At 39.2% G+C, this 144,179-nt stretch overlaps 1 long non-coding RNA gene across 1 annotated transcript; it reads right to left on the bottom strand.

The window, feature by feature from the left end:
* Positions 1 to 53,512: 53,512 nt before the first annotated feature.
* LOC133804365 (uncharacterized) lies at positions 53,513 to 55,250 on the bottom strand. The gene is made up of 2 exons (XR_009878441.1): positions 55,008 to 55,250; positions 53,513 to 53,808 (listed from the first exon to the last, which is right to left on the bottom strand). It is a non-coding gene; the product is annotated as an uncharacterized LOC133804365 (long non-coding RNA).
* Between the last annotated feature and the right edge of the window lie 88,929 nt (positions 55,251 to 144,179).

The raw sequence follows: 144,179 nt of genomic DNA, 5'->3' as shown, positions 1-144,179 counted from the left end.
TCAGTCACAACATAAAACATAGCATACATTAGACATCTAATTAAAAATGCATAAGGAATTCGTTTCTTTTTATTTTTCTCTTGAGGAGTCTATGGAGACTGCTGCTTCGAAAAATAAATTCCAAGTCAAGACGCTAAACATCCTTTCTCGGAATTTCTTAAAGAGTAACGCCCAAGCACCTCACTTAAGTAGGCCGCTTGAGTTAGAGCCAGAATTCAGTTCTTTTATCCCTAATGATCTGGATACCAAGAACACAACATGTTACAACAAAATCTAGAATTTTGATTCCAACCAGTTCTTTGTGTCTGATGATTTCTTGACATTGTTTCATATCATCTACATAAAGGATTAAGAATTTCCTTAAGTTGGTTAAACACAAGGCTCAACTACATTTTTTTTAAAACCACATATCTCAATGTTTCCATTAAACCTTAAGTTCCAGGAGCGTGAAGCTTGTTTCAGTCCTTAGATTGATCTACTCAACTTGCCAAATTTCTTGTCTAGCAACTTTAAATCCTTCTGATTGATCCATGTTAATGGTCTCATCAAGATAGGCATTAAAAATGCTTCTTTGTTGTCAATTTTCCTTATCTTTTAATCAAGAGTTATGGCTATGGATAAGAGTATACTAAATTAATTTTAACATGCCTACCAGGGAAATTTTTTTCTCTAAGTCAACTTTCTCTCTCTGCCACGAGTCAAGCTTTAAATGTCTTGACCTTTCCATCAATTCCTCTCTTATTCTTATAGATCCACTTGCACCCCATGGGCCTAAAGTCCAATGACCCATCTACAAGATCTCAAACAAATTTAGAGAACTAAGACTTAATTTCCTGGTACTTGGCTTCGAGCCAAAGATCCCTTTCAGACATACTCATTGCATGTTTAAAGGCAAACAGATCATTGTTCCTTGTATCCCCAACCGACTTGTGGGTTTCACTATTCGTCTCATAGGTACAGGGATCCAAGAAACCCTCCCACTACGACGAGACACAGTAACTTTTTGACTTTGATTAGTGGTTTCAAAATCTACCTTGTTTTCATCAACTTGCGTCGGTGAGGATGGAACAATAGTTTATCGTTTTACATCTAATACTATTTTTCTACGAGGCTTGAAATTCATTATGTAGTCGTTATCCAGAAAAAGTAGTGTTTGTAGTGCCAAACACTTTCTTGTCTATTGGACTACAAAACAGACCACGCCTAGTACCTTTAGGATAGCCAACAAAACAAGAAAACCTCAGTTCGTTGTTCTAGCTTTCCTACCTTTTTTAGGACACGAGTAAGACACATCCAAATTCCATAATGATGTAAACTAGGTTCACGACCATTCCATAATTCTAGTGGTGTCTTGGAGACAGCTTTGAGACGACATAATATTTAAAAAATGTCACATGCGGTCTAGGTAGTATGTCTCCAGAAAAGATATGGGTAAGAAGTTGGTAGAGTTGAATAACTTCTCATAGAACACACATTTTCATAAACAAGTGATTCACGCTGCTCAGCAACACCGTTCTATTGTGGAGTCCCTTGGGCAGTTGCTTTAGGCAATTTTCCAAGTTCATTTAAATGATATATATTATGATTATCCAAATATCCACCACCCCAATCAGAGTGCAAGAGCTTTAACATGTTACCTGATTTGGTTTTAAAGCCATAGCAATGAATTCTTTGAACTTCTAAACAAATTCCCTGAATTCCTATGCTTTAGGTACATACATGAGTCTCTGGAGAAATTGTCAATGAAGTTGACAAAATACTCATAACCACCCCTCACTTGAACATTCATTTGTCCCTAGACATTTGAATATACTAGCCCTAGTGGTTCTTTGGGCATTTCTCCTATCACAGAGAATGGACGCTTTGTCATTTTGCCCTCAAGAATAGATTCACGAATAGGTAGGTAACCCTAGGGGAGTTCCCTCAAAGGCCCAACCTATGTTAGTCTTTGAATCCTATCATAGTAAATATGAACAAAGCGAAGATGCCAAATTTTTATAAAGTTATTGACCTTTTGTCATTTAACGGTACTAGGTTTAGCTATTTTAAACAACTCATTATTTAGTACATAGGGTTTGTTTGGTTGCAATATGTATAGTCTGTTTTCCATACATCTACCCCACAATTCACATCCATTTAAAAAAATAAGATTTTATTACTTGTTAAAGTAACTACAATTGTTGTTGATGTAATAAGGGAAACTGAAATTAAAATTTCTACTGAAAATAGGAATAAATAAACATTGTTTTAAAATAATATATTTATTTCCAAAATTCATTCAGGCTTATCATTTTTCCTTGTTTGATATGAACAACCCTTGTCGGATTCCAAGCTTTAGCTTTTCATCCTTCACGACTTTTCTAATGCTAAAAAGTTCTAAAAAAGCACATGCATGTTTAGTAGATCATGATTCAACGATCTAAAACTGAAGAATCATCCTCTAAAATCACATGCATCGAAGACAATATTTCATTGTCTTTGGTTCCATATACCTTAAGTACTGGGAAATCTTGTCTCAATTCCCAGTCTCCTTGTTGTTGGAAACACTCCCCTTTAGTGTACTTATAATTAAGATTTTCTCCAAGATGCTTTTAAGCATTTGGTGACTTTCTAGTGGACTTCTTTATCTTTTTGTTTGAATTTCTTCCTCAATTTCTCTTCGAAGAAGAAGCTTAAGGCAGCTTCTCCTTGAACATGTTTGGTAGTATTAGCCTTCTTTCCTTTGCTCGATCCACCATCAACAATCCTCTTTGAAGGATTTGGTGATTGTTGCATAGGAAAAATAGTAATATCTTTTATTATCACGGACTTGATGTTGTCCATAATCAACACCATGTTGATGTTGGACAAACATTTTTAGAGGTTCTCACCATAGAGTAACTTTTTAAAGATTAGAGAGAGTATGGTGTGTGAAGCCTAGAGCTACGATTATCAACTAAGTAGAAATTAACGCATTGCTTGACAAACATTTATTCATTAGATTTTTTAGAAATAACATAACATACAAAAAGTTTTGAGATAAGCAAAATACTAAAACATTTATCTTCTATTTCTCTGGTACTTTAACTAGTCATGGACTCATGTGTCCCGGTAGGCGTGAGTCACAAATATTCACTTAGTTAAATAGAGAAACATGACAATTAATAAAATGTCCTAGAATTTTATTAACTACCTATCCATCCAATCAAAGTAACGGAAACTCATGTGTCCCGGTAGGCGAGAGTCACAAATATTTCTTACTTTATGAGTTTGACCCACAATTTCAATTATTATAGACATAATTCTTATAGTTACCGTAGGGATGAGTCTATAGAATGTCCATCTATAACCATCTATCCTAAGAAATTTAACCATGTTAAGAAGTTCAGTAAGCACCTTTTGTAGGGAGACGAAATCAAAGCGCCATGAGGCTCCATTGAAGTCTATCCTTGCTAAATCAACAGTGGAGATTGAATTCAAATTTAATAAAAAAACTCATCATTAAATCTTTTAGTATTTTATTCTTTTGAAAATTACCAATTTAGGTTTGCCATATTATTAAAATAATCAATAAACCATATGTTGACCACAGATTTAGCCAACGACGAGTAGACGTCAAAACTACACTAAACCTTCAAGAGAAAAAACGACACTGATGATTTTTATAGTGGTTCAGCCCCAATGTGATGGTAATAGCCTAGTCCACTTAGAGTTACGATTTATAGATCTACACTAAAGATCAGATGAACCTGAGTCAACTGAGTTTCTTCAGTGTAAATGTAAAGAATACAATACTTCTCTCAAAATGCAAATACTCTCTTAAGAAAATTCGAATCCGACCCCCTAAATGATGCCATGAGCTCTGTATTTATAGGCCCAGGATCGTACCAACCGAAATCCCTCATAATCAGGTTCTTTCTATTACTCTCACAATATTTAGTTAATAATAATATTTAAAATACAACAATACACGACTTCCTTGGGATAATCTGAGAGATTCCCGCATAGGCACGACTAATTCTAGTCTAAGCCATTGCTGGAATTTCGATTGCATAACAATAATCTGTTCAGTAAGTCAACGTCACTTCTTGGAGAAAAACTGGTCGGCCAAAACACTTGATCGGTCGGCCATGCACCTCACCGGTCGGCCACGTACCTCACCGGTCGGCCAAACACTTGACTGGTCGGCCACGCACCTCACCGGTCGGCCAAACACCTGACTGGTCGATCACGTACCTCACCGGTCGGCCAAACACCCGACTGGTCACCCACGTACCTCACCGGTCGGCCAAACACCTATCTGGTCAGCCAAGCACTCCTCCGGTCGGTCAAGCACCTCACTGGTTGGCCAAGCACCTGTCTGGTCGGCCGGAGCAGGTAACTGATCAGTCAAGTATCTCTTGCCACTTGTCACCTATATTGCCACGTCACCATTTTCAAATTTTGGGGATAACATTTTCCCCCCAAGTTTATTATATGATATTTTCACATAATAAACTTTTTTCTCCACTGCTGACGGGATAAAAAAAAACTAACTTTACACATTCTCCTGCCTCTGCAACAAACCACGACGTCTTACCATACCACAATCACTGTAATTAACTCCCAATCGTGGGGGAGAAAATATACCCAAGAGAATTCCAAGAGTCTAAGAATAAGTGACAATTTCCACTTTTCCCTTTAAATAGACCCATAAGTGCTCAATATTCACAAGGAAAAAGAAAACCAAAAAGCTCCCAAACTCCTTCATCTCTTCTTGGTCGTGTACCTCCAAGAGCTCCAAGAAAGGCTCCAATTTCCTTCAAGCAAATCCAAGGGTTCCTCAAGAAATCACACATTTGGGTAAGCTCTTCTTCCTCATCTCCACTTATGGTTTTTTTTTTCTTCTCTTAAAGCCAAAGAAACTTGTAGGCCGAAACCTCCATTTAAAATACACCCATGAATTTTTGTTTGAATCCTTGATGAATGATGCATATTGTGGCTGTTTTGATGTTGTTTAGGCTATGGGTAAATCAATCTTGTCTCCAATTTCATGAAAATTTGAAGAAAAACTAATTTTTTACCCCAAATTGCATATTTGGGTTTATGGGTATTTGATGAGAAATAGGATCCCTAGAACTTCATGAACCTTTCAAATCCCATATTTTGATCTTGTTGCAGTGTATTTTGAGTGAGAAAAATGTGTTTGTGTCTATGCCCTTTGAGATTTGGGTCCTCTCGAAAATGGTCTATTAGGGAGTATGTCCGTGGCCGATCGGTCATTTCCCCATTTTTGAATATTTGGACCTGCCCCTAACAAATTGGGCATGCCTCTTCCTGCTCGGACACAAGCACGTTTGGCTCGAACTTGTGCCCCACCGATCGGCCACCACGGACTTGCCCCAGCCCCTCAGATGCGCATCTCATCTACTCGGATCAGCACATAACAGATCGAAAACAAGGCCCAGCCGCTCGGACCAGCATCCAACTGCTCGGATGCACGCCTAATGTACTCCCTCGAATGCACCACCAACCACTCAGATAAAGGGCCCAGCTCCTCGGCTACGTGCCAGCAACCCTTCGGCACCCAATTCTCGGACGAGCGCATACACAGCCACCCGATCGGGTCGTCACAACATCCGCCCAGGAACTGGGCGCATCTACTCGGACACTAGCGCGTCTACTCGGATGGATCAGCTGCTTGGATGCACGAATTGGTGCTTGGATTATCCCAGCCGCTCGGGTGCATACAGATCCACCCAGATAGCATGCCTCCGCTCGGACACCACCACACATCCGCTTGGACACTGCACGGAGCACCTGGTGGACACGCCCATCCGCTCGGACGCACACCTACCCGGCCGGTCATGCACATGCATTCACCCGAACACATGGATGCCCCCAAACACTTGCGCTTGCAATATTTCTTTTTTCCCTCATGAACTTTTATTTTGGGTGGTAGAACATATTTTTACTACCCATAAATTTTTTTTCCAAGCAGTAAATAAAAATAAAAGTTTTTCCTTTGCACTGATTGATTTATGTTTGTTTAGTTACTCACCTCCCCATACTTTTCTTTTTTGTAGATGAATCGATTCGACTATAGGGGAGGTGACAACCATACAAATTCTGACACTTCAATTCTACAATCAAGCAACACTCCTCAAAGTAACGACTCTTCATCCAAGTCTCCTAGCAGTCGCACCCCCGAAGATCACCTTCACCGCCTTAAAAAGATCCTTCCCTGGTCAGCCTTATATTTCCTTCACGAATAACAGTTTCTCAATCAACAGGCTGAACATCTAGAAATGAGGGTGAAGAAATCCAACCGACTTCCTCTGGACCAAGACCTTCAGGTGGCTCGCAGAGCCGCACAGAAGGTAGTGGAACGTAGTGAAGTCCGAACTACGACTTCTTCAAGACCGCCCCGCCAGATACAAAAACCCAGCAAACCTTGGAGAAAAATTATTCATAAATTTATCACTGAGATTCAACAATTAGCCGTACAAAAACCAAGAAAAGACGGAGATGAAACACCCTCTTGGTTTACAGCCAAACCTTCCAAACTTAACCCCTGCATGTTTGAAAAACACATTCAAGCTTCAGGCCTGAAAGGGGTTAACGTGATATGCCCGTGTCCTCATCAGAGAGCCAACAAGCCTAGTGGACCTTACTGTGCCTAGTCCAGATACCATGTATTTGCTGGAGCTACCATTCCGCTGCATCCTTTCTTTCAGTCAGTAGCGGATTATTTCAACGTCTGTCCTTTCTAGATTGCTCCCAATGGGATTCAGGCATTGTCTGCTTTATACATTCTATACTTCTTGCAAGGTTAGGATCCACCCACTCCTCATGAAGTGCACTACCTCTTCGACTTTAGGACCAACCCAAGCCACACGAATACAGGTTTTTTCCACCTATTCTACAGGCATAAAGGGATCAAATACCTCCATGGTATTGGTCATAAATAAAATCCCAGAAAATACTATACAGAGTATTTTCTGACTTCAGATATCAAGGCCAACAACTTAGCCTTCACACATGCGGGTCCACTTCACCAGCCTCTGCTTACCAAGGAAATGTGTTCCCGAGCAGAAGAACTGGCTAACATGTCCACCGAGGAGAAGAATGTAAAAGATTTGGTTAACGCGGACAATCTTCAGATGGTGGGGTTGTTACCAAGCAACCAGAACATCATAGGAGAAAGTACTACTGAGGCAGCGAATGCAACTGACCAGTCCAATGCTGACACTGAAGTAGTGCCGATCAGTTCTCTCCTGAACCATCTCCCTACTCTCGTAGACCAGGTGACCTTATTATTAGGGAACCCCTGCCAGAGGATCAATGTAGACGAGTCGCTCCCACACATCCTGGGAAAGGAAAGACCATTGAGCTTCATAGGGACTTCAGCTCATCATCTGAAGAAGAGGACGACTTTCTTAATCAAATCCTAAACGCAGGTTCAGTAGTCATAGTTTGATGTTTGGTTATAAATCATTTGGTTATACGGAATCTATAGAGTTTTCTGGTAGTAGTAAAAATATTTATCTACATATTGCTCCAATTTTTACTAACAAATCTTGTGTTCACTCTTTTGCAGATTCAGAGATGTTCAAGCAATTCAACACTACCCTTGCCCAAAAGAGGAAACTTGGGGAGGGAAGTGGCTCAACTTCTCCAAACAAAGTTCCAAGGACAACCCCGACCAGCCAGGGAAGACAACCCGAGTAGCCCATCATGATCCTGCAGCTGACTCCCTCATCAATTTCTCCCTCTGCGAGTTTAATCCCCACTCGCTCAACTGGCTTAAGTGAGCCTCTTCGCATCGCTGGCAACATCGGGAAGGAATTGCTTGAGCAGAATCTTCACGATGCTTCAACAATTCAAAGCTTTGAATCTCTGCCTCGACTCAGTGTTGAAATCATCCTGCAAAGGGGGCTTGCCCAACTGATGAATGTAAGTATTTTATCCTAAGACATCCCAGTTCGTTATTAATTGCTTTTACTTGTAGTAACTTTTTGTTTTCCACTGCAGTTGCTTATTACAATCAGCCATGCTCAGCACAGAGCAGTAGACTACAAGGAGTTGATTAAGGTCTTGAATGATCAGCTGATGGAAGCCCAAACCAAAGTAGAAACTCTAACTTCCTCTGAAAAGGATCTCAGATCAAAGATTGAGCAGGTGGAGAAGACCATTGCCGAGTGGGATGGATCTCTTAGGGAGCTAGCTGACGAAAACCAGAAACAAATTCAACTTAACAAGATGTTGACTGATTAGCTGGAGAGACTGACTTGCGAGAACGAGGAGCTGAAGCGAGAGAAGGAAACCGATCTCGCTCACTATGAGGAGATTTGTTTCAACTGCTTCTACCAGATATGGAAGTTGAACAAACCCCTCAACCTCGACTTTCTCACAGAGGAGGCCAAGGCAGAAGAACTTGCTAAGTGCGAGGCAAAGGTTGCTGAGGAAGCAGCCAATCCTACTGGTGTTGCGTCCTTTTCTCCTATGTTATCATTCCGACCAGAGGAAGCTACTGATGCCGAGGTTGGTGTTGATCAACCCGAGTGACCATCCGACCAGGGAGTCTTTTAGCCGACCAGTAGATACTTATTTTGTATTTTGTTATTACACTTTCCTCGTATGGCCGAGCTGTTGGCATGAACATTCTACTTTTTTAGACTTGAGTCATTTAAATTTTTTATTATGATAGATGCCTTACATTTTCATATGAGTACTTAGTTTTCTAACGTAGAAATTCTAAACATTTCATAAGTCACTACTAAGTATGCTTTCTCACATTCTTATTGCTCTAACATTTTATGAGCATAGCGTTTTGTTTACACATGAATAGTTGTTCTTAACTTAAAATTCTGAAAAAATTCCAAGTTACTTAAGCTTTGTAAAACAAGTTAGCTTAACGGCCCCTTTTGACTTCAAAAATTTACAAGTCAGCCTGAAAACAAATATTTTTGCTCGTGTTCTTATTGCTTATGTTGAATTATATACCAGTATACCCTATGTGTCCCCCAAGTGATTGAGGGTTGAAAAATCCTTGATCACTTGCTACTTGACCGAATTTGTCTGAGCAGTTATTACTCGTGAAACACATTGAATATAAGGAGGATATTTCAGCAGCTAAACACTGCAAAAACATTCGACTATTTAAACGCTGACGATATATCTGATGGATACCGACCAGTTGAACACTGCCCGATTTTTCCCTCCAGAAAACCTTTTTTGTTTTAAAATGCACCAACAGTTGAACACTGCCAAAGTAAGAATAATCAACACATATGCAAAATTTGTAGCAAGATTCGACTGTGCTGCGCGTGATCTCTTTTATTACTCGTAAAAAAAAAAAAGGACAAAGCATGCTAATTACGAGTCTCAAACAAAATAAAATTGTTTAAAAATAAAATGACTGGTTAGCAAATAGCTAGTTCACAAACAAACTTAAATAACAAGTTAAACACTTGAAACTAAGCTACTACTCTGTAAGCAGTATTTATTGATAGTATTTCCTCAAGTGCTCGCCATTCCAATAGTTCCTGATTAGCTCTCCATTTAATCGAGAAAGTTTGTAAGTGCTGGGTGGTAAGACTTGCACAATCTGATACGGTCCCTCCCAATTTGGTCCTAGCACTCCAGCTACCGGGTCTCTGATGAACACCTTTCTGAGGACCAAATCTCCGACCTGGAACTTTCGATCTCTAACTTTGGAATTAAAATAGCAGGCCACTTTTTGTTGATGGGCAGCAACTCTCAAGTTTGCTTTTTCTCGTCTCTCTTCAAGAAAATCCAAAGATTCAGCTAATAACTGGTGAATCTCCTCCTGGTCATACGTGGTTCTTCGATGAGATGGTGGGTCTACTTCGACAGGAAACATGGCTTCATATCCATATGCCAAGGAAAAAGGGGTATGAACAGTTGCTGTTCGAGCAGTAGTCCAGTATGACCAAAGGACTTCTGGCAATTCTTCCGCCCATGCACCCTTAGCTCATTCTAGACGCTTTTTTAGAGTATCCTTCAAAGTCTTATTTACGGCTTCAACCTGCCCATTGTCTTGCGGATGAGCTACCGAGGAGAAACTTTTCGTAATGCCATGCCTAGTGCAGAAATCGGTAAACAAGTCACTATCGAACTGAGTGTCGTTGTCAGAGACTATCTTCTTGGGCAGACCATAGCGACATATTATATTCTTAACTACAAAATCTAACACTTTCTTTGAGGTGATCGTTGATTGTGGTTCGGCTTTAGTCCACTTGGTGAAATAATCCACAGCAAATACTACAAACTGTACTCCTCCTTTTCCTTTGGGTAGTTTCCCGATCAGATCAATGCCCCATACTGCAAAAGGCCATGGACTCTGCATCTGCTTCAAGACATTTGGAGGTACCCTGGATACTTTATAAAATCTCTGGAATTTATCACACTTCTTCACATACTCCATGGAATCTTCATTCATTTTAGGCCAGAAAAATCCTTGCCGTAAAATCTTTTTAGATAGACTCTGCCCCCCAGCATGATCTCCGCAGAACCCCTCGCGCACTTCAGTCAGTAAGTTTTTTGACTGGTCGAGTGCTATGCATCTTAATAGTGGCATAGAGTACCCTCTTCTATACAACACCCCATCCATCATAATATACCTAGCAGCTTGCCTCATAATCTTCTTGGCTTCATTACGATTATATGGTAGGACTCCTTGCTCAAGGTAAGTAATGATGGGTGTCATCCAAGTGTCAGCTATTGTGATGGGCATGGCTTCTCATTCATTAATACTCGGCTCTGCCAAGTACTCCACTGGTACTATATTCAAAGTTTCAGCATCTTTTGCACTAGCTAATTTTGCTAGAGCGTCTGCATTAGAGTTCTGCTCCCGTGGCACCAGCTTAATAGTATACTCTTCAAATTGTGCTAGCAGATCCTTGGTCTTATTCAAGTACGCCATCATGCACAGGCCCCTTGCTTGATATTCCCCTAAGACTTGGTAGACCACCAATTGGGAATCACTGTCTACTTCGACCGACCGGGCATGAACATCTCTAGCCAAGTGCAAGCGTGCTAGGAGGGCTTCATACTCCACCTCATTATTAGAAGCATTAAATCTAAACCTCAGTGCGCAATGAATTTGGTGCTTCTCCGGCGTGATTAATATAATTCCTGCCCTCGAATTATGTTCGTTTGACGACCCATCAACAAAAAGTTTCCAAGTAGGAAAATCCTCTCTCTGCCCAGTCACATGGTCTTGCTAGTCGGGAATATCAGGAATCCCAGTACATTCATTAATAAAATCTGCCAAAGCCTATCCCTTAATAGCAGACCTTGGTTGATATTTGATTTCGAATTGGCCCAATTCAACCGCCCATTTAAGTAAACGACCAGATGACTCTGGCTTCTGTAAGACTTGGCGCAGAGGCTGGTCGGTAAGTACTTTAATGGGATGTGCCTGGAAGTATGGTCGCAATTTGTGAGATGCAAGTACCAAGCAATAGGCCAACTTCTCGAGCACGGGATACCTTGACTCTGCTCCTATCAGTCGCTTGCTAACATAGTACACCAGATGCTGCACTTTATCTTCTTCTCGCACTAAAGCAGCACTGATAGCATGCTCTGTAACTGCTACGTAAACAAAGAGGTCTTCCCCATCAACTGGCTTTGAAAGAACAGGAGGTTGAGCCAAGTGTTCCTTTATGGCTTGAAAAGCTTGCTCGCATTCTTCCGTCCATTCAAATTTTTTGCTTCCTCTAAGCAAGTTAAGAAACGGGACACATTTGTCCGTTGATTTAGAAATGAACCTGCTTAGAGCAGTAATCCGCCCAGTCAAGCTTTGCACATCCTTAATCCTGGTTGGAGACTTCATTCCCATGAGCACCTTTATCTTCTCTGGATTTTCTTCTATTCCTCGCGAGTTAACAATAAACCCAAGAAATTTTCCAGAACTTACTCCAAACGAGCATTTAAGGGGATTCAACTTCATGTTGTACCTTCTCAATACTGCAAAGCATTCCTCCAAATCTCGTACATGTCCTTCAGCTTCCTTTGACTTTACCAGCATATCGTCTACGTACACCTCCATATTTTTGCCGATTAAGTCACGGAACATGCCATTCACTAAACGCTGGTAGGTGGCTCCCGCGTTCTTCAAGCCGAATGGCATGACCTTGTAACAGTACAATCCTATGTCTGTTCGGAAACTGGTATGCTCCTTATCGGGAGGATGCATACTAATCTGATTATACCCTGAGTAAGCATCCAGAAAAGACAAAGTTTCATGACCAGAGGTCACGTCAACCAGCTGGTCTATTCTTGGCAAAGGAAAATAGTCCTTAGGACATGCTTTGTTCAGATCGGTAAAGTCCACACAAGTCCTCCACTTTCCATTGGACTTGGTCACTAATACTGGGTTTGAAACCTAGGCGGGGTAATAAGCTTCCCTTATAAACTTGTTTTCCTTTAGCCGCTCTACCTCCTCCTTGAGAGCCTTTGCTCGATCCTTGTCAAGCAATCTTCTCTTCTGCTGCACTGCTGAATAGCTTTCATCCACGTTGAGCACGTGGCTGATCATAGTTGGTGAGATACCCACCATATCTTTGTGAGACCAGGCGAAGACATCTTGATTTCTCCGCGAAAATTCTACCAGCTGTGCTTTTACTTCTAATTTCAACTTTTTTCCAACCTTGACCCCTCTTGTCAGGTCATTCTCATCTATTGGAACCTCCTCTAATTCTTCCGTAGGTCCTACCTCACTATCATAATCCCCAAAGCGAGGATCAAATTCCATTCCCTCGCTTTGGGCACCGCCCTATTTGGTGACTTCATCACCAGATGGGGCTTGTTGCTCACTTAAACCAAGAGTGCTTTCTTGGCCAAACTCCTCCAACATTCTTTCTTGATCGGCTATGACTGTAATGCTTTGTCGGTCAACATCCATCTCCTCTACCTCCTCTCTATCTGCACATACAATCATATTATTTTCTTTAGCCCCCTTTCGTGCTTTAGCTACCGAGGCATTATAACATTCTCTAGCTTCTCTCTGGTCTCCTTGGACATAACCTATGCCTGCACTAGTCGGGAACTTCATAGAAATGTGCCATATAGAGACTGTCGCATGCAAGGCTGTGAGTAGTGGTCGACCAATCACCACATTATAAGCCGACGAACAGTCAACTATCAGAAACTCCGTCATAACTGTCTCGTGCTTGGGAGCATCTCCTGTTGTGACTGGTAACTTGATCGTTCCGGCCGGCGACAACCCTTCTCCAGTAAATCCATAAATGACTTGAGAGCATGGCTTCAAGTCATTAATAGATAGTTTCATCCTTTCAAAGGATGATTTGTAGATGATGTTCACAGAGCTCCCCGTGTCGACCAGACATCTCTTCACCTTCATGTTTGCTATTTGGACTGTAATGACAAGGGGGTCATTATGAGGATATCTCACATGTCGTGCATCATCTTCAATGAAAGTGAGGGACTCACTTTCACACTGTGGGTTCTTCAGAGGCCGCTCCTCTACAGTCATGACCTCGGACGTCGATGCTACGTCCAACTCATTTCGGAGTGTTCGCGCATATCTTTCTCTTGCCTTGTTGCTATCCCCAGCCAGATGTGGACCTCCACATATAGTGTCTAGAGTGAAGTCCACAGGCTCGGGTTGTAAGGGTGGAGACCGCTGTCGCTTAAACCCAGGATTATTGTTACTTCCCTCTCCTTAGGTCTTTTCTGCTCGATACTTTTTCAGTTTTCCCGACCGGAGGAGAAACTCTATCTCGTCTTTGAGATGATTGCATTCATTTGTGTCGTGACCATAGTCTCCATTGAAACGACAGAATTTATTCAAGTCTCTCTTACTCATCTCCTTCCTGATGGGTGGGGGTTTCCGGTAGGGGACCTCCTGATGACTTGCCAAATATATCTCTGCTCGGGTGGTCGAAAGAGCAGTGTAATTGGTGAACCGTGGTTCATACTTAGTTGGCTTGTCGTTTGGTCCCGGCTTGGCCTTCTTTTCCTCATGGCGGTTGGACCCGTTATTTCCACGTTTCTTACCACCATTTTGTCCATTTCCACCATTTTTAGGAGGATCAGTTGATCCGCCCGGATTGTTTAGGCCTTTCTCTCCTTTCTCAATCGCATCATCCAATTTCATATATTTGTCCGCCCGGTCAAGAAATTGTTGTAATGTTGAAATTGGATTGCGATGAATACTGTTCCATAAAGGACTCTGATAGATTATGCCAGAAGAAATGGCCACCATCTTCCCCTCATCTCCAACCGCAATTGCTCGGTTGGCTTCTCTCATGAACCTCTGTATGTAGTTCTTGAGAGATTCATCTTTCCCTTGTTTAATATCTGCCAAGTGATTGGTGTAAACCGGAGGGGTCTGAGCAGCACTGAACTGCCTACAAAATTCCTTCCTGAAACTCTCCCAAGAAGTAATGGAGTTTGGCTTAAATTTCCAATACCACTCTTGGGCAGTATCGGATAATGTAGTGGGGAAAACTCTGCAGCGATAGTCATCGCTCACTCCGAGCAGCTCCATTTGGTCTTCAAACTTCCCCACATGCCTTATCGAATCTGCCTTTTCTATATAAACTGGCAGTACCGGTGCTTTATACTTCGCTGTCGGCTGGGCTGATCTAATTCGAGCACAGAATGGGCTGCCACTCCTGTGGTCTACAGGATCGATTGTAGAAGGTCATTTCGACAGACCTTGAACTGCTGCCGTTAGCGCATCAAGCTGGGCTTGGATGCCTGGGGCCACTGCTGGGGACTCAAGTTCTGGACCGCCTAGTCGGGCGCTCCTATTCGGCGCACCATCTTCAAGTATTTCTACTTGACTGGTAGGTCGGTTCGGATCTCGCCCTTCGACCGGGACGGTCCTTCTCCTGTCGGCAATGACATCTCTTAAATCCTTCTGAGAGGTATGCCTCCCTAACCGATCAAACACTGTGCTCCGAGTTTTTTTAGAAGGCTTACTGTGCGGGACATGCTCCTTGCCACTGCGCTGCTGGTTGGGATGCAGTGGTGGCCTTCCTGTCTGTGCCGGGTGTAACGACCCACTACTCTAGACTTTTTGGACCATTAACGAAACTACACATAAAACTTACATTTTTGCGAAAATACCATAATTTATCAGAAACTTGTAGAAACAAAGTTTACTTTCATAAAATAAGTAGGATATGGGTACCCATTGTCTTTAAAACAAAAATAACTTAAAAACTAAAAAGAGTTACATAGAAAATGCGGAAAATACATTTGAAACAATAAAAACATAAAGAAGACTACATCCTCGAATCGAATAACGCTCGGCCCCTTGACTCCATTCACCATCGATACACATCCTCTAAGCGTCACGAATCTTTCCGCCTCTAAAGCTTATTTCCTGCACATAAAACAGAAAGGAATGAGCCTAATGCCCAGCAAGGAAAATCTAACACATAGTCATACACATAAATTTCATAAGAAACATAAAGACTTAACATAATACATATAACATACACTTATTATAATGGCCATTATTACTTGGGGTCCCATAGACTAAACAAGCATATGCCCATGGAATTAGTGGGGTCCTACTAGCTAAGTAGGTCATATGCCCATAATCCATTTGGGGTCTTGTTAGTCATATGGGTCATATGCCCAAGCCTACAAGCATACATACATATCATAACACATTAATAACATAAAACATATAGATAACATAAGCACATAACATATTGATTCTAGCCTATTTTCCTTACCAAAGTTACCGGGATTATGGACCGAGTTGGGACCTTTGGAACACTCCTAAAACCATAAGAAAGAGTAAGTCTAAAGAAAGGAGATGAAATGAAAGAGATGGAAAGACTAAACCATAAAAACATACTTACCAACTTATATGCTTAAGAGCTTGGATTCCCTAACCAAAATAAGAATAAGGTTAGGGGACTGAGTAGAAGGTTTTGAGAAAGGAAATAACATAAAATACAGAAAGGAACTAGAGTTTTGGGTTTACCTCAAAGATTGCAAGATCACTCTAACCTCCACCGAAATACTATAGAACTCACTTCCCAAAGTGTTTGATAAGCTTATGATGTTTAAGCTTATAGTTTTTCCCCAAACCAGGTGTTTACACTCTCACACTCACTTAACACTAGCAGCTTCTGAACTTAGAGCAAATGGTGAATAATGGCTGGGTACTAGGTCCTATTTATAGAGTTTGGGAATGAAAATATCTTTATTTTACTTGAATAAAAATAATGGCTTTTTAGGTGAAAATTATTTGAATAATCGTTCAGCAGAGGCTGAAGACTCGTTCAGAAGATGCTGGACTGTTGAAGGAGTTTGAATGGCTGAAAGGAAAAGAATTCAAAAGTATTTGAAAACATGCTAGTGGAGGCGATATATCGCCCCCTATAGGCGATATATCGCCTGGACCTTTGTTCCCGAGGCGACCGTGCATCGATTCGTGTTTTCCGTATCTACGTTCTGCGATATATCGCCCCCTATAGCTGCGATATATCGGCACACGCTGAATATTTAAACACGAAATTACACATTTTTAGCTAAGTTTGAATGGAGTAAACAGCCTTGACTAAGCCCTCAACGTACTCAAAGCTGCTGACTGACCCTATAACATTCAAACTTTACTCCTTATTATATTTAATCCTCAAAAATCTTTAATCCTTAATCACCATTCATAACATGTGCTTAAAATCCTATTGGTTGATATCTAAACCTTATAGTATAAAATATATAATCCTTAATATCAGTCACATTAATCAAACCTTAGGTTAACTTAATATTCTTAAACTATAGATTAAACTTAGAAAATCTATAAGTACTACTATGAGTGTCCAAATAACTCCCGGTCTGAACCAAAAATCCAAAGTAACAAAGATAATGCTATAAATACTATCATACTACTATCTATCTTAGCTAAGTAAAGTTCTTGGACTCTACACCGGGTGATCTTTTCCTCCTCGCTGGTTGTCGTCATCCTTTTCCTTCGACTGGTCAGTGTGATGACTATCAGCTTCATCACAACCATGCCCGTCTTTGAAGTGCGAAGTTTCTTTACCTCGAGGAGTTCTGTTCTGCTCCTGCCCGGGTGAAGGCTTCTTACTGCCTAATTTGTGACTTCCGGATTTGGAAGTTTATGATCGGTGGCTCCTAGAGGGGGTTCTGGAGTTCTCCCTTTGGGTTGAGGCAGTGCCCGATCAGATCCCATCCTCTTCCTGACCAGGAGGGTTACTATCGCTTCTGTTCGGTCCTCAAGAATTGGGCCTGTCAGTAGTTTTTCGACCAACATCTGTGGTCCTTGCTCCTTGGGTTGCTGCTCCTCGCACTGCAGTCTGGACATTGGCCTGGGTTAACTGCGTAGCTGCCTCCAGAGCGAGTGCAGCCTCGCGGTGTCGCCTATCGGCCTCCTCATGCCGTCGCCTGATCTCTTCGCTCTTGGCGTCCAGCTCATGTCTTTGCTGCTCAAATGCAGCCTTCTGTCTAGCCATCTCTTCAGCGAATGACTCTTGTCAGGCATTGAATTGTGCCATTTCCTCCTGGAAAGACCCCATGGCTTCCTGGAGCTGTTCAACCTCTGGAGTTACGTCCTCGAGCAAGACTCTAGGCTCAGTCTCGTGGTCTTGTGGACCAGGACCTTCTGATCTAGCAGGCTCTTTAGAGGAACCTGGCTTCTTGGAGGCCACATTGGTGTTCTTAGGCGCCATAATGCTACGGTAATTGTCTGTTTTTCTCTTCAGGCTCTCAATGAAAGCACCAAAATGTTGACCACAGATTTGGCCAACGACGAGTAGACATCAAAACTACACTAAACCTTTAAGAGAAAAAATGACACTGATGATTTTTATAGTGGTTCAACCCCAATGTGTCGGTAGTAGCCTAGTCCACTTAGAGTTACAATTTATAGATTTACACTAAAGATCAGATGAACCTGAGTCAACTGAGTTTCTTCAGTGTAAATGTAAAGAATACAATACTTCTCTCAAAATGCAAATACTCTCTTAAGAAAATTCGAATCCAACCCCCTAATGATGCCATGAGCTCTGTATTTATAGGCCCAGGATCATACCAACCAAAATCCCTCATAATCAGGATCTTTCTATTACTCTCACAATATTTAGTTGATAATAATATTTAAAATACAACAATACACGACTTCCTTGGGATAATCTGAGAGAATCCCGCATAAGCATGACTGATTCTAGTCTAAGCCGTTGCTGGAATTTCGCTTGCATAACAATAATATGTTCAGTAAGTCGACGTCACTTCTTAGAGAAAAACTGGTCGGCCAAAACACTTGACCGGTCGGCCATGCACTCCACCGGTCGGCCAAACACCTCACCCGTCGGCCAAACACTTAACTGGTCGGCCACGCACCTCACCGGTCGGCCAAGCACCTGACTGGTCGGCCGGAGCAGGTAACTGATCAGTCAAGTATCTCTTCCCACTTGTCACCTTTATTGCCGTCACCATTTTCAAATTTTGGGGATAACACCATAGTTTATAATTTTCCTATTAACTCTAAAATTACCATAAAAAATTAATCCAAAAATTAGAATTGATTTATTTTTAATCAATTATTAGGTCCAACTAAAAAGGTTAACTTAATACAATTAAGTCCAACTTAGGTAAATGAGCCTTAACAATTCGAGCTTGTATGGAGGAGAGCTAGGTTCAGTATGTCCTACGATTACTAAGGCTCCCTAACTTCCATACAAAGCCTCAAAAGATAGGAATTTGAACATTTGTTTTATTGATTGTTATTCAATTAATTAGACTCGATCTGGTAATGGAAAGTAAATAAGAATTCACAATGAAACCACCCACAAGAGAGAAATTTAACTTTTATGTTCAATTGGGCTCAATTAAAACCTAACATCTTATGAAAGTTTGATTTGAGATTTTTCCCACTATCTAAAATAATGGGCCATCACTATAACTCCATCATTTAATCACAAATTTGCAAAAATAAAAATTATAATGATGCATGACATGTTTATTAGTTGGATGAGTCTAGCATACAATCTATATGACATGTTACTAATTTATGCATGTGCATTTTTATTAACAAAATAAATGAATAGCTGAAAAAATAATCAATCAATTTCATGAAATTAATCAATTAATTAATCATAATTAACTTTAATTCAGTCAATCTTCAAAATATTAATCAAATAAAATCAATTCAATTGTTCCTATTGAAAAAAAATATCTTTATTCTATTTTTAGAAAAAAAAAATTACCAAAAAAAATATATTTGCTTGCACAAAACTATACCATTTATTAAGAAATTACAAATATAAATCCAAAATAAATAATTTTTTTAATTGCTCTCCATATATAATTTTTTTTTATTTTACCAAACATATATATAAACACATATATATATATATATATAAAAATATTGATTCCCAAAATAATGCCAAAAACGCACCTCCACCTTTTTTTTAAAAAATCGGCTCCATTTATATATATATATTGATTCCCAAACAAAATAAACTTTCCAAAAAATGTGTCACACGCATAGGCTAAAAAAATGTATATATGTGATAGGAAAAAAAAATGCTAAACAAGCATAGTCACCCAAAAAAAATCAATTTTGTGCAATTTTTTTTTTCAAACTTCAATTTTATGTATAGAGTTTATGAGTTTTATACAAACAAAAAAACACATATAAATAATCTGTTAAGACCTAAAAAAATAAGCAAGAACAAACCAGAAATCAAGCACAACACTAGCAAGACAGTAAGTAATTGAAGCAAAAAAGTTCTGGAATTTCTATTAAGAGGAATAGGCAAATACACTCACAGCCACTGGTGGTATTCGAGAGACCACCAACTCTCCACACATCCAACAACTCACTCTAGGATGCCCTTACAAACTAAGCCCTTACCTATTTATAAAATAAACCACAACCTATTCCCATTTCAAAACTGATAGTAATAACATACAACTTAAATAACATAATAGTAATTAATAGCAACTCATTACAATCCTATAATGCCAGAATATGAATCAGCACATTTGTTTCTTACGTCTAACATAAGTGATGTGAGTTGGAGGCATAACATAATCATAAATGTACAAAAATCATGAGCAATATTCTTTTAGAATCACACATACATAAAACTTAAACATGCAAATAATGATGCTACCATCCAATCAGCATATCAACATGTCAAAAAATTACATACATGTATATAAACATATAAACTACCAAACATGGCTCTGATATCAGTTGTAGGGTCTCATTTATATAAGTCTATATGCATACTCCCTATTGCACAAAATAACATACAATAAAAAACATAAATACATGCATAGAAGTGATTTCATACAAAGATTCAAAAATAACATAGAGATTAGAGCACTTACAAAAACGCAACGGAATAAAACTGAACCCTTTGCATGCCCTAACATTTTGTCCTTATTGAATGTTAGGTATTGCAAGAAATCCAAACCGCTTTGAAACAATACCACAGTCTTCCAAGTCTTTCTCTAAAACAACCTAGTGTTTGAGTGGGGAAGTCTCAACACATGGAAAGAGAATTCCTAGAGAGAAAACTAAGAGAGAGTAGGCAGCTAGGTGTAGAATATTAGGAGCGAATTTTTACTTTGTCAAATTCATCTGACCCAATGCATTTTATAACACTAGTACATATAGGAAATTAGCAAGGGCATAAAATAGGTTTTAGTTTCTCATTTTAATTTTAACTATTTAATAATTATAACTAATTAAATACTTGTCAAAATTAACCAATTATAATTTTGACCTATATTTAATTCATTTTATTAATATTAATATCAATTTATCAATATTAACAAAATTGTCCCAATTGGCTATAATACTCTCTTTTTGAGACTTTGCAATAAAAACCTCAAAGTTTCTACTATTTCTTTTCTCACATAATATCAATAAATAATTTAGCATTATTTATTTTCATTGACCTAGTAAATATGATAATTTTATAATTAATAATTAAATTAATTATTCAAGACTACTAGGTTCCTTTTTATAAGAGATGACATGGGGACCATGGATCCATGAACTGATGCTCCAATAAGTTACGATGAGTTTATTTATAAAAAATAATCACACCACCTTATTAATTTCTCGTGACTCCACTATAGACTCAGAATTGCACTCTTGAATTCATAGAACGATTTACACCAAATGTAAATACGTTATCCATTGTTATAACCATAACCGTCATTCAATCCTTTATGGAAGATCTACTAATGAGACAAGTGCAAATTACTGTTTTACCCCTCATTGGTATTTTATCCGTAACCCCCACTAAGTTCCTTGTAAATGATATTTCCGTAAACTTAATTACATAAATGAGTACTCTATCATTTAACACTCGAACCAATCTATAAGGCAATCATCATTTCACTTCTTAAATAGAAGTTATAGATTTCATGTCTATGATAAATACTCTCACTCAATTATACTACTGAATCGCCTATATGTAAGTATGAGCTACTCTGTAGGGTAAGCTAGTAACGAACAAATCAAAAGACTTGAATAATAAAATTAGCATAACATTAATCACTCAGAATTAAGATTGAATTGACCTATGATCAACTTTGTGATATGATTAGATTAGATAATAATGATACTTACTTATCTTATCAATAATCAATATCGGTCCAGTCCAATGTAACAAAATACATCCGATCTTATCTACTTGGTGAATGCCTTGGATAAGACATTGCACCCCGAATGTGCAAGTAGATCATATAGTAGATTACCAGATCAATGAAAATCCAATGCACTGACTTAATCTTAGGATTCGTTCTTTTGAACATATAATTACAATTATAATCCACTGTGACCTAGTCACTATAATTGTAATTATTTATATGTTCGAGATTTTGTAAATGTTTGTATTATCCCAATAATCATGTAATAAAACAAGTAAGCAACACAATTTTCAAACTAAATGATTTCTACTTCTTTTATTGGCAATATAAAATTGTGTTACATGTCCGATATGGTTTTATAAGGGCATGAAACCCAACACCCTGCTAATGATAAGCTTATCTTCCTAAGTTACGCTCTGCGAGCCTCTTTATGCGAGTTTTGACAGTAGGCTTGCTCCACTCGTGATAAGCTTAGCTTCCTAGGTCGCACTCTGGGAGCCTGCTTACACCAGCTTTGACACTAGGCTTGCTCCGCTCATGATAAGCTTAGCTTCCTAGGTCATGCTCTGCAAGCAACTATCTTGCGAGGAGACCCAACTATGCCCCCAAGTGATCGGAGACTTGTCTGCATTCACTTGTCCAGGCCAGCAACCGAGTACACCTCAAGAAGAAAAATTACTAAATTAAAATTTAAAATACAAGTAGTTTCTCTACATTTAATCTATTGTGTTTTGCACACACAATTTCCATTAATTGTACCTGGAGGCTACAAAATGACTACAAAACTTAGAAAATACATTGCTTATATTACTAGAAATATCGGCTTAGGTGCTCGATATTCTAGGATTGGGGCACTAACTCCCCACCTAGTTGGGCTAGTTTTTATGTCCCTGGACATATGATGCTCTCGACTTGATATGGGCCTTCCCAATTAAGGCCCAATACTCCAGCACTAGGATCTCAGGTGGCTAAGAAGACTCTTTGCAACACCAAATCTTTGACCTCGAATTTCATATTCTTCACTTTAGAGTTGAAATATATGACCACCTTTTGTTGGTAGGACACTACCTGAAGTTGTGAAGCTTCACGGAGCTCCTCCACAAGGTCTAGAGACTCTCGGAGTGAAGCATGGTTTGTGGTCGGATCATACGTATCTCGTCGGTGCGTGGAGATTGCTGCCTAGACCAGGAGCATGGCTTCGTATCAGTAGGCCATGGTGAATGGCGAGTGGCTCATAGAGGTCCTAAAGTGGTACGATAACTCCACAATGCCTTAGGCAGCTCCTTGGGCCAATCGTCTCTCGCTTGTTCCAGCTTCTTCTTTAGGGTGGCTTTAAGCGTCTTGTTGACAGCTTCCACCTGTTTGTTTGATTGCGAGTGGGCTACGAAGGAAAAGCTCTTCATAACTCCATGCCTTTGACAGAAGTCTGTGAACAGCTTGTTGTTGAATTGCAGGCCGTTGTCGCAGACTATCTTTCTTAGGAGCCCGTAGCGGCAAACGATGTTCTTAATGACAAAGTCTAGACCCTTCTTGGAAGTGATTGTAGTGAGAGGTTTGGCTTTGACCCACTTTGTTAAGTAGTCAACCACCATAATTTAATACTTCACTCCCCCATTTCCAGTGGGAAAGGACCCAATAAGGTTAATCCCCCAAACTGCGAAAGGCCAAAGACTTTTCATCTGGGTGAGCTCATTTGGAGGAGCTCAGAGTATGTTGGCGAAGCATTGGCACTTGTTGCACTTCTTGATATAGTCCTTCACATCACTATTCATAGTGGGCCAGAAGTATCCCTGTCTTAAGATTTACTACAAGTTGATAATCACTGAAGATTTCAAGGGCCTCGTCCTTGAGCTCTAGGGCCACAAAGAGTCCAGCAATGAGAGCCTCGTACTCAGCCTCGTTGATCAAGGCGTCAAACCCAAACCTTAAGGCATTGTGAGCCCTGTGCCCTTCAGGGGATATCAAGATTAGGCATGCTCCTACTCCATTCTCGTTTGAGGACCATCTACATACAGCTTCCACGTGGGCCCGACTACTGAGGCATTCCCAGGTCACTCATGTGCTCCCGTGCAATCGCTAATGAAATCCGCTAGTGCTTGTCCCTTGATGGCAGTCCTTAGGTGATAAGTGATGTTAAACTGACTTAGTTTGACAACCAACTTGAGGAGTCTCCCTAAGGACTTTGACTTCTAGAAGACTTGCCATAAAGGTTGGTTAGTGAGGAACTTGATGGGATGCACTTAGAAGTAGGGCCTTAGTTTTCGAGAAGCAACCATTAAGAAAAAAGTTAGCTTCTCCATAAGTGGATATATGGATTCTACCTCGAGAAGTCTCTTACTTACGTTATACACCAAGTGCTGGATACGGCCTTCCTTGCAAACTAGGAAAGCACTGATGGCATTTTCCGAGACAACCATGTAGAGGAGGAGGTGCTCTCCGTGTACGGGCTTTGACGGGATCAGTAGATTATCCATATGCGCCTTCAATTGGTGGAATGGATATTCTCATTCCTCCATCCACTCAAATCTTTGACCTCCTCGGAGGATGTTGAAGAAGGGGATGCACTTATCAATTGCCTTGGAGACGAAGCGACTCAGCGTTGCTACCCTCCCGGTGAGGCTTTGTACGTCTTTAGCCTGAAGGGCATCACTTTGTAGCAATATACCCCTTTTATGGTCTGGAAGCTGGTGTGCTCTTGATCGGCAACATGCATAGAAATTTGGTTATATCCAGAGTACACGTCCATAAAGGACAAGAGCTCGTATCTGAAGGTAGCGTTGACCACTTGATCGATCTTCGGCAAAGGAAAGCAATCATTTGGGCAGGTTTTGTTGAGGCCAGAGAAATCTATACAGGTCTTCCAAGTGTCATTTGGCTTGGGCACCAAGATCGGGTTAGACAACCACCTCAGGTACTGAGCTTCTCGAATGAACCTATTTGCAACGAGCATATCCACCTCTGCCTTTATAGTTATTACTTGGGTCAGGTCAATTGTTCTCCGCTTTTTTTATATTGGAACGATGTTAGGATCAATGTTTAAGGCATGGCATATGATTTTTGGGTCAATGCATGTCGGAGTGAGACCAAGCAAAGATGTCTTCATTGTACTACTAGAGAAAGCTCATTAAGGTTTCTCGAACATCTGCCTTGAGATATTTCCCGACTTTTGTTTTTCTATCTGGGATGGAGGCATCAAGGATCACCTCCTCTGTCATTTCCATGGGACCGATAATCCTCTCTTCCTGAACTCTGGGGTCCAGCTCATTTCACTCCTTTTCTTCTTGAACAGCGTGGACCTCCATCTCCCCATGAGGAGGTTGTTCGGGGGGTGCTGCCTTAATTACCATTAATAGATGCTTGAGGGACACATTGTAGCACTGCCTGACCTCCTTTTGGTCTCCACGGGCTGTGCCTATTCCCGCCTCCGTAGGGAACTTCATGCATAGGTGGCGTATGGAGGTGACATCTCCAAATTCTACTAGGATTGGGAGCCTCGGGATGGCATTGTACACGGAGTAGCAGTCCACGACCACGAAGGTGCAGTGTTTGAAGGCCTGGAGAGGAACTTCTCCAAGCGTTACGGGCAGTTTTATTTTCCCAATCGCAATGAGACCTTCTCCTGAGAACACGTAAAGAATGGAGGTGCAAGGGGACAGGTCATCAGCGGTCTGGCCAATCTTCTCATAGGCTGGCTTCAATAGGATGTTCATTGAACTCTCCTTGTCCACCAGGATCTGAGCCACCATCTTGTTGGAAATCTGGCTCTCAACCGCCAAAGTATCATGGTGGGGAAAATGTACCCTCCGAGCATCGTTCTCAAAGAAAGTGACGACTTTGTCATTTATTCGGGGAATTTGTGTCGGTAACTATGTTAGCACTAGCACTTTATCGTCATGGTTTAAGGCCCGACCATACCGATTTTGCGAGCCCCTCGACGTGCCCCCCCCCCCCAGGTGGGGTCCACCGGAGATAGTCCCTACTCTCCCGTTCACTAGGGGAGGTCCATGGGTTGCTACTGCGGGGTCATGGGCACTTGGACCAGGGGCTGCAGAACCACCTGCTTAGGAGGCAATCTTGAAGCCGGAGCCTAGGTTGGGCACGCATTGGCCCTAGCATACTTGTGGAAGTACCTTAGTTTGATAAGACTTTTGATCTCTTCTTTAAGTTTTCTGCACTCATTAGTGTGGTGCCCCACATCGTTGTGGAATTGGAAAAACTTAGTGGAATCTATTTTCTTCCGATACCTCCACATAGGTGGCAGTTTCCTGTAGTGTACTTCCTGCTTAATGGCCAAGAAAACATTCCCCCGAGTATCAACTAGGTCCGTGTACTCAGAGTATTTTGGAGCATACTTCTCGTCGAGGGTTGTTCCAGTTCTCTTGGAATTCTGGCCCTCGCCTTTTCCCTACATTTTCTCCCGCTGGGTGTCGTGAACAAGGTCGAAGATGCAGCTCCAACACTGAATGCAGGCTAAAAAGCACTATATCTAGTGGGAGCTATTCCATAGCCTGTCGGAGTGGCACTAAAACTAACATTTGGCATGGTGCTAAAATCAGCAGGTTGAACAACAGGGCTGAATTGTGGAGCGCTCATTAAACTTGTTTAGACTGGAGTGTATGGCGAATAGTGGGTTCCTGAAGCCATGACATTTGGGATCAACAAAGCGGGGAATGAGACTGGTACTCTGAATGCTTCAATCTGAGCCATCTCCCAATTGATGTGCTCTTGGGCTCAACATATGAAGTTGTCAAGCTTGTGACATTGTCTTCATTGGAGATCATCCCATAGTTGAGAATCTGCTCGGATGCCAGCTTGTAGCGCCAACAACTATTGGCCATCATTGACCCACTTGGTCTTGGCTTCTTTTTCCTTAAAGTGTTTGATGTAAGCTTTAACGGTCTCAAGTGGTCCCTAGTTTATGTTGGCCAACGCATTGACCTCAAAATTCACTTCCGCGCATCTATGAATTGTCTTCGGAAAGAGGCCGAGAGTTGGTGCCAAGAGTGAATGGATCTTGACTTGTGCTTCTTAAAAAATTCATCTTTTGATCCCTTAAAGGTCAACGGGAAAACATGGCATTTGGCTTCCTCGGAGATGCGGTTGACTGACATCGTTCTATTAAACTTTTAGAGATGATCCGTGGGATACGTGCCTCCATTGTACGAATTGATGTTTGGAATTTTTAAGCCCCGAGGTAGTGGAGCCTCCATAATGTGGGGAGGAAAAGGCTCCCCATCCTCTTCCTCAGAGTCTAGGTCATAACCTTATCTTTAGGCCATCTTCAGTATTATCCTTTTCAAACTTTCAAATTATACGCGAAGAGGGTCGCAATTTTGATTGACACTCTGTGTCGAGAGTTCTCTCCTCCCAGCATTAAGGTAATCTCGGAGGTCTGGTTGTTGTTGTCTCCTAGGATTATCCTTGGGAGTTGTCCTGCCTCTGTGAGTGTTCAAGTCATCTCGTAGGTTAGGTTGTGCTTGGTGTGACCACCTTCTTCGAGGTATCCTACTTCTGTTTCCCCCTCAGAGTCAACATATTCATTATTGACCAAGACACTAATCCCTTGAAATTGGTTGGCAGAGACATTTCTCCCGTTGGCCCCCTAGCCAAGGTGTCTATGATGTTGGCAAGGTGCCGGTGGGACACCCCCTCCATGCCTAATGCGATCTGTAGCAGCGCGCCTAGGCGAAAAGGCCTGGGCTAGGTGAACACTAGCAGCCTGGCGGTGTCCTCAAGCTCCACGTCCTTGGTTATCATTGGCCCTCTTCGGTGGATGAATGAGATCGGAAGCCTGATGAGTTCTCTTTTGTCATTAAGCAGGATCTTTGTCTACTTTGCCTTTGCCACAGTCTTGTGGCGCAAGTGGGGCTCTAGCTCAAGCTGGGTGCGTAGGTGGCACGCCAGTTGGTAGATCTTATGCCCGCTGCATTGATAGGCGGTACTCAGGCTGAGTGCACATGTGGCACACCAGTTGGCTACCTAGGTGGTACTTCGCCATGGGGGTCCACTCACGACCCTTAAGCTGTCAGAGTAGCGCTCGTGGCGTTAACCATCTCCTATAGGATAGCAATATTCCCTTCATGGGCATAAGTTTTTGCTGCTGGGAGGCCATCTCTACGCGGAGCGCCACAACTTCTGGGGGATCCTCCACGTCCATAGGATGAGGATAGTCCTCCTCATAGAACCCATCATCTTCGTCGTCGTAGTCGACATTCTCATCATAATTGTAACGTCCCAAAATTCCTAATAAGGCTTAGTGCCTTGATTAAATAGGCTAGGATGGCATTATTGAAATATTATTATATGACTGATATTGCATGTGTTAAGTGTATTAAATGTGCTTATAGGTATGTTTCTTTTGAAAAGGGAATTTTTGTAATTTTAACCCATTGTGGGTATATATGAAATTATATATGTCCCATATGGTTATGTTGGTATATTAGAAATATTTGGCAGTAGTTGAGCAAGACAACGGTTTAGTCACAACGAGGGATTTATACCCGGCTCAGGGTGAGCCAAAAGGTATTTCGGTAATTCGGTGAGTTACCGGGACTCATTGGAGTATGAGTCGATTTTGGGAAAAATAGTAATATTCTTAGTTTGGCGGAATTAATTGGGATTATAAATGTAATGTGAGACAAGGGTGTAAAATTACATTTTTGGCCTTACTGGGCTTTGAAATTGAAGTATTGCCTTAGGGGCATTTCGGTCCTTTTGAGACCATGTGGACTTAGTCAAGGGCTGAGTTGATAAACTTCAAAAAAATAGAATACATACTCTATCTCTCTCTCTCTCTCTCTCTCTCTCTTTCTCTCTCACGTTACTCTCTCTCCCTTGTGTTGGGACTCTCTTGACTATGAAAGAATTCTTGAACCTTAAGTTTGGAAGCAAGCTTTGTGGGGATTGGAGCTTGTTGTAGGAGTCTTGAGGTTGTCAAGATTGAGGAAAACCAATGGTGAATCAGATTCTCAGAGGTAAATTCCAACTTTGAAGTCATTACAATCTTGTGGTTTGGTGTACTTGAATTTTGGTATTTGAGTGTGTTTTGGAAGTTTGGGGTTGTAGGTTATTGTGCTTCTGTATTGCTGGTGTTATTTTGGTGGTTGAAATGGGGTAAAAATCGAGTTTAGGATGGATTTGGAAGGCTTGCAATTTCTCAAAATCGCAAGTATTCGGTTCGCAGGGTCATGTCGTGACCCTCATGAACTAAGAGAGGCAAGGGTGTGCCTCAAACCGCCTTGGCGCTGCGCCACATGTCCAGTGATTTTGGGCTCGAGGCTCTCTGACTTGTCGAGAGTCACGACCCTTAGTAAGGGGCGCCACAACTCTAATTGGAGAAAAATTAGAAAGGTTTATGGGTTATGGGAACCCAATCCTAAGGGCTCGAGAATGGTTCTAATACCCGGGTTAGTAGAATTCAAGGTCCTTGAGGGTAGGACTTGGTCTAGAAGCCTTAATTAGTTCATTTCTTGATAGTTATTCCTTGTTATGGTTGTGACTAGGGTGAACTGTTTGGCTCGAGAGGAAAGGACCGTATTCGGGGTCTTCATACGCTATTCAATAAGGATCTGAGGTAAGAAAATGGCACCTGGACTGTGGTTAGGGCTTGAGACCCAGTTGCCGAACGTGATTATACCACCCTTAGAATGTTTTTTAACCATGTTTGACTGCGTTGTGCATATAGAAGCTCAGCTTATAAGCCGAGGGCGGAAATAGCATGTAGAACGCAGGATGTAATGGCAAGGCCAATATAGAAGCTTGGATTATAAGATGAGGGCACCAAAGTGTGTGGAATGCAGGTCGTGAAGGCGAGTTTAGTGTAAGGGTGCAGTTCCCACTCGCCTGGAAAGAATTGGAGCTAAAAACCTGAGTACGCATCTTGCTCGGTTGAGTCAAACGACCATCGCATTAAGCGTGGGGCAGCTCGGAAAAGCGTGCGGAACGAAGGTTGCGAAGGCGAGTTCAGTGTAAGGGTGCAGTTCCCACTCGCTAGGCAAGAATTGGAGTTGAATGCCTGAGTACGCATCTCAATCGATTGGGATCGCTCGTCTGGGCCGCTCGACAGGATTGTTTCCTAGGTCGTGTAATTGAGAGCGAGATCTGATTAAGGGTGCAGTTCCCACTTGCCGACAAAAACCATGAGTTGAGTGCTTGAATACGCAATTCACTCGGTTGTGCCGCTCGGCAGGGCTGTTTTTCTTGGGCTCTGCAATTTATTCCAGAGAATAAGAAAGGATATATTTGTAAACTATAAATATGTTTACTAGTTCTATGATTGGAATAAATGTATTGGATAATTATGAAGCATGTGTTATTTCTTTTAAATATTTGGATATTGCTATGTTTTGTAAGGTTTTCTAGCTGGGATTCGACTCATGGGTGCTTTGTGGTGTAAGTAAGGGCAAAGAATAGCTGGACTAGCCATGAGTTGGAGGGCTTCTGGGGCATTGTGTACATATGCGGCCTGCTCGACCACCATGATCAAGATCACTTGCTGGAACTAGGGCTGAACCCTAATTTTGCTGCCTAGGCCGACCCTTTGTACCTATTATTGTTTATGTCTTAGTTTATAAACTCCTTTTGGGATCCCGTGTACAGAGTTAAACATTTTTAATGAAATGATTACTATTTGACAAAAAAAATTAATTCCTAATCCTCGAGTTAGTCTTAATTAAACATTTTAAGTACAAATGACTCATTTAGCGAGTTTAAGCACTATTTTCAAACACACACTGTAACGGTCCTTGATTTGTAGGGCATTACAACTTGGTATCAGAGCGATCTAGGTTTAAGGGTTCCTGAAGACTAGCTGGGCATGTACACTCGCCGCTAAAGATAAGCTCGACTCAGGGTTGGTAATTATTGAAGCAGTTATGTGTTTAACTACTTAATTAACATATATATGCCTTATTTGCATGCTAGAATAGAGAGAATGGTATTTATATTGTTAAGATCAAGGCTTATAAATTGATGCATGAGTAGTATGTGCATATTTTCTAGCATTATTGTGCTATGTGGATGCTATGTTGTTTGGTTTTGCTCATGGGATGGCTTCTACATATGATTATCATGCCTGATAGGTCAAGTCATTGACTGTAGACGAACTCGATAGGTAGGTACCCAAGGCAGTCGGTGGGACCTGGCGACATTCATACTGAGGTTGGGAATGATAATCAGGGCTAGAACCCTCAGCACGCCCCTTGGAATTGGTAGTAAGTGTTTGCAGATATGCAAGCAAGATTGCAGAGGCAAGGGGAAGAGATCATGTGGTTGAGAAAGCAAGTTCTGCCAAGGAACACTGCTTCATTAGTACTGCTAGGGGTGGCACCAGTATTGGCTCAACCTCGGGTTGAGAACAGATGGGAACTACTGTATGCGAGATTCCAGAAACATTACCCTCCAACGTTTGAGGGAGGCCTAGGTCCATTCAGGGCTGAGCAGTGAATGGGCATGATTATCTCCATCCTCGATTATATAGGGGTGGAAAGCAACGACAGAGTAATCTGTGCCACGTATATGTTACGAGAAGATGCCCATACTTGGTGAGGAGTGGTATTCCAGACTCGAAATGTAGTTACAATGGGCTGGGAAGAATTCGAACAATTATTCAATGAGAGATATTACAGTGATGCAGTTAGGACTGCGAAGACGAATGAATTCGTGAATCTAGTCCAGAGCAACATGATAGTGATAGAATACGTTAATGAATTTGACAGGTTGGCCTAATTCGCTTTTGACTTGGTGTCGAAAGATGTGGCTGAGAAAGAGCGATTTATTCGAGGATTGAATTTTGGAATAGCTCATGGCGTTAAAATCTCCCCAGTGCATAAGATCTCTACCTATGCTCAGGTGGTAGGGAGGGCCCTTTTTGTAGAGGGCACATGAAATGAGGTATGGAAGGAGAGCATCATGGGGAGCGAGGCTAAAATAGTGGCACCTCCGTTTACTGGGTCAGACAAGGGAGGAGGCCCCAGTGATCAGAAAAGAAAATTACAGACATATTTAGCATCCCTGAATCAGAGAAGGGGTTCCATGGTGCTCGGAGTAACCATCAGGATAAGGGCGAGCACTTGAAGAATTACCCAGAGTGCACTCGGTGCAGGAGGCTCCATCTGGGAGAATGTCGAGCGAGGGTATGCTTCTTATCTGGAGTGGTTGGGCACCACAGGAAGAATTTCCCAAGATTGAGGAAGGAAGAACCAAAGAGAGCAGACAGCTTGACTCTAGCTCGAGTGTTCGCTCTAACGCAGTTAAAAGGTGAGGTTAGCCCCTCAGTAGTAACAGGTCAACTTTCTAGTTCTTGTTCTTCTTATACTATGCTAGTTGGTTTTGGTATTATGTATTTCTTGGTATCTAGTAAAGGCATATATAGATTATGCACATTATGCGATTATCACGTTATGGGGTTTAGGACCCTATTTCTTACTGGAAATTTGTAGTTTCCTGGAGATGGATCAGATTATTACTGGTAGAGGGTTATTAGTGGATTTGATTGGGCTATTTATAGAAGATCTTGATATGATGCCGAGCATGGACTAGCCAGTCTAGTATGGGGCAACCATAGACTATAAGTAAAGGTGGTGACCTTTGAGTTTGAAAGAAAGGACCCGTTAGTGTTCATGGGATTCTGGTGCTACGCATTCGTTTATTTCTAGTAGAGTGGTTGATAGACTGTGTAGGCCTTGTGATTTCTATATTGTGGGGTTTGGGACCTTATTGCCTACTAGGGAACTATTAGTTTCTAGGAGATGGATTAGATCCTTGCCAATAAAGGAGGATGGCAGAGAGTTTTCAGTAGACTTGATTGAGCTAGCTATGGAGGATTTCGATATGATTCTGGGCATGGATTGGTTAGCCAAGTATATGGAAACCATAGATTGTAAAAGGAGGATGGTGACCTTTGAGCTCGATGGAGAGAACCCGTTTGGATATGTGAGCGCTATGAACGAGCCTCGTATTCTGATGATCTTAGCACTGAAGGCTGGAAACCTATTGCAAGGAGGATGCATAGGATTCCTAGCGAGCGTAGTGGATACCAACAGGGATGTGCCAATTGGGGCCGGCAGAGACCAAATTAGTCTGTGAGTTTATGGATGTATTTCTAGAGGACCTATCGGGATTACCGTGGTTTTTCATAAAGGTTGCACCGGGGATAGAACCAGTATCTAGAGAACCATACAAAATGGCTCCGACAAAGTTGAAGGTACAATTACAAGGGTTACTAGACTTGGGATTCATTAGACCCAGCTTCTCACCATGGGGTGCACCAGTGTTTTTTTTTAAGAAGAAAGATGAGACATTGAGCGTGTGTATCGATTACAGGGAATTGAACAAGCTGACTATCAAGAACAAGTACCTGTTGCCAAGGATTGATGACATGTTTGATCAGTTGTAGGGTAGGAAAATATTCTCAAACATCAATCTTTGATCTGGTTATCACCAGCTTAGGATCAAAGTTGAGGATATACTGAAGATGACCTTTCACACAAGATATGATTACTATGAGTTTTTAGTCATGTCGTTTGGACTGACTAATGCCCCGACAACTTTTATGGATCTGATGAACAAGGTGTTCAATGACTACCTCAACAAGTTTGTGATTGTCTTCATCAATGATATCCTAGTCTACTCTCAGACACAGGCAGAACACGAGCAACATTTCTTATTGGTACTTCAGAGGTTGAGGGAGCACATGTTGTATGCCAAGTTCAAGAAGTGTGAGTTCTGGTTACCTCAGGTGACCTTCCTCGATCACATTGTTAGCAGAGATGGAATTAAAGTTGATCCGGCTAAAATTGAGGCAGTGAGAGATTGGCCAAGGCCTAGAAGTGCCTCAGAGATCAGGAGTTTCCTTGGATTGGCAGGATACTACTAACTCTTTGTAGATTGGTTCTCAAGGATTGCTGCACAAGTGACAGATTTGATATGCAAGAATTAGAAGTTTATATGGTCAGACAAATGTGAGAACAGCTTCCAGGAGTTGAAGCGACGATTGATTACATCTCCAGTACTAAGTCTTCCATTAGATCAGGAAAAGTTTGTGGTTTACTGTGATGCATCAAGGTAGGGTTAGGTTGTGTCCTTATGTAGGCATGGAAGGTGATCGCTTATGCATCACAACAGTTGAAAGAATATGAACTGTGATACCCTATGCATGATTTGGAGTTAGCAGCAGTGGTCTTTGCATTGACGATATGGCGGCACTACCTTTATGGGGAGAAGAGTGAGATATACACTGACCACAAGAGCTTAAAGTATTTCTTTACCCAAAAGGATCTAAACATGAGACAGAGGTGTTGGCTGGAGTTGGTGAAAGAATATGATTGTGAGATCCTTTACCACCCAGGGAAAGCCAATGGGGTGGCAGATGCCTTGAGCTAGAGAGGTCTGGGACAGTTATTCAGTCTGAAGCAAATATCGAAAGAATTGACAGAAGAAATGACTAGAGCAGGGATAGAGTTGGTGGTGGGTTAGTTAGCCAACGTCACCTTGTAATCTACACTTTTGGAGAGGATAAGGGAGGGTCAGTTGAGTGATCCTCGGTTTATGAGGCACAGAGGGGACATCCTAGCTGGAGTGGCTAAGGACTATACTATTTCAGACATGGGTTTGTTGAGATATAAGGAGCGAAATTGTGTTCCGAGGGACTCCACTATCAGACAAGAGATCTAAGATGAGTCTCATACCACACCATATTCATTACATCTAGGCACCACAAAGATGTACTAGGATCTGAAAACCTTGTATTTATGGCCTGGGATGAAGAAAGATATGATTGAATATGTGGCTAAGTGTATGACATGTCAACAAGCCAAGGCTGAACATCAGAGACCGACAGGGTTATTACAGCCTCTGGGTATCCCTGAATGGAAATGGGAGGACGTCACTAAAGACTTCGTAGTAGGGTTACCCAGGATAGTTGGTCAGCATGATTTAATGTGGGTGGTTGTGGATCGGTATACCAAATCAATCCATTTCTTGCCAGTAAGGATGAACTTTACAGTGGATCAGTATGTTGATCTTTATGTGAAAGAGATAGTATGCTTTCACGGGGTTCCTAGGTTTATCGTGTCAGATCGGGACCCCATCTTCACTTCCAAGTTTTGGGGAAGTCTGTAGAAAGCTATAAGGGCACGGTTGCAATTTAGTATAGCTTACCATCCTCAGACAGATGGTCAATCGGAGAGGACAATTCAAATACTAGAAGACACGCCTCAGGCATGCGTTTTGGACTTTGAAGGGTCCTGGAGTAAGTATTTGTCGTTGATAGAATTTTCCTACAATAACAGCTACCAGTCAATTATTGGGGAGGCTCCTTACGAGATGTTGTATGGTAGGAGGTGTAGGTCGCCCATTCATTGGGACGAGATGGGTGAAAGGAAATACTTGGGTCCTAAAGCAGTTCATAGGACCAATGAGGCCATAGAAAGATTAGAGCTCAGATGCTCGCATCATAGAGTAGACAAAAAGGCTATTCAAATCTAAAACGCAGAGACGTGGATTCAAGTGGGAGACTATGTCTTCCTTAGAGTTTCGCCGCTGAAAGGGGTGAAAAGGTTTGGGAAGAAGAGCAAGTTAAGCCCTAGATTTGTAGGACCATTTGAGATCCTAGAGAGGATTGGTTAGGTAGCCTACATGTTGGCTTTACCTCCGGCATTGTCAGGAGTTCACGATGTGTTTCATATATCGATGCTCTAGAAGTATGTTTTAGATGTAACTCATGTATTGAGTTATGAGGATCTAGAGCTACAGATAGACTTGTCCTATGAGGAGCGTCCAGTACAAATCTTAGATGGAAAGGATAAAGTCTTGAGGAACAATACTATACCCTTGCTTAAAGTGTTCTGGAGGAACAACAAGGTCGAGGACCAGTATCCTGAGCTGTTCAGGTAAATTTTGAAGATGAAATTTCACTTAGGAGGGGATAATTGTAATGTCCCACATTTGCTAATAAGGCTTAGTGCCCTGATTAGTGTGTCAGGATGGCATAATTGGATTTTATATGTTATGTGATTTAATTATGATTATACATGTGAATTTAATTGACTATATGTGTGATTATGTGAAATATATGATTTGTATGATGATATGACTATTTATGGATGTTTAAGAGTATTAAATGTGCTTATAGGCTCATTTCTGTTTGAAAGGCCATTTTGTAATTTTGACCCGCTGAGGGTGTATTTTTTAATATATGTGCCTTGTGAGTAAGACCACATTATTATGTGGAAATATTTGAGATGTGTGGCCTGAGGCAATCCTAGTGAGGAATTTGGCGGAAAAGTCACATCGATGATTAATACCCAACTCGAGGTGAGCCTAGGGATATTTTAGTAATTTGGTGAGTTACCAGGGATATTAGAGTATGAATTCTTATTGGGGGGAAGATATTAGTGTTTGGAAGATTAGTGAGATTAATTGGGAAGTGGAATTTGAGGTTTAGGGGAAAAATGTGGCAAATGACAATATTGCCCTTAGGAGGAATTAAAGAACTAAGTAAATGTTAGGGGAATTTTAGTCTTTTTGTGTCAAGGGAGATAGACTTAGCCTTGGAATCCCTCAGAAGCTAAGGGAAACAAACTTAGTTGTTGAACTTTCTCTCTCTCTCTCTCTCTCTTTCGTTTCTCTCTCTTGAAGCTTGGTGGAGGTTTTTCTGAATTTTGAAGAGAATTGAAGTTGTGAATTGAAGGTTTGAGCTAGTAACGGGATTACGAGCAGCTCAGGGTCGTGATTTCACAATTGATGTAAGGAATCGTACTCTGTATTAGGTGAAATTCTGTTATGGTTTAAGTTTTGGTTGAGTTTAAACTTAAGAGTCGGATTGAACTGTTTATTGGGGTTTTGATGAAGTTTATGCATTCATTTTGATGCTTAGATTGTATTAGTGATGTTTTGAGGTTCAATTTTGGGTTTAGTTGTGATTTGGGGTGAGTTCTAGGAGATTTGGTTCGGAGGAAATGCTGGAAATTCTAGATTTGCGGGGTTGCGCCGTGGTCCGCATGAACTCAGAGTCTATGGGGTTCCCTGAATTGCCTTAGCACCGCGATGCTGGATGGGCTGCACCGGGGTGCATGTCTAGGGAGTTAACTTGGCAGGGGCTCTCTGTCTAGAGGCGCGCCACAACTCTTCAGGGCGGGTCAAAGCTCTAATTTGAAAAGTTAGACAAAAAGGGGTTTTTGAGTTCAGGAACCCAAACCTAACGCTCTAGAAGGATTCTACTACCCAGTTTAGTAGAATTCGAGGTCCCGAAGGCTAGGAATCAATCTTGAAGCTTTTAATAGGTTTAGTTCTTAACGGTCTCCCGGGACGAGGGGTACCGCAAGGCTTGGGAAGGACAGGATCATGCTCATTGTCACCTCACCCTATCGTAGAGGACTCAAGGTAAGAAAACCATCTCTTGCACCAAGTGTAGAGCGTGCACCTCGATGATAGGGCACGGGAATGACTGTGTCATGAAACCATTTATAGTTGAATGTCTGCTGTGTTGGAATTTATGCTGATATACTTGTTGGTACTGATTACTTGTTTGGGAGACCGTTAACGGCATTACATGTGTAATGTATGCCGTAGTGGCGGGGCCATAACGCGGATACAGTATCCGCCACAGTGCAGTGCCATTATGAAGATGGAATGTCCATCTACTCGGCATGAGTCGTATGTTGTTTCGAAAATCTATGTGAACCAATTGTGATTATAGAGTATGCAATACATGTTAATGTTTATTTGGATATCTGTATGATTTGTATTGATTATCTTGCTAGGCCTTGGCTCACGGGTGCTTTGTGGTGCTAGTAAGGGCAAAGGAAAGATGGACCAGCCATGGGTTAGAGAGTTGTAGGGGTGGCATCTACATACGTAGCCTGCTTGGCCACCACGATCGAGATATTTTGGGGAACATGAGTCTTTAGTTGAAATTTTTTTGCTTAGGTCACCTAAGTCTGTATTTTTGATAAACTTGTATTTTATTAGAAATTTTTGGGATCCCCTGTAATTACTTAACCTTTTAAATGAAAAGTCCAACTTGTGACCAAAACTTTTGATACTTAAACTGTGGTTTAACCCTAATTACACTTTTAAGTCCAAATGACTGGCTTAACAAGTTACGCACTATTTTTAACACATGGTGTAACAGTTCTGACTATTCAAGGCGTTATAGGTATCATGATTAACTCTCATTCAGAGACCGCGCCAAAGCAGTTTGTGGTATATAGTGATGTACCGAGAAAGGGGTTAGACTGTGTCCTTATGCAGGTTGGGGAACTGACTGTCGATGCATCATGATAGTTGAAAGAATATGAATAGTGGTACCCCACATATTATTTGGGACTAGCAGTACTGGTAATTATGTTGAAGGAGAAGTGTGAGACTTACCCCGGTCATGAGAGTTTAAAATATATCTTTGAAAATGAGATAGAGATTTTGGTTAGAATTGTGAAGGATTATGACTGTGAATTCTCTATCATCCGAAGAAAGCCAATGTAGTGACAGATGCCTTAATCCGAAGAGGTCCGGGACGGTTAATCAGTTCAAAACACATATCCATAGAATTAGTAGAGAATATTATTTTAGCGAGATTTGAGTTGGTGGCGGTCTAGTTAGCCAACCTTATTTTGTAGCCTACTCATTTCGAGGGAATAAAGGAAGGTTAGCTTAATGATCCTCAGTTGGTGAGGCACGGAGAGCACGTCCTGGCTAGAGTGGCTAAGGACTATACAGTTTTAGAAATGGGTTTATTGAGGTACAAGGGTCGGATCTGTGTTTCGATAGATGTGAGTATTGGACAGGAAATATTAGGTGAATCCCATGTTACACCATTTCATTGCATCCAGGCACCGCGAGGACGTAATAGGATTTAAAGACCTTGTATCGATGGTCTGAGAGGAAGAAAGATGTGATTGACTATGTGGCTAAGTTCCTAGCATGTCAGCAGGTGAAAGCTGAGCACCAGAGACTAGCGGTACTATTCGGCCTCTAGGTATTCCATAGTGGAAAAGGGAGGACATTATTCTGCACTTCACAATAGGACTGCCAGGGATAGTGGGTCAATATTATTCAGTCTTAATGATTGTGGTTCAGCATGTAGAGTTGTATGTGAAAGAAATTAAGTGATTTTGTGGGGCTCCAAAGTCTGTTATGTTAGATTGGGACTCCACCTATGCTTCCAAGCTTTGGGGAAAGGTTTATAGAATGTTATAAGTGCACAGTTGAAGTTAGTACCGGTTATCATCCTCAGAAAAATGGAAAAATTTAAGAGAACGATTCAAATATAGGTAAACATGCTTTAGGCGTGTGTATTGGACTTTGAAAGTTCTTGGAATAATTATTTATCTTTGACTAAGGTTTTCCTACAACAACAGTTAACGGTTGATGATTGGACTGGCTCCATATGGAATGTTGTAGCATAGGAAGTGTAGATCACCCTTCATTGGGATGAACTGAGTGAGAGAAAATATCAGGGTCCTGAAATGATTTAAAGGACCAATGGGGTTATTGAGAAAATCAGAGCTCGGATGCTTGCTTCCAGAACAGATAGAGGAACTATGCTGGTCTTAAGCGTTCGGGTATAGAGATCCAAGTTAGAGACTATGCCTTCCTTCGAGTTTCACTTTGAGAGAAGTGAAGCAGTTTGGAGGAAAGCAAAGTGATCATTTGCGAGAACTTTTGAGATCCTGGAGAGGATCTAGAACTACAAGCATAATTATTCTATGAGGAACGACCAATTCATGTTTTGAATAGGAACTAGTCCTCTGGTTAAGATATTATGGAGGAATAGTAAGGTCGAGAAAGCGACCTAGGAATTAAAGACAGATATTTGGGATCAATATCCCGAATCGTTCAGATAAATTTCAAAGATGAAATTTCTAGAAGGAGGGGATAGTTGTAACGTCCCAAAATTCCTAATAAGGCTTAGTTCCTTAATTAGGGGACTAGGCGGACATGATTAGAATATTATGTGTTTATATGTGAATTAATTGAATATTTATGTGATTATGTAAATTGCATGAGTTATATTATTATATGACTAATATTGCATGTTTAAGTGTTTTTTTTTTTTTGATAACCGAGGGTATCAGGGGCCCCACCCCCACTAATCCCTCGAGGCCCTGGCACTTTCAACCGGCATATTAACCGGTATTCGACCTTGAGATTGCCCCAGTGGCCCCAAGAGGTATTTAGACGCTCGTGGGGAATCGAACTTGGGATGGGTAAGATCCTCAAGTTCGCCCTTACCACTTGAGCTACCTCTTGGGGTTTGCATGTTTAAGTGTATTAAATGTGCTTATAGGCTCGTTTCTATTAAAAATTATATTTTCGTAATTTTAACCCATTGTGAGTATATCTGTAATTATATGTGTTATATGATTGATCCCATATTGTTATGTGGGAATATTTGAGATATTCGACAGGAGTCGGTCCTTTTGAGCAAGAAAGCAGTTTAGTCACAACGGGGGATTTATACCCAGTTTAGAGTGAGCCAAAGGATATTTCGGTATTTTGGTGAGTTACCGAGACTCATTGGAGCATGAGTCATATTTTGGGAAAAATAGTGATATTCCGAGTTTGGCAGAATTAACTGGGATTATAAGTGTAATGTGAGACGTGGGTGTAAAATGGCATTTTTTCCCTTAATGGGCTTTGAGAGGGAAGTATTGCCTTAGGGGCATTTTAGTCTTTTTGAGACCATGTGGACTTAGTCAAGGGATGGGTTGATAAACTTCAGAAAAATAGAACACATACTCTCTCTCTCTCTCTCTCTCTCTCTCTCTTCCTTGTGTTGGAAATCTCTTGACTTTGGAAGATAATTCTTTAACCTTAAGTTTGGAAGCAAGCTTGGTGGGGATTGGAGCTTGATGTAGGAGTCTAGAGGTTGTCAAGCCTGAGGAAAACTAGTGCTAAATCGGATTCTCAGAGGTGAATTCCAACTTTGAAGTCTTTAAAAGTTTGTGGTTTGTTGTTCTTGAACTTTGTTAAATTTTGGTATTTTAGTGTGTTTTGGAGGTTTGGGGTTGTAGGTTATTGTGTTTTTGTACTGCTGGTGTGATTTTGGTGGTTTAAATGGGGTAAAAATCGAGTTTGGGATGGATTTGGAAGGCTTGCCATTTCTAAAAATTGCAAGTATTCTGGGTTTGCAGGGCCGCACCACGACCCTTATGATCTCAGAGAGGCAGGGGTGTGCCTCGAACCGCCTTGGTGCAATGGCGCTAGGCGGGTTGCACTACGGCGCGTGTCCAGTGATTTTGGGCTCAGGGCTGTCTGATTTGTCGAGTGTCACGACCCTTAGTGGGGGGTGCCGCGACTCTAATTGGGGAAAAATTAGAAACTTGGTTTTTGGGTTATGGGAACCAAACCTAAGGGCTTGGGAATGGTTCTACTACCTGGGTTAGTAGAATTCAGGGTCCTAGAGGCTAGGACTTGGTGCGAAAGCCTTTATTAGTTCGTTTCTTGATAGTTATTTCTTGTTATGGTTGTGATTAGAGTGAACTGTTTACTCAGGATCATCATACACTATTCATTGAGGATCTGAGGTAAGAAAACTGCACCTGGACTGTGGTTAGGGCATGAGCCCCAGTTACTGAACATGATTATACCGTGCTTAGAATGTTTTATTAAACATGTTTGATTGCGTTGTGCATATCTGTGTTAAGTGATGTATGCTTATCTGTTATATCTGAATATAACAACCTGACTTATAAGTCGAGGGCGGCAGTAACATGCGAAACGCAGGCTGTAATGGCAGGGCCAATATTAGCTGAGGGTGGCAAAGTGTGTGGAACATATGTTGTTAAGGAGAGTTTAGTATAAGGGCGTAGTCCCCACTCGCTCGGAAAGAACTGGAGCTAAATGCATGAGTACACATCTTGCTCGGTTGGGTCAGATGGCCATCACATTGAACGTGGGGTAAGGATGAGTGATTCTCAGTTGATGAAGCTTAGAGAGAATGTCCTAGCTGGAGTAGCTAAGGATTAATCCATTACAGAGACGGGTTTGCTAAGACACAAGGATCCAATTTGTGTTATGATGGATATGGGTATTAGACAAGAGATCCTTGATGAATCTCATACCACACCATATTCATTACATCCAGGCACCACGAAGATGTATCAGGATCTAAGGTCATTATATTGGTGGCCTCGGATGAAGAAGGACGTGGTCAACTATGTGGCAAAGTGTCTAACCTGTCAGCAGGTGAAGGCTGAACACCAGCGGCCTTCGAGGTTGTTATAGCCTTTAGGTATTCCCAAGTGGAAATGGGAAGATATTACTATGGACTTTGTAGGAGGCTTGCCAAGGACAATGGGGCAACATGACTCGGTATGGGTGATAGTGGACAGATATACCAAGCTAGCTCATTTTCTGCCGGTAAGGACAAACTATACTGTGGACTAGTATGCAGAAATGTATATGAGGGAGATTGTACGTCTCCATAGGGTTCCAAAATCTATAGTGTCGAACCGGGATCCCATTTTTACCTCCAAGTTTTGGGGTAGCTTACAGAAGGCTATGGGGACTCAGTTGAAGTTCAGTACAACCTATCATCCTCAGACAGACGAGCATTCTAAGAGGAAGATTTAGATATTGGAGGACATGCTTAGAGCATTTGTGCTAGATTTTGAGGGGTCTTGGAGTAAGTATCTTCCATTGATTGAGTTTTCATATAATAACAGTTATCAATCAACGATTGGAGTAGCTCCTTACGAGATGTTGTATGGAAGGAAGTGTAGGTCACCCATTCATTGGGATGAGATGGGAGAAAGGAAGTATTTGGGTCCAAAGATGGTTCAATGGACTAATGAGGCTATTGAGAAGATCCAAGCTCAAATGCTCACCTCATAGAGTAGACAGAAAATCTACACTGACCCTAAGCATAGGCACGTGGAGTTCCAAGTATGGGACCACGTATTTATGCGAGTTTCGCCACTGCGGGGAGTAAAAAGGTTTGGAAAGAAGGGCAAACTGAGCCCTAGGTTTGTAGGACCTTTCGAGATCCTGGAAAGGATCGGGCAGGTAGCGTATAGATTGGCGCTGCCCCTGTCATTATCAGGAGTTCATGATGTGTTTCACATCTCAATGCTTCGAAAGTATGTGTCAGATCGACCCATGCATTAGGATATGAGGATCTGAAGCTACAGACGGATTTGTCTTATGACGAGCGACCAGTTCAGATCCTAGATAGAAAAGACAAGGTTCTGAGGAACAAGACGATTCCTCTAGTTAAAATTTTATGGAGGAATAGCAAGGTCGAAGAAGCGACCTGAGAGCTAGAGTCAGTTATGCGGGATCAGCATCCCGAGTTGTTCAAGTAAATTTTGATGACAACATTTTCAGTGGGAGGAGGGGATAGTTGTAACGTCCCAAATTCGCTAATAAGGCTTAATGCCTTGATTAGTGTGTCGGGAGGGCATGATTGGATTTATATGTGAAATTAATTGAATATATGTGTGATTATGTGGCATACATGATCTATATGGTGATATGAGTATTTATGCATGTTTATGTGTATTAAATATGTATGTGGGCCCATTTTTGTTAATAAGGGCATATTTGTGAATTTGGCTAGTTAAGGGTATAAATGTAATTATGTGTTATATGACTGAGACCACATTATTATGTGGATATATTTGCGACATTCGGCTCGAGGCGATCCTAGTGAGCGAATTAGCAGAAAAGTCACAACGGGGTCAAATACCCGACTCGGGGTAAGCCTAGGGGTATTTTGGGAAACTTAGTGCATTGTTGGGCTTTATTGGGTGATGAGTAGTTATTTGGTGATCTTTTGGGTATGTCGGGATTAATCAGGGATTTATACTACAATTTGAGGATTAACGGGAAATCTGGCTAATGACTGTTTTTCCCTTGAGGGCATTGTAGGGAAACTCTTGGATGAGGGGCATTATGGTCCTTTTCTAGCCTTGGTTGGACTTAGTTAGACCAGAAGACCTCAAAAACTAAGGGAAACAAAACCAAAACTCTCAGCCGAATCTCTCCCGTTCATCACTCTCTTAGGGCACTTGGGAGGTTTGTGGAATCCTTGAGGAATTGGCCAGGAAATCTTCGAAGCTGAAGCTAGGATTGGGATTAAGAGATAGTTTGGGGTCGAAATCACTATTGAGATAAGATTTTTAACCTAATTTTGCTATGAATTCTCTTATAAGTTCAAGTTTTGTCTGAGTTTTTAATTCTAGCTTTGGTTGTTGAGTTGGGGTAAGATTGTGGTTGGTTTTTTGGGTATAAATGATGCCCATGTTGTGTTGTTGAGAGTTTTAGACTCAATTTTGGCTTTGGTTAATGTTTAGGGTGAATTTTGGTGATTTTGGCTCGGGGGAAAATGCAAGAAAATTGTTGAAAATTCTGAGTTCGCAGGGTCGCGCCTTGACACTGTTCTTGGAGTGTCGCAGCCTGCATGAACTTAAAGGTGTAGGGGGGTTCGCTGAACCGCCTTAGTGCTGCGATGCTAGGTGGGTTGCGCCGCAACGCATGTCCAGGAAATGGACTTGGGAGGCTCTCTGACTTGTAGAGGGTTGCGCGCTATTGAGGGGCGCTGCGACTCAAATAGGAATTTTTGGCCAAATAGGGTTTTTAAGCTCGAGAACTCAAATTGAAAGGCTCGGGAAGGATTTTACTCCCCGTTTAGTAGAATTCGAGGTCCTGGAGGCTAGTAAGTAATTTCAAAGCTTTTAATTAGTTTATATCTTGATGATTACCGTTATTACTTTGTGACTAGGTTATACCACTAGGACTCCGGAATAGAGATCATGCTCGAGATCACCATACACTATTTGCTCGGGTTTGAGATAAGAAAATCGCACCCTTGTTGTAATCTGGGCTTGGACCCCTATAAATGGAAATGACTGTGGTTACAAATGTGATTATTCGATTAGGCATGCTTGTATATGTTGCATCTAATGGAGTGTTATGCAATCTATATGTTTGATTATATCTAATGTGAAAACTCGGCCTAAGGGTGCCGTGGCCGACAACAAGTGTGCGGAACAACAACTCAGTCTAAGAGTGTCGGGGTTGGCAATAAGATCTGAAAGCTCGACCTAAGAGAGTCGGGCCTGAACGTCACCTAAATATTCAGAAGTGTCGATTGCACTTGTCGAACTCATTGATTGCTAAATTGAATTATGTGTTTGTTTGAGCAGGTTTTTACTGCTAAGTTTATTGTTTATATTCTCCGGCTTATTGAATCTGTTGATTTAAGTTTTCTTGCTGAGCCTTGGCTCACGGGTGCTATGTGGTGCAGGTAAGGGAAAGGCAAAGCTGGACCAACCATGAGTTGGAGAGCTTTAGGGGTGACATGTACATTTGCAGCTGCTCGACTGCCACGACCGAGGGATCAACAGGGACTAGAGCCAAAACTTAATTTTTCCGCTTAGGTTGGCCTATGTTGTAATTGAAGTTGAAGTTTTAAATTCCTTGTAAACACTTATTTTTGGGATCCCATGTACACACTTAAACATTTTAATAAAAACAACTATTCCTATGATCAAAATCTTTAAACCCTAATCCATTAATTGTTCTTAGTTACATGTTTTTACCCAAATGACTTGATTAGCAAGTCCAGCACTATTTAAAATACACAGTGTAATGGTCTTGACTATCAGGGTGTTACAGGACTGTTTTTCCTGGGCCGTGCAGTTGATTCCAGAGAATAAGAAATGATATATCTGTAAACTGCAAATATGTTTACTAGTTTTATGATTGGAATAAATGTATTGGATAATTGTGAAGCATGTGTTTATTGCTTTTGAATATTTGGATATTGTTATATCTTGTATGGTTTTCTTGTTGGGCCTTGACTCATGGGTGCTCTATGATGAAGGTAAGGGCAAAGAATAGCTAAACTAGCCATGAGTTGGAGGGCTTCGGGGGCGTTGTGTACATATGCAGCCTGCTCGACCACCATGATCGAGATCACTTGCTGGAACTAAGGTTGAACCTTGATTTTTCCGCCTAAGCTGGCCCTTTGTACTTATTTTTTTTTATGTGTCAGTTTATAAACTCCTTTTGGGATCTCGTGTACAGAGTTAAACCTTTTTAATGAAATGATTACTGTTTGACCAAAAATTTTAATGCCTAATCCTTGAGTTAGTCTTAATTATATATTTTAAGTCCAAATGACTCGTTTAGCGAGTTAAGTACTACTTTAAAACACACAGTGTAACGGTCCTGGATTAGTAAGGCATTATAGTAATCCTCCTAGGCCTTCTCCGGGAGGTCGTTTGGAGGTGGTCGGCTGGATTCTCCCCCCTCATCCCCGGTGGGAGGAGCAACGTCGTCTGGGGAGTTTCTACGCATGGTCACCATGTCTGTTTCTTCAAGCTTTTTTCAAGCTCTCAATGAAAGCACCAAAATATTGACTGCCTTTTTCACCATCAACTTAATAACAGAACTTAAAGTGAATAAATAAGATTAACACTAAGATTTTACGTGGTTCAGGTTATAAAACAACCCTAGTCCACAAGTCTTTAGTATTAGCATTCTTGAAGCTTGAGATTGCAAGCTTCAATGGAGGTTTTCTTAGGCAACGTTGCTCTGAGTACGAAAGTTCATAACTCTTTTACAATGGTACCCTAGCCCTATTTTTAGAGGCTGAGGGTCATTAATATCATTTATTACAAATATTCCACAATTATTTGCTGAGTTAATTGCTATTCAACCCCTCCAAATGTTCTAATTAAGATTGTGGGCCTGTACGTATCACATGGGGCTCAATTCGTAGGTTGCAGCCCACCAAATTTACGAGAGACACACATCTGACACTATCAGAGTGCGGCTGCACATTAACCTGTGTCAGGCGGCGTTGTGGGAAATACCAATTTTTGTGTGTACGAACTTGAAGTCATTATTCGAGGAACCCAAAAAGCTGTCAGACGATCTTGTGGTGGCCCAATGCTATAGTGACTGGCACCTATCGCTCTCTCTAGGCCAGAGGACGAAACTCCTAGACCTGGAGGATTATCGGGTCAAGAAGACGGGAGGACCTCTAGTGTGGTCCTTAGGATGTGGCCTCAATTGGAGACATCCACGCCAGAAAAAGGGATCAGGGCTTGCTTAGAAGAGATTACACTCCGGAAAGCTCTGGAGGAGATCTACAGAGCTTTATTATCTATCGATGAGCCTAATTACTTCTCTAATTACTGCCACGTGTCCAATGATGAAATCCCGGATAATAGTTTCTTTTATGAATATGAGCTAAATCTTTTGTCTAGGATTTTTAATGTAGTCATTTGATTCTCTATTATTTTCTATGAGGATTTTATGATTTATTCTTCATCTCTATTCTGAATTATTTAATTTGAGTTTAATGCTTGTGAGTGTTTGATCACCATTTGCATTATTTATAATTTTCATTAAGAATTAAATATGTTATATTTAAATAATCATAATTTACATATTAGATTAAAATACATGTATGGATTGTGTAGCATTTAGTGTTTTTATTCTTAATGTCTTTTATATGTTAGAATGATCACAAAGATGTAGAATGTTCACATATAAATTGAGATCTTATTTCTTGAGAAAGAATAGGAATCGTTCTGGTAAACTTTCTATCAATTTAGGAAGAAGAGTTATAAAATTTTAATAGTGAAATAATAGATTGGAAAGTTGATGAAATTAAATGCCCTAGTATTCATCCATAGAATTAAATCACTATTTAATTTCTTGTTTGTTTTGTTTGTTTCTTTATTGTATTTCTTAATTATTCTAAAGTTAAAAATTTGTCTACCAAATAAAATTAAAATTGAATTTTTCAGTAATTGATAATCAGTCCCTATGGGTTCGAAACTTTACTTATTTACTTTATTGCTTGTTACGATTGCGTATACTTGCGTACTGAAATTCCGCAACGAATCATCTTAGGCACACCTAAGATTGCTCCGAGATCAACATCTCCCACAAGGAGAGACATTGAATGTCTACAATGTCTTCCCCATGTAGCCATCAAACCCCTATTTTGTTGTAATGTGAGTTTGGTCCACCAAGTCAAGGTCAGCCATTGAAAGATGATGGAGAAAAGGCCAACTGGATCACATGACTCGTTACTCAAAAATGTACACCTTAGATCAGCTTCATGAAGCATTGGAGCATTATCTGAAGTCATTAAATCAAAGTTGAAAAAAAGAAATGAAAACCAAATCTTAATCTTCCATGAAGCTTCAGTAGTTGAGAGTTCAGACAAACAAACTTGAGTGGAGCGTTTGGGCATGAAGTAGAGGAATGTCGGAGCTGGAGCAGACAGTGGGAGGAGCTCCGAAGACCAGACAATAAAAACAAACAAAAATAAACGTAAGAATGATAAGAAAAAAAGCCATCATAAAATTGTAATGTTTAGCCATATTTTCGTATTATTTGTAAATTTTCTAAATAAAAAATGTGATATTTATCATGAGCCAAAGTTTGGTTCATGCTATATTTTGCGCCAAATTTGGCACATTTTACATCACTATTTGAGTCTCAATTTGTCAAGATATGCTAAAAAATGGCAATACACATTTTTTATAGCTCTCCATTGGAGATGCTCTAAAGTTTGTCTACTATAGTGATGTAACTTAAATTGGACAATTTTTTGGTAAAAATATATAATAGTTGGTCTCATCTTTTTTTTTATATATATATGTTGAAAAACGGAAAAATCAGTAATGTTATATTACTGATTATAATATCTTAGTAAATATTTTCTACATTTACTTGGTATCTTCCTTTAGGGAAACCAAATAGGTTGTTTTCTTATTTATTTTATTTTCCTGATTCTTAGGTTTATTGTTGACCTAGATTGTTTGATAGTTAATAACAGATTTGTACAGATTTGTTTATAGCTTGTATCAGGCTATTTAAAGGCTATTTTCTCTATCAATAAAATACACAAACTACCCTACTTCACAATATATATATATATATATATATATGTGTGTGTTAATTACTTCTGGACAATATATTAATAATAACAGGACATGAGTCGGTAGAGAATGAGCTAGAATTTTGGGAGAGAAAACGTTCGGGAATAGAGCCATTGGCTTATGCAGTACTGTCAAGCCCGAGTCAGATTTTCAAAAGAATATTACCTTCTTCCATCATAGCCAATACCATTGCATTTCGTAACTCAGGACTCTTGAGAGTACTTCGCATGTCGGACAAGAACTATTTATAGGACAAGTATTTCAATTCTTCAAGTGTACCATTGCAAGATCATGGATTCTCTATTTATAGGACAAGAACTATAAAGCGTAGAAAATACAAACGCATGAGTTACAATGGTTACTAAGAACTATTAGGGGTTATGATAATAATTAATAATACAAAAAGGTAAATATCGATTCAAAAGTTACTAGACATCCACATAAAATATAGGAAAATTTATACAAGTACCTTAAAAATGTAAATTTATTCCAAAAATACCTTAAAACAACTTATTTATACATTTTTTTTTTTTTTTTTAAATTGGAAATCTCACTTCCCAAAATTTTTTATTTTTCTAAGTGGTAAAAAATTACATTTTGGTTGCTTACGATACTAATAAATTAAGTTACTTTTTTTTATAAAAACTTTTATCTTTAGATCATATTATTTCAAATACATTTTGGTTACCTCCAAAACTTATTTGTAGACATCTTAATGTATATACCAATTAGTTATTTGTATGTTATATTATGATATCTTATTATTTAAGATACATTTTAGTAATCTTCAAGCTTATTTCAGAAACTAATGAGTTCTCATATAGTATAACAAGTTACCATATAGCTTATTAATAAAAATTAATGTAGTATACTACACAACAACTTTTTATAGACTTTTTTAGTCACTCATGTAATTTACATGTCATATTATTTAAGATACTTTTACATTACCTTCAAGTCTATTTTAGAAATTAATTAGTTATCATATAGTATAAAATGTTACTCCTATAATTCCAAGTTATCATGAATAGCGTATTAGAAAATGATACTGTAGAGGTGATTTCCTACAATTGATTAAATTGGCACCAACAACTTGTCAAGAACAAAGAGAGAGACAAGAGTTCAATTAGGAGCACTAGTGGAGTCTCAACCAAAGAGACTCCGGCACTCAAGTTAGTCGGATTGTAGTAACAGTTAATCGAGAGTAGTAAAACAATAATGTAAATAATGACGAATGGATGAATAGAAGAATGGTCAAGATGACGGCGGCGGTGACGGTGAAACTTGACAATCGGGCCAAGTCCAGTCAAATCTGGTCATGCTGACTGATTCAACTCGCTTGACTGGATCGCTTCAAGAGAATGATCCTAGTCAGAGTAATATTCATCTGATGGCTTTCTTCTTCCTCGTTAGGGTCCTCCTTATAGTCTTTTTCCTTACCGTTGCTCATCCGCCTTCCTGATCCGCTTGACTCGCTCCGAGTGGTTATCCTCTTAAATTCATGGAAAAGGTTATGCATAACTTGACTATTTTGAGGTCCCTGACTGACTGAGCATATCTGGATTCGGGTCCGGGTTTGGATTGGTCATTCAGGTGGTTTTATATGTGAATCTGTTTGCATCGGGCTGCGACGCACTAACTAGTCTGGCTGGCTTATTGGGCCTGCATGCTAGTCTGTCTGACTTATTGGACTTTTTAACATTTGGATAGATTTTTCCCACAAAAGATACTATTTAATTTACTGCATAGTTACTTATGAAAGCTACATTTTCGCTACTTTTTCATTTAAGATACCAATTGGTTACCTTGATACATGACTAAATTTTTGGGTATGACACCAATTTGGAGCAACCAACAAACTTAGTGAGTTACTAAAAAGAGTCTTTTTATGTTCTATTTAAATGTTACCCAACAGTATGCTAAGGAACCTATTTTAAAAAAGTTTAAATATTTTTAAAGTAGCTTTAAACTTTTTTAGAATACAATATATATCCTTTAAATGTGAAACAAGGATACACTTTATTTTATATCCAATTTTCATATACCTTGTATTAGCACCAAAACCCACATATCCAATGACTCAAACAAAATTACTAAACCCTTGTCATTTCTTACCCTTATATCATCCTAAGTCATCCATTCCATTATGAAAAGCTTTAAAATAAAGCTCATGTGGTCTCCTTGTGCCAGTCCAATTGGGTTTCTTTTGGGAAATTTCAAGGTATATGCCTTATAATGTAGTGAATTTTTTAATGTGCCAACATAAGTTATTATCCAAAATATATGATAATTTCAATTTTTTGGACAAAAATACCTCTGGCATTCAAACACTCTCTTTCTCTCTCATTCTGAACTCTCTCTCTCTCTCTCTCTCTCTCTCTCTCATTCTAATCTTGTAGATCTCAAAAAAATACCAAAATTTAAAAATAAAATCATCTGAAACGGACATTTGAGTGAAAAAATATGAACCTCCAAAGTTTTCGTCAAATATCTGTGTAGAGCATCGAAATTGCATCGAAAAAACATCTTTTGGGCCAAAAATCAAGTTTTCATGATTGCATCACAAAAGCATTGAAACAATATCGATTTTGCATCTAAAAAGCATCGATTTTGTATCGAAATACCATCGATTTTGCATCTAACTTGCATTGAAAAAATCATCATTTTGACCAAAAATCAAGTTTTCATGATTGCATCACAAAAGCATCAAAATACCATCGATTTTGCATCGAAATTGCATCAAAAAAGCATTGTTTTGGCCAAAAATCAAGTTTTCATGATTGCATCGTAAGAGCATCGAAACACCATCGATTTTATCTAAACCCTACTCCCTACTCCCTACTCCCTTTTATCTAAATCACTCCCCCTCTCCCTCTCTTGTGGTAGTTCAATGATGGTGTCGGCACGGTGGGCGTGGCTAGGGCTCGGCGTTTAGGTAAGTTTGACGCTACTTTTTTATTTCTTTCCTTCTTTTGGTTTTTGCTTAGATGGGGGTGCATCGAAGAAGTTTGGCTGAAACGACGACATTACGATGAACGACCTTTGTTTTGACTAAGCTATGGAAAAATGGAAGGGTCTAGGACTCACAAATCTGGGTAGATAAGAGAGACTTAGGGTATGTCGTGGCAAAGTGCAATGGGGTCATGGTGGGCTTGGGATCAGTCGAAGTGAGGCCACCATCCATTGACTGGAGCGTAAATCCTTCTTCTTCAATCTTTGCTTTTATGTTTAGCCTGTTAAGCTGTGATTGAGCCTAAGTCTTTCCAATGCATTACTTTGTTACTATGGTATCTATTTTATAAAGTAGGGTTGTTACATCATTTTTATTCAACATGATTTCATGATTTTTAAGTTTGACATATGCTTGTAATTTTTTAGTTTGGTTTTTTGTTTTGTAAAAATCATTTTCATTGTTGTTTAGTTACATGTTCATTTCAATAGTCACATTATATATTTTGAAAGGACATGCTTGCTATTTTTGAGTTTGGTTTGGTTTTATGATTTGAAAAAAAGATTAAATGGAATTAGTGTTGATTTTAATTTGAACATGTTGCACACTATATGATTTTGATTGAAATTTGAGATTGTATGTATTAAACTTTTTGTCGCTGCGAAACTAAGTTTTTTTTGTTTGTTTGTGTTGTTGTTGGGAGTTTGCATATCGTGGTGGTGCTAGAAGCTACAAGATTGTGGTGGGCTTAGGGCTGGTGAGGCTTGAAGTGTTGTTATTTTTTGGTACTTCAGATTCAAAAAGTTGGGTTTTTGTTTGTATTATTTTAGATATGATCTTTAAGTTTATGTTTATGATTGTGTATTTTGTCTTTGAATTTTTGTTTTGAAAATGAATGAACATTTGTGAGTGTTTATAATTGTAAGTTTTTTTAATGGTTTACAATTGTGAGTTTGTTTTAGAAAATATATACATATTTATATTAAATTAATTTTATAAATTAAAAATAAATATTATTCTTTTTTTTAAATGGACACCTATTGAGTCGCACATGTAGCGACTTAAAAGATGTTTTTGAGTCATGCTACTTGCAGCGTGAAAACTCTAGCCTTTTACACCAATGCCTCCTGCGCCGCAAGCCCATGTGGCACAAAAGCCATTCAAGTCGCACATTGAGTGGGGGTAAAAGCCTAAATTATAGTAGTGTATAGAATACAGGACAAGCATCACTCACTCTTGTAGTGCTTATAGCCCCACTCACACTAGCTTCATCTTTGAATGTATGTGGGTCGCAAGACCTGCCTAAAGTCTCGAGGATGGCCCAGAGCCGGTCTTAAGAAATTCGAGGCCTAAGAAAAAAATGAAATTATGGGCCCCTTATACAAATAATTTTTTAATTAACAAAATAAACTAATATATAAAAACAATATCACATAAGATCATTTGTTTAAAAAATATCTCCTGTAATATTGAGATATTTCATACAATGGCAAATAAACATACGAAAAAGTTTAGGAGCTGATTGGTTTGTGATTAGAAAATTATTTTTTTTTTCCAAAAAGTGTGATTCTAAAATAAAGATCTAAATTTAGTGTCTGAAAACATGTTTCTTAAAATGCGATTGACTCATTGTTTGTAAACTTATTTTTTAGTTTTAAAAAACTAAATCTGTGATTAGTAGAAAATCTGAAAATATAACATAATATGTGATTGGTAGAACTAGATCTGCAAACTATTTTATTTTAATGAATTTGATTTATTTTAACCATTTTTATATCATATTAAATTTTAATTTACCTAAATATTTAGTTAAATAAAATTCAAAATCTAAAAATTTAGTTAAATAAAATTCAAAACATGATTCATTCACATAAGTTTTTTTTAATTATAATTTTCAAAATTATTGTAATATTGGGTTGTAAATATACTAACATGCAACATTAATTAACATATAGTGTAATTGTCAAGCATTTGATTAAGTGAGCCAACACTTTTTTTTTCTTAAATAAGTGAGTCAAATACTTGAAAGTGTCTCAGACACACCACATTAATCTTGATGGATCAATTTAAAGAAACGAAGTTAACTTCACATCTCAACAATGATGCAACTTATATGAGAGAAGAGTGTGATAATGTATCCTTGACAACCATACTCGTGAACTTAGAACAGTCGCAAATCGACCCTTAACATAAAAAAACAGAAGCAACAGGAAGTTTAGAACTCTCTTGCTGCAACAGAAACAAAGGCCTTTGGCAATGCTAGTCATGCAAGATTGTTCTGTTTGGCTTGTTAAAGCAGTTCTTCCCTCACTCTCCTAATTTGGGCTTCTCTTTACCAAACTCTGTTTGCTGTAACAATAAAAAGTACATATAAGAAAAACCTAAAAAGTGCCATAATTGACCAACTAATTAGAGGTTTCTTTTATATACAAGTGAACTTATTTTAGAAGAATTATCTCACACTGACTTATCCTATTTTGTTCCTTGTTTTAAAGACTTGCCTAGCTACCATATTCACACACTGAGTTGTAATTTGCACACCAGGAGATTAAAACTTTCTTGAAGGAACTCAACATTATCAAGTTAATAATACTTCCTATTTGGGACTTGTTACATAGAGATCACATCTCTGTATTATATATTCAATGGATCAAAATATTATATATATATATATGGAGAACTAATCAAATAGCACCATATTTGTGGCTACTTACACAACGTGGGATAGATTTCCTAAGACCAAAAAGGAGAATAAGGAAATTAAGGTGGAGCCAAAGCATTGTTAGATATATTATGGACTTGTTGAATTTTAAACATCTTAGGTTTGTGTTAGAAGGATCCATGGTGAAGCGATAGAAGAAAAGAAGAGAGATACAAATGGAATAAAAGGATGGAATTTATGTACTCACTCATGAGATACATAAATCGTATCAAACAAAGCACGAAGTGAAAGACATCAATAACCCCATAATTGAAGACACGTTATAGAAATGGACAACTTGTGAAGTATAAAGAGGGTTTGAAATCATAAAATAATGAAAGCCACCATTATAAAGCACATGTTCTCTAAAACGAAACAAACTGAAGACAGGAGGAATTCAAATAACTGGTAACAATGAAAAATAACTCATAACCCATAACAATATTCCAGAATTAATCCAATAACTCATAACAATATCCCTGGGTTAATCCAGTAACAACCACAAACTTCATCCTAGATACTTCCGAGGCGGTGATCACCATAAATATCTTTATCCTAAAGGCAACTCACAGTAACTGTATTGAACTATTAAAGCTGTGAATGTAGTTAAGTTTTAGCGAATAACACAATTGACTCATCCAAAAAGACAAAACTACATCAGTTATACATTAAAATATTAATATACTAACAGTAAAAAAGAGTCAAATTAATAAGGCCAATCAAGAGTCATATCAGGGTAGAATTGAATCAATAATATACACACATCATTTAAAAAATAAAAAATAAAACAAAGCACATGTATCATAATATCGCTATCAATTTAACCCAGAAGTAGTGAGAGAATTACCTGCAGAATGCGAGGCTGGAGGTCCGAGCTAGATGCGAGGGACGGTGATGGAAGGAGAGAATCGCTGTGGTTGGTGACTGCTGGGAAAAGGCAACTGGTCTGGAAGGGAAATGAAGAGGGTCGGCTACTGTCATAAAGAGGAGAGAAGAGGTGGATTTCATTTTACAAGGGTTTTGGAAAAAATTTCACAAAACAAAGAAAACTTGAATTTTTGGGCAAGTTTGTCTTTGTATTACGATTTTTGTTTTCAAAATTGTTTTTTCAGAAATTAAAATAAAAAATAATTTTTGTACACATAATCATAGGTGTTTGGCTAATGTTTTTTAAAAATAAATTTTTAGTTTTATTTAAAAAAATCTTAAATAAAAAATTAATAAATATATTTGCAAGAGAATTTTTTTTAAGAGTTTGTAATAAATAATGAGATAAAGTAATATGAAAAATAAAATGATGAAAAATAAGGAGAGAGAAAGTAAGAAGAAAAATTTTGATGAAGAAAAATTAAAAAAAAAATAGAAATTGATGCAAAAAAAATTAGAGAAAATGGGGAGATAGAAAAAATGAGGAGAAAGAAAATAAAGAAATCAAAAGTTATGAGAGAGAAAGTGATGTTAGAGAAAGGAATGAGAGAAAAAGTAAGAAGAGATAAATTAATGAGAGAAAAAGTGATGGTTTTGTAACTTTGTTTTTAAAAATTATTCTCTGAAAAGAATGTCAAACATTCCTACTTGTTTTCATAGTACAATTTTAGGTTTTAAAAATAAAAAATAATTTTTTAGTTAAGGAGTCAAACACTTTCATTATAATTTTTTTGGGAGAAAACTAGATAACTTTATAAATATATTTTTATTATTTTAAAATTAAATGAGTAAAGATATAGTAGTAATTTAATACTCTTATCAATTTGAAAAGCAAAACTTGATACTCTATGATTCATCATCATAAGATACCTTATTTTTTAGGTATGTCAACTTTAAAAAATATGACAAAAGTATGACTTTTTGAAAATATTGGACAAGATTGTCCTTTCCTGTTATCTCTCCCCCTCTCGTACAACTTCTCTCTCAATCTCTCTCCCTTTCTCTGTAACCATGGCACCACCACCACCATCTCCCCACGACGACAGAGCACACCACCTCTCCACGCTGCCACTGCCACTAACGCCTCCACCACCATTGAAGCCCCTCATCCTACCACCATTAAAGTCCTTTCATCATTTTTTTCAAATTTTAATGATGATGAATCTAATTCAAAACTTAAATCAAAGGAAAGATGACTAACCGATGGTATAACCATGACTTAGCAATGGTTTGCAATGAAATTTGCTTGAAACTTTGGTGATGCATAACTGTTCACTCTGATGTCAGTTTGAAGTGATTTTTTTTTTAATTTTAATAGTTTTTAATCACCTCAAACAAACATTTAAGTAAAAATTTATGCATCACCAAAGTCTCAAGCAAATTTCATCGCAGACCATCGCTAAACCATGGTTATACTATCGTTATCAATCATTTTGTACCAAAAATTAAGTTTTACGGTACCATCACTAACACATCGCTACACCATCGTTAGCCATCGCTTTGTGCCAAAAATTAAGTTTTTATGGTACCATCACTAAACCATCGTTAGCCATCATTTTGTGCCAAAAATTAAGTTTTTATGGTACCATCGCTAATGCATTGCTAAACCATCATTTTGTGCCAAAAATTAAGTTTTATAGTACCATCGCTACACCATCGTTTTGTGCTAGAAATTAAGTTTTTATAGTACCATCGCTAAACCATCCTTATACCATCGTTAGCCATCATTTTGGCTTAAAACTCATGTTTTTAAGGCTCCATCGCAATTGCATGGTTAATGCATCGTTTTTCTGCAAATTTTAAGTTTTAGATTTGAAAAGAAAAAAAACGCAAATAAAACTAAAAAATCTTGTACATAAGTGTTCAAAATCAATAAATTAGTGTCTTAGGTGAATCTTTCCTTTGATTTAAGTTTTGAATGAGATTTATCATCATTAAAATTAAAAAAAAAATAATGAAAGAGCTTTAATGGTTGTAGGAGGTGGGACTTCAATGGTGGTGGAGGCGTTAATGGCAGTGGCAGTGTGGAGAGGTGGTGTGCTCTCCGCCGTGGGGAGATGGTGGTGGTGGTTTTGTGGTTATAGAGAAAGGGAGAAAGATTGAGAGATTGAGAGAGAAGTTGTACGAGAGGGATAGAGAGAACAAGAAAGGGTAATTTTGTCCAATTTTTTCAAAAAGTCATACTTTTGTCATATTTTTTAAAGTTAGCATACCCAAAAAATAGGATATCTTATGATGCATAAAGCGTCAAGTTTTCCTTTAAAAAAGAAACAAATTCTGTTCACTTTTCTCCCCATAAAATATTTTGGTGGGACATGTAATTTTTTTCCACTCTCTTTTTCTCTAAATTTTTCTTTAGATGAATAATAAAATATAAGAGATAGAAAATTAGAAGGATAGAAAGAAAAGATTATTTCATTCCTAGTTGTTTGATGAATAAGAAAGAAAGAAAATTATTTTTACGGTTTTTAGATCATGTGTTTTGTCTCATTACCTATTTGGACCTTGTGTTTTGACAAATAATTTTTTGGATCCTGTGTTTTGTAAAATGGTTCAAATAAGCCCATAAACCTGATTTTGATAAACAAAAAAATGAGTATAACAACACAATTTTTAGGCAGAATGACTGTATTTTTTTTCTGAGTTGTTAGTTTGATAAATTATTTGTGATTTTAGTTCAAGAAACTTTGATCAAAATTATGTTTAGGGGTCTATTTAAACTATTTTAGAAAACACAGGGTCCAAAAAGTAATTTGTCAAAATACAGGGTCCAAACAAGTAATGAGACAAAACACAAGGTCTAAAAATGTATAAACTCTTATTTTTATTGTAAAAATTGTTGTGTAAAAATAATTTAGTAACTTTATTTTTATTTACTCATCCTCGAGCTTTTTAACGGGCCCTAATTTTGCTCAGTCTCCCCCAATTTATACTTTACTATCCAAACATTTAAAATTTTAATGTAAACTTTGGGTATTTTTATCGCAAATAAAAAAGTTTGGGTATTTAAGTACAATTTTTTTTTTACAAATTTTGTGTATTTTTTCTACAAATTAAAATATTTGGGTATTTAAATGCTACGTTTTTGCAAACTTTGGTTATTACTATTTTCCCCTTCATTTTTTTAAAGTATTTAAATGCAAGGTAAATACTCATTTGACACTCTGTGTTTTATCGAAATACAAATTGATACCTTATGTGTTCAATAATACTCATTTGGTACCCCTGTAATTTGAAATCGTACATGTTTGGTACTTTGGACTCAAATTTGATCAATATGACCAAACTACCTTTAGTTATATGTAATTAAGTAATTAAATTTGAATTTAAAACTCATATAATTAAGGTCATTTTAGTCATATTTATCAAATTTGAGTCCAAAGTACCAAATATGTATGATTTCAAATTATAAGATACCCAAAGATAATTATTGAAAATATAAGGTACCAAATCTGTATTTTGATAAAATACATAGTACCAAATAGGTATTTACCCTTAAGTGCAACAAAATGTAAACATCGAATATTTTTGCAAGAAATACCCCTTAAAACTAAAACAAAAATTACATATTAGAAAATAATTATAAAGCCTTATATTAAAAATATAGATGAATTTTTATTATACATCAAACAAAGAACATATTTTTAGTTAAGGAGTCAAACACCCTCATAGTTTTTTATTTTACAACACAAAATTGAGATATTTATTAAGATTTTGTTTCCAAAAACGCCCTACCGTGGTCCTGCAGATTTTAAGTTTTCATAATTATAAAATCTAATTCAAAAAATAAAAAACAATTAACATGCACAAATTCCACACAAAAAAGAACAATTAGATCAAGCCTAATTTGTCTTGCTTTTTTTTTATGCAAAAATACTAATTAAACTTGTATAATCTTCTCAATATATAACATAGTCAAACCTCTGAATCTTTATTAGGACATAATTGACCAAAGATAGATTTGATCAACTTCAATTTTGAAAAACATTTTTCTCCATGGAAAACAATCACTGTAATCACTATCATAACCCTGTAAGCAATCTAGGCATTCGGGTGACTACCATCCACTTCTTTTATATAATTCAACACATCAATAGCTCTTTTTGTTTCTTTTGACAAATTATGTTGTAGCATTTGTAAATCATGATATAGATCATCCTTGTTAAGATTTGAAATATCACCATGGTTTATTAAATTTGTAAGATTGGCACAAAACTCTTCAAACTATCTACATCTGCAGACTTCAATTTCTTCAAGCAAAACGCCAAAAAATTTCTTCAAATCTTTCAAATTGTTCAAACCTAATTTAAGAAAAAGAGATATTTTTATCAATCATATACATATAATATATTATTTCAAATAAGTATAGATTTAGTCAAACCTTGATTCAAATGAAGAAATAGCTTGATCAACTATTGTTGATCCCAAAAGATGGTGTTTTAATAATTATACTCGCAAAAGCACGAATCGTTTCGGAATATAATGTTCATGTAAGTACGAGGTCGAACCCATGAGAGTTGACTAACATCAAAAGAAACTATTTCAAACAAAGCAAGAATATTCTAACCTAGTTCCAAATATTTGATAAGATTTTGTTTTAGAAAAATAAAAGACAAGTAATAAAAAGATTTAAGATTAAATAGAAAAATGGTTTTCAAATGAGATAAGTAAAATAAGATTATTAAGATATTAGAATCCACAAAATGCAAGTTCAATAGTATTTATAAGTATATTGATTCCCAAGTTTAGATATAGTTGAAATAAATCACACTATATTTTTTTCAAAATACATTTTCTATTCAAGCACAAGTTACTTTAAAAAATGTAGGATTTTTCTTCACTTATATAAGATATAATTTCTAAGCATTAGTTGTGTTACAACCTAATGAAACTACAAAAAATCAAAGAGATTATGTTTAGGTAAAATATGATACTTATGCTCTAAGAATTAGATGTGAACAATTTAATGAAAAACATTTAATCAAAGAATATCATATTTTTGCATAATGAAGAACTAAGTGTAATATGCTTTAACACTCAATAATAGATGAAAAATGCATATCTTTGATAGAAAAATCCATAAACAATGTTACACAAATGGGAAATCAACATACAATAAAAAAAATACTATCTAGTTACATTTTGCTTCATCATCATCTTAATAACCTTTGAAAAAGATTAGAAGCTCATAACTAGATTGAAATAAAAATTACAAAATAACATACTTGACATGCTCTTCAAAAGATGAAAATGGTAGAGAAAATAGTGAATAGAAGAGAGAAAAATATGTGTAGAAGATGTTGAAAAGATGAAGAAGAAGAGCTCCCCAAATGGTCTTACAATACTCTATTTATAGGCAAAATATGGAGATTAAATTAATCAAATTAAAATAAATAAATTGATTAATTTAATTGTGTTGGGAAGTGGTAGGATAAATAGAGTAAGTGTAAGAGTATTGGAAAGATGAAATGTTTGGTTGGGTAAAATATTAGTGAAAAGCTAGGGTAAAAAAAATGAATTAGGAATGTTTATTTAGGTAAGAAAAATAGGGAAGAGTGAATTGATATTTGAGTGAAAAATATTGGGAATAAAAATGTGAGTTTTTGGTCTTTTTGTGGCTGTGGTCTTTGGTTGGGTAAAAGATTGTGGCTGTCTTTTTGTGGCTGTTTTGGGCCGAATTGTTGGTGCTTGGAGTCGAGTTGGGCTTGCGGGCCTGCTGGAATGAGAGAAGGCAGGGGCGGGCCCAGGATGGAGCAGGCTTGGGAAGTTGTGGTGTGCTAGGCGTGAAGGAGCTGTGGCGTTGAGACTATATGCTGAAGCTGATGGAGAGACCTTCAGGAGGCACGTGGAGATTGAAGCAACTATTGAATGTGATGTTGGGCTTCGGATGGCAGGCCCAACGGCTGGTGGAAGGGAATGGCTTTTGGGCCTTTGAAAAATGTCACTTTCCTTGCTTTCCTTTTACAGAAATGCCATTTTTTTCACCATTCTTCTTGCTTTTCAAGAGCAAATAACATACAAAAAATTCCCTATAAAATAAACATAAATTAAATTAAAACTAAATATTTTCAATAATGAAATATACAACAAAAGTTCAATGAAAATATTAATTAAAATTTAATTTACTTAAACATTTAAGCTCAAAATTACATAGTTTTACTCCTAACTTAACAATATCAATTTTAAATAATTAAGCCATAACATTTTACAATAATATAACAATAAAAATACACAAAAATCTATAAAATTAAAATAAACCTAATAAATTCAAAATTACTTAAAAACTTAATAAATCAATTAAAAACTCAATAATTAAGCAACAATTAGCACATAAAAAGTGGTAAAATAACTCTATTTTGTAGAGTTATCAACTATGTAAAGGAAATAATTTATTTTAAAGATTTTACAAGTGATTGTATGACTACATTGCTACTACTCTCATCAAAGTGTTTCTTTCTATGACATGTCTGTTTTTAATGAACACGAGTATAATTTCCATATCACTTGCTATCTTTGTAGCTTCAACCATAGCCTCCTCAAATCCAATTTCTTTCATTGATTATGTTCCATTATCTTTATCATTCTCTGGTTGATTAAGTATTTCATTATCATTCCTATCTTGATATCCCTTGTTCACATTATTAATATCATCACCATGTTCAGGTTCTTCAAATTCATTTGCAATCTCGTTCATCATAGAAGGCTCTCCTTTGTTGCTACTTAATTTTTTTTTAAGAGAACCAACATAAGTTTTATGTAAGGTTTCTAATTTCCTCAATTTGTATTTTCTTTTTTTTGCCCTAGATTTGTACTTTCTAGAATGATCCATCACTCTTGATAATAATTTTGTAATTTCAACTAAAAATTTAACGATCTAATAATAATTGAATCCCTAAAAAATAAATGAAAAATTAATATTTGAAAAGTGAGATTCTTTCTTCAACAAAGCAATATGGATTCAAACACGTTCATATATATATATATATATATGTGTGTGTGTTGACGCAGTTTTTCGCCAACAGTGTATTAAGAAATAATAAGGTAGACTAGTGCTTAGTAATAAACCGTAATAAAAAAATGAAATGAATTCAGAAGAACACAAATCTTTTACGTGTTTTAGTGGTTAAAATCCACCTAGTCCATGAGTCTATATTATTGCTGTTTCTCTCTCTATTTTGGTAGACTTTCAGTATTACAGAATAATTGGTCCATTTTCCTGTCTAATATTCTCAGTATTTATAGAGAAATTCTATAGAGAGATTTGGGTAACCACGTGAGTCAATCACGCATGTATATATATTTATTACATTTAATACATATATTTCCCATTTATAATGGGATATGATTTTATCATAAAGTAAATGCTCTCCTAATATCTGAGACATTAAATATGACAGCCTGGTCATAAATAACCATATTATGGGACCCGAGTCTTTGGGGATCCGCGTGTACACAATATATTTGAGTTATCACGAGCTGGATATCTCTCCAAGCTCGTACTTTGATAGCTATTTGAATATTATGAGCTCACACTTTATAACCTTTGTGTTTGTAGCTCGGGTTAAACCCAGGACACCTAACACCACACGTGTCAATGTGAAACTGAAGTTGCTTACTTGGATAATAAGCAGATATCATTCCCTTGGTTATTTCTCCGTATATTTATTTGCCAGCTGTACCTGAACTGAGTGAATGACTCGAGCTAAAATTAGAGTACAACATTTTCCCCCCAAGCTCCTGCTAGTGTATGACGTCATCATTTTCTAACCTACACAATAGGGGCTTTTAGTCTTTTGTTACACAAAACCATGCTTGCCCACTACTCGAGTACTGGACACGTGGTGTATTGCAATTGGAGTCTGTTCGGGTTTCGAGGACTGCAATAATTGTCTTGTCACCTTTTTGCCATTGTTTTGTCTATTTAACCATGGCCCTTGGATCTTGTACTAATCCAATTGGATGGCCCAGATTAATTTACGTGATTTACGTATAAATAGGATGGGAAAATTTCAGACTTCACCACCTTTCATTCAAAATTTCTCCTCTTCTGCACTCTCGAAACTTCCTCCTTTTCCAGAAATCCCCAAAACTCATTCACTGTATCCCATTACTCAGGATTTTTCCAAGAACTTTCCTCTGCAAAATCTTACGTCTTACCGTCGAAGAACATACTGTAAGTACCTCTGATATCTTGGTTTGGAATTTTTTTTTTACTAGTCTTTTGCTCTTCACCATGCTCATTCGTAATATTCACTATAGTCACTTGTTAGGCTATTTCTAAAGTTGTTAGTGAATAGGCTTCTACTTAGGTTCAATGGGTAGGTCCTAAAATAGCTCTAGAAATAACACATTCATAAAACTGGGAATTTTTTGGGGTAAATCTGGGTATTTTCGATGGTGAACCAATTTAAAGAATGCCCATTCGGGATAAAGGATATGAAGGGTTTTTACGGTTCAAACCAGATTTCTTAGGGGTCTCGCTTCTTGGGCGGTTTTGCACTAAACCGCTTCCCAAGGATAGTAGTGGTATGGCAGTCTGACACACGGATCCCTAAATATCAGGGGTCTGTTAGGAAACCGAGGTGCGTAACTTAGGGTATCGCGTGGCATCACGCGATGGGGTTGAGGCTAACCTCAGCTCGTATAACAAAAGTAAACCTTCCCCCCTTCGTATCTCTGCGTCAGTCTATAAATCATCTTAGGTCGCCTACTAACAAGGTTGTTCTGTCCGTTAGGCGATCAGATGGCTCCCAAGAAAAACGCACCCAAGAAGAATGCAACCAACTCGCCCGCTCAACAAAAGAACAAGGGGAAACAGATCTCCCCAGAATTCCCCATTCCCCACTTCGGCCCGGTGGTGGAGAAGGAGGTAGTGGTTGACCCCAACGCCTACTTCGAGCCTGAAAAAATCGTATCCAAGATTACGAACCAGGGGAGGGTAAACAAAATCATGCTGAGCCACAACATTGAGGTTGGGACCGGAACTCTCCTGGCCCGACTTGCATTTGAAGGGGAATGGAGCTGCTCCCCTCTCCAAGATGGCATCGCGCCTTGGAGCGATGAACACTTGAAGGCGGCGGCCTTCCTTCCCCTGGACCAATATTTTGATGACTTCCTGAACTACGTGAAGTTAGCACCATTTCAGCTCCCCCCCAAATTCTTATAGGCTTTTGGCAGAGCTGAAATACTTGTTTTTGAAACATGAGTGGGAGGTCCACACTTCGGCAGATATATTATACTTCTTCTGCCTTAAAGCCAGCCCATAATAGAGAGGGCAAGGTGGCGGGTTCTACTATCTGACAAGATTTCCTAACTTTGCTCCCGTCATCGAGCTTCCCAGCACCCCTCGACTACAACGTTCTTTATGTTGAATGGGCTACAGAATTGCAAACACAGATACTTCAATCGTCCTCGTAAGTTCCTTACTTTTGAAACCTCAGCTCGTGACATTTTTATTCCTTTCAAGGTGTTTCTTTTGTACATGTCTTAACTGAACTTGTTTCTCGTGCAGCCATATTTGCGAGGACGGAGAAGTCTGTGACCCTTGGGGGTCAATACGAGAAATTGTCTGGGCTTCCACCCAGCGCGAAGGACTACCACTAGGTCATGAATGATGTCACGATGCTGGCGTGTAAGTTGATTGGCGAAGGCCAAATGTTGGCCTTAAAGACCCGGGCTACCCTTCCGGTCATCCAGGAGCTCCCATCCTCTCAAGAGGAGGCCTTGCCAACCAGCGAAGGCGAGGAGGAAGAAGAGGACGAGGTGCCTCTTGTGAGGAAAATGAGGGCTCCCGAGGTTGCCCGGGAACCTAACTTAGAACGAGTTGCGTCTGGGGCAGTAGCCAGCCCCTCCGGCCAAGGTAACCCATACCCCTATAGGGAATTAGATAGGGTTGTTGCCAATTTAACCAAAATCAGCTCGTCCATCGTCATCCTTATAACTCATATCATAATGTAACCCTACTCCATTTGCGAAGCTTACAGCTCGTGGTTGAGGCCAAGGATCTGGATTTTCGACATGTGTCCTTAGGACATAGGTATGGGTAGACGGAGGAGGATTTCTCCTGCTGTCTCCATAAGCAGGAATGTCTCGTGTAGGACGAGGTGGCAAGGTAGCATCGGTTGTCTTATGGGTGATGGGGGATGCCTAACTGGCGAGGCAATCCTTGACCATCAGGGTGAACTAAATTCGAACGCCTTTTTTCTGTCTCATTATTCCTAGATCTCTGCGCCTGACAATCCAATCGTGACGTAGGAGGGTTTGCTGGAACATTTTGTCTCTGTGAGCCTGTCCCAGCCCCTCCTCATGGGTTTCCATGGGCATTCATAAGTGCTTGTGAAGGAGGCACTGAACTTGGGGTTGTCGTTCTAACCGATCGACTGATATGCTGATGACCCCTACGAGGGCCATTGGGATGGGCATTCTGGCGGTCTTGCCCTGTAGGCACAGAACTTAAGGTGGTAGTTCTCACTGATCAACCTGGTTTGGATCGATTATTCCTGTGGGACCTGTGGGACCCACTTTGCCTCTTTCCGACATTAACGTCGGTTGCGAGAGGGGGTAATCGAGTCTGTTTACCCAAAAACGACTGCTGATGACGTGGAAAGGATTTCTCACACATGGTTGCACGTGGCAGAGTTGAAATAAGGAGATGTTGTTCGATTATGGACCAGCTACACATTGCTTTGTCAAACCTCACAATTAGATACAACCAGGCTGGTCGTATGATTCGGTTTATTTCCTTAAAAGATTGTAATATTGTAATAACTACGTTGATTATTTCCTCTTTATTGCCTTGATACACAGATATTAAGGATAGTTAAGGCCCATTGGCCCAGGTAACCCCCCTTGAGCCTATAAATATGCATGAAATAGCACAAGGAGGGGACTTTTGGATTTTTTATCTTTTTCCTGAATTCTGAGAGAAAGAGCATGCAGTGCGATTATCCTCCAAATAAATGTATTTCCCCTAAGGCTTGTGAAACTCAAGAACCCTAGTTCTTTGATCATGAAATTGGGATTCAATATTAATAATAGCACTAAGTGGACGTAGGTCATTACCATTCATTGGGGCCGAACCACTATAAATCGTTTGTGTCTATTCTTTACCATTGGATTACATTTTTTATTATTATCACATTTCTTGTCGTATTCTTGACTCCGTGTCATTGGCCAAATCGAGGGTCAACATTTTGGTGCTTTCATTGAGAGATTGATCAAGAAGCTGTAAGAGAATCTAATGGCACAGACATCTAAGAAAGCTGGACCGGTCGCTGGTGCTGCATCATCTCAACCTCTTCCTCCAAATGTGGCGGAGAATGAACCACATTTAGAGTTTGAAGAGAAGGAGTTGGATACGGAAACACTGAGGGCAACACTGGGGGTGTTGCAGGATGAGTTGGCCAATCTAAGGGCTAATCAGGAGAACGCAGTGGAGACAATGGCACTGCAGCAGGGAAAAATTGAACATCAGCGCCAGGAGCTAAGTAAGCGGCAGTTGGACATGGACCGTCGTCAAAGGGATGCCATGGCTGCTCTCGAAGCAGCCATTCAATTGGCTCAAGGACAGGCTATGTCGGCCTCTCAATCAGATCATCCACCAAGCGTGCCACCACAACGGGCTCCCAATCCAAGTCCTCTACTCCAGCCAGTAAGCCTTACAAGGGTATTGTTGATAATATATCTTTAAATGGATGGCGTTCCAAGTTCGTGGGACTGCTTCTCCGTTAAGCCGAGCTAACTTGTAGGTTCCTTCCTTTATGACCTCGGTTATTTGATATGGCCCTTCCCAGTTCAGTCCCAATACTCCGTCTTTGGGGTCCTTACTGGCTAAGAAGACTCTCCTGAGGACTAGGTCACCAATGCTAAAGGCACATTTTCTGACCTTTGAGTTGAAATAACGAGTGATTTTTTGTTGGTAATGCGCGAGCTGGAGCTGCGAATCTTCTCGTCTTTCATCAATCAGGTCAAGGGACGCGCAAAGCAGTTTGTGATTGCGGTTCTGGTCATACGCCTAGACTCTATGCGAAGATATCTTTATCTTGACAGAAAGGACTGCCTCACTCCCAAAATCTAGGGAGAAAGGAGTATGACCCGTAGGAGTTCGATGCAAGGTCTAGTATGCCCACAGTACCTGGGGGAGCTGTTCTGTCCAGACCCCCTTGGCTTCATCCAGTCTCTTCTTAAGGCTCACCTTTAGCGTCTTATTGACGGCCTCGACCTGCCCATTTTCCTGGGGATAGGCCACAGAGGAGAAACTTTTCACAATGCCGTACTTTTCACAGAATTCGGTGAAGAGGTCGCTGTCGAACTGAGTCTCATTGTCGGATATGATTTTCTTTGGCAGCCCGAACCGGCAGATAATGCTTTTGACCACGAAGTAGAGGACTCTCTTGGAAGTGATTGTAGTCAAGGGTTCTGCCTCAGCCCACTTGGTGAAGTAGTCGATAGCCACCACCGCATAACAGACCCCTCCCTTTCCAGTGGGGAGGGCGCCAACCAAGTCGATTCCCCAGACCGCGAATGGCCACGAGGACGAGATCATCTTCAGCTCGACTGGGGGAGCTCGGGCGACTGTGGCGAATTGTTGGCACTTGTCACATTTCTTGACGTACGAGATCGAGTCCTTTGACAAAGTGGGCCAGTAATATCCTTGCCTCAAGACTTTCAGGGCCAAGCTTTGCCCCCCAGTGTGGTCCCTGCAAAAACCCTCGTGCACTTCTTGCAAAATGGTCTTTGCTTCGCCTGGCAGAACACATCGTAGGAGGGGTAGAGAGTGCCCACATCGGTATAGCATCCCATCTACCATTGTATACCTTGGAGCCTGGTAAAGTATCTGTCATGCGTCATTACTCCCTTCGGGTAACTTTCCTTCAGTGAGATACTCGAGGATGGGGGTTATCCAGGTCGGTCTAGCGTCGATCATCTCGACCTCCGCCTCGACTTCTTCTATGCTTGGTTTCTCCAAGTATTCTACTGGTACTAATCCCAAAGTCTCCGTCTCCCAGGAGGTAGCGAGCTTGGCGAGGGCATCTGCGTTGGCGTTCTGCTCCCGAGGTATCTGCTCGATTGAGCCCTGTTCGAATGCGGACAGCTCAACTTTTACCTTGGCCAGGTAAGCAGCCATCTTGGTTCCCCGTGCTTGATATTCACCTAGTACCTGGTTTACCACGAGTTGGGAATCGCTGAAGCACTGAACGGAGCTGGCCTTCAGCTCCTGGGCCACCCTTAGCCCGGCCAGCAAAGCTTCGTATTCGGCCTCGTTGTTGGATGCCTTGAATCCGAATCTCAGTGCCGAGTGGAATCTATGCCTTTCTGGGGATATCAAAATGATTCCAGCCCCAGAGCCATTCTCATTAGATGAGCCATCCACGAAGATCTTCCATGACGCCTGGGCCGAGGTGACCTGGGGTGAATCTTCCACAAAATCTTCTCGGAATCCTGTGCATTCTGCCACAAAATCGGCCAGGGCCTGGCTTTTTATTGCAGTTCGCGGAGTGTACAAAATCTCGAACTGGCTGAGCTCAATAGCCCACTTCAACAGGCGTCCCGATGCTTCAGGTTTTTGCAAAACCTGCCTTAAAGGTTGATCGATCATGACATGTATTGAGTGGGATTGGAAATACGGCCTGAGCTTTCGGGAGGCCGTGATAAGACAGAATGCCATCTTCTCCATCAACGGTATCAGGACTCAGCCCCGAGAAGTCTCTTGCTGATGTAATAGACTGGTTTTTGAACCCGGTCTTCTTCTCGGACCAATACGGCAGTAGCTGCATCTTCTATGACAGCTAGGTAAAGGAAAAGAGGCTCTCCTGCCGTTGGTTTGGATAATACGGGCGGCTCGGCCAGACGCGCTTTTAGGTCGAGGAAGGCACATTCACACTCCTCTGTCCATTCGAACTTCTTATTCCCCTGGAGCAGGTTGTAGAATGACAGGCACTTGTCGATGGATTTAGAAATAAACCGATTAAGGGCTGCCACCTTTCGCGACCGAGGTGAGGGAAGCTCGAGCAACGACCTGATCTTATCGAGGTTCGCCTCGATTCCTCTAGTGTTGACAATGAAACCCAGGAATTTTCCAGATGCGACCCCGAAAGTGCACTTCTGCGGGTTAAGCCTCATGTCGTATTCTCTTAGTATCTTGAAGCATTCCTCCAGGTCGGAAACATGGTTATCATCAGTTTTCGACTTGACCAGCATGTCGTCAACGTACACTTCCATGTTCTTCCCGATCTGGTTGGCAAACATCCTGTTCACCAATCTCTGGTATGTAGCACAGGCATTCTTCAGTCCAAACGGCATGACCTTGTAACAACAGACGTTAGTTGGGGTCATGAAGCTAGTGTGCTCCTGGTCCGCCGGATTCATGGTGATCTGATTATAGCCTGAGTACGCATCCATAAAGGACATGAGCTCGTGCCCCGCTGTGGCGTCTAACAATTGGTCGATCCTTGGCAAGGGAAAACAGTCTTTGGGGCAAGCTTTGTTCAGATCGAAGAAGTCAATGCAGGTCCGCCATTTCCCGTTGGGCTTCGGGACCAACACAGGATTGGCGACCCAGACCGGGATCTTGGCTTCGCGGATAAAGCCGCACTTTTTGAGCCGGGCTACTTCCTCTTTTAGGCTTCAGCTCGAGTTGTTCCCAGGCGCCTCTATTTCTGGGACTTCGCAGGCACGCTCTTATCCAAATGGAGGGTGTGCATGATGACGCTTGGACTGATTCCCACCATGTCCTCATGTGACCATGCGAACACATCCAGGTTCTCCTGCAGGAACTTGATCAGCTCCGCCTTCCTCTTGCCACAAAGGTTTTTCCCGAGCTTAACCATCCGTGAGGGATTCTGTGGATCGATATTTATCTCCTCGAGCTCTTTGATAGCTTGGGGCTCGGACTTATCCTCGCCTACCCTGGGGTCAATATCATCACTCAGGACGATATTTTCCCCTTCAGCGTTCTAGGTTTTTCAATCTCAGGATTAGGCAAAGGTTCCTGAGACTCCTCCTCTCCACCTTGGACGGTCATCGTTAACTGCCTGGGTTTTAATTTTCCCTTCGTGGAAATGTTGTAGCATTCCCTGGCAGCAAGTTGATCGCCACGGACCGTACATATCCCCGTGGAAGAAGGGAATTTCAGCGCGAGGTGGCGGATGGAGGTAATGGCTTCAAAAGCTATAAGTGTAGGTCGACCCAGAATGGCATTGTACGCGGCGGGACAATCGATGACCACAAACTCGGGGAGTTTTGAGACCGTCCGAGGACCTTCTCCTAAGGTGATCACCAGCTCGATCGTCCCTATTGCCGCCGATCCTTCTCCAGAGAAACCATAAAGCATCATGGAGGTTGCCTTCAGCTCAGCGACAGACAAACCCATCTTCTCCAGCGTGGACCGGGATAGAAGGTTTACCGAGCTCCCATTATCGACCAGCACTCTCCTAACCCTCCGATTAGCGAGCTGTACTGCTACGACCAGAGGGTCGTTATGAGGGAATTGAACATGACTGGCATCTTCTTCAGTATAAATGATTGGTTGCCTCTCCAATCGCTGCTGCTTTGGTAGATGCTGCTCGAGGACGAACTCCACTCCATTATGAGCCTTAAGTTCGTTGACGTACCTCTTTTGGGCACCTCTGCTCATGCCAGCCAAATGATGACCTCCAGAGATTGTGGAGATCTCTCCTCCTATCACTGGAGGAGGGACGTCTGATCTATCCGAGACCCGAGCTGATTGACCGGGACTTCCGGAGCTGGTCGGCTTGCGGGAACCCTGTTCCGCACATACTGAGCCAAGGGGCCGGCTCGGATGAGAGTCTCGATCTCATCCTTCAAGTGTCTACAGTCATCAGTATTGTGGCCAACGTCGTTGTGGAATCGGCAAAACTTGGAGGGGTCTCGCTTTCCCTTCTAGTGCTTTAACAGCTCCGGCTTCTTTCAGGGGAGGCGAGCAGAGTTTGCTAGGAAGATGTTCTCCCTAGAGTGGGTGAGCTCCATATAAGTCATGTAGACCGGCTTAAATTTTTCTACGGACTTATTCTTCTTTGGGTCGTGCTGGTTGCCCTCGCTGTTCCCCTTTCTCTTGCCTCCACCAAACTGGTTATTCTGTGTAACATTCTAGGTCGCTGTCATGACCTCCGTTCCCACTCCAGCGGGCTGCTCAGGGACCTGGCTGGTTCCTGCAGCTGAGGCTTGTGCCTCCTCCAAGTTGATCCACCCCTGGGCCCTATTTAGGAATTCATTTACGGAGCTGACTCCCTTCCTTTGTATCTCATTCCATAGTCCCCCTCCGACGATGATTCCAGTTCTCAAAGCCATGAGCTTAGAGCTATCATCTGCATCTCTGGCCTGAGCAGCGACGTTCACAAATCTGCTCAGGTAAGCCTTCAGAGGCTCGTCGGGTTGTTGCCTTACGTTTGCCAGGGTGTCGACCTTGACGCGGGCAGCCTGGGAAGCTCGGAATGCTCTCTTGAAGTTAGTAGAGAAACTTTTCCACGAGCTGATTGACTGTTTTTTACTCTGTTTGAACCACTGTATGGCCGGCCCAGTCAATGTGGAGGGAAATATTAAACACCTCAGCTCGGGGCCAATGTTGTGGGCCATCATCAGGGTATTGAACATACCCAGGTGATCTGACGGATCTCCGTCTCCGTTGAATTTGGACAGGTGCGGCATACGGAAACCGGGTGGGTATGCCGTTCCTGCTATGCTGGGGGCGAAGAGCTCAAGTTCGTCCCCTGAATCATATTCGTCTTTTTCTTTCTCTGACAAGAGCTTCCTCATTAGCTCCTCCATCTGAGCCAGGCGCTCAAGGGTTTTGTCCTGATTTCCTTGGTTATTTCGGGGCTGTTCAACAGCTCCGGATCCATTGTACACGTTTGGGGGGTTATTGTCCCTTCTATCTTGAGATAGGTTATATGGGACATTCCCGCTATCGCGTACCTCAGACAGGTCTTCCCTTGGGTGAGCACGGCTGTCGTTTCCTACTGGGTCTCCCCTTTGAGAGTTAAGACGATCTCGGAGGTCACCCCTCAGGGTGGCTTGAGGACTTAGCGCCGAGCTTAGGCATTGGTGCAGGTCTCCGCCAGAAAGGTCACTTCGGCGACTTCCGGACCAATAGCTCCCGTTTGAGAAGCTTGGAGCCCGCCTCTGGGGGTGAGGATCCGGGACTTCTTTGGGTGCCCTCCTACAATGGGAAGGTCCTACGGAAGGTAGGTTTCTCCTACTGCTCCCATAAACTGGAATATCTCGGACTGGCCGAGGAGGAGACGGATATCTTATTGGTGAAGGAGGATGTCTGACCAGGGATGAAATCTTGGTCCCGTCAGAGCAGATCAGGTTAGGTAGGGGCCGCTCGGTGTCACGGGCTGACATTTTGATAGCGAAAATGCCCGTGCGGCACCTTGACTCCTCTGAGCTAAGGTCAGCCTTCCAACCATTCGAATAACAATGGGCACATTTTTTGCGCGACCGTGTATCTCTGCACACTTCCGTCTCTCGAACAACTCTCGCTGAGTCATGCTCTCAAGCATCTATGAGTGCAACACATGCATCAAGGCTATCTAGCCAAGACACTCACACTATCCATAGGTTCTCACTATGGCAAGGAAAATCCCAACACCGATGCTCACCCAGACATTCGCAAGTCAAGGTAGCATGAGTGGCCAAGAGCCAACACCAAGCTGACGTGCCAACACCTCTCATCATGCCCCATTCGATACTATCTGATTAGCTCACGTCACAGACCAAGGACTGGATACGTCCATGGTCCAATCCTCAAGGCACCATACCATCATGCATGTTGGCAGGCCCTCGAGACTGGCTGCCAGACTAGTAGCACACACTGGACCTCTGTCCTGCTCAAGCATAGTGCACCCTCCAATGCTTGCATGCTAACAAGTCCCACGAATGACTTCCCGTGACATCTCGTGTAGAGATTCATGGCCATGGCATGCCATGACATCTCTCGAAGGTTTGGGCCACGTTCCATGCAAGCGGCATCCCGGCAAGCCAAGGGAGTCGTACCCCTAAACCTCTGGCAGCACACTTCGACGCACTACCGGGGCGGCCCGGTAATGTCCATGAGTACTCCTACTCATGGAGACATATGAGTCCCCTCGTGGTCCTCATATGCCCATCCTACTAGTCCTCCCAACTAGTAGTAGCTCACTTGACGCACCTACGCCAGGGGGTGGTGGAGAGCTGACACCAGGTGCTCCCCCTACAAAGAGCCTTCTGAGCTTTTAGCCTTCTACCATGAACATATATGATTTTTGCTTGGGAGACATATTTGGCTTCCAGCTCGCCAATTCTCTGATTCTCCCAAATCTGATCATACCATTGCGTTCATTGACCCTTCAATATGGAACTTACCAAGTCCCGTCCATTTCCGGGTAATATTGAAGATATTTACGAAAATGCCACTGTCGTACAAACTAGGCATCAGCATGCTCACCAGCCTGCACCCTCGCGTGCCCATCTGATCGAGCGCCATCCTATCTTGTAACATGCCATCAAGGCCGGCATGTTACACTCTCCCACACTTCAATTGTCGATGCCCTCATCGACAGACCGCTAGCCAATCTTCCTGCCTCGACTCCTAAGCTCACTCCATGCTTCTTCCGAATCTTGAGTCTGCACTAGTCCCTCTACCACTGTAGAACCACTAACTTGGTGATGATCTCCCACATCCACCCTTGGACTCGATCAAGGACCCCATGCCACCATCACTATTCAGAATTCTCCCATGAAGTAGTGTCGCTGCACTCGAATACTCCTTGCACACATGAACTCCGCGAAGTAGTCTCTCAGACTTTTGGCCCTCCGGCCTTACTGCATACCCATGGCTTGATGCGAAATGGCCACTCCTGACCATAACCATAACTGCTACTTTGAGCTTCTACAATGTGGTCAATGATCTGACATCATTTGAAACCACTGCATTGCCTTCTGGCTCGTGCTCATGCTGACTCTCAGCATCGTGCCTCAAGTTCTGCCCCCAAATCAACCTTGCCTAATTCTAGACAGCCTGTTGAATCTTGATCAACTTGACTGCACTTTACCTCACCCTTAAGGTCTAAAGTTGTCCCGATCCGCTATCTCCCTTAAGCATATGTTCTCAGAATCATTCGGCTTGTGTTCCCATAAACATGTGTCCCCATAAAACACTAAGCATGTCCCATAATATGCTGCAAAACCTGCCCAATCTTGGTCTCAGCCTACGCCCATGCATACTGTCTATCTGCAGTTTCAATTGGTTACTTGACCTACTCGCATCAGTCATGCATGTCTTCGCACTGTACAACCCATCTATTGTTGTGTTTCTCTCTAGATTCACACACCAAAACTGAACAAGTACCCTGATCCTTCGAACATATGAATTAGTGGGCTCCCCCACTTCAACTTGGGAATAACTTCTCTTCTCGAGGTGTACCTCTCAAGGTATAGCTCGCAAGCTAACCGCTTTTCTCGTTCGGTCCCTCGTTCCATTTATCACTTTTGAAGATGATGTTGAACTAATGTCTCGGCCATTCTGACTCTTCACTTCTCGACATCTCTATGTTGCCTTAGTACCTGAGTCCTGCTGACTTTTCACCTTAGGCAAACGTTGCATTGATGTTACCTTAGTACCTGAGTCTTGACGACTTTCACCCTAGGTAACTGGCTCTGTCTTTGTCCCTGAGTCTCCTTGACTTTAAATTCTGAACAACTAACGATCTCCATGATAACTCATCTCGATGCTTTCGTAATGGAACATTGGTCTACTATTTGGATGTTTGAACCGTGAAGGTCTCTCCCCCACTTCAACTGTTGGCGTCCTCGACAACTTGCCCACACGCAATAATTCGTGTAGCACCATTGTCGATTCCCCTATGCGTGAGCTCTCCACATAGCTATCCGTCTTCTACATACTAGCATCTTGCCCCTCCGGGCAGCTTCTCTAGGCTTCTATGGTCACTAAGTCCCGATAGCAAGGCCCTCCGGCCCACATTTGAACTCAAGCCCCATCTCTGCCTCCTTAAGCCATCTTGTAGTACTAAGTTTCCTTGACGCGACTCTCCAGCACTCCAGAAACTCTAGTACTAATATGACCACTGTGCGCGGTCTACCGGCCCTGCTGGCCTTTGATGCATATATTCCACAACTCAGCATCTCCCACGATGCCACAGTGTTGCCCACACCAGCTAATCACTGTGAGGCAACACGTTCCACTCAATTGTCTCGGCGCCTCCCTTCTTGGGCGAAACAAGATAACATGCAAACACATCCAAGTACGACTGCCCTCTGACAATCGCGGCCGCGGCCACGGACACCTTGGTCTCCATGTGATGCCATTTGGCACACAAGTAGCAACTGAAGCATTTCATGTTCATCTTTATCTGGTTCCCCAAAGCTATCCACTCTTGACCTCTATCGTGACTGAAAAGCATCTGACGGCCACCGTTATGCTCCCACACTCTTGCGTACAAGTTCCCTTTTCAAAAACAGCGCTCCGTGCGACTTACACTGTCACTCAGGCAAACCTGAACTAATGAACCCAGCATAGAAACCTTGACCTCTCGATCAAACCTTGTCTCGTGTCAATGAGCTCCAACTCTTTTGTAGCACCTCTCCACAATTGCACGTGGTTGTTGTCTTTCTAGCATCACTGAGCTTTGATTCGAAGCAACCATAACTTGTCCCCTCTCAAGGATGTCCAGTATTCCCACGAAGAAGAGCAACCAAGTCTCATCCCGTCTCAGCCTACTGATCCTTTCTAGGTGACTAAAAGGCTCAACGACATCTGTCCAAGCATCCAGACCTTTATGGTCCTTCGGCACGCCTACATCCTTTCTAGGATGGGCCAACCAGGTTCACCCCCAGCTTGAGATGAACCTGGCTCTGATACCAACTGTCACGGGCTGACATTTTGACAGTGGAAATGCCCGTGCGACACCTTGACTCCTCTGAGCCAATGTCAGTCTTCCAACCATTCGAATAACAATGGGCACATTTTTCGCGCGACCGTGTATCTCTGCACACTTCCGTCTCTCGAACAACTCTCGCTGAGTCATGCTCTCAAGCATCTATGAGTGTAAACATGCATCAAGGCTATCTAGCCAAGACACTCACATTGTCCATAGGTTCTCACTATGGCAAGGAAAATCCCAACACCGATGCTCACCCAGACATTTGCAAGTCAAGGTAGCATGAGTGGCCAAGAGCCAACACCAAGCTGACGTGCCAACACCTCTCATCATGCCCCATTCGATACTATCCGAATAGCTCACATCACAAACCAAGGACTGGATACGTCCATGGTCCAATCCTCAAGGCACCATACCATCATGCATGTTGGCAGGCCCTCGAGACTGGCTACCAGACTAGTAGCACACACTGGACCTCTGTCCTGCTCAAGCATAGTGCACCCTCCAATGCTTGCATGCTAACAAGTCCCACAAATGACTTCCCGTGACATCTCGTGTAGAGATTCATGGCCATGGCGCGCCATGACATCTCTCGAAGGTTTGGGCCACGTTCCATGCAAGCGGCATCCCGGCAAGCCAAGGGAGTCGTACCCCTAAACCTCTGGAAGCATACTTCGACGCACTACCGGGGCGGCCCGGTAATGTCCATGAGTACTCCTACTCATGGAGACATATGAGTCCCCTCGTGGTCCTCATATGCCCGCCCTACTAGTCCTCCCAACTAGTAGTAGCTCACTTAACGCACTTGCGCCAGGGGGTGGTGGAGAGCTGACACCAGGTGCTCCCCCTACAAAGAGCCTTCTGAGCTTTTAGTCTTCTACCATGAACATATATGATTTTTGCTTGGGAGACATATTTGGCTTCCAGCTCGCCAAGTCTCTGAATCTCCCAAATCTGATCATACCATTGCGTTCATTGACCCTTCAATATGGAACCTACCAAGTCCCGTCCATTTCCGGGCAATATTGAAGATATTTACGAAAATGCCACTGCCGTACAAACTAGGCATCAACATGCTCACCAGCCTGCACCCTCGCGTGCGCATCTGACTGAGCGCCATCCTAGCCGGTAACATGCCATCAAGGCCGGCATGTTACACTCGGCTCTGCCAACCTCCGAGTCCTGTGCTCGGCGGTTTGAGCGGGGCGCAGGACGGCTGGCCGGGACGGGCTGTCGTTGTGACCCCTCCCCGGATCTCCTTCGAGAATTCCCTCGAACCCTCCTGGGCACACTCGAGGGTGGTAGTGAGCTGGGAGTCGAAGTTCGGACCGATTGACTATACTGTTGCTCGGCCCTAGGTAGTTCTTCAAAAGTGGTCTCCCGGTGGTGCAATGTGGGAGTAGAGTTTGATGTCGGGGGTCTGACCAACCGACTAGGCCTGGACCGATTACCCCAACGGGACTTATGAGTCTCGCCTTGCCTCTTTCCGACGTTAACGTCGGTTGTAAGAGGGGGTAGTCGGGCCAACACCTCCTTAATCTGCTGGTTAGCTTTCGCCAGCTGACTCCTCAGCTGAGCATTCTCCATTTCTACCGCCGTGTAAAAATCTGGGTTCGGATTAGGTGGCCGGGGTGCCAAACTTCCAATGTCATCTTGGCCTATTGGCTGCTTACCCGGCCGCTGTTGAACTTCAGGGTTCTGATCATCGGAGATGGCAGCATGATGGGCCTCCTGCCCATCATGTTGGTACGCCTCGTTACCGTGTCTTGAGCGAGTGACCACCATGGTTGGGTATTTGCAATAGCACCAATCTAACAAGCTCTCAATGAAAGCACCAAACTGTTGACGCGGTTCTTCGCCAACAGGTAATTAATAGAATAAGAGAATGGGATTAGTGCTAAGTAATGAACCGTAACAGATGAATGATCTTGAAATAAAATGGTGATACGAATACTTCTTTAGGTGGTTCAAAGGTTAAAATCATTCTACTCCACCAGCCAATATTATTGCTAGTTTTCTGGTATTCTTTACAGGGTATTTCTTTACACAATAGAATCTAACCCTTTGCAACTCCCAGGGTCTCCATATTTATAGGAGAGGGCACCTGGGGGTTGGCAAGGGGGGTCATCCCGTGACCTTCTTACCCATCATGTCACTTCTGTGAAATTCATGATTAATTCCTAAAACCTGACAAATGAAGTGTGGTCTAATCAATAGGTAAGGGAGATAATGGGCCGCACGGCCCAACCCAGTCGTGGGTGCCTGAACACGCACGTTTATGCTGCGTGTCCGAGAATTCAGGGATATATCAGACACGTGATGTCTGATATATATGCACGTTTACATTGCGTGGTTGACTTTATAAAGGGTCACAGCTTCCAACTCAAGCACGTGCCTTGAGCTGGATGTCTTCTTAGCCTGTGGTGTCTATACTTCTGACCCGACTCCTTAGTAACCTTAGTAAGCTTTTGGTTATCTCGAGCTAAAGAGGTGGGACTTGGTAACAGCAGCTCTGGGTACGTGGCATCCACGTGGCTGATATAATTATGCCATACCTCAGCTCGCTAATAGCCTGTGGAGAATTAGGACGTACAAAATATATATACAATATGATAACATTTTCAAACATAAATGATAATTTTTTTAATAAAAATTAAGATTATGTAATATATATTATTATAGTGATATTTTATAATATTTAAATTATATTGATATAAGTATTAAATATCTAGTCTTGTTTTAAATATTATTATAGTAATAATATTATATAATATTTTAATAGTAAAAATTTTGGATTATATATTATTATCATAATAATATTTTAATTTATATTAATATAATTATTAAATTTGTATTATATGTTATTATTATAATAATGATATTTTATAACATTTGAATTTGAATTTATATTAATATAATTGATAAATATATATTTCAAAGTTAGTTTTAAATATATATTCCGTTAAATATTTAGAATATTTTGTTAAAGTTAAACTACAAACTGTTAAAACCAAAAAATTTCATTATCTGCACACTTATTATATAGAAAAGATATATCAAACAAGAAGAGTTAACAAATAAACTAGAGATATATAATCAAACAAAATCACACAAACAATTAAAGTTTCATGATAAAAAAATTAAAATTAATGTTAAAAATATCAAATTACATTTACACATTCTACTTATTTGTAATAGAAAATACTTCAAAAAAAAACTTAATTATAAAATCACATTTACAACTAAAGTTTTCTAACAAGTAGATAGATTAAAATAATAATATAACATTAAATTAATAATTTAAAAAGAGAGAATGAAAGAATGAATGGAAAGATTAAAATATTATCTTTAATTGTCTTCATTATTCAAAGTTTGGGGTATTTTGAAAACTACCCACTTTTATCCTTCATTAATCATAAATAGGTACATATTTTATTTTTATAATTAATACCCATAATTATAGACAAAGTAACTAAAATACCATTGTTTTATATCTATGAGCATGTAGTTTATATCTTTGACTTATAGTTTATATTTTAAAGTCTAGTGATTTACATTTTAAATAATAGCGATTTACATTTTAAATGGTTATGATTTATATTTCAAAGTCTTATAGTTACATTTCAAAAAATTGTAATTTATCTTTCAAAACCTAAAAATGATAAAATAAGTATTGTGATTAAAAAAGTAGTATTAATTAACATTTTAAAACTTTTAGATAAAAATAGAAAGAGTTAACTAAAACTGGATAGTACATGTAATTTCTTCCTTTTAATTAGATGGGATAAAAAGAATAATGGTAGAATGGAATAAACAAAAGTCTCTGATTTTGAGAACAAATTAATGAAGAAAGGTAAACTAAAAAGAAGTTCTAGAATATTTCAGGTGCTTCCTTTAAAAATAGAAAAGTAATATTTGATTTATTTGTTTTTCTATGAAACCACGTTATGGTTCAAAGTTCAAACTGATTCTACATTTTTTTTTTAGTTTTTTTTTTACTTTTGGGCTTGGATCAAATTTTTTAGGAGAAATACCTTAAAAATGTAAACTAATTTAAAAAATACCTTAAAACAATTTATTTACATATATACCGTACCACATCAGCAGCTATACTAGAATTAAAAAAAAAATTAAGAAATCCTGCTTCCCAAGTTTTTTTGTTTTAATAGGTTGTAAAAAGTTATTTTTTGGTTGCTTACAATACCAATAATATATCGTTTGGTTATTTTTTTTATATGAAAAACTTTATTTTTATCATATTATTTTAGATACATTTTGGTCACCTCTAAAACTTATTTGTAGACATCATAATATACCAATTAGTTATTTTTAAATTATATTATGGTATTGTATTATTTAAGATACATTTTAGTAACCTTTAAGCTTATAACTAATGAGTTGTCATATAATATAACAAGTTACCATATAGATTATTAAAAAAATTAATTTAGCATACTACAAAGTAACTTTTAAATGAAAACTTTTAATAGAATTTTTTAGTCAGTCATGTAATTTATCATAAATAGCTTATTAGAAAATGACACTATTTAGTATATTACATAGTTACTTTTAAAAGTTACATTTTGTTACTTTTAAAACCATTAAAGATACCAATTGGTTCCATTTTGATATACGGCTAAATTTTTTGGTATAACACAAATTTAAAGCAACCAACTAACTTAGTGAGTTACTAAAAAGAGAATTCTTATGTTTTATTTAAAAGTTACCAAACAGTATCCTAAATAATTTATTTTAAAAAAGTTACTTGAAATGTTTCTAAAATAGTTTTAAAGTTGTTTAGAACACATATGTTGTCTTTTAAATGTAAAATATGAATATACTTTTTGGTAACTTTTCAAACACAACAAAAAAGAATCCATCCCCCCAACCATCTTCTCCTGTGACGGCAAGAAACTCATGCTTGCCATATATCAAAATTATCATTTTGAAGAGTATGTAGTGATGGTACTGCTCTTGAGCATAAACAACTGACAGTGTCACCAGAAAAAGCTTCTAAAGCAAAAAAAAAATTAAAAAAAATAACAATCAACCAAATTCCAAAAATAATCTTACAAGCAAAAAAGAAACTTACATGTTACTTTAAAATCATACTAAATAATACACATTTAAGAACTCTTTGATTTAACTTTTACTTAAATAAATTAAAAAGCAACTACAAAAGTTACTTTTCATACATAAGGGAAACCAATTAACCAAATTCCAAAAATAATCTTGGAGTTAATTAACTAAAATAAAGTTTTTTTTTTTATAGATGGGTAACTAATCAATATCTGATTGGTATCGTAAGCAACCAAATAGTTGTTTTTGATACTAGTGACGGCGAGAAAACATATGTTTCCCACATATCAAAATGACTCCCTTGAAAACTAGGTCGTGATGGTACTACTCTTGAGCCCACACGACCAACGATGTTACCAGAATTGTTTTAAAAGTCGTAGAGATAAAGAAAATATTTCTAAAAAATAGTGGAGAAGAGAGAGATGAAATAGTTTTTTAATGTTTTATTTGTTAACTAGAAAATATAACCGCGCTCTGCGCAGTCTTTTGTAATTATTAAAACATAGATATTTTAAAATATTTTTTGGGAGACTGTGGGGTGGTGATTCATTTTGACCATACTCGTACAACATGTTCTTTATATAGACACGTGAAGACATCTTGACCATAATTTTTTATTTCATGATGGTGTTCACTGTTATTGTATAGCAAACCTCATGTAGATTTTTGAAAAATTCTGACAAATTTTAAAGTACTGAAAACAAAGTTCAAAAAGCTTGTTGTACATTTACTTTTATTTATTATTATTATACGCTTTGCGTAGTTCTTTTTATAAAAAGTCTAAATTATGTATAAGAAAATTTATATTTTGTGTAAGATTTATTTTGGCCAATTACCTGTTTGAAGTCTTTATTTTTAAAAATTAACTTTTAGATCTCGTGTTTTGTCAAAATAATAAAAATTGGAATTGATAGATTGATTATTTGAACACTGTATTTTTGCTCATTACCCGTTTTGACCCTATGTTTTTTAAAATGAACCTTTGGACCATGTATTTATTTAAAATGTTCAAACTTCTTATGAAAATTAAATTATATATTTATATAATTTTTGTTTTCTGTAAGAGTTCACACTATTTTGAACCTTATATTTTAGTCGATCACCCATTAGAACTTTTATTTTTACAAATTAACTTGTAGACCTCAAGTTTTGTCAAAATATTAAAATAGAAATAGATAAATCTATTATTTGAACACTATATTTTGGCCGATTACTCATTTTGATTGTTTATTTTTAAAAATTAACCTGTGGATCATATATTTATTCAAAAGGTTAAAAATTATTTATAACAAGTAAATTATATAAATATATATAATTTATGTTTTCTATAAGGGTTCACACCATTTTGAACCTTGTATTTTGGTTGTTTACCCATTTTGACCATTAATTTTTTTTTTAAATTAACTTGTGGACCTTGTGTTTTGTCAAAAATTAAAAAATAGGAATGTAAAGATAGATTATTTGAACCACGTATAATTTGATTGATTACCCGTTTGAATATTTTATTGTTAAAAGTTAACATTTGGATCCTGTATTTTGTCAAAAAGTTAAAATATATTATTATTATATGTAGATATTTTTATCTATTATAATTTTTATTAAAATAAAAATGAGAAAAAAGCGAACAGACAAAATAGTTAAAAAAATTCCTTAATAAATTAATAGCTATAAGTTAAAAAAGTAATATAAAAAATGAGAAAAAAATATTGTTTACTTATATTTATAATTTAATTAAATAGTTGTTGTAATGAAATATCTAATCAAATTTAAATTCAAAATCTACATCGTTGAAATAAATCAAATTCAAATTAAATTATACATGTTGTTAATATATATTTTTGTAAAACTATTACATTTAAATTAAAAAAAAACATAAATAATTTAAATAAACATTTATTATTTTTGTTGTTGTGCATTATTTTATTTTTAGTAATATTATTTTTCATTCATAATGTGTTCCTTATTTCTAAAAAGAATTTTTCGTGTTTCACATCAACCTCCGCATCTTTTGCTGCTGCGGGAATGTCCACTAAAATTACAATCTATAAAATATTTATTTATTATAATGAAAACAAATCACAAATCCAAAGAATGCCATTAGTAATATCTTATTTTCACAAGCTTAGTAAAATATCAAATAAGAGAAAAATACAATTATAAATATTGATGATTGATGATAATAATTATAATATTTTGTAAAACTATTCACTTTTGAATAAAAAATATAATTATAATATAATCAGAAAAATAGATATATAGAGAACCGAAAATTATTATGTAATTTTTAATTAATTTTTTTTAGTATTTTTCAATGATTAAGTAGTTAAGATATTTAAGCAAATTAAATTTTTAATTAAATTAATATGTATATATATATTAATATTTGTAATTGTTAATATATTTTAGAAAATAGAAAATGAATAAAAATTAGATTAAATGAGAAAATAGAAAGAGTGCTTTGAATAAATTTTAGAGTCTCACATAATTTTCTCGAAACTTTCATTTATATATATAGATATAGATATAAAGATATAGATTTAATATTTATTGAATTACATAGCGAAAAGAAAAATTGAAAATTTGGTACGTGGGTTCTTTAAAATTCATATATACAGTGTAAATCGATATACTCAGAGTTTACTTTCTTTAGTGAAAATAATAATAATTAGAATTTTAAATAAAAATGACAGCATCAAGCAATTCAATACCCGATAATAAATTTTAATTCTCATTAATATTCAGGTATTATATGTTCTTACCAATATCAAGGTAGTTCTCTTTCTAAGGAAGAGAACTGCCTGCAAAAACAACATATTATTTTGTAATGACATACTTTTATGGGTTAAAACTGAAAAAATGAATAAAATATTAAAGAAAATAAAAAATTAGATATTTTAGATTGTAAAATGTTAATTATAAAATGATATAATAATATAATAAAATCTAATTGTGATAACTGTTTAGTTAAACCATATGTGACCATTCTCATTGATATCTCTTTCATGCTATTATTATTGGATAACTACTGTTACGTATGACTATATTAGAATCAATGTATTTATAAGTATGTGTATTAATTTGGTTAATTCTGTTACATTTGTTGAAGGGTTGATGTACGTATATATGTATGTATATATTTTTTTTGGACACAATATAAAATTCTCACAAAATAGTAAAAATAGATTGTAAAAAATATAGGATGCCACCTTCTCATTTATATATAGATATAGATATAAATATTTTGTAAAAACATAATTATAATATAATAAGAAAAATAGATATATAGATAATCGAAAATTATTACGTAATTTTTAATTAATTTTTTTAGTATTTTTCAATAAATAAGTAGTTGAGATATTTAAACTAAATAAATTTTTTAATCAAATTAATATGTATATATATTGATATTTTCAATTGTTAAGATATTTTAGAAAATAGAAAATGAATAAAAAAATTAGATTAAATGAGAAAATAGAAAGAGTGATTTGAAGAGATTTTAGAGTGCCACATAATATCTTTGAAACTCTCCTTTATATATATATATATATATAGATTAAAAAAATATCTTATTTAAATATTTAAAAAAATAAAGTTTAAATAATTAATAATAAAAATGAATAAAAAAATTAGATTTAAGGAGAAAATAGAAAAAATAGTTTGGAGTAATTTTAGAGTGTCACATCATCTCCTTGAAGCTCTCATTTATATATATATTAAAAAAATATCTTAATTAAATATTTAAAAAAATAAAGTTTAAATAATTAATAATAAAAATGAATAAAAAAATTAGATTAAAGGAGAAAATAGAAAAAATAGTTATTAATAATAAAAATGAATAAAAAAATTAGATTAAAGGAGAAAATAGAAAAAATAGTTTGGAGTAATTTTAGAGTGCCACATCATCTAATTGAAGCTCTCCTTTATATATGTATATAGTGTTGACGCCGTTTTTCGTCAACAGTGAAAGAAGAGCACGTAAACAATAATTAGTAATGGCCAATAAAAATATGATAATACAAACACGATTTTTTACGTGGTTCAGCAGTTAAATCTGCCTAGTCCACGAGTCTTTCTTATTAAGACTTAGAATATCTCTGAAAATCCTTCAAGGATGAATTCTCCAGAGTTTTCCTTAAGCTCACAAAAGTTCGATCCTTTACAATAGTGCATGACCTCTCTATTTATAGAGAAGATTGCATAATACTATCCCACATATTTCGGGTAGTTACTCTATATTTGCAAATAGATTAAATGCCTGCAATCCGATGTAAAAGGAAACGTCCCCTGAAGACCAGGGGGCGTATAACTAATCAAATAATATCCCCTGATTGTAGGGGATTTTCAGCAATAAATGTAGACCGCGTCTCTTTATAGATGACTCATTAGGATATTCCAAGTTATTATCCCATATTATCAAGGCCATATTCTCCCAGGTTTCTTACTGGCTTTCGACCCATAACACATCCCGAAGTCACATTGCTTCGAGCTCGTACGCGCATCAAGCTCGGATCCCCTGATCCGAGGTCATCCTCGAGAACAGATGGACCTCGGGGTCTACCTTTCGAGCTTGTGAGGATTTCGAGGCTACCATCTTCGAAGTCGTCTCGGCTTCGCCAGCTCGATGTTTATTTTTCGAATCATATTCCAGACCTTACGAGTTCATCCATTATGAACCCAGATTTCGAGGTCACAATTTTCAGGGCTCGAAATCTGGGTATAACATCTTGCCCCCTCAAAAGTATTCGTTCGAATCCTATGAGAAGGAAACTTTTGAACTACTTTCTTCGGGAACCGTACCGTCACATACTTGAGAATGGGCACGTGTCAATTGGGTATTGCCCATTCAGGGTACTCGAGTACCTTGGAAATCTGCCCACGATCATTCGTCTGCCACCTTTTCGGTACCATCATGTCATCAATCCCTGACCGTTGGATTTTATGAGGATTTTGGCCAATGGCTCAGATTAATCCTTTTTATCACTTTTTTCCCTCTATATATATATATAAGGTCTTCTTCTTCCTCTTATTTTACACGCACCAGAAACAAAAGAGAAGGGACGAAACCAGAGGCCATCTCAGAGAACTTCTTGCTTGTGCATGTTCTCTCAGCCGAAAAAACAAAGGACCTCCAGTTTGTTCGAGACCGTGAGCTTATATCTGCAGCCCCTCCTTCAGTCAACGATTTCTCTGCAACCGCCATTATTGTGTAAGTGTCCAATTTTTATTTTCCCTCATACCCGTTTCTGTTCATATTGTTCTTGCTATTTCTGTGAATGTACTAGTTTATTTTCTTAGTACGATACGTTAGGGAATTTTTGACCGATAGGCTTTCGCGTTTTAAGTCTCCATATTGGGTTAACATCACTAGTTCCATACCCAGTTTTGGTGTTTGAGCAAGATCTCTTTTTTCTGGGTTTTAAAATTTTAAAAGACATTTCTTGTATACCAAGATATCGAGTATAAAACCTTGGCTTTGAAGAATGCACGATACCCAAGATTACCTTTTCTGGATATCCGCCACTCTTTTTCCCCTGATTTTCGGGATTTTCAAAAAAAATTGTCCACTCCCCTCCTTTTTCTCGTGGAATACACGTTCTGACTCTTTAATAAGGGTCTTAGTTTCGAACTCGCTTCGTTCTTAAGCTCCGAGCTTGTCCTTTCAAGCTCGTAACCTTTGAACTCTTGCATGCATGGCCCTCACCATTTTTTCTTTCTCGCTAGATGTCACAGAATCTGGAAAGACGGTAGGGGTCGTTGCTGGCAATCCCTTACTCGCCAAAAACACCGAGCCCGGAGTCGCTGTTTGCTCGGAATCAGCGTCGAATTCGTGAGTACGACCTCGCGCGCGAGCAGGAGGATATTCGAGCTCATTATCGCCGCCAAATAGACGAGGTCATAGAGAAGAAAAGGAGGATCCTTCGAGAGGCTATTTATCCAGAATCCAACTCAGGGCCCAGGCCGATCCCACTTGACCCTAAATTGACAGTAACCATTGCGTACAGCTCGGGAAAGCTCCAATTTTCACTCATGGGGGAGCCTTCTACCTCGCAACCGAGGAGAGATATCTTCGAGGCCGAGCATTATTGGAGCTCGGTTACCTCGACAAATCAGATAACTGATATTCTGGCCCTCCATGGCCTCAGGTTGTCAAGCTCCTTGAGGTGTCGAGCTCCGACCGCTATCGAGCGGAGCTGCTACGCCCCTGGGAACCCTGACAACAGGCTGAGGTACGCGGCATGGAGTCAGGAACACATGAAGGCAGGAGCGCTATTGCCTTTGAAGTCTTTTTTCAAGGACTTCACGGATTTTGTTGGGTTGGCTCCGTTCCAGCTCAACACCAATTCTTACTGGGTTCTGTCTGCCCTGAGGTCGCTATACCACGAGCTGAAATGGGAAGGACCTTCACCGCAAGAGATTTTGTATCTCTTCTGTCTGAAAAGTAATCCCTCCCGAGCTCGGGGAGGAGATGGCTTTTACTACCTTTCGAGCTATCTAAAGAGAAAAAGGTGTTTGAGGATCTCCCTAATCATCCACCTGATTTCAAAAAAGCCTTCTTCTGGACAGATGGCCTGTCCCCGTCTCGATGCTACTCATTCAGGCGGATTCATAAGTATTCCAACCTTATTTATCTTTGTGCTCGGGTTCTTATTTGTAGGTTCGTACTTAGTTGCAATGTGTCTTATTTTCCAGCCAATTTCCTCCGTCCTACTCCCGACGAGGCAATGAAGGGGCATAGAGAGGCCCTGCTCCAACTCCCTTACGGCAGGAGGTCTCTCTCGTACCTTTTGCATGAGGATAAGCTCCGAGCTTGCGGGCTTTTGGGAGATGGCCAGTCCACCTCGGACTGGTCCAACAAGAAGTATGATCATTGGGAGCAGGTGCCTTTGCCCACATGCATCCTTCCCCCGAGGAGAGAGGTGAGGCCTCCACCTCCAGCTCGCCGAAGGAGTCCACCGTCGGGGAATGAGGCTAATGATGAAGCCTCGAGCTCAGACTCGGATGAAGAAGGTAAAGTCATCCTTACCTCGAGAATGTGGTCCCCCACCTTGTTAAAGCATAAACCCAATAGGTTAGTTTCATGCCCGTATGATAGATACCACTTCTATATATGGAGTCGGGTAGACGATCGAGTTCATAGGTTTGATAGTTGGCTCAGGAAGTATGACACCATGTACAGTCTAAATGAGGTGTGGAATGGGATAGCCGTCCAATACGGGACCAATGATTATAGGAACCTTTCGAGGTTAACGCCCACATATAGGGAAGGTACTCCCCCCGCCTCCTCTGAAGATGGGGGAATTTCATGGTCCCCGAGCTCGAGCTCGGGGGGGAGTTCCAGTTAGGTTTCTTCTATCACTGCTTTGTATATCTATGCGATCTTGAATCACCTTATATATTATTCCCTCTTTTTGTTATGATTCACATTGTGGTGTGACTGTGCAGGCAAGATGGACTCCGACCTCGACAACATCATCGAGAGTGGTGGCACCAAAAGGAGTAAGCGTCCCAGGGCGGGGTCGCGAAAGGTGGACCGGCCTGCCAAAGTCCCCAAGAGGACCGAGAAGACACCTCCTCCCCCAGCTCCGCCTGTTACCAGTCCATCACGGCGCCGTCTTCGCAGGTCGGTGCCTCAACCATGGCACCGACTTCGCAGGTCGATGCCTCTATCATGAGCGGGCCCCAACTTCCTGTAGTAGTTCGGCCGACACTCGGTCCACTTCCTAGAAAGCCTTCTGCTTCTCGAGCTCAGAAGCTGTCAGTTTTCACCCACATGGAGGAGTATGTAATTGACAATGCAGCTGGGTCCCATGGGTCTACGCTGGGCTCGGATGTTATGTCCCGAATTGGACAGAGCTTTAGCAGTCTCGAAGCTCCTCAATGGAAATACCTGAACAACGCTCGAGATTGCACTGCCCTCTATGAGAAGAGTATCGAGCTTGCTGCCGCGGTAAGTTTTCTTCTACTTCTTAGTTATATTTACATAGTCCTGACATTAATGACGTTTTGTGTTTTTTTTTTTTTAGTCTCTTGCCTTCACTGCCCAGCTCAACTATAGGTTGAACAACGAGATCCACTCGAGCAAGTCTTATGCTCAGGAGGCAAAGGATCTTCAACTCAGGGCGAGTGACGACCTGAAGGCTGCAAACGACAAGCTTGAGGCAGGAGCCGAGGAGATTAAGGCCAAAGCGTCCGAGCTTGAGAGGCTGAATACTAGGCTCGCGGGGCTCGAGAAAGAGAATGCTAGGCTCGCGGAGCTTGAGAAGGAGAACGCTCAGCTCCAAGAGGCTAACAAAAAGCTCAAAGAAGATCAGGCTGCTACCTTTGACATAATTGAGGGCGAGAAGGCTCGTCTACTTGCTGAATATAAGGAGAAGAAGGATCAGGCGGTTGACTCAGCTATGTACAGAATGTGGGCCAACAACGAAGACCTGGAAACCAGCTTCTTAGGTCCTCTTGAGACAAAGCTTCTGGATAAGTGGAATGCTCGGCTCGAGGCGGAAGAGGCTGCTCGGGAGGCCGCCTCCGAAGGTGCCCAAGAGGATAGTCATGCTATTCGTCCTGAGGGGTTCAGTGCTGCTGATGCTGAGAAGGCCAAGGAGACTCCTCCTTCTTGAATCTGATCTCGGGGAAATCTTATCTTGGGGCTGCGTCCCCTTATTTTGTAATTACTTTAATTTATGCCCACAGGGCTAATACTATTTCTTTTTATATTGACTTATATATGCTTTACACTTCTTGGCTCAAAATATTTTGCACATTTTATATTGATGAATCATTTATGTTTATTTATTCATACAAACATAGTTTGGATTTAGGCTCGAGACTCGATGCATTCATGCATCGCTTGCTTGAATTATCCGCTTCCGATCTCGTTATTCATCAAGGTCGGATATTACTTTAACCATGAACCCGAAAGTACTTGTATGGTATGTAATGTGAATGGTTTAGTTATATCTTTTTGCTTAGTTACTTTTTCTCGTCCTCGGTTTTTTACTCCAAGGTTAAGAGTTCAAAACTATTTTCCTTTGAGATATTCCAGCCTCGATCTCGACTTATCTCAAATTAGGTTTAGGTTCCTACTTATCGTCGATTAGTTTTGGTTGGTTTGCTCCAAACCTGTTAAGTTTGCACATCTGGTTAAAATCCAAACGTTATTATCTTTTGATAATTTGGTTGTCCAAACTATTTAAGCTCAGGTATCTGGTTACATCCAAATACTTTTATGTTTTTGATAGTTCGGTTATGTCCAAACTATCTAAGCTCGCGTATCTGGTTATATCCAAATACTTTTATGTTTTTGATAGTTCGGTTATGTCCAAACTATCTAAGCTCGCGTATCTGGTTATATCCAAATACTTTTATGTTTTTCGTGTATGTTATTTTATTTTTTAAGCTGATGGTATATGTACCAATGACGCCCCCTTAATATCCTATGATTGTGACCATAGGTTATTAAATTAAGAGAGATTGCAAAAATAAAAAGAGATAACATATTGAACGAAATAGATCCTTATTTAATGGAATTCGAAAATAGACAAACTAGTACAGATAATCAATCATGGTTACAAGCAACACACTTCCTATACTACTGATAGTAAGGTCTAAGGTGTTCGCCATTCCATGCTCGCAGTATCAGGCTCCCGTCCAATCTCGCAAGTTTGTACACACCGGACCGGATGACTGACTTTATCTAGTATGGTCCTTCCCAATTCGGCCCGATCACACCAGCTGTTGGATCTCGTGTCGCCAAGAATACGCGTCTTAACACCAGATCTCCCACACTGAATCTTCGATCTCGAACCTTCTTGTTGAAATACCTGGTAGCTCGTTGCTGGTAGGCAGCGTTCCTTAGCTGAGCCTCGTTTCTTTTTTCTTCGAGATGAGTGTGGTTTGAATCTTGGTCATAAATTCGAGTTCGGACTGTTGGAATTTCGACCTTAATAGGCAACATAGCCTCACATCCGTATGCTAGAGAGAACGGAGTATGTCCTGTTGAAGTTCGAGCAGTGGTCCTATAACCCCATAGGACTTGGGGCAATTCTTCGGGCCAACATCCCTTCGCTTCCTCCAACTTTTTCTTTAATGAACTCTTGAGAGTTTTGTTTACAGCCTCGACCTGGCCATTTGCCTGAGGATGAGCCACTGACGAAAAACTCTTTATTATTCCATTCTTTTCACAAAAGTTGGCAAACAAGTCGCTATCGAACTGGGTTCCGTTGTCGGACACAATCTTCCTCGGCACCCCATATCGGCATACAATGTTCTTTACCACGAAGTCAAGGACTTTTTTTGAAGTTATTGTTGCCAACGGTTCAGCTTCCGTCCACTTTGTGAAGTAATCCACCGCGACTACAACATATTTTACACCACCTTTGCCAGTTGGGAGAGAGCCAATGAGGTCGATTCCCCATACCGCGAATGGCCATGGGGATGTCAACATGGTCAGCTCAGATGGTGGAGCTCGAGGAATCGTGGAGAATCTCTGGCATTTGTCGCATTTCTTTACATATTCGAAAGAATCTGACTTGATGGTGGGCCAAAAATATCCTTGGCGTATGATTTTCTTGGACAGGCTATGCCCCCCAGTATGGTCTCCACAGAACCCTTCGTGAATTTCTTCGATGATCCTCTTGGCTTCGGGTGGAGTTACACACCGTAGTAATGGCATGGAATACCCCCTTCTATATAGCTTTCCATCCATCATGGTGTATCGGGGAAGCTGATACATTAACTTTCGAGCCTGACTCCGGTCTTTTGGAAGGACACCGGTCTCGAGATATTCTACTATCGGGGTCATCCATGTTGGCTCGGACTCGATCATACATACGTCTTCCTCCTCCGGCTCGTTAATGCTAGGTGCCGAGAGGTTTTCTATGGGGACAATGTTTAGTTCATCATTCTCAGCGGAGGTAGCAAGCCGAGCTAAAGCATCTGCATTTGAGTTCCGCTCTCGGGGAACCTGTTCGATCGCATAAAATTCGAAACATTCTAATGCGGATTTTTCCTTCTCTAAGTAAGCTTCCATCCTTGTGCCACGAGTCTGGTATTCTCCCAAGATTTGATTAACCACGAGCTGGGAGTCACTGTAGCAATGTATAGCTTTGGCTTTGAGCTCTTTTGGTACACGAAGTCCCGTGAGTAAAGCCTCGTATTCGGCTTCATTATTCGACGCTTTGAAGTCGAATCTCAAGGCAAAATGAAATCTGCTTCCTGCAGGGGTAATCAAAATGATTCCTGCCCCCGATCCATTTTCATTGGATGAGCCATCGACGTATAGTTTCCACAGCTTGTGGGCCGGGGTTATGACTTCGTCGTTGGTCATACCAGTACATTCCACTATAAAGTCTGCCAACGCCTGTGCCCTAATGGTCGTTCTCGGGTGGTAGGTGATCTCGAACTGTCCGAGCTCAACAGCCCATTTAAGAAGTCGACCTGAAGCTTCTGGTTTAGACAAGACTTGCCTAAGTGGTTGATCAGTCAACACATGGATGGGATGTGCTTGGAAGTAGGGGCGGAGTTTACGAGATGAATGAATTAGACTAAGCGCTAGCTTCTCCATCAGGGGGTATCTCGACTCTGCCCCCAGTAATCTTTTACTGATGTAGTAAACGGGTCTTTGTACCTTATCTTCTTCTCGAACTAGTACTGCGCTTATTGCATGTTCGGTGGTGGAAAGGTATAGGTACAGTACTTCTCCCGTTTCAGGTTTTGACAAGATAGGGGGTTCGACGAGGTGCCTTTTAAGTTCCTGGAATGCCAGCTCGCACTCCTCTCTCCATTTGAACTTCTTTCCACCTCTCAAAAGGTTAAAAAATGGGAGACAATGGTCCGTAGATTTCGAAACAAACCTACTCAGGGCCGCCATCCTGCCGGTCAAACTTTGGACATCCTTATGTCTTCGAGGTGAGGACATGTCAATCAGGGCCTTGATCTTGTCGGGGTTAGCTTCTATTCCACGAGCGTTTACGATAAAGCCCAAGAATTTTCCTGATGATACCCCGAAAGTGCACTTCTGAGGATTCAGTTTCATGTTATACTTTCGGAGCACGCCAAAGCACTCTTCAAGGTCATCAACATGGTTATCGTTAAGTTGAGACTTGACAAGCATGTCGTCAACATAAACCTCCATGTTGTTGCCTATCTGTTTTGAAAACATCATGTTCACGAGCCGCTGGTATGTGGCCCCAGCATTTTTGAGCCCAAATGGCATGACATTGTAACAGTATAGACCTTTATCCGTTATGAAGCTCGTATGTTCTTGGTCGGGGGCATGCATGGGAATCTGGTTATATCCAGAATAGGCATCCATGAACGACATCAGTCCATGTCCCGCCGTGGCATCCACGAGCTGATCGATCCTTGGCAATGGAAAACAATCCTTTGGGCAAGCTTTGTTGAGGTCCGAGTAGTCAATGCAGGTTCGCCACGTCCCATTAGGCTTTGGGACCAACACCGGATTGGCTACCCAGTCAGGGTAAAAAGCGTCCCTAATAAATCGGTTTGCTTTCAACCTATCGACCTCCTCTTTCAGTGCCTTCTTTCTGTCTTCGTCCAGTTGTCTTCGATTTTGTTGCTTCGGAGGGAAGCTTTTGTCTATATTCAGCGCGTGGCTAGCTATATTCGGACTTATTCCCACCATGTCCGAGTGTGACCACGCGAAGACATCCTGGTTCTTCTTCAAAAATCAAATTAGTTGCTATTTTGTCTCATCTTGGAGGTATTTTCCAACCTTCACCTTTTTCGAGGGATTGGTCTCTTCGAGCTGAATTTCTTCGAGCTCTTCCAAGGGTTCGAGGTCAGCTTTCTCCTCAACCCTTGGATCGATCTCTTCATCAATTTCTAAGACTGTCCCATCTTTATTTTGACTAATGATGAGTGTTTGTGCACTCGTCTGTTTCTTTCCTCTCAAGAAAATGCTGTAGCACTCCCTCCCAGCCAATTGATTTCCCTTCAATGTTCCAACACCGCTTGGGGTTGGAAAATTAAGGGCCAGATGCCATACCGATGAGACTGCCCCCAGCCCAACCAGGGCGGGTCTCCCGAGCAGCACATTGTAGGCCGATGGTAGATCTACTACCACGAACTCCATCATCTTGGTTGCCGAGACTGGGTAGTCTCCCAAGGTTACGGGGAGCTTGATGGATCCCATGCAGGCGGTCCCTTCTCCTGAAAAGCCGTATAAAGTAGTTGCACATGCTTTCAGGTCATGAAGGGAGAGTCCCATCTTCTCGAGGGTTGCTTTGTAGAGGATGTTAACTGAGCTCCCATTGTCTATGAGAACTCGGTGGACCCTTTTATTGGCCAGCTGGAGAGTGATGACCAGCGGATCATGGTGAGGAAACTGGACATGGGACGCGTCTTCCTCAGTGAAGGTTATTGGTTGTGTTTCAATCCTCTGGCTTTTTGGAGCCCTAGGTTCGGGTTCATAAGGAGACCCATCCCCAGTTTTTAGCCCGTTAACGTATCTCTTTTGGGCATTCCTACCCATTCCTGCGGGATGAGGCCCTCCCGATATGGTTATTACATCCTCTCCATCTATCGGCGGGGGCCTATCTTCTTCCTGAGCTCGGGAATTATTGTTTTGTGTGGTAGAAGGCGCGGCTACTCTCTGGCTCGCGGACGCCTGACTAGTACTCTGGTTTTTGACATATTGCCTGAAGTAACCTCTCGAGATCAATCCTTCGATCTCGTCCTTCAGTTGTCGACATTCATCGGTTGTATGTCCGGTGTCTCTGTGAAATCGGCAATACTTGCTTGAATCCCTCTTGGATTTCTGATTTCTCATTGGGTCCGGACGCCTAAAGGGGACCTGGTTTTCATTAGCCAGGTATATGTTCTCCCGAGACTCGTTGAGCTCGGTGTATACTCTATACATGGAGAAATATCTCTCCCCCTTCTTTTTCTTTCCTCCTTTGGCCTCGGGGTTACTTCCTTCGTTCTTTTTTCTCTTGGAAGGGTTTTCCACAGCAGGCTTTGAAGCTACTGGGTCCGCCGAGGTTGAGGCAGAGTTTACGTTTATCGTTGTAGTTTTGGGCTGGGAAGTCACATTAAGTGTCGACCTCGCTTCCTCTACATTGACAAACCTCTGCGCTCGTCTATTAAACTCGGTTAGGGACCTCACCGGTTTTCTTTGCATATCATCCCAGAGGGCGCTTCCTAGCATTACTCCGGCCTGGACAGCCATTAAGTGTCCACTGTCATCCACATTCCGAGTTCGGGCGACTTCCAAGTTAAACCTTGTAAGGTAACTTTTTAATGTTTCGCCTGGTTGTTGCCGAACATTAGTTAGGGTTGACGCCTCAGGTCGAACCCCCATCATGGCTTTGAACTGCTTTTTGAAGTCTTTAGACAGCTACTCCCAAGAGGTTATTGAATGTCTCTTATATTTTTCGAACCAGCTTTTAGCTGGTCCTGTCAATGATGCTGGAAATAACATGCATCTGAGCTCGTAACCCATGTTACTGGCCCTCATTATGGTGTTGAACGTACTTAGATGACTATATGGGTCGGTTTTTCCTTCAAACGTTGGGACGTGAGGGATCCGAAACCCTTGTGGAAATGGGGTGTTGGAAATATGGGGAGCAAACGGTTCCAGCTCCTCTACAGAATCTTCGTATCGATCATGCTCCTGCTCGTTTTTCAAAAGCCTGAATGCCTTTTCCAGCTGATCGATTCTCTCTTGGACTGGGTCCGCGAGAGGCAAAGTTTGGAATCGGTTGTCGTCGATCACAATTTCAGGCTCGCGTCTCCGTAAAGGGTCTTTACGCCTATTCAAGCGATCCCTCAGGTCCGGATTTATCGGGTCAACATTACCCCGACTCTGATTCAGGTGTTCTCGCAGGTCGGGGTGATTTCTGCGACTTCCAGTATTCTTACGACCTCGGTCATGCTTGCTGACCGACCTGGTGTCTCCAGAATCGTCGCTGGTAACACTCGTCGCATAGTTATTTCGAGATGGATTTCTTCCATGCTGCCTCGTCTCCGCCGTGCGAGACCGGGATGTTTGACTTCTTTCTGATGGGGCACCTCTCTGTTCCTAGAAAGTTCCCCTATTTCCTTGTCTCCTTTCCGCATGCCTTTCGCTCTGATCTCGAACTGGTTGTGTATTCCTGCGAGGAGGCAAAGGATATCTTATTGGTGATGGAGGGAACCGTATGGGCGACGGTGGTTGCCACCCATTTCGTGGCCTAGACGGTCCGGAGTTTGCCCGAGATGGGTTGGTTGCGTGTGGTGCATTCCCAGGGGCTTGAGTCCGAGCCTCTGCAGGGGCTCGGTTGTTCTCAGTTTCCCCAGGTGCTTCCACAAGTGGATTAACCGGGGCCCTAGCCCGAGTACTCCTCTGGGGCCTAGGTGGAGCGGATGGCTCTGTGGGTGCCGGAGGTTGAGCCAGCCTCCTCGTGGCAGCATCTTTCCGTGGACGCCCACGGGGTCTACGGGGAGGAACGTGTACGTCCCTTGGAGGGGGGGCTTGGTTTTCACGCGGAGGCGGGGGCTGAGCCACCTGCGCCTCTGCGGCTATCCTTGCCAACTCCTCATTTCGTTTTTTGGCCTCTGCCAACTGCTGTTTCAGTTGCCGGTTCTCGAGTTCCACAATAGGAACATATCGTTCAGGATTGTAGTACATATCCTCATCTCTTGGTGGAGGAGGTGGTCCCCTAGAATCGGAGGATCCACTCCTTTCTTCGACATCTGGGTTTTCCATCGGCTGTTTCCCAGGACATCTTGGATAATTCTCTTCAGGTGTATTCTAATTATTAGTGGCCATGACTTTTTTCAGGAATGAATGCTTAAGGCTCTCAATGAAAACACCAAAATGTTGACGCCGTTTTTCGTCAACAGTGAAAGAAGAGCACGTAAACAATAATTAGTAATGGCCAATAAAAATATGTTAATACAAACACGATTTTTTACGTGGTTCAGCAGTTAAATCTGCCTAGTCCACGAGTCTTTCTTATTAAGACTTAGAATATCTCTGAAAATCCTTCAAGGATGAATTCTCCAGAGTTTTCCTTAAGCTCACAAAAGTTCGGTCCTTTACAATAGTGCATGACCTCTCTATTTATAGAGAAGATTGCAGAATACTATCCCACATATTTCGGGTAGTTACCCTATATTTGCAAATAGATTAAATGGCATTAAATGCCTGCAATCCGATGTAAAAGGAAACGTCCCCTGAAGACCAGGGGGCGTATAACTAATCAAATAATATCCCCTGATTGTAGGGGATTTTCAGCAATAAATGTAGACCGCGTCTCTTTATAGATGACTCATTAGGATATTCCAAGTTATTATCCCATATTATCAAGGCCATATTCTCCCAGGTTTCTTACTGGCTTTCGACCCATAACACATCCCGAAGTCACATTGCTTCGAGCTCGTACGCGCATCAGGCTCGGATCCCCTGATCCGAGGTCATCCTCGAGAACAGATGGACCTCGGGGTCTACCTTTCGAGCTTGTGAGGATTTCGAGGCTACCATCTTCGAAGTCGTCTCGGCTTCGCCAGCTCGATGTTTATTTTTCGAATCATATTCCAGACCTTACGAGTTCATCCATTATGAACCCAGATTTCGAGGTCACAATTTTCAGGGCTCGAAATCTGGGTATAACATATAGATTAAAAAAATATCTTAATTAAATATTTTAAAAAATAAAGTTTAAATAATTAATAATAAAAATGAATAAAAAAATTAGATTAAAGGAGAAAATAGAAAAAATAGTTATTAATAATAAAAATGAATAATTAATTAGATTAAAGGAGAAAATAGAAAAAATAGTTTGGAGTAATTTTAGAGTGCCACATCATCTCCTTGAAGCTCTCCTTTATATATATACTAGAAAATATAACCGCGCTCCGCGCAGTCTTTTGTAATTATTAAAACATATATATTTTAAAATATTTTTTGGGAGACTGTGGGGTGGTGATTCATTTTGACCATACTCGTACAACATGTTCTTTATATAGACACGTGAAGACATCTTGACCATAATTTTTTATTTCATGACGGTGTTCACTGTTATTGTATAGCGAACCTCCTGTAAATTTTTGAAAAATTCTGACAAATTTTAAAGTACTGAAAACAAAGTTCAAAAAGCTTGTTGTACATTTACTTTTATTTATTATTATTATATGCTTTGCGAAGTTCTTTTTATAAAAAGTCTAAATTATGTATAAGAAAATTTATATTTTGTGTAAGATTTATTTTGGCCAATTATTTGTTTGAAGTCTTTATTTTTAAAAATTAACTTTTAGATCTCGTGTTTTGTCAAAATAATAAAAATTGGAATTGATAGATTGATTATTTGAACACTGTATTTTTGCTCATTACCCGTTTTGACCCTATGTTTTTTAAAATGAACCTTTGGACCATGTATTTATTTAAAATGTTCAAACTTCTTATGAAAATTAAATTATATATTTATATAATTTTTATTTTCTGTAAGGGTTCACACTATTTTGAACCTTGTATTTTAGTCGATCACCCATTAGAACTTTTATTTTTACAAATTAACTTGTAGACCTCAAGTTTTGTCAAAATATTAAAATAGAAATAGATAAATCTATTATTTGAACACTATATTTTGGCCGATTACTCATTTTGATTGTTTATTTTTAAAAATTAACCTGTGGATCATATATTTATTCAAAAGGTTAAAAATTATTTATAAAAAGTAAATTATATAAATATATATAATTTATGTTTTCTATAAGGGTTCACACCATTTTGAACCTTGTATTTTAGTTGTTTACCAATTTTGACCATTAATTTTTTTTTAAATTAACTTGTGGACCTTGTGTTTTGTCAAAAATTAAAAAATAAGAATGTAAAGATAGATTATTTGAACCACGTATAATTTGGTTGATTACCCGTTTGAATATTTTATTGTTAAAAGTTAACATTTGGATCCTGTATTTTGTCAAAAAGTTAAAATATAAATAGATAGATTTTATTATTATTAATATTATTATTATTATTATATGTAGATATTTTTATCTATTATAATTTTTATTAAAATAAAAATGAGAAAAAAGAGAAAAGACAAAATAGATAAAAAAAAATTCTTAATAAATTAATAGCTATAAATTAAAAAAGCAATATAAAAAATGAGAAAAAATTATTGTTTACTTATATTTATAATTTAATTAAATAGTTGTTGTAATGAAATATCTAATCAAATTTAAATTCAAAATATACATCGTTGAAATAAATCAAATTTAAATTAAATTATACATGTTGTTAATATATATTTTTGTAAAACTATTACATTTAAATTAAAAAAAAACATAAATAATTTAAATAAACATTTATTATTTTTGTTGTTGTGCATTATTTTATTTTTAGTAATATTATTTTTCATTCATAATGTGTTCCTTATTTCTAAAAAGAATTTTTCGTGTTTCACATCAACCTCCGCATCTTTTGTTGTTGCGGGAATGTCCACTAAAATTACAATCTATAAAATATTTATTTATTATAGTGAAAACAAATCACAAATCCAAAGAATGCCATTAGTAATATCTTATTTTCACAAGCATAGTAAAATATCAAATAAGAGAAAAATACAATTATAAATATTGATGATTGATGATAATAATTATAATATTTTGTAAAAATATTCATTTTTGAATAAAAAACATAATTATAATATAATCAGAAAAATAGATATATAGAGAACCGAAAACTACTATGTAATTTTTAATTAATTTTTTTTAGTATTTTTCAATGATTAAGTAGTTAAGATATTTAAGCAAATTAAATTTTTAATTAAATTAATATGTATATATATATATATTAATATTTTTAATTGTTAAGATATTTTAGAAAATAGAAAATGAATAAAAATTAGATTAAATGAGAAAATAGAAAAAGTGCTTTGAATAAATTTTAGAGTCTCACATAATCTCATCGAAACTCTCCTTTATATATATTTAATATTTACTGAATTACATAGCGAAAAGAAAAATTAAAAATTTGGTACGTGGGTTCTTTAAAATTCATATATACAGTGTAAATAGATATATTGAGAGTTTACTTTCTTTAGTGAAAATAATAATAATTAGAATTTTAAATAAAAATGACAGCATCAAGCGATTCAACATCCGATAATAAATTTTAATTCTCATTAATATTCAGGTATTATATGTTCTTACCAATATCAAGGTAGTTCTCTTTCTAAGGAAGAGAACTGCAATTATAATATAATAAGAAAAATAGATATATAGATAATCGAAAATTATTACGTAATTTTTAATTAATTTTTTTAGTATTTTTCAATAAATAAGTAGTAAACTAAATAAATATGTATATATATATTTTGATATTTTCAATTGTTAAGATATTTTAGAAAATAAAAAATGAATAAAAAAATTAGATTAAATGAGAAAATAGAAAAAGTGATTTGAAGAGATTTTAGAGTGCCACGTAATATCCTTGAAGCTCTCATTTATATATATATAGATTAAAAAAATATCTTAATTAAATATTTAAAAAAATAAAGTTTAAATAATTAATAATAAAAATGAATAAAAAATTTAGATTAAAGGAGAAAATAGAAAAAATAGTTTGGAGTAATTTTAGAGTGTCACATCATCTCCTTGAAGCTCTCCTTTATATATATATATATAGATATATAGATTAATATATGAAAAAGAAAAAAAAAAAAAAAAAACAAAGGAGACGTGTTAGGGAATTAGTAACCCTCACGGTAAATAATTGTGTTTAAATTAATAGATGAGAGAGGAGATATAATTGTGTATAAATTTACATTACAATTAAATTGAAAACGGTATAAATGTAACGTCAATATTGTAAATAAGAAGACCCATATTATTTTTACAATCAAATTGAAAAAAATGGTTACACGTGTAATTTTTCCTTTATTTAGGCCCAACTTTTACATTAAGGTTAATATATAAAATGGACTTTAAAATAATTTGGCATTTTTGAAAATTTGGGACTCCTTAAAATTGGGGGCATTAGGCATGAGTCTGGCACGCCTATGCCAAGAGCTGGGCCTAGATGAACCCAAGGCATACAAAGTCAAATCAGGATAACCTGCAAGGATTAAACAATAAATAACAAGGAGGGCTTCTAGTAGATGAGCAGCCTCCACCATTGCGATCAAGAAGAATTGGCAACCGACTATGACAAAATGGAACGGTGGTTGCATTACAAAGTGAGTTTTAGTTCAAATCAAGTGTGCAAATTACTTCTATTTTTATAAAGAATTTACAACGAGAATACCCTTAAGGTGCTCAATGGAAAATCTAGTCCCGAAAGACCAAGGTCCTTGCGCCTTCTTGATATTGCTTAGGGGGCATAAGACCAAAGAATGTGTATCAATTGAGTGCAACATTTATAAGACTACTTCTTAATTAAAGTGGTTGCTCATCAATGATTATGAGAATAACACCACTTCTTACAATAGTTACTCATAAGTGAGTATCGAGACTGATTTTCAAAGGGTCTTTCATTTACAAGTTAATATTTATGACCGCTCCTTAACAAGAATTATGGGGCTCCATCTAAAAACTAATTGGTGATTAGTAGAATTACTCATGCTCTTATTAATGTCTCAATATTCTTATACTTATTCTATTTGGGATACTACACTCCAATACTCCTTAAAGTGGTCATTCATTTATGAGTGTGATTAAGATCGTTTTTTAAAGTGGTCACTCATTTATAAGTTTAAAGTTCACATCACTTCTTAAAATAATCGCACATCTATGACTTAGTGATTAAGATCGCTTCTTATATAAAATAATCACTCGTTTATGAGTTTGTGTTTAATATTACTCATTTATAAATCGTGCTTTATAGGGAAATGCTCTAAGATAGTCAAATTACAATAAGTGATCACATATTGAAGAAGAACTACTACTCGAAGAAAATTGCTTAACCAGAGCATGAAGGTACTTAATTAGTTATAATAAATGTGTTGGTTTCATTTCTTGAAATCACAACGAACTAACTTGACCAACTTGTCGGACAACTAGAAGTTGGTTAACTCTGTTTTGACATCCCTTAAGTCATGTCTTCACATGAGTGACTTAAGTCTTCAAAAAGCATTCATATAAAAGATAGCTTAGTTCAAAAGCTCATTAAGAAACAGGAAGTAATCAAATAGAGAAAGAGAGATTGAGAGGAAATTCTTGAGAGAGAAGTACCAAGAAAGAGTGGGGGTTTGAGGTTTTGTATTGAGCTGTACTTGTGTATGAAAGTGCATCTCGGGAGTGAGTTTCATGTTTGGAAACTCTTTTGTGAGATGTGTGTGCCTTCTCCATTCAACCGTGTTTGTGTATTGATCATATTCAAGATTAATAAAATATTCGAGGTAGAGTTCCAGCTGGATTAGGAACAAAGATCATTGATCTTTGTTCTGAACCAGGATAAATTTGAGTGTTTGTGTCTCCTTTTCATTTTCTTTTTTATTTCTGTTTCAGGTTTAATACTAACTTCATATTGTGTTTCCTTGATCAAACTACTACTCTTACTGTTTCATCTAGAGTTTATGCATAGAATTTACAACAAATCAGAGCTAGGTTTCACAATCATAGTATAGAAACTCAACATTTCAAGTCATCCGCTGCAAGAATGATCAAGAACGATTCAAGAACTCATGTCAACAATGGCCAAATTCGAATTAGAGAAGTTTGATGGAAATGGTGATTTCGCACTGTGGCAAGAGAGGCTTAAAGGCATCCTAGTTCATCAGAAAGTCGCCAAAGAGAGTTTATGCACTGTGGCAGAAAAGAAAGCTGATGAAGTTCCAAAAATGGAAGAAATGGCATATTACACAATCATCATGCATTTGTCAAACAATGTTAGAAGAAAGTTAACAAATGAAACCACTACCAAGGGAATATGGGACAAGCTGGAAGAACTGTATATGACGCCTTTGATATCATGCAAAATAAATTTGCTTGAAAGGCTATATGGTTTTAGGATAAACTCTACTTTGTCTTTAGATAATAATAATATTTATCGATTCAATGAAATTATTGTAGGTTTGGCTAACATAAGTCACAAGGTGGATGGAGAGAATCAAGCTATCATCCTACTAAGATCTCTTCCAATTGCATATCAAAAAGTAAAAGCTGCTATCAAATATGGTCGAGATGTTATATCTCTTTCAGATGTTCTTGCTACACTGAAATCCAAGGATTTCAAACTCCAATTAGAAAAGGAAAGCAAGAAGGAAGAAGTGTACTTTGCTGGGGGAAGAACTCCAACCAAAAGCCACTCAAAGAATCATTTTCACTCACATTCCATGTCCAAGTCTCGAGGGAAAGACTCCAGAAAATGCTACTTATGTGGAAAATCAAGACATATACAAATATTCTACTATAAATATAAAGAGCAGCAAAGAAACTCCAAGTCCTATCATCATCAAAAACCAGATCATAAGCACAACTATGATAAAAGTTCTTTCAAGAATGACACAACTTCTTTGGCCGAAAAGAATGAAGAATACACATCCGATTTTTGATATTGGAGAGGTTTCATAGCCGAAAAGTACTTATGGGAAATGATTTTTCAAGCAAGGTTATAGGCATTGGAAAGGTTTTCATACAACCGTACAATGGAGAAATAAAAGTGATAACTAATGTGAGACATATTCCTGAGTTGAGAAGAAATTTGATATCCCTTGGAGCACTTGAAGATGAAGGCTACGGATACAAGTCACTAGATGGAAATATGAAAAGTCACAAAAGGTTCTTTACTAGTGATGAAAGGGAGAAAAGAAAATGGCCTCTACATACTAGATGGTGAAACGGTAGCAATTGCCGAAGTTGATATTGTTAGAAGCCAAGAAGAGGATATGAAACTATGGCATCAAAGACTTGGGCATATCAATGAGCAAGGGTTAAGGGAGCTACATAACCAAGGTGTAATAGAGAAATTGAAAGCTTGTGCTCTACCATTCCGTGAGGCGTGTATTCTAGGTAAGCAACACAAAATCAAATTTACTTTAGCAAGACACAACACCAAACGAATTTTGGAGTATGTACATGCTGATTTGCAAGGGCCTTACAAAGTTCCAACTCATTCGAGTAAGCATTATTTCCTCTCTATTGTTGATGACTATAGTAGATGTGTATGGACCTATCTTTTGAGAACCAAGTATGAATTTTTATATTAGTTTAGAGCTTGGAAAACACAAATAGAAACCCAAACAAATCTGGAAGTTAAGACTCTAAGGATTGATACTGGCTTAGAATTCATAAACAATGAATTTCATCATTTGTGCAGAGAAAGTGGCATAACTAGGCATAGAACCGTAGTGAATACCCATGAACAAAATGGGATTGCAGAGAGAATGAATATGACTCTTTTGAACAAAGTAAGATGCTTGTCCTTGTTTTTTAGTTTGGGTATAAGCAAACCATATTGGGGAGAGGCTTTGGCTACTGATTGTTATTTGATTAATAGGAGTCCAAATAGATCTATTAATCTGAAAACACATATGAAATGTGGTATAAACGATTGCCTAACTTGGGACACATAAGAATCTTTGGATGTACAACAATCAAAAGACAAACTTGAGCCTAGATCCATTAAAGGAATATTTCTTGGTTATCCCTTAGGAAATTTGTGTAAATCAAAAGGGGAAACCAAAAATTATCATAGCTAGGAATGTTGTTTTTAATGAATTTGATATTCCTCATTTAACAGTCGAGATTGGTAGTGCTTCCTCTAATGATGCATGTACATTGTCTAACAAAAATCTCACCAAAATGGAGATTGAACAAGTTGCACCTGAAGTTGAAACAAAAGATATTTCAGATCAGTCTATAGAGGCAGAATCTGAAACACCCGAAGAGCAATAAGACTTGACAAATTATCAATTAGCAAGAGACAGAACTAGAAGAAAAATACAGCCTCCTATTCGATATGATGAAGCTGATTTAATGGCCTTTGCCTCTCAGCTGTTGTACAACAAACTGATATTCATGAACCTACAAGTTTTGAAGAAGAAATCTCTGGGATAGATAAAGAAAAATAGTTGCAAGCAATGAATGAAGAAATGGACTCTCTAGGCAAGAACAACACTTGGGAACTTGTTACTAACCCGTGAATCAGAAAGTAATATAATGTAAGTGGATTTGTCAAAGCGAAAGAGGGACTGACAGAGAAGGAACCAGCTAGATACAAGGCAAGATTAGTTGCCAAGGGTTTCAATCAAGTGGAAAGGACAAATTGCACAAAGATTTTCTCACCAATTGTGAAATCTAAGACCATTAGACTCATGCTATCCTTAGCTTCCCAGCAGGATCTAGAAATAAAACAATTAGATGTCAAAGCAACTTTTTTTTAATGGTTTTCTAGATGAAGTAATCTATATGAAACAACCACCTGGTTTTCAAGTGGAACAAGGAAAGCAAGAGCTAGAGCGCAAGCTGAAAAGGTCTCTCTATGGACTCAAACAATCCCCTTGGCAATGGAACAAAATTTTTGACAACCACATGCAAGACATCGGGTTTATAAGATCAACTTTTGATCATTGTCTTTACTACAAAAATTTAGAACAAGCTACTGAAATTTACTTGTTGTTATACATTGATGATATGCTCATAATGAGCAAAGAAAAGACAGTAATTAAAAGCATCAAAGTCAAAATTAAACAATAGTTTGACATGAAGGAGTTAGGACAGGTTCATAAATTTCTTGGAATAGAAGTAACCAAAAATTGAAATGAATGGAAGATTTTTCTCAAGCAATATATCGAGCTACATTAAGAAGGTTGTTCAGAAGTTCAGCTTACAAGATGCAAAATACGCATCAATACCTTTAGGTGGACAATTTACTTTGTCTAAAGATCAATGTCCTTCCAACCCCGAAAAAGTAAAAGAAATACAGAAAGTTCCTTATGCTGTGGCCTTGGGATGTCTGATGTATGTCATGGTTAGCACTCGACCTGACATTGCTCACGGACTTAGCATTTTGAGTAGATTCATGTCGAATTCGGGGATGGAACATTGGAAAGCTTTAAAATGGTTGATGAGATATCGAAATGGGACTTGGAATTATGGTCTAGTTTTCAAGAAGGAAGAAGAGACACTGGAATTAAAAGGGTATGTTGATCGACTATGCTTCAAGCCGAGACACTAGAAGATCGACTACTACTTACTTGTTCATGACAAATAATAATTGCATCTACTGGAAAGCACAGTTGCAATCATTAGTAGCCTTATCAACCACCGAGGCAAAGTTCATGGATACTAGTAAAGCATTCAAGGAAGCCATATGGATACATGGTATCTTACAAAGACTGAAATTGCTGAAAGGAAAGGCTAAAATTTATTCGGACAGTCAATCTTCTATCCACTTGTACAAAAACCCGGTGTATCATGCAAACACATAGATATTAGACTGCATTGAATTAGAGAGAAGATTGAAGAAGGAGTCATTGAGCTGAACAAGATAAGGACAGAAGACAACCCTGCAGATGTTAGCACTAAGGTTCTGTCAGTAAGTAAGTTTAGACATTAGTAACTAGTTTCAACTAGAGGAACTCTATCTTAGATTTGAAGTGCTTAATCTCTCTCAGTTGTGATTTGAAGAAATAAGGTGGAGTTTTTTGGTTTCACTTCTTGAAATCACAACTAACTAACTTGACCAACTTTTCGGATAGCTGGAAGTTGTTTAACTCTATTTTGACATCCCTTAAGTCATGTCTTCACATGAGTGACTTAATTCTTAAAAAAGTCTTCATATAAAAGACAACTTAGTTCAAAAGATCATTAAGAAATAGGAAGTAAATAGAGAAAGAGAGAGTTGAGACGAAATTCTTGAGAGAGAAGTACCAAGAAAGAGTGGGGGTTTGGAGTTTTGTATTAAGCTGCACTTGTGTATGAAAGTGCATCTCGGGTGAGAGTGAGTTTCATGTTTGGAAACTCTTTTGTGAGTTGTGTGTGCTTTCTCCATTCAATTGTGTGTTAGAGAATATTAACAATGATGATGATTGCAATCAAAATGAACAAAATATATATAATATTAATTAATAATATTACATAATTAAAAGAAAAAGATGAGAAGAGATTACATAACTTATGACAATTATCATAAGAGTAGAATGTTAAAGATAAAAATCTCAAGAGAAACATAAGGCTTAAACAAAGTTCAAAACCTTTGTCCTAAAAGCTATTTCCTCCCTCATAAGAACACTTTGGGAATACTCTTTAGAAATGCTTCTAAGGATTTGTCAAGCCTTCTCTCATACTCATCATAGTGTTCGAAAGATGAGCATGTCATCACAAGTGTTCTAAACTATGTAGTGTGTTTTTCACATTCACACATTACATCTAAGTGAGCAAGATAGTTTCTTTTTATGGAGTTCTCATCTACCATTTGATTTTATAATGCCATCAAAACCCCTTTGGGAGTTAGAAAACATGCACAAAACAACCATAAAATATTATAGCTAATTAAAATAAAATTCAAGATGTGTAACTCCTTTTACACATCAATTGGTGAATTTTTGTGAGAGTTACAAAACTTATGATCATCATTTCTTAAGAATTGTAACTTACTCTATATGTTACAAAACTTATTATGATCATCATTTCTCAAATTTTAGCCCCACAATATATGTTACATTTGACAAAATAATATTTGTCACATAATTCATTTAATCAAAATATTATATTATATGTAAAACAATATAACATTCCCCCACTTGATTAAATGACACTTCTGTTGTGACACATAATTTGTAACATTTATTTAATCAATCAAAGATTATATTATAGAATAATATAATATTCCCCCACTTGATTAAATAATTCAACTCTCTATAGAAACCAATGCATTAGTGCATAAAGTAAAATGTCTTTCGACTTGAATTTTACCTTAGTGTAATTATCACAAAGTTTGTTGAAATTTTGGTTGCCGAAGCATTGAACCACTATTCCTTGATAACAAACTGATGATAATGCACACACTTTTGCTATGTTCACTTGAAAATCTCATGGCTCGCTTTTGCACCGTTGATGGCCATGTACACAAATCCATTCATGGACTTTTCTTGAGAATGAACTCCCAATTCTCATGAGATGCGACACCACCCCTAAGTCCATATAGGTGAAACATTTATAGTATCTTGTTACTCTTAATATCCTTATCATCTCAAGACTAAGTTCCATTAAAAAAACCTTTCAGTTTTAACCCTCCAATTAGCAACACTTAGCACTTATATCTTTGACGGGACAATTTTAAGTACTATACACATTCACTTAGTTGACTTGTTATTACCTATTGAACCTAACACTAAAATGAGTAACTAGCATTAAGATAGGTTACTATCAATCGTAAATCTCTTTAGGGACTTCCCATCCCTCGAGATGTACGAAATCTTTTGTAAAAGATTTAGTCATTTGTCAAGTTTTCACTTAACTTCTCAAAATTTTGATTCCATTTTGAATCATTTTCTTTCCTCATGTATGCATACTTAATGAGTCATCACTCTTTCATTATTTTATTCAAACTTTGTGCTAGCTATAGTTTGAATAAAATATTTACACCTTTAATTTATCAAAATAGTGAGTTTGACCCAAGTCAACACCCCCACTATTTTTTACACTTTAATACTCAAGATAAACACACTTTCTTGAATATTGATTCTAGAAACTTTTTTTTTTCTTTCTATTACTCCTTTTATGTTATATATTGATTCTTTATTGAACCAATATCACAAACTAACCTTAGACATCAAGCATGTCTAGATCACTCATAGTATATACATAAACCTTAAAATGATTTAGAATGTGGAATTCCAAATCATATAACTTGTATATATACATTTTAATAAGATGACCAAATTAATCAATCATTTCTCAAAATAAATTGACTAATTTTGGAGCATCACCCTCACATTTCTCATATATGATAAAATGTCATTTTAAAATAGAAATCTCTTCATTTCTATTAATTCCTTTACATTATACTCCAAGATAATACTAAACTTATAATTCCAAAAATTCAGCATGAGTCCTTAAACCACGTGATAATTTCACAATAAGTCAAAGTAAACAACACTACAATGTTAATTTATTTTGACTCATTTACATGTAAAATAGCAAGACACATCCATTTGAAAGTAACCTTCACTTGGTTTGTTTTCTCTTCACATTTCACAAGATGAAATAGGTAAACACAAATACAATGTGAAAATTTCTCAAACAAATAATCACTAATGTTTGTTTTTAGTTGTCTAAATATTCTCAAAATTACTTAAACAACTTTTGTGCATTTTCTAAGAGTCTCTTTGAGATTATTTTGAAAACACCACTTTGACATCCATTAGTTTTCTCATCAAAATCAAATTTGAAGATGTCAATTTTAAACACTTAATCAAAGAAAATTAACCCTAGTTGATTTAATTAACACTTTCTCTTGCTTTAGTTTAAAATTATCTCATCATTGAGATTAATTTAAACATATCACTATCTTTAACCAAAATGAACAAAATTCTCATCAATTCATTCACTATTTTTTGTTTTAAGATTCAAAATTGCTTCTCCTATTTTGTAATGTCTCCTCATTGAGACATAGAATATTTAAGAATTATTGTCACTAAATAATTCTCAATTTTTTTTACCACACTTTAGACTCCAGGGTTATAGGTCAATATGTCATCCCATAATTTTGGATCCACTTTGATCCATTATTGCAATAGCAAGACACACTTATCATAAGATGTAACCCCCTTAGGTTCATAATTTCTTATCTCATAATTGAAATTCTCAACACTTAAATGAGAAAATTTAAATTTTCAAATAATTCTCTTTATTCACCAATTAAATAGTAACTCATCACATTCCAACAATAGTAGGATAAAACATATTTTTATCATCTTAATTATCATATTATATAGCACACCATAATAATTCACCTGTATATCCCCATATAAATATACTTTTAATTTAACAAATATTAGCATGATTATATCTCAATTGCTAACACATGTGATTTATCATACTATTATGTTTTTCCATTCATATAGATATAAATCACACATATACATATAATGATTTACATATATGCATGTTTTAATTTATAATGATTCAACTTAAATTAATAAAACATGTCAACTTAAATAAGCAATTTACATGCTAATAAATTCCTATTACCACAATATATGACAAATTACCATATAGGAAATTCACAATTTCAAGATTATAATGACATATCAAATACTTTTCTTATAAAAGAATTAGCATGTCATGACATAGATTACATATATTTCAAATTACAAAATTACACACATATATATACCCAAATATGTGAATATATATCACCACACTATTATTTAAAATAGTGTATTGTAGAGTTTAAACCACCATGCTTACCCATAAGTGGTTTGAGCTTTGAGATCTAACTTTATACCATAAAATGAATGTTCTCTTTTCTTGTGATGTGTCAAGAGTATCACATTGATCCTCATCCAATAGAAACTTGGATTGTATCACCTTCCAAGAAAAACAACTTTTAGATTGTTAGAGAATATTAAAAATGAAGATGATTAAAATCAAAATGAACACAAAATATATATAATATAAATTAATAATATTGCATAAGTAAAAGAAAAAGATGAGAAGAGATTACATAACTTATGAAAATTATCATAAGAGTAGAATGTTAAAAGTGAAGATCTCAAGAGCAACACAATGCTTAAACAATGTTCAAAATATTTGTCCTAAAAGTTATTTCCTCCCTCATAAGAATACTTTGGGAATACTCTCTAGAAATGTTTCTAAGGATTTATCAAGTTTTCTCTCATACTCATCATAGTGTTCTAAAGATGAGCATGTCATCACAAGTATTCTAAACTATGTATTGTGTTTTTCACATTCACACATTACATCCAAGTGAGCAAGATAGTTTATTTTTATAGAGTTCTCATCCACTATTTGATTTTCTAATGCCATCAAACCCCTATGGAAGTTAGAAAACATGCACACAACAACTATAAAGTATTATAGCTAATGAAAATCAAATTCAAGATGTGTAACTCCTTTTCACATCAATTGTTGAATTTTTATGAGAGTTACAAAACTTATTGTAAATCCTAAAATTGGCATATTTTATAGAAATATATTTTTTATTAAAAGATCAATTTTTTCCCTTATTGTGCTTTTCGAAATTCACTTTCCATTTCTTGTGATTGTGGAATATTTATATTCCTTATTTAATTGTATTTTATCACAATTTGTTTATAAAGGGAAGTAATATCTTGCAAATATTCAATATTTACTCAAAGTCATTTCTGGAATATTTGTCTATATATTTTTGTGCAGCTCAAGTTTATAAAAATCAGGAAACTAAATCTTTGTTGTCATTAATTGTTATTTCTATCTTGAGCTTTTTGATCCGACACAGGTATTAGCTGTCTCTACCAAAATCGTATCTGTCGGATCAACATCTTCTAAAAAAGGCAATTCTTCATCAATCAAGAATATCTTCAATTATTCTTGTATTTATTAGGAGATCATTTCTCAGCCTTTATGAGCACGAAAAAAGACTCTATAAATAGGGCTCTAAAGGCAGTGAGAAAAAAATGAACTCTTAGATACATAATTTGTGAGTGTATTGTAATATTTGTGAGACTTCTTTCTTTGTATTCAAGATCATAGTATTCACGTGTTCTTGTAGAAATATGAGAGTTTAGTTTATGTGGTGAGTTTATACCACGTTCATGAGTGAATACACATTGTAATTTGAACACAACTTTTATAAGTCTTCGGGAGAGGATTTTTACAAGTCTTGTGTCGGGAGGATGCAAGCACTCCCTGGCCATTGAAGGGAGTTCAAGTGGTTGAGCGTTTCAATCAAGATCAGATTAGTGAAGAGAAGTACAAGAAAGTTGCAGCAAATCTCAAGAGGGAGTCTTGTTTTGTTTAAGTCAATATTTTGTACTTGTGATTCTTTATTAATTGGTTTTATTCTCTGGGCGTGGCCCCAAGGAGTAGGTTATCCGAAAGGGTTTCTGAACCTTGTAAAAATTCATTGTGTTCTTTATTGTTTAGCACTATCTTTTTATTGTATTCACTTTCTGTCATGACAAGTTCGGATTCTGTCCCGACAGAACTGCAATATGTTTAAACAATTAATTACATTTCCGCACTTTAATTAATTCACATGGTTTAATTTATTTGGTAATTACTAAAAACTAAATTTCACTTATGATCATCATTTCTTAAGAATTGTAACTTACTCTATATGTTACAAAAGTTATTATGATCATCATTTCTCAAATTTTAACTCCACAATAGATGTTACATTTGACAAAATAATATTTGTCACACTTAATTGTCACATAATTCATTTAATCAAAATATTATATTATATGTAAAATAATATAACACCATGTTTGAGTACTGTTGTCATTCAAGATTAATAAAGTATTCGAGATAGAGTTCTAGCTGGATTAGAAACAAAGATCACTGATCTTTGTTCTGAACGAGGATATACTGAGTGCTTGTACCTCCTTTTATTTTCTTTTTATTTTTGTTTCAGTTTTAATACTAACTTGATATTGTGTTTCGTTGATCAAACTACTACTCTTACTGTTTCATTTTGAGTTTATGCATAGAATTTACAACAAAATGAAATACCTAGTTTTATTCATTTTTTTTTTGTAAATGGTGTACAAATTAAGTGGTGTTATTATTGAAAATATATGTGGTGTAATTATAAACAAAGATATTGCTTAACTTATGGAATGGGGTGTATTTAATTTGGGCTGTATATGTAAATTTATAAAGTATAAATATAGCTCCCTGCTACATTCGTCTAACCCTCATTTTATTAGCTCTTCATATATACTGGTCAGTCTAATCCATGCATTACCATGCTGATAACGACTGAGGTTTTAATAATACATTTCTAATTTAAAACATCAATTTTTCATTGTAATGGCTAACATTTCAAGTGAACAAAAGTCACAAAATAATAAAGCACTGATATTATTTTCTATTCTAAAGCCATAAAGTGATCGTTAAGGCAAAGTAGTTTTGAACTTAAATATTTCCCAATATTTATTTTCATTTTACAATACTATTGTATTGCCACCTGGCATTGATTTCTATTATTTATTGTGTTATATTCGTAATAATTAATCTCCACTTAGATGTATATGAATTACTAATGACAAATAATCGTAAAATGTATTTATTAATTAGGAAGATTAATTGGCCGACAACTGTGTAGCATGAACTTGTAAGTATTAATATATTAAATGAATTATTTATTATATATATATATGTCTTTAAATGAGTAGTGCTTATATAATTAATCAATTAAGTAATTGTACGTCTTGCATGTTATCTGCTGCATTCTGTAGATAACTTATCTTATAGCAATTTGCATATATACAAAACGAACTAATATTACAAACATTCTCCTACGTGAAGGATATGTTTTAATTAATCAATTATTTACTAATTAAAACTTTTACAGTTAGCTTTTTTAGCTGCCATTTGTACTTGTTTTTGCTTTGATATGTTTTTAATTATGGATTAATTTTAATGATACATTATCCCTCACTCCTTTTTTTCTCTTTCTTTCTTTCTTTCGATGATATACAATAATAAATTCCACGTGCTGTACACCGTTTCCCACTAATGTAAACTTAAGAAATCCACTTCCGAACAGGTTCCTTTATGATATCTCACTTGGCTCGAAGTGAGTGATTGGACCCTGGTGGCTATGCATATATACATATATTTATATAAATGGGTCTCTTTTAAATATACTATTTAAGGATGATCTTAAATGGAATCACTTGGACAGTATTCAAAATATATGCTGGTACTGTTGTTTACCACTGCTCAACTTTTTTGGAGATTCAAATTTGTGATGCTACAAGGAAATAATATATAAATAGGAGTTATCTAAGCTGAGGTGTACTTTTATCTTACATGGAGAAATTATATATAACTCATATTTTTTTTATATGACAATATACATTATAGTTATAGCATATATCTCATAAGTTTTCGATAAATTTTAAATAATTTACAGTGCCAAAATCAGAGTTCAAACGGTCTATTTTGCACGCATATAGAAAAAATATATATGCAATTCACTGTTTGAAACTTGTTTTCGGCACTGTAAATTATTTGGAATTTCTCAAAATCTAATAGAAAACGTCTACTATAACTATAATGTACATAGTTATATAAAAAAATTAGTTTATAATTTCTCTACATACTAAAAACAGAGACACCCCTACTGATAGGGGCAAAACCCATACTCGTACTTAAGAAGTATCCTAAATAAATACATGTATTAAAAAAATATAAATAGCTACCACTTAATTATACTTGGAGAAAAATTACACATATAAATGCTCGATTTTGGACAAAGTATTTTATTTATATTCAGTTTATTTTATTTTAAAACAATTATACAAGTATTAGCAGGTATATATCAATATATGTTTTATGTATAAATGTATATAACTTTGGTATAATGGGCATATAATATAGATTGAATTATACAAGTAACGTAGATTTAAAAAATGGCTTAAGTATACCATTAATTGGACTCTAAACAACAAGAGTGTTAAAAAAAACACAATATACATGCTAATATATATTATTCATATAGTGATCCCTTATACTTCCAGCGGTAGGATCTCATTTATATAAGTTTATATGCATGCTTTTTATTATACAAAATAACATACAATAGAAAACACACTACAAAAAAAGGCTCTATAGCGACGACATCTATTGCTACATCGTCGCTGTATGTTGGTAAAATCCGTAAAAAATTATTTTCTCTTAATTTATTAAAAAATAAGCTACATCGTCGTTGTAGGGTCGTCAACAACACACGATCTGGCCTCCAAAATTCCTGATACGCTAATCGTCGCTATAGGGTTCCAGGAATTTGGAGGGAACAGGAGGTGGGAACTGACTATACAGCAACAACATGTCGTTGCTGTAGGGTATTCGTAGGAAAAAAAGAGGGAAATATGTTTGTCTATAGTGACGACATGTCGTCGCTGTAAGATGCTCATGGAACTCAACCCTCCAGAGTTGGTTGCCTATTTTGCACACCCTATAGCAATGACATGTCGTCGCTGTAGAGTCCAATATAATCCACTGATGAGTTATTTTGTTCTCTACAGCGACGACATGTCGTCGCAATAGGGTCCAAAATAAAATGTGGGAACGTGAACTGCCAAAAAATTTAAGTCAAATTTTACTTCCTACAGCGACGACATGTCGTCGCTATAGAGTACAAAAAGCACACGAGGGGATTTCGTGTACTATTCACTATCCTACAGCGACGACAGGGTCTCACCGTTTGAGTAAAACGGTGCATTTGATATCAGCGACGACTTTCGATTACCTATAGCGATGGCATGTCGTCGCTATAGAAGCGATATAACCCCCGAGACAGTGCCTTCTTCCTCATTCTGCTATGTTTTCTTAAAAAAAAAACAGAGGCTTCTCTGGTTTTCTCCGCCTCCCAGCGCCGCACAACCCCGTTTTGGCCAATTTCTCCCAAGTTTCGGTAGTCTAAACCCATTATCTCGCAATTAAATCCCTTAATATGTTTTTTTTTTAATATATGTGTGTATACTATGTATTTGGTGGAAATGAGTTTTTGCCATTTTTTTTTTGTTTTCTTTTTCAGATATGGGTATTGGATCATCATCCTGAGCCTTTGCCTTTGGATAATCCCCTAGCCCGAGCCTTGGGTAATTTTTTTAAAAAATATTTTGAGATTGATTAATGGTTAAATTATGTTTTTATTTGTGTAATTAGTTATTTTAGATAGTGTTGAATTTTGTTTTTCATTTTAGGAATTTGTATTGTTAATTTAATTAAATTTTTGTGATTTTTAATTTTTTTTATGTTAATTTAATTTAATTAAATGTTATGCAATAAAAAAATGTATGATAGGTTAAATATATGTATATAAATGTGGATATGTTTATATGTATATAAATATGAATGTGAAATATATTTTTAAATTGTGTGGTAGGTTAGATTAATATGATTAGATGTTTATTATAATTTTTTATTTTCAATTAAATATTAGATGATATAAAATATTAGATGTTATAAAAAAATGCATATGATAGTGTTGACGCCGTTTTTCGCCAACTTAAATATAGTAGAGCAATTAAACAATAAAATATTGGTGCAAATGAATAAAGAGGAAAACCAGAGGATTTTTACGTGGTTCAGCAATTAACTCTGCCTAGTCCACGAGTCTGTGTTATTAAGACTTGGGAGTTTTCTGGAAACTTTTTAGAGAAGAGTTGCCCAGAGTTTTCTCTCAAGAAATCAGAAATCAGTCCCCTACAAATGATGGTTCCTTATCTATGTACAAAGAAGGTTGCAGAATTTATTCCCACATATCTCGGGAAGATATTATTTAAATCAATTAATATAATACTATTTAATGCATTATTTCCTACATACACGGAAACGTCCCATGAAGATCGGGAATGGATAACAAATTAAATGATATCCCCTAAATATTTGGATTGCACAATAATAAACATATTCATACGTAACTGATTAACCCAGATGATTCATCAAATCTTCGAGATTAGCAATTGTCATTGAACTTGCCGAGACTATCAATCGATCACGAGCTCGCTGCCCAGCTTCGCTTATGCTCGGGACAAGTAGATGCTGACGATGTTGTTACATCCGAGCTTGCACTTCCCGAGCTCGAGCCATCTCGCCTGAAGGCAATCAGGGAAAAATATATACAAGTGTCATTCCATGGCTTTTGCGAGCTCAGAGAACATTTGAGGCTACATATCCTCGAGGTCGTTGTTTACTTCAAAGAGGTCCGACGGTTGGGTCATATGATGACCGCATATGTTTCGAGCTCACACCTGACGAGCCCAGTTTTCAGGGTCATAACTTCTTATCTCGAAATCTGGGTGTAACATTTTGCCCCCTCAAAAGTATCAATTCGAATCCCATGAGAAGGAAACTTTTGAACTGCCCTTCTTGGAAACTGTACCATCAATTGCCCTCGAGTGTGGACACGCGTTAGGTAGGTATTGGATGATCAGTGTACTTGAGTATGTTTGCACCATGCCCATGTCTTCTCATCTGCCACCTTTTTGCCGCCATTTCCACGCCTGTACCCGTTCGTTCGATCAGATACCAAACTTAACCAACGGCCCAGATTAATTCGTCGTTTGACATTCTTTTGTGGCCTATAAATAAGCCCGTTGTCTTCCTCCTTTCATTTTTACGTCTTCGTGTTTTCAGAAAAAAGAGAAGGAAAACCAGAACCCAATTTGCCCAGTTCTTGCATGTTCTCCAAACCAAGAAAACAGAACAACGTAGGCTTGTTCGACTCCGTGAGGTCGTTTTTCCAACCTCTCCCTCGGTCATCATTTTCTCTGTACCCACCATCTACATCGTGTAAGTATCTGTTATTGACCCCATATGTTCGTGTATATATTTTGTTTTTTCATGCATGTTTATGTTGTTTCATTTTAGGCACATTTACTAGTTTTGTACTAGAATGCTTTAGTCAATATTATTTAGCTTTAGGTTCTTAATGATATTATGGGTTCCAAACCCATATTTTGAGTAAAATATGCAAATATGGCTTTTTTACTGTTTTGTTCAAGTTTCGAATATCATTTTGTGTAGACCAAGGAACGGGGTATAGAATTAGGGTTTTCAAATTGCACGTTTCCCCAAAATATCACTTTTTGAGTAATCACCAACTTGTTCCCTGAAAATCTGGGATCTTTAAAAAATAAATCCACTTTCCCCCCTTTGTGTCAAATACACGCTCAGGGCTCGATTCTTTTGATAGCTCAGGTTTCTTCCGAAGCTGATCTCATTCTTTTGATCAAGCTAATTCGATGGTCTCGAGCATTCGAGCTCAGACCATCTCGATGTTTATCCTTAATTTCTTGTACGCCTGACCCTCACCCTTTTTCTTTCTTGCTAGATGTCGCAGAATTTGGAAAAGCAGTGGGGGTCAATACATGCAATTCCTTACTCACAGACAACTCCGAGCCCAGAGTCACCCTTTAATCGGAACCAACGGCTGATTCGAGAGCACGAATTGAAGTGTGAGCAAGAGGATACTCGAACTTATTTTTGACGCCAGATCGACGAGGTGGAAGAGAGAAAGAGGAAGAAACTTAGGGTCGCAATCTATCCAGACCCAGACCCCGAGCCCAGACCAATTCCTATCGACCCTTCTCTCAAAGTGACGATCGCATTTAAACCGGGCGAACTCAAATTTTCATTGATGGAAGAATCAGCAAATCACCCATCCACCTCACAGCCAACCGCCATCCTCACCTCGAGGGGAGAATTTTTCGAGGTCGAGCATTATTTGAGCTCGGTCTCTTCATTGGGGCAGATAACCAACATCCTAGCTCACCACGACCTAGGATTATCAAGCTCGTTAAGGTGTCGAGCTCCGACCTCCAACGAGCGTAGCTGCCGTGCCTCGAGAGATGGCAATCCCGACAATAAGCTAAAGCTCGCGGCTTGGAGCCACGAGCATATGAGGGCAAGGGCCTTATTGCCCTTGAAGTCCTTTTTTAAGGACTTTCTGGATTTTGTTGGGCTCGCGCCCTTCCAAATCCAGACCAACTCATACAGGGTCTTGTCAGCCCTGAGGTCGCTTTACCACGAGCTAAAGTGGGAAGAACCTTCACCAAAAGAGATTTTATATCTCTTTTGCTTGAAAAGCAATCCCTCCCGAGCTTGGGGAGGAGATGGCTTCTACTACCTCTCGAGCTATCCCAGGGAGAAGAAGATCTTGGAGGACCTGCCGAACCATCCTCCCAACTTCAAGCTGGCATTCTTTTGGACGGACGACCTTGCTCTCTCCAGATATTATTCGTTCAGATGAATTCGTAAGTATACGATCCTTTTCCTCTCATGCTCGATTTTTGTTTAAGCTCGACCCACTCATAGTGTATTCCGTTTTCTCAGCCAACTATCACCGTCCCACCCCCATGAACGCAATGAGGGAGCATAAAGAGGCTTTGCTCCAGCTTCCTTACGGCAAGCGATCCCTGTCTTATCTTCTTCACGAAGAAAGATTTCGAGCCTGTGGTCTCCTGGAGAAGGATCAATCCAAAGATGATAGGGCCAACAAGAAGTACACCAAGTGGGACTTTGTGCCTCTCCCAACCAGCAACCTTCCTCCGAGGCGAAGTTCTAAGGCACGATCCCCAGCTCGCCGTCCCAGGAGTCTGTGCTCGGGGAACGATGCCAATGATGAGGCCTCGAGCTCGAGTGACAGAGGTAAGGTCATTCTTAGCTCAGCCTTGTCGTCTCCTTTCCTACTTAAACAAAAACCCGACACCCTGATCTTATGCGAAGATGACAGGGACAACTTTTATGTATGGTCTTGGGTAGATGATAGGGTCCATAGGTTTGATAGCTGGCTAGGGAAATATGACACAATGTATAGTCTGAATGAGGTTTGGGATGGAATAGCCGTACAATATGGGACAAACGATTATAGGGACCTTTCGAGGTTGACTTCCACATATAAGGAAGGGACTCCCCCTGCCTCCTCCGAAGATAGGGGAATCACGTGGTCGCCGAGCACAAGCTCGAGGGAGAGTTCTAGTTAGGTCCCTCGTCACTTGACTTTAATTCCTTTAACTGTCTGCATTATGCTAATTTTAGCGTCTTGAGATCGTTTTCTAATGTAATTTGATTGTGCAGGTACTATGGACTCCGATCTCAAGAATGTGTTCGCCAGGGGTGAGGGGGCCAAGTAGAGCAAGTGCTTGAGAGCCTCAAAAAAATCTGGTCGGCCTGCTAAGGTCCTTAAAAGGACTGAGGCGACTCCTCCTCCAGCTCCTACTATTACGAGCCTGGTAGTGGACCCTACTTCCTAGGTCGATGCCTCCACAACAGATGCTCCTCCCTTGCCTCCTGCTATCAAGATCCTTCCAACACTTGGCCTAGCTCCGAAGAAACTGGCGACCTCCAGGGAGTGCCTGCTGTTTATTTCTACTCATGTCGATGTGTATGTTGTTGACAAGGATGCCGGGGTTCATGGTGCCACCCTCGGCTCGGACGTCCTATCTCGGGTAGGCCAAAGCATCAGTAATTTTGAGGCTCCTTAGTGGCAATTTTTGGTCAATGCTCGGGACTACAACCTCCTTTACGACGAAAGTGTCGAGCTCGCATTTGCAGTAACCTCTCTTACTTGATTATTTGTTGGAATTTTTCTTAGAGTATGTTCTAACTTGTTTCGTTTGTGTGCTAGTCTCTTACCACGCTTGCTCAGCTAAATTACAAGCTGAACAACGAGGTCCACACGAGCATGTCCTATGCTCAGGAGGCGAAGGATTTCTAGCTCAAGTTCGCAGACGAGTATAAAGCCGCGAAGTCAAAACTGGAGGCCGAGGCCAAAGAGATGAGCTCCATGATTGAGGAGCTTGAGAAGCTGAATGTCGAGCTTGAGGAGGTGAAAAATAAGCTCAAAGAGAAGAGTTCCAGGGTTGAGGAGCTTGAGAAGCTGAATTCTAAGCTCGAGGAGGAGAAAAAGGCCACCTTCGAGATCATGGAGTCTTCCTTCAGAGCTTTCTTCCTGTCATCGTCCAAGAGTCTTCGTTTTTGTTGCTTCGGTGGGAAGCTCTTATCAATGTTAAGGACATGGCTTATCACGTTCAGACTTATCCCTAACATGTATGAATGTGACCATGCGAAAACATTCTGGTTCTTCCTCAGGAAGCAAGTTAACTGCTACTTTGTTTCTTCCGGAAGGTTTTTCCCTAGCTTCACAGTTTTCGGGGGATCGACCTCTTCGAGCTTGATTTCTTCGAGCTCTTCTAGCGGCTCGAGATCAGCCCTTTCTTCTACTCTTGGATTGATCTCTTCATCTATTTCGAAGACTGCCCCATCCTTATTCTGAATTACGACAAGTGTTTGTGCACTTGTCTTCTTCTTTCCTCTAACGGAAATGCTATAGCATTCCCTTCCTGTGAGCTGGTCTCCCTTTAGGGTCCTAATGCCACTAGAAGTTGAGAACTTGATAACCAGATGTCTTACAGACGAAACTGCCCCCAACCCTACTAGGGCGGGTCTCCCGAGCAGTACATTGTAGGCCGACGAAAGATCCACTACTACAAACTCCATCTTCTTGGTTGTCGGGACTGGGAAGTCTCCCAAGGTTACGAGGAGTTCAATGGATCCCATACAGGCAATCCCTTCTCCTGAAAATTCGTACAACGTCGTTGCACAGGCCTTTAGGTCGCGAAGCGCGAGTCCCATCTTTTCTAAGGTGGCCTTGTAGAGGATATTTATTGAGCTCCCATTATCAACCAAGACTCGATGTACACTCTTGTTTGCGAGCTGAAGGGTGATGACCAACGGGCCATTGTGAGGGAATTGTACATGAGACGCATCATCCTCAGTAAAAGTTATGGGTTGAGATTCAACCCTTTGCTGTTTTGGAGCTCTGGGTTCAGGTTCGTAAGGAGACTCGTCACCAGTTTTCAGCTCATTCACATATCGTTTTTGGGTGTTCCTGCCCGATCCTGCAATATGTGGTCCCCCCGAAATGGTTATGACATCTTCTCCATCAATCGGAGGGGGTCGTTCGTCCTCCTTTGCTCGGGAGTTGTTATTCTGGGCAGGCGGTGCTGCTGCTGCCCTCTGGCTGGTGGAAGCCTGATTGGGGTTTTGGTTCCTAACATATTGCCTGAAATATCCTCTCAAGATCAAGCCTTCGATCTCATCTTTTAATTGCTTGCATTCATCGGTCGTATGTCTGACATCTCTATGGAATCTGCAGTACTTGTTGGAGTCTCTTTTCGTCTTTTGGTTCCTCATGGGGTCAGGCCGTCTAAAAGGGACCTGATTTTCATTAGCTAGGTAGATATTCTCCCGAGACTCATTGAGCTCGGTATACACCTTGTATATGGAGAAATATATTTCCCCTTTCTTCTTATTTCCCCCTTCTGCCTCGGGATTATTCCCTTCATTCTTCTTTCTTTTAGAGGGGTTGTCCCCAGGAGGTTTTGAGGTCGTAGGATCCACCGAGGTCGAGGCAGAGTTTCTGTTTGTTATTGTAGTTATGGGCTGAGAGGTCATATTCAATGCTGACCTCGCCTCTTCTACATTAACAAACCTCTGAGCTCGTTGATTGAACTCGGTTAAGGACCTTACTGGCTTCCTTTGCATATCTTCCCAGAGTGGACTTCCAGGCATTACTCCAGCTCGGACAGCCATTAAATGGCCGTTATCATTGACATCACGAGCTCGAGCAACTTCCAAATTGAATCTTACGAGATAGCTCTTTAGTGTTTCATTTGGCTGTTGTCGGACATTGGTCAAGGCAGATGCCTTGGGCCTAATGCCGACCATGGCCTTGATTTTTTTTTTTGAAATCTCTTGATAATTGATCCTAAGAAGCATTCGAATGTCTCTTATACTTTTCAAACCAGTTTTTTGCTGGTCCCGTGAGCGAGGCTGGGAGCAACATGCATCTGAGCTCGTAGCCCATATTTCTGGCTCGCATGATTGTATTGAACGTACTTAAATGGTTGTATGGATCTGAATTCCCATCAAATGGTGGGACATGAGGAATTCTGAATCCCTGAGGGAACGGGGCGCTAGAGATGTGAGGGGCAAAAGGTTTGAGTTCTTCATCGAACTCATCGTCCCTCTCCCGGATCTGTTCATTCTGTAAGAGCCTGAACGCTCTTTCCAATTGCTCAATCCTTTCTTGGACTGGATCTATGAGGGGTCTGACTTGAATCAGCGGGAACTAGTTATGGTTGATTACAACTCTAGCTCCACGTCTCAGCGCGGGGTGCTTGCGCCCGTTGAGATTGTCTCTCAGGTCCGAATTCGGGGGATTTCCACGCCCCCGATTATGGTTTAAATGCTCCCGTAAAATCTGGGTGATCACCTCGATTTCCAGTGTTTCCACGTTCCTAGTCATATATACTAACCAATCTAGTATCACCCAAGCCTTCACTGACATGGCTCGTTTCATGGTTGTTTCGAGATGGATTTCTTGTCGGTTGCCTCGTCTCAATAGTGTGAGATCGAGACATTTGGCTTCTCGTAGGTCGGGGACCCCTATGCTCCCTAGTAGTTTCCCCATTTCCACACCTTCGCCTAGGTCGTCTTTCCTTATCACCATGGGTTGGTTGTGCGTTCCTCCGAGTAGGTGAGGGATACCTTATTAGCGATGGTGAGTGCCTTATTGGCGATGGTGGGTGCCTTATTGGTGATGGTTGCTGCCATCCGTTACGGGGCCTAGAAGGCCCTGAGTTTGCTCGATCAGGCTTTGCCATATTCTGTGCGGTACCAGGATTTTGGGTCCGAGCCTCCGAGGGAGCTCGGTCATTCCCTACCCCGGCAGGCGCCTCTACAGTCGGGTTGGCAAGGCCTTCATCTCGGTTAATTCTCCGGGTTCTCGGTGGAGCTGGCTATTCCGCTTGAGGTAGGGGTTGCTTCGCTCTTCGGGTGGTGGCATTTTTGTGTGGTTGTCCTCGAGGCCTACGTGGTGGAACGTGAACGTCCCGCGGAGGTGGAGCTGGGGCATCTGGTGGAGGTGGAGCCTGAGCTACCTGCGCTTCAGCAACTAGTCTGGCTAGCTCTTGGTTGCGCTTCTTAGCCTCTGCCAACTGCTTTCGCAGTTGACGATTTTTGAGCTCCACTATCGGGACATATCGTTCAGGATTGTAGTACATGTCCTTGTCATCCCTGGGGGCTGGTGGTCCCTGAGAGTCAGATGAACCACTCCTCTCATCAGGATCTGAATTCACCATAGGCTGCTTTCCAAGGCATCGGGGGTATTCAGCTTTGTCTAAAATTTCCTCCTCAGGAACATTGGGATCATTTGCTGCCATTGTTGATTTGGGAGGCTCTCTGACTGAACAGACTCACACACGTGCTATTTAATGGCTCTCAATGAAAGCACCAAACTGTTGACGCCGTTTTTCGTTAACTCAAATAGTAGAGCAATTAAACAATAAAATATTGGTGCAAATGAATAAAGAGGAAAACTAGAGGGTTTTTACGTGGTTCAGCAGTTGACTCTGCCTAGTCCACGAGTCTCTGTTATTACGACTTGAGAGATTTCTGGAAACTTTTCAGAGAAGAGTTGCCCAGAGTTTTCTCTCAAGAAATCAGAAATCGGTCCCTTACAAATGGTGTCTCATATTCTATTTATAGAGAATGTTGCATAATTCATTCCCACATATTTCGGGAAGATATTTTATAAATCAATTAAGATAATGCTATTTAATGCATTATTTCCTTTATATACGGAAACGTCCCATGAAGATCGAGAACAGATAACAGATTAAATGATATCCCTTAAATATTGGGATTGTACAACAATAAACATGTTCACACATAACTGATTATCCCAAATGATTCATCGAATCTTCGAGATCAGCAATTAGCATTGAACTTACCGAGACCATGAGTCAACCACGAGCTCATCACCTAACTTCGCACTATGTTCGAAACAAGTAGATGCTGTCACATCCGAGCTTGTACTTCCCGAGCTAGATCCATCTCGCCTGAAGCAATCATGGAAAAGTATACTTATGTGTCATACCATGACCATTGCGAGCTCAGAGCACACTCGAGGCCACACATCCTCGAGGTCGTTGTTTACTTCAAAGAGGTCCGACGGTTGAATCATATGACGACCTTATATGTTTCGAGCTCATATCTGACGAGCCTAGTTTTCGGGGTCATAACTTCTTATTTCGAAATCTGAGTGTAACAAACATGATACAATCCATGATGGCAAGCTTTCAACCACAACCACAACAGCAACCACAACAACAACCACCACAACCAACACAACAGCCCGACGATAATTACTTTTGAATTGATTTTGATGACATTTAGTTTTATTAAGTTACTATTTTTAAATTATTAATATTTTGTGTTGTTTTTTTTATTTTGAAGACAATACTACTTATGTTTTGTTATCTTACATTTTGGAGATTATGAATATTGTTAAATTGGTTTTATTATTTAAATAATAAATTGGTTTTATTTATTTATTTAATTAATATTTAATAATTTATTAAATAAATTTTAATCAATATAATTAATTAAATATATATATTTTAAAAATTGTATACCTACAGTGACGACATGTCGTCGCTGTATATGGAGCGGTCGACGGACCTACAGCGATCACATGTCGTCGCTATAGAAGTTTTTTGAAATTCAAATTTTCAAATCTTTGCACCACCAATAGCGACGACATGTCGTCGCAATATTCCAATCCAACTGAAAAAAGGGATTTCCAGCTGCGACTGACATGTTGTCACTTTAGTAAAACCCTATTGCGACGATTGCATTTTGTTGTCGCCATAGATTGCTACACATACGGACTTACATCGATGTCGTTGTTGCGACAACTTGCCGTCGCTGTCTGCCTACAACGAAGACTTCTTGATCTACAGCGACGACAAAAGTCGCTGCTGTAGAGCCTTTTTCTTGTAGTGACATAAATACATGCATAGAAGTGATTTTCATATAGAGTTTCATAAATACAACAATAAAACTGTTAGAGTACTTACGAGATGCGTAGCGGAACAATGACTACACCCTTTGATTTCCCCAACCTTTTGTTCTTTTTTAATGCTAGGTATTGCAAGGAATCCAAACCACTTTGAAATAAGACCACAATCTTCCAAGTCTTTCTCTAAAACAACCTAGTGTTCGTGTGGGCAAGTCTCAACACACGAGAAGAAAATTCATAGAAAGAAAACTAAGAGAGAGTGGGTGGCTAGGTAGAGAATATTAGTAGTGAATTTTTACCTTGTCAAATTCATCTGACCTAATGCATTCTATAACACTAGTATATATAGGCAATTAATTAGGACATAAAATAGGTTTTATTTACCCAATTTATTTTAATTATTTAATAATTATAATTAATTAAATACTTGTCAAAATTAACCAATTATAATTTTGACCTTTATTTAATTCATTTTATTAATATCAATACCAATTTATCAATATTAACAAAATTGTCTCAATTGGCTATAATACTCTCTTTTTTAGACTTTGCAATAAAAACCTCAAAATATTAATAAATAATTTAACATTATTTATTTTCATTGACCTAGCCAATATGATATTTTTATAATTAATAATTAAATTAATTATTCAAGACTACTAGGTTCATTTTGATAAGAGATGACATGGGGACCATGGATCCATCAACTCAAGCTCCAATAAGTTACCATGAGTTTATTTATAACAAATAATCTCACTACCTTATTAATTCCTCGTGACTCCACTATAGACTCTGAATTGGACTCTTGAATTCATAGAACGCTTTACACCAAATGTAAATATGTTATCCATTGTTATAACCATAACCGTCATTCAATCCTCTATGGATGATCTACTAATGAGACGGGTGCAAATTAACATTTTACCCCTCATTGGTATTTTATCCTTAATTCACACTAAGTCCTTTATAAATGATATTTCCATAAACTTAATTACAGAAATGAGTACTCTATCATTTAACACTTGAACCACGCTATAAATAAATCATCATTTCACTTCTTAAACAGAAGTTATAGATTTCATGTCTATGATAAATACTCCTACTCAATTATACTACAAAATCTCCAATATGTAAGTATGAGCTAGTCCGTAGGGTAAGCTGGTAACAAACAAATCAAAAGACTTGTATAATACAATTAGCAGAATATTAATCACTCAGAATTAAGATTGGCTTGATGTATGGTCAACATTGTGATATGATTAGATTAGATAATAACGATACTTACTTATCTTATCAATAATCAATATCGGTTTAGTCCAATGTAACAAAATATATATGATCTTATCTACTTGGTCAATGCCTTGGATAAGACATCACACCCCGAATGTGTAAGTAGATTATATCGTAGATTACCAGATCAGTGAAAATCCAATGCACTGACTTAATCTTAGGACTCGTTCTTTTGAACATATAATTATAGTTGTAATCCATTGTGATCTATCACTATAATTGTAATCATTTATATGTTCAGGATTTTATAAATGTTTGTATTATTCCAATAATCATGTAATAAAACAAGCAAGCAACACAGTTGTCATGATTTCTACTTCTTTTATTGATAATATAAAGTTGTGTTACTTGTCTGACATGGTTTTATAAGGTCATAAAACCCAACAAACTCCCAATTGCCCTTTTAAAACAAACGGGACATGTTTCTCAAATCCATTGATTCTACATGCTTCACAATTATGCTCTTTGCTTATATATTTGTAAAGGGATATGAAGATTTCCTTACAATGTTGTCTTCATCACCTTCCCATCACACTTTCACCACACATCTCCAATAATGTGGTACTTTCTCTCTATATGCTTTGCTCTTTTGTGGCTTCGAAGTTCGTTCGAATTCGCTATTGCCTCATTATTGTCACTAGACAAAATGAGCAGTTTATCCACTTTTGGAATAATACCGAGATCCGTATAGAACTTCCTCAGCCTAACTATTTTCTTAGCTACCACAGACGCAGCTATGTACTCAGCCTCCAAGGTGGAATCTAAAATGGCAGATAGCCTAACGCTTCTCCAAATCACAGCTACTGAGAAGGCAGACAACCTATCGCTTCTCCAAATCATAGCTCCACCCCCAAGAGTAAACACCTTTTTTAGAAGTAGACTTCCTGTCATCAACACCAGTCTAAAATTTGAATCTGTGTAGCCTAACAGGTTCAAAGATCTACTTCGAATAGACTAACATAAAGTCTCTAGTCCATCTAAGATACTGACCGCTACTATTGTTCATTTCCAAGGTTTCATTGGCACTTGCTCACCATTCCCACTACATAGAAGATCTCCAGTCACAACACACAACATAGCATGCATTAGACTTTTAATTGCAAATGCATAAAGAATTCGTTTCATCTATTCTTTCTCTTAAGGATTCTGTGGAGACTGCTGCTTAGAAAAATAAATTCCATGTCAAGACGCTAAACATCCCTTATCGGAATTTGTTACAGAGTAATGCCCAAGCACCTCACCTAAGTAGGCCACTTGAGTTAGAGCCAAACCCAGTTCTTTCTATCCCTGATGATCTGGATACCAAGAACACGACTTGCTACAACAAAATCTAGAATTTCGTTTTTTGCCAATTCTTTATATCTGATGATTTCTTGACGTTGTTTCTAATGATTAAGATATCATCTACATAAGGGATTAAGAACACCACAATGATTTTTTCCCAAATTTGGTTAAACACAAGACTCAACTACATTTTGTTCAAAACCACATGTCTTGATGTTTCCATTAAACCTTAAGTTCCAGGAGCGTGAAGCTTGTTTAAGTCAATAGATTGACCTACTCAACTTGCCAACTTTTCTGCCTAGCTACTTTAAATCCTTCTCATTGATCCATGTTAATGGTCTCATCACGATAGCCATTAAAAATTCCTCTGTAATGCCCTACTTCCTTAGAGTCATTACTAAGTGAGTTATAAACGTGCAATCAACACGCTAATCGAGGTTTTTTTTAAGACAAATGTGTAGCTAAACCATAACAAAATTCATACAATTTGAAAATATAAAATCATCCATTGAAAATTATAAAGCGACATACATTTGGAATCCCAAAATACTGTTTAGAAATATTTACAACTCAAAAATATAATTAAAGTCGACTAAACGACAAAATTAGGTTTAATACAGACATCTCCCAAAAATACCCCTGGCTGTGGCAGCCAGGCAGGCCAAACATTACGTGTCGCTTCACGCTCTACGTCATCATAGTTGGTCGACCTTCACCTTGCCCTTACCTACACCATAGAGCACCCGTGAGCCAAAGCCCAACAAGAAAACTACACACAAACAAATAACATATGCATGACCATTATTCAGCACATAATAAAACCGCCAACAGGCTAAACACATATCGGTCATGTCGTCCCAAGCACTTTACCAGGCCTTGGGTTCACGGTCTATACCGTGAGGATATCCCAGGTATCCTATAGGGTCTCACCCGTGCAACTCGCACTCCGCGTGCTTAACGCTGCTCTCGGCCCCTTGTCGTACCCGGCCTTCACCGTTTCTGGCCCTCGCCGTTCTCGGCCTTCGCTGTTCCTGGTTCTTGCCGTTCATTCACATATATGCACACATAACATAATTAAACAAATACTTAAACACATATAAACATAATCAATGGGGCTACGACCTGCAAAATAATCATATAGGGTCGTGCCCTGCAATACAAACTATAGGGCCTCGCCCTGCTTTACGGGTACAACAGTTTTCTTACCTGTGTCCCGAGCTTTCCGAGCATCGATATCCCGAGCACAGTCCCCTAGTCTGAGCCTTGCTGAAAACCTAGTCACAAAGTATCAACAACATCCATCCATCAAGTTATAATCCATTAAATGACTTTGGATTATAATTCTAGTCTCCAAGACCTTGAATTCTATCAATCCGGGTGATAAAATCCATCCCGAGCCTTAACTTTTGGATTCCCGAGTCTAAAACCTCACTAGGGTCCAAAAACCCACTAAGCGCCGCAACCCCAAGAACCCATGCCGCAGCCCGCCTCAACCAGAAACCTCCAACCCCAAAACAGGGCATGTGCGCCGCGACACAAGCTAGGGTGTTCCGCGGCCCGCCCTTCTTCCTGGCCACCAAAATGTTCTAGAGGGTCGCGGCTCAGCAAGAAAAATGTCGCGGCCTGACCCTTCGAACCCAGAAAAATCTTCCATTTTCTCCACCAAATCCAAGCCAATTTACCCCAAAATCAACCCATCGTTTTAAGTCAATCATCACAGAAGTTCTACCATAATCTCAGCTACAAAACCTAACAAGAATTAACCCCAAACCTCGTCTAAAACTCAAGAGTGATTCTCCACCTAGCTCACATGCATAACTTTGAAACACCAGCAGAAAACTCAACATAATTCAATCAATTAAGTGCTAAAATCCTTACCTTAACTGATAGCTTTGCCCCTTGAACTAATCCTCAATCACAGCCAGCTTCAACCCCTTAAGAACTAAGCTTGCCAATTCTTTAACTCATCAAAATTTTCAAACTCAAGAGAGAGAAGGGAGAGAATAGAAGGAGAGAAAGAGAGAGATGTTTGGGTCGGTTTCCCTTAGCTTCTGAATACTTCCTTAGTTTGTTTTTCCTAACATAAGTCTCTAAGGTTACCTCAAAGGCTCGGGGTACCAAAATCGTCCCCAACGGCAAATTGATAAATTTCCCCGATATTCCCTTCTAAACACTCTAACTTCAAAATATATCTCCAAACATTTATTTTCATAACCTGATAACCCAATAAAATATCTAATACCCGAAATGCCCCTCGACTCGCCCCAAGTCAGGTTTACGACCCCGTTGTGACTTTCTAGCTAAACCGCTCCTTAGGTTTGTCTCGGATCATCTAACACAGATATATCATAATAATCACATTTATGCCCTCAACGGGCAAAAATTACAAACATGCCCCTAATAACCAAATGGGATACCACATGCATATTTAATTCACCTAAACATGCATTTCTAATCACACACTCATCAAATTCACACATTAACATAATAAGTCACTTATTGCCCTTCAGGCACGCTAATCAAGGCCCTAAGACTTATTAGAAAATTCGGGACGCTACAACTATCCCCTCCTTACAGAAATTTCATCCTCGAAATTACCTGAACATCTCGGGATACCGCTCCCGCATATCTGATTCCAGTTCCCACGTCACCTCCTCAACCCTGTTGTTCCTCCATAACACTTTCACCAAGGCGATGGTCTTGCTCCACAAGACTTTATCATTCTGGTCAAGAATCTGAACCGGCTTCTCCTCATATGAAAAATCCTGATCCAACTCCAAATTCTCATAACTCAGTATGTGCATCAAATCTGATATATACTTCTGGAGCATGGATATGTGAAAAACATCATGAACCCCTGATAAAGTTGGAGGCATGACCAATCTGTAAGCTACCTCTCCAACCCGTTCCAGAATCTTGAAGGGGCCAACAAACCTAGGGCTCAGCTTGCCCCGAACACCAAACCGTTTCACTCCTCTCAAAGGTGAAATCCTAAGGAACACATGGTCACCTACCTGAAACTCTACGCTCCTGCGTTTCAAGTCCTAGTAACTCTTCTGGCAACTCTGGGAGGCGAACATTCGAGCTCTAATCTTTTCAATCGCCTCATTGGTCCTCTGAACCATCTCAGGACCCAAGTATCTTCTCTCACCCATCTCATCCCAATGGATAGGTGATCTGCACTTCCTCCCATATAGCATCTGATACGGAGACACTCTGATAGTTGCATGATAACTGTTATTATATGAAAACTCAATCAAAAGGAGATACTTACTCCAAGATCCCCCAAAATCTAGCACACAGCTCGTAGCATGTCTTCCAGTATTTGAATCGTCCTCTCAGACTGTCCATCTGTCTGAGGATAATAAGCGGTACTAAACCACAACTGTGTGCCCATAGTCTTCTACAGACTCTCCCAAAACTTGGAGGTGAAGGTGGGGTCCCTATCGGATACTATCGACCTTGGAGCCCCATGAAGTCGAACAATTTCATTCACATACAATTCGGTATACTACTCCACATTATAAGTCGTCTTGACAGGTAAAAAGTGAGTGAATTTGGTATACCTATCCACAATCACCCACACCGAATCATGCTGTCCCACGGTCTTCGGCAAACCAACTACGAATTCCATGGTGATATCTTCCCACTTCCACTCTAGAATCCCTAGAGGCTGGAATAAACCTGCTTGCCTCTGATATTTAGCCTTTACCTGCTGAAAAGTTAAACACTTGGCCACATAATCCACCACGTCCCTCTTCTTTCCCGACCACCAATACAAGGCTCTCAAATCTTGGTACATCTTCGTCGTACCTGGATGTAAGGAATAGGGAGTGGTATGCGATTCATCCAAGATCTCCCGCCGAATATCAGAATCTATCGGAACACAGATCCGACCCTTGTACTTTAGTAAACCCCATCTCTGAGATAGAAAAGTCCTTAGCCGCTCCGACTAAGACATTATCTCTATTCCCTCTTAACTGGGAATCCTTCCCCTGCGCCTCCTTGATCCTCTCAAGGAGTGAAGACTGAAGAGTGATGTTGGCTAGCTGACCAACGACCAACTCTATACCCGCTCTAGTCATCTCCTCGGCTAGTTTATCAGATATTTGCCTCGAACTGAACACTTATCCCGGGCCCTTCCGACTCAATGCATCAGCCACTACACTAGCCTTCCTAGGATGGTATAGGATATCACAATCATAATCCTTTACCAATTCCAACCACCATCTCTGGCGCATATTCAGATTCTTCTGAGTAAAGAAGTACTTCAAAATCTTATGGTCGGTGTATATCTCACACTTCTCACCATACAGATAGTGCCTCTAAACCTTAAGTGCAAATACCACTGCTGCCAACTCCAGATCATGTATAGGATATCTCTGCTTGTACTCCTTTAACTGTCTCGATGCATAGGCTATCACCTTTCCGACTTGCATCAGCACACACCCTAAACCATGTCTGGAAGCATCACAGTAAACCACAAACTTCTCATTGTCTGTTGGCAGACTCAACACTGGAGTGGTGATCAGTCGCCGCTTCAATTCCTTGAAACTGTTCTCACACTTGTCTATCCATACATACTTAGTCTTCTTCCTTGTCAATTCAGTCAACGTCGTAGCTATCCTGGAGAACCCCTCAACAAATCACCGACAATATCCTGCCAATCCTAGAAAACTCCTAACTTCAGGAACACTGCTCGATCTAGGTCAATCTCTCACCACCTCAATCTTACTTGGGTCAACCAGAATCCCCTCCTTACATAAGATATGGCCTAGAAACGTGACTCGTGGTAGCCAAAACTCGCACTTACTGAACTTAGCATATAACCTATGCTCTCTCAACTGCTGCAAAACCAAGCGTAGATGCTACTCATGCTCTGTCTCTGAATGAGAGTACACCAGAATGTCATCGATAAACACAATCACAAACTTGTGTAGATAGTCCTTGAAAACCCTATTCATCATGTCCATAAAAGTTGCTGGGGCATTGGTTAATCCAAAGGACATAACTAGGAATTCATAGTGTCCATATCTCGTGCGGAAAGCGGTCTTTGGTATGTCCTCTTCCTTGATCCTTAACTGATGGTAACCTGACCGGAGATCAATTTTGGAAAACACTGTCTTTCCCTGTAGCTGGTCAAATAAATCGTCGATCCTAGGCAGTGGGTACTCGTTCTTAATGGTCAACTTGTTCAGCTCCTTGTAGTCAATACACATCTTGAGAGATCCGTCTTTCTTCTTGACAAACATCACTAGAGCACCCCATGGCGAGAAACTCAGTCTAATGAACCCCAAGTCCAGTAACTCCTGCAACTGAATCTTCAACTCTGTCAGAGCCATTCTGTAAGGTGTCCTAGATACTGGCTCCACCCCTGGCGCCAACTCTATAACAAACTCAATCTCCTGCTGCGGCGGCAACCCTAGCAAGTCTGCTAGAAATAAATCTGGAAACTCACATACCAATCTGGTCTCACCCGGTCCAACCGACACAACCCTAGAGGTATCCACAACGTTCGCTAGAAGTCCTATGCAACCTTCCTGCATTAGGTCTCTAGCCTTCAGTGCCGAAATCATAGGTACCCGCGGTCCACTAACTGTCCCCATAAATACAAAGGGTACCTCCCCTTCTGGTTCAAAAGTCACCATCCCGCATTTGCAGTCAATCGTCGCCCCATACTTTGATAGCCAATCCATTCCTAGGATCATATCAAAGTCACCCATTTCTAGCTCAATCAGATCAACAGACAACTCCCTACCATCTATCTCTACTGGCAATACTCTAATCCATCTCCTAGAGACTACCAGTTCCCCAGTCGGCAACAAAGTCAGAAAACCCCTAGCATACAAAACACTAGGTCTACACAGCTGATCTATCACTCTAGCAGACACAAATGAATGAGTACATCCCGAATCAATCAATGCAGTATAAGAAGACCCGGCACTAAAAATCTGACCTGTCACAACTGAGGGGCTAGCCTCTGCCTCAGTCTAAGTCAAGGTGAACACTCTGGCAGGAGCGAGACTATCGCCCTGCTTCGGCTCCTCTTTCATGGATTGTGGGCAGTCATTCTTCAAATGATTGGCACTCCCACAGATAAAGCAGGCCCTAATCCTGCACTCTCCCTGATGTCGTTGTCTGCACCACGGACACACTGGAAAACTCCTCCAGTTGTCAACTTCGCCTTGACGGCCGCCAAAAGCACCCTGTGCCCTCCTATCTGAGCTAGGAGGAACAAAAGAATCTGGGGCCTTTCTCTTCTGTTCACTGGGGCCACTACCCCGACTGGATCCAATAAAAGGAGGCACTGTCCTCCTAGCATCGCGCCTAACAGTGCTTTCTCTCCATATCTGATCCTCGGCATAACAGAAGTCATATAATTTGTTAATATAAAATCATCCATTGAAAATTATGAAGCGATATACATTTGGGATCCCAAAATATTGTTTAGAAATATTTACAACTAAAAAATATAATTAAAGTCGACTTAACGACAAAATTAGGTTTAATACAGACATCTCCCAAAAATACCCCTGGCCGTGGCAGCCAGGCATGCCAAACATGTACGCGTCGCTTCACGCTCTCCGTACGTATGGTTGGTCAACTTTCCCCTTGCCCTTACCTGCACCATAGAGCACCTGTGAGCTGAAGCCCAGCAAGAAAACTCCACACAAACAAATAACATATGCATGACAATTATTCAGCACATAATAAAACTGCCAACAGGCTAAACACATATCGGCCATGCCGTCCCAGCCACTTTACCAGGCCCTGGGTTCACGGTCTATACCGTGAGGATATCCCAGGTATCCTATAGGGTCTCACCCTAGCAACTCGCACTCCGCGTGCTTAACGCTGCTCTTGGCCCTTTGCTGTACCCGACCTTCGCCGTTTCCGGCCCTCGCCGTTCTCGGCCTTCGTTGTTCCTGGCTCTTGCCGTTCATTCACATATATGCACACATAGCATAATTAAAAAAATACTTAAACACGTATAAACATAATCAATGAGGCTACGACCTGCAAAACAATCATATAGGGTCGTGCCCTGCAATACAAACTATAGGGCCTCGCCCTGCTTTACGGGTACAACAGTTTTCTTACCTGTGTCCCGAGCTTTCCGAGCACCGATATCCCGAGCACAGTCCCCTAGTCCGAGCCTCACTGAAAACCTAGTCACAAAGTATCAACAAAATCCATCCATCAAGTTCTAATCCATTAAATGACTTTCGATCTTAATTCTAGTCTCCGGGACCTTGAATTCTATCAATCTGGGTGATAAAATCCACCCCGAGTTTTAACTTTTGGATTCCCGAGCCTAAAACTTCATTAGGGTCCAAAAACCCACTAAGCGCCACGGCCCCAAGAACCCATGCCGCGACCCACCTCAACCAGAAACCCCCAACCCCAAAACAAGGCATGCACGCCGCGGCACAAGCTAGGGCGTGCCGCGGCCCACCCTTCTTCCTAGCCACCAAAATGTTCTAGAGGGTCGCGGCTCAGCAAGAACAATGCTGCGGCCCGACCCTTCGAACCCAGAAAAATCCTCCACTTTCTCCACCAAATCCAAGCCAATTTACCCCAAAATCAACCCAACGTTTCAAGTCAATCATCACAGCTGGAAAACCTAACATAATCTCAGCTGGAAAACCTAACAAGAATTAACCCCAAACCTCATCTAAAACTCAAGAGTGATTCTCCACCTAGCTCACATGCATAACTTTGAAACACCAACAGAAAACTCAACATAATTCAATCAATTAAGTGCTAAAATCCTTACCTCAACTGATAGCTTTGCCCCTTGAACTAATCCTCAATCACAGCTAGCTTCAATCCCTTGAGAACTAAGCTTGCCAATTCTTTAACTCATCAAAATCTTTAAACTCAAGAGAGAGAAGGGAGAGAACCGAAGGAGAGAAAGAGAGAGATTTTTGGGTCGGTTTCCCTTAGCTTCTGAATACTTCCTTAGTTTGTTTTTCCTAACTTAAGTCTCTAAGGTTACCTCAAAGGCTCGGGGTACCAAAAACATCCCCGAGGGCAAAATGGTAAATTTCCCCGATATTTCCTCCTAAACACTCTAGCTTCAAATATATCTCAAAATATTTATTTTCATAACCTGATAACCCAATAAAATATCTAATACCCAAAATACCCCTCGACTCGCCCCGAGTCAGGTATACGACCCCGTTGTGACTTTCTAGCTAAACTACTCCTTAGGACTGTCTCGGATCCTACAACACAGATATATCACAAATATATCATAATAATCACATTTATGCCCTCAACGGGATAAAATTACAAACATGCCCCTAATAACCAAATGGGTCCCACATGCATATTTAATTCACCTAAACATGCATTTCTAATCACACACTCATTAAATTCACACATTAACATAATAAACCACTTATTGCCCTCCAGGCACGCTAATCAAGGCCCTAAGACTTATTAGCAAATTTGGGATGCTACATCCTCTTTGATGTTCATTTTCCTTATCTCTTATTCAAGAGTTATGTCTATGGATAAGAGTATACTAAATGAATTTTAACATGGGTACCAGAGAAAAAGTTTTCTCTAAGTCACCTTTCTCTCTCTGCCACGGGTCGAGCCTTAAATGTCTCGACCTTTCCATCAACTCCTCTTTTCTTCTTATAGATCCACTTGCACCTCATGGGCCTAAAGTCCAATGGCGCATCTACAAGATCTCAGAAAAATTTAGAGTACTTAGACTTAATTTCTTGGTACTTGGCTTCGAGCCAAAGATCCCTTTCAGACCTACCCATTGTCTGTTTAAAGGTCAATGGATCATTGTTACTTGTGTCCCCAACCATCTTGTGGGTTTCACTATCCATCTCATAGGTATCGGGTTCTGAGAAACCCTCCCACTACGACGAGGCACTGTAACTTTCTGACTTGGATTAGTGGTTTCTAAATCTACCTTGTTTTCATCGACCTATGCGGTGAGGATGGAACAATAGTTTATCATTTTCATCTAATATTATTTTGCTATGAGGTTTGAAATTCATTATGTTGCCGTTATCCAGAAAAGTAACGTTTATAGAGCCAAACACTTTCTTGTCTATTGGACTATAAAACAAACCACCCTAAGTACATTTAGGACAGCCAACAAACAAGCAAACCTCAGTTCGTTGTTCTAGCTGTCCTACCTTTTTCCTCAGGACATAAGCACAACACTCCCAAATTCAATAATGACGTAAACCAGGTTTACGACCATTCCATAATTCTAGTAGTGTCTTGGAGACAACTTTGAGATGACACAAAATTTAACACTTGAACCAAGCTATAAATAAATCACCATTTCACTTTTTAAACAGAAGCTATAGATTTCATGTCTATGATAAATACTCCTACTCTATTATACTACCAAATCTCCAATATGTAAGTATGAGCTAGTCCGTAGGGTAAGTTGGTAACGAACAAATCAAAAGACTTGTATAATATAATTACCAGAATATTAATCACTCAAAATTAAGATTGAATTGACGTATGGTCAACGTTGTGAAATGATTAGATTAGATAATAACGATACTTACTTATCTTATCAATAATCAATATCGGTCTAGTCCAATGTAACAAAATACATTTGATCTTATCTACTTGGTCAATGTCTTGGATATGACATCACACCCCGAATGTGTAAGTAGATCATATCGTAGATTACTAGATCGGTGAAAATTCAATGCACTGACTTAATCTTAGGACTCGTTCTTTTGAACATATAATTATAGTTGTAATCCATTGTGATCTATCACTATAATTGTAATCATTTATATGTTCAGGATTTTATAAATGTTTGTATTATTCCAATAATCATGTAATAAAACAAGCAAGCAACACAGTTGTCAAACTAAATAATTTCTTCTTCTTTTATCGACAATATTATATTGCGTTACATATCCGACATAGTTTTATAAGAGCATAAAACCCAACAACATCTACAAAAGAAAAGATCATTGTACAAAAACAGATCAATTAATCAGAATTATTGATTATGTTATTTACTTACCACCCATTTCATTCAAAAGAGGATTAATATTCTTCATATAATTCTTTTAATTATAATTTTTATATCTCTATTGATATATCTGTACAAGATATTTTGTTAAAAAAAAAAAAAAAAAGAAGAAAATCTGTACAAGATATAATAATGAGATTTTTTAACTTTATTATTTGAATGGTGTTGACTATATTAATTGTCACACGTTGAGATTTTTGCTTTTAAAAATTTGCGGTTGGCACGAAAAAGATTGGTACATTTATTTTATATAAATAAAAAAATATATAGACACGATATATATGATTTCAGGTAGGAGAGATTTGACTAAAGGTGTACAAAAGAGTTGATGGTTTTTCTACGACTAAGAATTCAGCCGAAAGGAAATACTAGAACCAGCAAGGCCCCCAGATTTAGCCGCCCACAATTATATCAGTATTTATAAATATATATTTTTTATATAAAAAAATGTATAGATAATAAAAAATTTTAGTTTTAATAATTTTATTTTATTAATTTTAAAGAGATATTTTAAATATTTAACCAAATATATTTTTAAAATTAACTAAAAAATAGATATTTATTAATTATATTAATATAAATATAAATATTAATAAATATTATTATTATTATAATAATATTTAATATATGACTATATATATAATAATTATATTCATATAAATTTAAATTCAAATATTATAAAATATTATTATAATAATATATAATATAAAATTAGATATTTAATAATTATATTTGTTGATGCGATTTTTCGCCAACAGTAAATTATATGAATAACTAGGAAGAATTAGTGCATAATGATAAACCGTAATAATAAAATGATAATACTCAAGGATGCTGGAAGTCAACTACGAAGAGAAAAATGATCATTCATTTTTACGTGGTTCAGATGTTAAAATCCCCTTAGTCCACGAGTCAATATTATTACTATTTCTCTCTCTTGCTATTTTTACAGAGTATTTGCATTACAGAAAAAAATCCAACCCCTTGCACTACCCAGGATCCTGGTATTTATAGGAGAATGATCTCTGGGTAGGTATAGGGGTCATCCCGTGATCTCTTGATCCTTCACATCATTTCTGCGACATTGATGATTAACATCTAAATTTTACACTGAGGTGTGGTCTAATCAATCAGATAAAAAATGTAATGGGCCGCATGGCCTTAATCAGGTGCGTGATGTCTGATCACGCACGTTTAAATTGCGTATCCGGGAATTCAGGAATTAAACAGAAATGTGATGTCTGTTATAGCCACGTTTATATTGCGTGGTCAACTTTACAAAGATACTGGGGTATGTCAGGCCTCTGATGTACCGCGAGCTTAATTTAGAGCTAGCTCGTGTCTTTTGGTGCCATGTTTATACAATGGTTACAGGTGATAAGCTGCTAAATGATTCATCAACTCGAGCTATTTGATTAGGGGATTGTACCAAATTTCCCAGGATGAACGGTGAACACGTGGCACATTGGTTATGGCTTTTCGTTAGTTCGCTTTGCCCGAGTTGCCTCAACAAAGTATGTGCTGATATTCATGGCATACATTTGCCCCCCAAGTCCCTGCTCGTGATCTATGACGTCATCTTTGACTTTCACGGTGAGGGCTCTTAAACTCCCTTTTCAATTATCCATACCCTGCCCACCATTTGAGTATTGGACACATGGAATGCCGTGATTGGCGCCTGCTCGGGCTTCGAGGATTACATTAAATGGCCTGGCCACCTTTTTTGCCGCCGTCTCATCTTCCGAATCATGACCCTCGTATCTCGTATTTGTTTGATCAGACGGTCCTCGTTTCCTAATGTCTTTTACATATAAATAGGGCTGACCATTTTCAGTACTCATCACCTTTTATTTGAAAATTTTCTTCATTTCCTCTCTTCTGATTCTAAAAAATTCTTCTTCTTCTGCTTAAAATCCCAGAAATCCCTATATTCTTGTCACAAAAATCCTTTGGAAGCCCAGTCTTGAGGATTTCTCCAGGACTTCTACCTCTACGCTGCTTGCAACCTTCGCTTGGAAAATACATTGTAATTTTCCTGTTTTTCGTGTGTTTCAATTTCCTTTTTCTTTTCCATGCAAATTTACACTCCATACTCATAAACAGTAGGCTCTTTCTGAATAAATTTGGTGCATAGGTTTCGATTTTAGGCGTATTGAGTAGATCCTAAAACATGTATAGGATTGAGAGATTTCTGGGTAAAATTCTGGGTAAATTTAGGAAATGCCCACTCAGGGTATGGAAGGTGAGAGGTTTTTAGGGTATAAAACTGGGTAGCTTAAGGGTCACGTTTCTTGGGCGGTTTTTCTTTAAAACCCTCTTCCCAAGGCAAGTAGTGGCCTGACTCGCCTGACACACGGATCCCTGAATATCAGGGGTCTGTTTGAAAACCTAGGCGCGTGGCATCACGCGGTCTGATATTGGCGTCAGCTCGTGTATTAGGACACCTCGCCTTTGTTTTTTCTTCTGTTCAAAAGTTCTACGTCGTCCACTAAAAACTCCGTCGTTTTTATTCGATAGGCGATTTGATGGCACCAAAGAAAGGAGCATCTAAGAAGAACGCGACTGGCTCGTCGTCTCAGCAGCTCTGCAAGGGGAAGGAGGTCGTCCCTGACTCCCCCCTTCTTGAGTTTGGTCCCGTGGTGGAGGCGGAGGTCGCGGTTGCTCTTGACGCCTTCTTCGAGGCCGAGAGGATCATCTCCAAGATAATGACCCAAGGAAGGGTCAACAAAATCCTCCTATCCCACAACATTGAGGCTGGGAAAGGGACCTTAATCGCTCGACCTCCCTATGAAGGGGAGCGGAGCTGTTCACCACTCTAGGACGACTTCGCAGCCTGGAGTGATGAATATTTGAAGGCCAGGGCCTTTCTCCCCCTCGACCAATATTTTGCGGACTTCCTCAATTATGTGAGTTTGGCGCCATTCCAGCTGCCCCCAACTCTTACCAGCTGCTGGCGGGGTTGAAATACCTCTTCTTGAAGCATGAGTGGGAGGTCCCCACTCCGGCAGACATCCTCTACTTCTTCTGCCTCAAAGCCAGCCCGGACCAGAGGGGATGAGGGGACGGGTTCTATTATTTGACCTGATTCCCTAACTCGCCTGCAGTCATCGAGCTGCCCAGCCACCCAGACAACTTCAAAGATCAATTCTTCATGTCGAACGGGTTCCGCAATTGCGAACACCGATACTTCAACCGCCCCCGTAAGTTTTCTTTTCTCAGATCGCATAAAATTCCTTTCATACTTAGTCTTCCTTGGGCGTATATTAATTGGAATGTATTCGCGCAGCCATGCTTGCGAGGATGGCCAGATCAGCGACCATTGGGGGTCAGTACGAGACTTTGGCGTGGCTTCCATCCAACGAGAAGGACTACCACCAGCTCGTGTCTGATGACACGATGCTGGCGTGCAAACTGATTGCCGAAGGTCAGACCTTGGCCTTGAGAAGGACGCGGGCCACTGCTCCCGTAATCCACGAGCTCCCTCCCATTCCCGAAAGGAATGCTGAGGCCGACGACGAGGAACCGGAGGAGGACAAGGTACACCTCGTGCGAAAGAGGCGAGCTCCTGAGGCCGTCGGGGATCCCATTGCTGAGCGAGCCGCGTCGGGGGCAGCAGCTGGCCCCTCAGGCCAAGGTAACCTATATCCTTTTAGGGATTTAGATAGGGCTGTGGCCGACCTTAGGCTAGTTAGGTTCAACCCCAACCAGCTCGTACACCGTAACCCTGATGACCCAGATCGCAATATCACCTTGCTCCAGTGTGTGGACCACTTGGTTCTCCAGTATGATATGGGCCATCCTAGGGGGACCATAGTGGTGGACAATACCTTGTCCTTTAGGTCGGTCTTCTTTGTAGAGTATGGAACCAACTTTAGGTCGTGGCCATCCCTTCTCCAAGGTGTTGTAGCCCCAGGACTTAGGCAATACGTAGAGGAGTCCAGCCCCGAGGTAGAGTCTGACCCAGAACCTCTCTTAATCCAAGAAGTGTTTGACTTATACTCTCTTTCCCCCATAGCAGCTCCGAGACCGGAGGTCGTGGAAATAGACTCCTCTAGCTCGGAGGGTAGGATTTTTTGATACTTTGTATGTACTTTCCTTGCAAACTGATGAATATGCACGTATATCTAACAAATTTTCCTTTCTTTTTCAGTTGAGGAGATGGCACAACGAGGGGAACCTGACATCTGGTTGATGTTCCAGGAGGGGAGATTTAGTGGCGGCCCCCTGGTCAAGAAACTTCGACCCACGTCGAAGAAAACTCCTTCAGCCGCAACTACTTCCAAATCCTCGGCCAAAGGGACAGGCAAGGGCTCGGGAGCTGCGCCTGTCGCCCCTGCGGAGAAGAGGGGTCCGACCGCACCCCATCCTCGCCTTCCCCCAGCTCCTGCTTGGGACCAAGTAGCACTAGCTGGTCCCCCGGCTCCAACGTTCCCTTCCGCCTCCGTCCGCATTCCTATCAACCCCTAGGACTTGGAGCTAATCCCAGACACTTTTCGGGGGACGGTCTATGGGACGGCGAACTATGCGGTGGATCATTTTTACAAGACCAAGCCCACCGACCTGAGGGCGATCGAGGAGAAGAGTCCGGAGAACGTCATGGAGTCTGCCCTGGGAATGAACCTCACGGTAAGCACTTTTCCCGACCTGACTTTTATTATTCTTCTTGGTATCCGCCTAATTGTTTCTTTGCAGATGGTCTTTGCTCAACATCGTAGCATATCTCAGGCAAGGGCTAGGAATGCTGAACTTCAGGCCGAGCTGACTGCGGCCCAAGCTGCTCTCGCCGCTTCTCAACATAGCGAGCAGAGTGCCAAGGCTGCCTTGGAGGCGGCCCAGGAAAGTGAACAGGCGGCGAAGGCTGCCTTAACCACTGCTCAGGAAGGCAAGCAAGCGGTGAAGGCAGTCTCGGTAGACCTTCAGGCCGAGCTCGAGGGGGCCAAGGCCAAACAGCTGGAGATCGAGGCGACCCTTTTGGAGGAGAAAGAGGCATCAACATCCTCCATGGAGAGCATGCTTTACCACTACTGGGCTTTCAATCAGGACGACAAATTCTCCTTTATGGCCGACGCGTGGGGGCACTACCTCGAGAAGTTCAAGGTTCGGCTACAACAGGAGCTGCAGGCACCGACTGAGACTGGGGAGACTTCTGCTGCGGGCGAGCAGGAGACTGAGGAGGTGACATCCTCAGAGCGGCTTGGGGGGCTTAGAATTTTTGTACTTTTCTTTTTATTTGCTTTTATTTGTAAACGCTAAGCACAAAGTTATTTTCCTCGAGACAATTTGTACATTAACTTCAGTTATCCAAGTTTTACTTGTTTTCCAATCTCTCGTCCCTTTTTATGTGCTAGGTAAAAACTTAGTTCGCGTTAGCTTTATCGACACCTCGTGTTATTTAGAAAAAACCATGGTTAATCAATTTAACCAACTTCTAAGTTTTGGAACCTGGTCACGTCCAAGATATTTAATTTTTAAAAACTTAGTCCGCGTTAGTTTTATCGGCACCTCGTGTTTTTTTGGAAAAAACACTGAATCAATTTAACCAACTTCTAAGTTTGGGAATCTGGTCGTATCCAGGATATTTAATTTTAAAAACTTAGTTCGCGTTAGTTTTATCGACACCTCGTGTTTTTTGGAAAAAACATTGAATCAATTTAACCAACTTCTAAGTTTTGGAACCTGGTCGTGTCCAGGATATTTAATTTTAAAAATTTAGTTCGCGTTAGTTTTATCGATACCTCATGTTTTTTTTTAAAAAACACTGAATCAATTTAACCAACTTCTAAGTTTTGGAACCTGGTCGTGTCCAGGATATTTAATTTTAAAAACTTAGTCCGCGTTAGTTTTATCAACAACGTGTGTTTTTTTTAGAAAAAACACTGGATAATTAATTTAACCAACTTCTAAGTTTTAGAACCTGGTCGTTGGATGATCTGCCCCCCAAGTAATCAGGAAGTGGACTTGCTAGGTTACTTTGAACTAACATACAAACGAAATCGTACATAGACACAAATGAAACCATAC

Source organism: Humulus lupulus, chromosome 1 (genome assembly GCF_963169125.1).
Source record: "Humulus lupulus chromosome 1, drHumLupu1.1, whole genome shotgun sequence".
Classification (NCBI taxonomy): domain Eukaryota; kingdom Viridiplantae; phylum Streptophyta; class Magnoliopsida; order Rosales; family Cannabaceae; genus Humulus; species Humulus lupulus.
This window is presented reverse-complemented; position numbering and strand designations above follow the sequence as displayed.